General features: G+C 48.1%; 8 protein-coding genes across 9 annotated transcripts; 3 read left to right on the top strand and 5 right to left on the bottom strand.

The window, feature by feature from the left end:
* Window positions 1–10,648: 10,648 nt before the first annotated feature.
* Window positions 10,649–16,712, bottom strand: LOC144943864 (afadin-like). The gene is made up of 3 exons (XM_078871699.1): window positions 16,622–16,712; window positions 14,016–14,199; window positions 10,649–10,692 (listed from the first exon to the last, which is right to left on the bottom strand). Exons 1-3 carry the CDS (start codon window positions 16,709–16,711, stop codon window positions 10,649–10,651), a joined length of 318 nt encoding a protein of 105 aa, XP_078727825.1. The 5' UTR covers window position 16,712.
* Window positions 16,713–18,056: 1,344 nt separating this feature from the next.
* GTF2H5 (general transcription factor IIH subunit 5) lies at window positions 18,057–20,907 on the bottom strand. Its single transcript, XM_078872171.1, has 2 exons — window positions 20,717–20,907; window positions 18,057–19,677 (listed from the first exon to the last, which is right to left on the bottom strand). Exons 1-2 carry the CDS (start codon window positions 20,749–20,751, stop codon window positions 19,497–19,499), a joined length of 216 nt encoding a protein of 71 aa, XP_078728297.1. The 5' UTR covers window positions 20,752–20,907; the 3' UTR covers window positions 18,057–19,496.
* A 4,489-nt stretch (window positions 20,908–25,396) lies between these two features.
* Window positions 25,397–38,687, bottom strand: LOC144944098 (cytochrome P450 2F5-like). Its single transcript, XM_078872170.1, has 9 exons — window positions 38,303–38,687; window positions 34,582–34,747; window positions 33,674–33,823; window positions 32,766–32,926; window positions 30,779–30,952; window positions 29,493–29,634; window positions 27,739–27,926; window positions 26,295–26,436; window positions 25,397–25,965 (listed from the first exon to the last, which is right to left on the bottom strand). Exons 1-9 carry the CDS (start codon window positions 38,534–38,536, stop codon window positions 25,787–25,789), a joined length of 1,536 nt encoding a protein of 511 aa, XP_078728296.1. The 5' UTR covers window positions 38,537–38,687; the 3' UTR covers window positions 25,397–25,786.
* An 86-nt stretch (window positions 38,688–38,773) lies between these two features.
* On the top strand, window positions 38,774–48,771 carry CGRRF1 (cell growth regulator with ring finger domain 1). Of its 2 annotated transcripts, none has more exons than XM_078871731.1 (6): window positions 38,774–38,921; window positions 41,971–42,119; window positions 43,113–43,293; window positions 44,283–44,433; window positions 45,269–45,376; window positions 46,178–48,771. In XM_078871731.1, exons 1-6 carry the CDS (start codon window positions 38,815–38,817, stop codon window positions 46,469–46,471), a joined length of 990 nt encoding a protein of 329 aa, XP_078727857.1. In that variant the 5' UTR covers window positions 38,774–38,814; the 3' UTR covers window positions 46,472–48,771. The 2 variants fall into 2 exon arrangements, with proteins under 2 accessions (XP_078727857.1, XP_078727858.1); XM_078871732.1 differs by lacking the exon at window positions 38,774–38,921 and adding an exon at window positions 40,912–40,997.
* A 1,850-nt stretch (window positions 48,772–50,621) lies between these two features.
* Window positions 50,622–86,847, bottom strand: XDH (xanthine dehydrogenase). Its single transcript, XM_078872169.1, has 36 exons — window positions 86,794–86,847; window positions 80,258–80,315; window positions 78,718–78,814; window positions 78,419–78,527; window positions 78,019–78,145; window positions 75,899–75,960; window positions 74,612–74,680; window positions 73,903–73,992; window positions 72,365–72,506; window positions 71,894–71,986; window positions 70,965–71,116; window positions 69,143–69,236; window positions 67,204–67,313; window positions 66,528–66,715; window positions 66,077–66,239; window positions 65,234–65,323; window positions 64,531–64,700; window positions 63,589–63,712; window positions 62,839–62,961; window positions 62,458–62,554; window positions 61,434–61,558; window positions 60,845–60,978; window positions 59,773–59,860; window positions 59,575–59,661; window positions 58,293–58,484; window positions 57,473–57,618; window positions 56,590–56,671; window positions 56,311–56,406; window positions 55,335–55,463; window positions 54,036–54,110; window positions 53,612–53,664; window positions 53,219–53,333; window positions 52,518–52,583; window positions 52,007–52,195; window positions 51,385–51,552; window positions 50,622–50,672 (listed from the first exon to the last, which is right to left on the bottom strand). Exons 1-36 carry the CDS (start codon window positions 86,845–86,847, stop codon window positions 50,622–50,624), a joined length of 4,008 nt encoding a protein of 1,335 aa, XP_078728295.1.
* A 4,725-nt stretch (window positions 86,848–91,572) lies between these two features.
* On the top strand, window positions 91,573–101,078 carry EPHX1 (epoxide hydrolase 1). Its single transcript, XM_078871730.1, has 9 exons — window positions 91,573–91,644; window positions 92,535–92,744; window positions 93,119–93,299; window positions 95,057–95,278; window positions 98,027–98,156; window positions 98,307–98,518; window positions 99,626–99,734; window positions 99,963–100,088; window positions 100,865–101,078. Exons 2-9 carry the CDS (start codon window positions 92,544–92,546, stop codon window positions 101,076–101,078), a joined length of 1,395 nt encoding a protein of 464 aa, XP_078727856.1. The 5' UTR covers window positions 91,573–91,644; window positions 92,535–92,543.
* On the bottom strand, window positions 100,585–115,635 carry VPS51 (VPS51 subunit of GARP complex). The gene is made up of 12 exons (XM_078871729.1): window positions 114,823–115,635; window positions 111,147–111,276; window positions 110,131–110,277; window positions 109,140–109,359; window positions 108,432–108,888; window positions 107,620–107,760; window positions 106,446–106,643; window positions 105,997–106,221; window positions 105,103–105,321; window positions 104,555–104,688; window positions 104,317–104,404; window positions 100,585–102,908 (listed from the first exon to the last, which is right to left on the bottom strand). The coding sequence occupies exons 1-12, from the start codon at window positions 115,015–115,017 to the stop codon at window positions 102,648–102,650; spliced, it is 2,415 nt and encodes an 804-aa protein (XP_078727855.1). The 5' UTR covers window positions 115,018–115,635; the 3' UTR covers window positions 100,585–102,647.
* Window positions 115,636–116,395: 760 nt separating this feature from the next.
* NVL (nuclear VCP like) lies at window positions 116,396–139,726 on the top strand. The gene is made up of 23 exons (XM_078871728.1): window positions 116,396–116,531; window positions 118,751–118,818; window positions 120,013–120,065; window positions 120,595–120,694; window positions 121,907–121,982; window positions 122,205–122,639; window positions 123,232–123,355; window positions 123,478–123,545; window positions 124,849–124,983; window positions 125,542–125,643; window positions 126,293–126,410; window positions 126,734–126,869; window positions 127,525–127,831; window positions 128,854–129,075; window positions 130,177–130,281; window positions 131,342–131,404; window positions 132,029–132,148; window positions 133,249–133,348; window positions 133,997–134,103; window positions 135,109–135,185; window positions 135,471–135,538; window positions 137,568–137,653; window positions 139,551–139,726. Exons 1-23 carry the CDS (start codon window positions 116,475–116,477, stop codon window positions 139,596–139,598), a joined length of 2,775 nt encoding a protein of 924 aa, XP_078727854.1. The 5' UTR covers window positions 116,396–116,474; the 3' UTR covers window positions 139,599–139,726.
* Window positions 139,727–142,905: the final 3,179 nt, after the last annotated feature.

Raw genomic sequence — 142,905 nt, 5'->3', positions numbered from 1 at the left:
CTCGTCGGGCGCGTACTGGTAGGTCTCCAGCAGGGCCCGCATCTGCAGCGAGTTGAGGCGGTAGCAGGTGACGAGGATCTCGCGCACGTCGCTCACTTCGTACTTGCGCATGGTCAGCAATTCCGTGGCCTGCAGCCGTGCAAGCACTCACTGTTAATGCCTCGATGCCGTCGACAAGCACTGACGTGGTGCCCTCGGTCAAAACGACCACGTACATTTCATTATGCACCGATCATCAATTTTAAATATCTCTCGTGTGAAATCACTCACGATTACATGGGAGATGTCGCTCAAAGATGACCTCTTTAGTGGCTATTGGGAGTTGCTACCGGCCAAGGTGATTTACATCTGCGACGTACAAACAACACGTGCGTGGCACGCTCCACCAGCGCTCACCACTTTGCGTTAAAGGCCATGGATCCGTCGAGGCATTTTTAGGGAAATTGTTGCTGGCAATGTTGCTGCAGCATTTTCGATTGTAACCCCAACCCTCGTGGGCAACTGGGACGGACAGCAACACGTGACTGCCTGCCATTATGCTCTTCATTTTAATGGCCGCTTCATTTTAACTGGGATCTGGATCTAATGGTGTGGTGAGATGATGTGATGGGCTATGATGGGCAACTGAATACCTGAAACATCTGGGAATGTTTCAAGAATATTGGTGCATTTTTTTGGGGAATTCTGAATTTCTCCCACGAGTAAAACTGGCCAAACATCCCAATACAGAATCATCCTGTGAGAGAGCCCTGATGCTTGGTGATTCTTCTCTGTGCTAATAGAGGACATGTTTGTCCATGCAGTGCGTTTGCTGTGACCTGCACGATGTGTGCTAGGTGGCAGGCCGCAGCCCGCTCCAGGCCCTGCCCCTCGGCCCAGCGCGCCAGGGGCAGCAGGCGGCGCTGCAGCGTGGTGGCCCAGTAGCGCGAGCGCAGGCCCAGGTCCACGTCGGAGAGCAGCGAGTTGAAGAGCCAGCCCGTGATGAGCGTGAACACGCGTGCAAATATCTGCACCAGCAGCGCGGGGTTGGTTTTGAACGTCCTCAGCATTGACATCACCTCCGTCAGCAGAGACAGCACTGGACCTGCTCACAAGCACCGCGTGAAGCGGTCAAGCAGAGACGAAAGGAGATGAGAGAAGCAACCCTCTAAGTTTGAAAATCGTGAAACACGTGTTACCACTTTGATAGCATGTGGCATTACCGATTGTCACGGGTGGCATGTCGTCACATCCCTGCCAGTTTAGCGTGAGACCTCACCTATCTGAGGTGCCCCAGCGGTCAGGGTCTGTGGATCCTGCAGGAACACGGGCAGGCGCACACTCAGCTCCGTCTTCAAGCACTCCACCAGGTTGCTGTGGGTCACAGCACACAGTGCACACATGGGTCAAGGCTGGAGGGGGTGGAGCAGTGAAGCAGTGGCTATTGCACTGCACAATGAACTTAGCAAGCCGAGGTTAATTCCTGCCCATGGTTAGCGTCAGTGGTGAGCGATATCCGAACCAGATCTGGGAACCCCTTAACTAACTCGCACCAACCAGCGCGATGAAGTCTACTCAAACAACCACAATGGCAAACACGGCATGGGGTGGCCTTCGTTAAACAATGGATTTACAAAGCTCTGCATGCGTTATATTTGACCAATTTTATAAGACTGAAAGCCCTGATGTGTTTATGTGAGTCACAGATCACATGAGGCACAGGGAAATGCAGCAGGCTAAGATATGGGGCCCTCTGCAAATTTTAAATTTCAATGAACAAAAAGTAAAAATGCATTAAATGAACCAGAATTCAAAGTCACGTGGTCAAAATGCACGGAGGCCAATTGCGGACCTGAATGCTGTGTGGACGGCGGAGGACAGCATCTCCTGTGCTGGGAGCGTGAGAGGGCGGAGGTCACCATCCTGCTCCAAGAAGTGAAGCAACTCTGAGGTGTTGGCCATCCAGAAACCGCTCACCATCATGTCCCGTCCACTGGCCTGAACGTGAACACATGCACACATGCACACACAAAACAGCCAGTGGCAGGCATGCAAGATGCTGCAGCGCCCACTTGTGGATAACGCAGTCAAAATTGCAGCACATTGGCAGAGGAGACATTTGACCGCCAAATAATGAAATTAATCACTCTCAAATGATGACAAACAGGAAAAAGGCAAGGAAGCCAAGCAGCCAACACAGCCGATGCCGCCGACACCACCACTACCTCGTCACCATCACCTCCTTCTGCCAAACCCGACAACAATTCAACCATCTAGCTTCAGGTCTTCATCTTGGTCACAAAAAAAACAAGATCATATAAAAACTAAACCTAGCAGTGGACTGTGATTAGAAAGCAATCTCTCATGCTCCCAATTAATCCAGAACTTCTCCAGTTGAAATCAAGGCCTTAGTGCCCACGGAATGTTCCTGTTTGTGTGATTGTCACATGTTCTTTTTTGTGTGACTGTGGTGCCGTGAAGTGTGCGTGTGAAGCTATGCACAGACACAGCACAGTCGCGTGCCCATGCCCACCTGTACTGTGCCCTCTATGCGTGAGGCCGCTCCCTCTGTGAGATGCGCTATATGCTGGTGCCGCCACCGCTGCTGCTGCTGTGAGGGCAGGGAGCAGCTGCCCTGGCTGGACAGCAGGAAACGGCAGGCAGAGTAGATGGTGTAGGCCGGTCCCAGGCTGAACGTGGGCGGGATGTCCAACGGGGTAGAGGTCACCGCATCCAGGAACTCCTCCTCGGCTGAAAATTCCATTGGCAAAGCACAGAGGTCACAGGCCTCGTGATAGAAGAGCAGGGGGTGGAGGGGGGAAGTGGCAACCTTCACGTGGCGAGTGCTACTGCCATTCAATTACAGACATGTCATCATCCAGGCAACACATTGAAAAGCAACATCGAATGGAACATGACGTCAACATCCCAATGCAATGCGTGGCTATTGACAGGCCCTGGGCACAAGTCAAACAGCCTGCACTCTCTTCTGCAACTTTCCCTGGCATTTGTCATTCTCTTGATGTCACAATTTCTCCCTTTGTTCAAATAATCCAACATCTTCATCTTTCTGCCTTTTGTTATCTACCATTGACCACATACATCGACTGCCTACAGACTATCAATGAGATTATATAAAAGACAAATATATACAGTTTTTTCTGGATTATCAGACACACTTTTTCCCCTGTATTTAAATGCCAACATTGGTGGTGTGTGTTGCAAACCGGCGTGTGAGACCGGATTTTTGCAACTTTATTAACAACAGGTGCAAGTTTGACTTTGGTAAATATAAATTACCAGTGTGCCTTACCTCTGCCAGGAGGAGGTGATCATTGCCGCTGTGTGGAATCCCAATCGAGTAATTTGTGGTGTAATATTAGAATTTGGCAAATTTGAACCATGATGCCGGAACACAATGGCCTCCTAATCATTTCGGGGCGGCCGCCGGGCTCGAACCACGAACCTCTGCAACGAGTGGGTCACATTGTGTGCAGGGCGCCCACTGCCCACTTCCAGGCGGCAGTAATGAGAGCCGGCCAGGAAGGAAGGCGACCAAGGTGCCGGTGAGTGGTGCGAGTCGGCAAGGAGAGGGATGGAGGGAGGGCCGCGAGTGGTCATGGGAGCGCCCCCCCCCCCCACGAAGAGGAAAGCGAAGCAGAGGGAGAGTGAGGAAAGGAGACCGCGATGATGGCCGCGGCTGCAGGAGTCCTCACCGTTGGAGGAGACCTCCACGTAGACGGGGAGGCAAAGCTCGTAGGCGTGGAGTCGCTGCAGCGTCCTGCAGCAGAAACGCCACTATGTTCAGCACTCGGCCTCCATCGCACTCAACAAGCATCGCCATGCCATGGTAGCAAATCACTCAGCGGTGAATAAAGCGGATATAGTCTGGCATCAGACTGAAGACTACAACTCTGGACGTACAGCTCGTATACTCCACTGCAATGCAACCATTATTCAACCCCATGCCTATATGTCTCTTATAAAGAAATGAAATCACTATAAACGATGACCTTCATCACAGTGCAGTAATTTAAATAACTATGAATATGGTGGCTTACCCTTCTGATGTAGATGAGGAAGGCTTCTCTCTGTTTTCCTGCTCACAAAGGACAAACTATAAGTGCACAGCGTCACACGAGCGTACCCCTGTCTCATCAAGCACGCAGGGCCACGTTGAACGAGCACAGTGCCCATGCGTGGTCGTCGTCGGGGCCGGCGCTGTCATTGTGGTGCTGGGGGGAAGCCTGCACTGCCAAATGTCCTCATTGTCACCCCCCCTCCCTCCTCCCAAGGTCACTCTGCTTAGTGGTGAATCACTGCACCGGTGGCCCCCCCACAACAGCTCTGCTGCCCCCCATGCGTGAGCAGCTGGAGCCGGGCCCGGTGGTCGTTAAAAATCCAACCGCGCGTTACCGTGGACCCAATCAGGTGGATGGCCACAGACAATGTCCTGCCCCACGAGTCTAACAACGACAACGACACTGACTCCTGTGTCTGTGTGTGTGACAGAGACGCAGGTGCTACATTAGACAACGTCTAGGGGCCGTACTCACGTGCTGAGGGAACATCTGAAATAAATTGCATTGGCTGAGTGATGCTTTGTCCTTATTGTTGGTAACAGAGACAGCACAGGTCATTGCCAACACGTGCGTGACGAAGTGGTATTTACATTCCAGTGTTTATGGCCGAGTTATATCGATTGATTGATATTTAATCACCATAAACATTTAAGCCATGAATACGTTTATAGATTCTTATTTTTTATGAAAGGCAACAAAAGAAAGGAACCTCTCTGAGACTCAAGGTGATATAAGCACAGGGCCCGAGACGGGAGGAGAGGGTGAATGCCATCAGTTAGAAGGTTGGGGAGCTCTACCTGTTCCACAGACATGGATTCAAATGCAGCTTGTTTCTGATATAACTCCGAAGTCAAGGCATTCCTGAAACAAAAACACCGGGATGCATTTATCGAATGGTACGGGTTTATTTTTTTTACATTCACATTAAGGTATCGGTGTAAGCCAGATAATTTAGAAACTGCATTTTAGCTCCAATGGTGTTGGTTCGAGCGCATTGACTTTGTCGTGCATCTGCGTAATGTCCTTACAAAAACAAAGATATAAAATGTCCGGGTGCATGTTACTTCTCACCTGAGCTGGACTTTGCTGTGCTCTGGTCCTGACAAGGGCTTGCTGAGATGATCCCCCTGTTCCAGGGCTCTGGTCCTGGCTCTGGCTCTCTCTGATCCCCCCAGGCCTTGTTGGTTGAAACCTGGGCCTAGACTGGGCTCCCAGGGACGTGGCTCGGGCTGTGAGACTCCCGAAGCCACCGCGCTCACGGCTGATTCTGAGAAGCAGAATCCAGCGGCAACAGCTCTGGGTGCTGTTTCCACGAATGCCCCCTTCGCTTGTCGCATTTCGCTTTGTTCAATTCCCACAGACCCGTACCGATGCCCTTGCGGCAATGAGGGCTGTGCTTGTGGTCTATGCACATCCACTTTTGCTTCCGTTGAAGGTATCCTCAATCCCAGCTCGTTGTGCTCGAAGCCAGCCACCATAGGCCCTGACGCTGTGAAATCCGTGTTTCCAAAGGCCATCATTTCCTGTTCCAGAATGGAGCCAGGTCCGTACACAAATTGCAGGAGAGTGCCCGACCCTAGGCGCACCGTGTTCCCATTGTGCAGCACCACAGGTTCATGGACTGGCCGCCCATCCACGTAAGTGAGGTTGTTCAGTGGTACGCATGGCACCAGGGTCACCACCCCATCTTGTTTATGGACAAAGCAGTGGCGAGGTCCAATACCAGGCCCATACACCTGCATCTCATAGAGTCATAAAACATACACAGTACAGCAGCACACATTGTTAAAATAATTATAATTTATATTTGTGTCATTCTTACAGCACAAGACTATCATAAAGGAAGGTGCTGTGTTTCACAGACACAGCCTGCAATTGAAATTTATAGAGAAACGATATGCAGTTATTATGCTGTAAAAAAGGGGAACCCATAAAAAACAAGTAGGGATTTAATATTTGTATGAACATCGTGTTTGCATTCATGGTGCAGAATGTCAAATCAATGACATCAAATTTTGAGATGAAGTCTGGACTATTTTTTTTACTGATTGGGAATGCAACCTGAATGTAGTACCCCACCTTGATTCATGCAAATATTTTCGTGAGCATTCGTACTTGTATGTTTGTATGTATGTAGGCGCTCGATGAAACCACTTGCCCCAACAGTCTGGTAAGGCTATCCAGAGGATCTTTGTCTTTGTGTATGTATATATTGGGGTGCGGTAGTGTCATGGTTAATTTACTTTCCCACAAATATGGCGACCCAAGTTCGATTCCCGCTCAGGGCCAACACCAGTGACGATTATCGTAACCAGTCCTAGGCCTACCCTAGGTCGACTCAGCCTTAAAGAAATGAGTAACTGGTGCAGGATAAATGTCACCACTAGGGAGACAAAGGCGGCTGGGCGTGGTGCTAGCCACCCACCCATCGTGTATCGTGCTGGCCTTCATAGGTGCTCGCTAGCAGCACTTGCCTCAACAGGATGTTAGGGCTATACGGGGGATCTTTGTAAGGGCGATACAGCCGGAACGACGCTCACCTGAATGCATCGGTCTTGGTGCTGTTCACAGCCAATGGCCGTCTCCTCACAATGCAGAAAGAAAATGCGTTGAGATCCTCCTAGAGAGACACAGACGTGAGAAAAAAATTGTCATCTGTCTTGCATTGTTAATGAGTTCAAGTTGTTGGTAATTTCTTTGCCAATTTCATCGCTGGAGGGACGAGAGATGGAGAACATCGATTAAAGGCCACTGTCACCAAGGATATGGAAAGATTTTTTTTTATAGAAATCTGCATTAAAATTATTTCACTAATTACATTTTTTCTCCATTTTGCGTTATGCTTCCCTCTTACGAACAACACTAATAATGTCAACTTGTACCACGCCGCCACCGCCACACAGGATTCACTCGCTCTGAAAGAGAGAAACTTTGCGGTGCTCTACATACGACGGTGTTATCGGCCAATTAATTCGTGCTTACTTGTGGGAGGAATCCTGGAGCACCCAGAGAAAACCCACTGATGCAGGGGATAAACACACCATCCCATACAGAAAGAGCAGATGAAGTCCATATTTTTACCGTACCACCATGTCCTGGAAAACCAGAGTATGGAACTTCCGCAACGCACACAAGAAGGGAGTTTCACAACATTTTTGGTGTAATCCATCAACCCGAACTGCCTTCAGTGCTGGATTACAAGGCACGGGCAGCAGAACCACCGGCGTCTATGCCATGGCCGCGCTCACCTGGAGTCACGTCAACGAGGTAGGGCAAGCACTGCTCAGTGCCCTCCACATCTCCGCCTTCGCAGTCCCCCTGCTGCTGCTGTTGCTGCTGTTGCTGCTGCTGTTGCTGCTGTTGCTGCTGCTGTTGTTGCTGCTGTTGTTGCTGTTGCTGCTGCGTGCTCGTCGGCCCATACGAGCTCTGTCGCGTGACGGGGGGCGTCACCTTCTCTCCCCAAGACCTTCGCCTCTCCCTCTGGCTGCCCCCCGAGAGGCTCCTCCTCAGCTGCAGAATGGCCTTGCCTGCACTCGGTCGGTCGCGAGGTCACCCGCGCCATCGTCAGGTTAATAATTTACGACGGCGTTTATCATAATTGTTATGAATACTGTACGCACCGCAAAGCCACACGGAGAGTGAGCATATTTGTGAACCCTTGAGAAACAGAGTTAGCGGTTGTTAGAGATTACTTTGTTGTGTTTGATGGCCAATTGTGCTAACTGCTGGACCAAGCTCAAGGTGGCCTGGTTGGGGTAAAAGGAAGGAATGCACATGGATGGGCAGCTCCACGATGTCGTGCATGCATTTCAGAGAGTTTAAATATGGGGTAATAATTAGTATAACCTGGAAGTGGATTTTCACTTGGGCATCGTGTGTCATCCCATTAGGGTAAGAATGCAGGTAAAAATAATAATTTGTGCAGGCTTCTTGACAAGGTGAAAACACTTGTGAAATGTCGTGGTATCGGACATACTCAGAGTCACTTATTCAGCCACGCTGGGATGGTGATGGTGCATTCAGCTTTGTGCCATATCAAACCATTGGTATATGTCATGCCACACTCTCCAAAACTATCACTACAACTACCATCAAAATGACCCCCCATTAAAGTATTATTCGGATGATTTGGAAATTTTGATTGAGGCCACCTAATTTGCGGAACTAACCAAATGCACCCAGATGGTGACCACACCGGGCCACATGGATGCGTCCATATCCACTAGGTAGCACCCGCAGTGTGACGTCTACATATCCACTAGGAAGCACCCGCAGTGTGACGTCTACATATCCACTAGGAAGCACCCGCAGTGTGACGTCTACATATCCACTAGGAAGCACCCGCAGTGTGACGTCTACATATCCACTAGGAACCACCCGCAGTGTGACGTCTACATATCCACTAGGAAGCACCCGCAGTGTGACGTCTCCATATCCACTAGGAAGCACCCGCAGTGTGACGTCTCCATATCCACTAGGAAGCACCCGCAGTGTGACGTCTACATATCCACTAGGAAGCACCCGCAGTGTGACGTCTACATATCCACTAGGAAGCACCCGCAGTGTGACGTCTACATATCCACTAGGAAGCACCCGCAGTGTGACGTCTACATATCCACTAGGACGCACCCGCAGTGTGACGTCTACAGTGAGTGTGACCTCTCACCTGGGGTGACCTGTAGAAGCTGTCGCGGCAAAACTGTGAGATACAGAGTGGGGTTGGAGCTCATTGGGTTGGAGGGTGATGAGTGAGACCCAGAGAGTCGCTCAATGGGCTGAACACAGCCGTGAAGGCAACTTGAAGGCCAGTTTAAACTCAGAGCAGAGATACAGGAAGGAGACAGGAGATCAGCCACTAGATAAATTAAAGGGGCTAGCTATACTTTGGGAGTGAGTTAAATAGAGTGATGAAAACCTATTTATCGCTTTTTGAGGCAGTCGCTGAGGACTTTTGCCACGAATGCATAACATCAGGACGCTTGTAGGAATAGAATATCACGTAGATAGAAAAGCAGGTCATCAGCAACAATTGGACCCAGGGGTAGCATACCTTCCGCGTGTTGCAGAGGTTTGTGGTTCAAATCCGACAGACAACCCTGGTTAATACGTTTCTATCACTATATAAACCCTGCTATGACTAACCACGCTACCTCTCTGGTCTCTCTACGTGCTGTTAAGAAGGATCATTGCTATATACTTTATCTTGTTAAGGCAGTGGTATTTACGATTGTGTTGAGTTGTGTTTTTTTTGTTATTTGTGCACCACTGCCAATGCAGCAGCATCACCAAATATTTAGTTGTGACTATACCACTGTGTAATGTACGCTACCTCCACATGGCATAGTAATCAAATGTAATAACAGTGCAATTACTCCATTAAATAAATGAAAACCGATAAATCCAAACGTGTCCTTACTGGTTTCTCCACACACAGCGCCTACAATTTGCAGCAAGGGAACTAAGGCTTCGTAATTGATGACTTACACCCAGAGATCAAGACTTTATATTTATCAGAAAATTAATTCATCCTAATTAACTGGCTTCAAATGTTTAACTCTAATAAACCTATTTCAGCCATGAACGGTACTTTAAATGTGTAAACATTGAATGTAGGTGCCTACACCGGAGATGTCAAATTTATTATTACGTAGATATGGCGGCATTTGTGAATTATAATTCCTGGCAGTAGCTGCAACCATTGTCAACCTGTTTCAACTTGAACCAAATAAAATCTTTGGCAGCTGCAGCAGCAGCTCCAGGCAAACCCAGAAGCCAGTTCATCAAAGCGCCACATTGAGTGACGGTGGGAGGGAGGGTGGGGGGGGGGGAGCTGGTCGTCAGCCCTGGTGTATGTGGGTAGCGAGGGTGGTGGACCCACTCCATGGTCACCAGGCTCAGCTGCTGCTCTCAGAGTTCACAGAGCGATTGCTGCTGAGCTTCACCATGGCCATGCAGCGTGGTGTGTACACGTGCGGTGAGTACACGTGCGGTGTGTACACGTGCGGTGTGTACACGTGCGGTGTGTACACGTGCGGTATGTGCCACTCTGCGTGAGTGTTTAATGTGCAAGGAGCGAGGGTGAACTGTGTGCACAGAGAGTGTGCGGTTGTACCGGAGGAATTCTTGAGGCTCTGCAAGGAATCCTGGTCATTGTCTCTGACCTGGTCACTCGGGCTTTCACAACCGTCCACCTGGCAGAATAGATATTTTCTCTTTGAGTGAATACAACCATCAACTACAACAACATTGAACAACTTTTTGCATTAAACGACACAGCTAAAGACATACCTTCTGCACAAGAGCAGGCAAGACAATTTAAACTTGACAAGCCAGATAATGTGTGTGCTTACTACAGCTGCTGCATTATTTTTCACAATATGGCCATTATCGTGACATCAGTTTCCCAGGCCTTGGTTACCAAATCACGTTTGCAACAAATAAAGAAGCAGATTCTAGAGACTCGCTTTGAGAAGCATACACAAGCACACACTTACACACGCACTTACGTGCACCTCCACAGACACCTGCGTACCCACACACAGCACGTCTCCCTCACACACACACAGCACGTCTCCCCTCTCGTCGTGTCACTGTTTCGGCTGCCATGGGCAGTGCTCATGGAGGACTGCGTCTGGAGGGTCACACGAGGGTCACACGAGGGTCACGCACGGCGCCGTGGCCGGTGCTGACGCCTCTCACCAGCTGCTCACCTGGGCCGGCTATGCTGAGAGACGTTCACATAACAATCGGCCATAGTGCGCTCACCATTACCATATCACTCCCCCTATACACCTCGACATTCACTCACACACCCATGCATGCACAAAAGACAAAGATCCCCTGTTCAGCTTTCACAGTCTGTTAGGTCAAGTGCTGTGAGGTGCACACCTATGAGGGCTGGCACAGCACAAGAGGTGGCCAGCACCACGCCCAACCGCCTTTGTCTCCCGAGTGTCAATGTTTTACACTGCACACCAGGTACCACCTTGTAAAGGCCGAGTTGACCTACGGGAGGCTCGGGACCAATTCAGAAAATAGCCACTCAGAAATACAAAGATCCCCCTAATAGCTTCACTAGACGGTGAGGACAAGTGCGCCACTCACACAGTCTCACATACACTCACATACTTGCACTCCCACACACTAATTCACGTCACACATACCCTGCGGCATTCCACTTGCGCACATCGAGAAATCTGTTGTGCTGCTACTAAAGACTCTAGGAAGTCAACAATGACGAGGAAAGTTAACAACAAAACCTACATTCAACTGGGGGGTAAATGATTTAGATGCATCAGTACTAAATGAACATGATCTTGAAATGAATTGACATCATTCAAGGTAGCACGCAGGTGATGGGTTGATAAAAACATTGGCTGCAAGTGTTTCCAGAACTCGTCGGGCCGGTATGGCGTGTGCTGTGAGCTCAGGGGAGGGTGGTTTCTGCTGCTGCTGCACCCCCTGTGTGTCCCTGTGTTTCAGAGGTAATCTCAAGGCCATTCTCATCACAAGTGTTTAAATGGGCACAGAGTTGTTTACCCTGCCAACGTAAAACATCAGTCGAGGCTGCATCACAACAGCACACCGATGTCAATTCCATCAGGAGGAAATTAGTCAGCAAAGTCTCATGGGACATTTAAGACATATCCATATTACACTGTTGAGCAACTTGACTTGGCAGATCGCTCAGACTGTTGGCAAGGCACTGAGGACTTCACAAGGGACCGACAAAAAAACGTCGCATCACTGGAGCCGCTTTTAACTCTTTTGGCGACACTTCCCGTGACGCAATGGGCATTGCCCGATCTGTGCAATCAAAACCGAGCCAATGAGAAACCTCCACCCGCTCCCTCACTCCCCGTCTCGACAATCAAAATCAGAATATCATGAGAATTAGAATATGTATTCATACTGGAGGAATCCGATGAGCTATAAAGCTCTTTGTCAAAGATGTCCAGACAAACACTGTCACAGCCAGCCTCCTCACAACCCTCCTCCCTCACACATTCACCACTTTCACATATCACCCGATGTAAATTAAAAACGTAACAACAATTATCGTAACTTAAAAACTACCCAAAGTAAAATGTATAATAGAGTTCAGTATTACACATATATATTATGTCCATAGCTTGGCATTCATAGCACAAACTCAGATTCCCCTACGTAGATTCCACTGTTTAGCTTCGTTTAAACCGTTTCTTAGGTTACTTTTCGCTCCACATTCAATTTGCTTAGCTTTGCAAATTACTTTCCCTCTCCTGACTCCAGTTTCTCAATGAGCTTGCTCAGTCGTGCGGTTTATATCCGATAAAAAAAAACCTGGTTAAACCACCTAAACACGAATTCTTATTTTGCCTGCTTCTGTATATCGCTCATCCCTTGCCTTGGCTCTGCCAACTCAGCCTGCTTCCTCTGCTGCTGTTCCTTGTGGCCATCCCCAGTAGCGAACGTTAATGTCAAGACCTTATCTACTGCTCCTACAGCTTAAACAGTGCCCCATTTCGTCTTCTATTTTCACTTTTAACATATCAGATTTTTTCTGTCCCAACCACTGTCATTTTGAATCCTTCTCAGAGTGTGGCAATTCACTGAGTATTCGGTACAACTCCTTCTTGTAGAGTGGGTGGCAATGATTCATGACTCGGGTGCCTTTCTGTGTGGAGTTTCTATTTCCTCCCCCTGTTCTGCATGGGTTTCATCTGGGTTCTCCGGCTTCCTGCCATAACTAAAACACCACACAGTGTAACTGGTATTGGCCAAAACATCCAAATGCTGAACAATCACCTCTGCAAATTACTCAATTGGGATTACACATCATAGCAACATCATCCCCTACTGTGCATACTTGACAGGGCCCTCCTGAAAAATAATCGTGAGAATCAATCAGGCTTTCCTCACTGAATAAGAATTAAAGTACCTTGGCAGGTAACGAGGAAGTTGGTTTGAGAATGAAGCTCCCATGGTGACCTTTGGGGTTCCAGGCCAGCTGTAACAAAAGTGGTCTCTCAGCAAGTCCCAAGCGCCGCTCACCTGCGGTGCACAAGCGCGCGAGTTCCATTAACCTGCCGTCACTGCGCTGCTTTCCCCTAACACGAGGCATCGTCACGTCAACCTGCAGCTTCCATCGCACAAGAACTAAACACTCGCAATCATCACAATAAAACATAGTTTAAATATTTTAAAATTGTATATGGCTAAAATCTGTGGATTAAAGCCTTATGGAATAATCGTGTTATGACTAAGAGCTAAAGTGCATTCTTATTTAGAAAATAATCCACAAAATTGGCCAGAGATGGAAATGTTTGCTTCTGCAATCCCTGAGGTTCCGGTCTCTACAACAGCCATGCAAGAACAGCAAGGCACGAGAAGCAGTGTCCGTGCCACACACTGCGTAGACACACCCATCAGGCACACTTACACTATCTGACACCATTCAAAGGCTAATTAACGCCGTTCTGCCAAATCTGTGTGTAAGGCAGCCGCCACGTGACCGGTAATCCTGGTGAGGCTGCCGTGTAGTCATGCTACTTGCCCGGCAGCTAAACTGGGCCGACTCGCTTTTAGCTGCTCCGAGCAACGCGGCGAAATGAATTCCACTCGCCCTGCCAGAGGTGCTGCATGCTGTCAGGAGCTGCATTGCGCAAGTTTGCACTGTACTGATGAAACGTGAACGTGGAATATGAAGTTGAAGACAAAATATGTGTAGCGAAATAATCTGCTAACGAAAAGTGAGTATCTGTATGAGAACGTTAGTAATCTGCACATTTTCAGGTTTTATATAAAATCAACGTAATCAAACTGCAATTCACCACATTTGAAACATTTCTGTAATATCAAACGTGTGCAGTTGTAAGAATGTGTTGTATACTTTTTAAATCTTAATTATAAATGTTAAAACATAACTTAGCAACACTAATTTGCAGCTCGTCTCTGAAGCGGGAATTTGCCCACCTTTGCCAGGGAGCAATTCAAAAATGCCGTAGGAGTCGAGAGGAGTCTGCAGCTTCTCTTCCAGGGCACGCAGGACATCGACGGCGCTGCTGGAGCTCGTGACGCGCACGCACGTGCTGTGCACCCTGCCCACGGCCCCCTCGGCCTGCACTTGAAACCGCACCACCGCATGGAACTCCAGAGCCTGCACACACACGGGGCACATTTGGCGGTGTCAATTGAGGAGGTGTGCACTGTCAATATGCGCAGCTTCGCCGGGCAGCAAACATGGGCTGTGCAACCAGACCTTTCTTCACACGGTGTGAAGGTGAAGTTTCTCCAGCGGTGACATTTTTCGTGGTGAGATGCAGAGCAACTCCATCGTGGACAGCCCCAATGATTGTCTCGGCAACGATTGACTCTTGAAGACAATAGACCTCTTCTTTTCTTGGACATAAATACTTTTTTATCTCCATTTTAATTCATAAAGAATGTACACCATGATGAACCTTAAAGTTTCAATACCCAATCTCTATATGTATCTCATGCCTACATAGTCTCTTCGAGCCAGAATATCACTCTGCATGATAATAAACATTGACATTTAGATGAGTGGCTCGGTGGGAACGCGTGAGCCTCGTAGCAATTAGCGAGGATGGGGCCGTCCATAAATGACGTCACGCACCTGGGGGGGGGGGTCAGACATTTCTGACGATGTGTGACGAGGGGGGGGGGGGGTTTGAGAAATGTGACGTCACATCAAAATGCGCAACTTTATATAAATATAGAATTGTTATAACAACACTCCTACAACATCAGAGTGCAGCGCCACATTAAATACACACTACAATGACAATAGTTTAAAGCGATTTGAAGCATGTTTTATTTTCAAAATGGAAATATGGTTTTGGGGGGGGGCAGAGCTTTGTGACGTCATATTTGAGGGGGGGTCTGACTTTTTGTGACGCCGTGTGACGAGGGTGGGGAGGTCAAAAATCGTCCAAAATCGCGTGACGTCATTTATGGACGGCCCCGATGTTAGATTCCGGACTCGCGTGACATCTTTCTGCGTGGAGTCTGTAATTTCTCCCCCCGTCCTGCACGAGTTTCCTCTGGGTACTCCCGTTCCATCTTAGCGCTATAAAAAAGCATAGAATTGGAATTGGCCAACACCCCCAATGCTGAAATTGTTACCTGCAAATTAGTCAATGGTGCTTACACATAGCAACATCGCCCCTCCTGACAAGACGTGGCAGGCCCCTCTTGGAAAAGAGTTGAGATTCCGTAAGGCTTTCTTGGATAAAAAACATAATACAGTACTAACAATCATGACTCATGCTGGTTTAATTGAACTATGTTATTGTGTACGGCAATATGATCCTTATGGCGGTACCCCGGGGTACAAAATAATACAAACTGGCCAAGGCAATAAAATATTTTATTTCTGGGACACTATTTTTTCCCAGGGGTGTAACTTAACTCCGCGACTGGGGTACCAATCAATCCGAAATCGGTGCCACTCCGCGATGCTGAAACGCAGCGAGGACGATTGCGCTGAAACCCTGAACGCTCGTACGGTCGTACGCACCGTGGTGGTGCATCATCGTGAGTACAGCTCGTCGAGACGAGTCGATTGCCCCATCGCCGACCATCAACAGACTAAAAATGACTGCATCGCGGACATCGTGCGAGAGCCGGGGTACTATGGTTCATGTGTTCAGGAGCTAAATGGCAACGTCAGTCTGCTAGCCACGACGAGGGCGCATCAGGAGAGAGAGAGTTGGTGTCGTCTTGACGTCTCTCCGCCGTTGCAGGAGCGCAGACTGCAGTGGTTTACTGTGGAGGAGTCCATCGTTTGGGTCGCATGGCCACGATCGCACGACTGTGGCTTACGCGTCGGCTTGTTGATGTTCTGAAGCGGTCGATGGTTACGCCATTGGCTTTGATGAAGAAGGTTAAAGCCAGGAGGCGCGATGCTGTTTGTGTGGCTTACACCGTCACGAGGGCGGCCACTGCCCTGGGTGACGGTGGCAGCTCTCGCGTGAGATGACGGCGACCCTGGACGTGGCCGCGAGCCCGGGGCGCGCCCTCCCCGCTCCCTGCCCGCCAGAGGCATTTAAACTCACACGGGGGAGGCTCTCGCCGTCGTTTAAAACCCTTTTCTAGGCTTTACAACCCGTGTGTATTCCAGGACAGATCTATGATGAGAGCCACACAGTACTGTACATACAGAGGCTCAACAAAACACGTGAACATACAATTGTAGTATTGCTCACTGACAGCACTTTGTGGTTCAGGCGCGAGGTGCCTGTCTGCTCGCCACGACGAGGGAGCTTCACGAGTTTGTGTAGTTTCCTCAGTTACATACAATGTAGCTGATATTGGCCAGATATCCTATTACAAGTTACATCTTATGGTTGGATGTGAGTGGAAATCTGACAACCTCGAGAAACCCCACGCAGAACGAGAGCAGAACAAACAAACTCCACACAGAAGGCGCCGGTCAGTAATGAACCCCAGGTGCCACCACCACCACCACCGCCTCCGCCTCCTCCTCCTCGTCGTTACAATTCGTGCGATTCTGTTTGTCGAGACCGCGGGGAGCCCGTGCCACGGAGCGGTCTCACCTCATCGGGGCCGCTCATCCCAAAGAGGTCGAGGCAAGACTCGTTCCATCGCTGGATCCTGGCCGCCAGGCGCGCCCGCTCGGCCTCCATCGCCACGGTGACTCAGTCGAGCTGACGGGGCCCGGATTCACGACGGGGCCCGGATTCACGACGGGGCCCGGATTCACGACGGGGCCCGGATTCACGACGGGGCCCGGATTCACGACGGGGCCCGGATTCACGACGGGGCCAGCGGCGAGGGCAGTGCGGCGAGGCGCGCATGGCCCCACTGCTCCCAAACGCGCGCTCTGCCCACCTGCCTCCCTCACGCTTCACCTGGTCCCACCCCTCTCTTCACCTGCCTCCCACCCTCTCTTCAGCTGCCACACCCTCACGCCACTGTCCCTACCTTCCCCACTCGACTCATCTTCCCCACCCTCCCTCGCCATTCCACCAACCCCACTCTGCCTCGCCTGTCCCACCCATGTATCCTGCCCGCGGCACCCACAGCGTCGCAGCTTGCTCGTGCATGTGCACGTGTGGGGTCATCACAAGATTGCGGATCACTGTGTGGGGGTCATCACTAAGAGTGGGGGTCATCACCAAGTGGGGGTCTCTGTGTGAGGCTCATTGCGAGTGAGGTTCATTACGCGTGAGGACCCTCGTGTGTAAGGTTCATCACGAGAATAGGGGGAGCCCCCGTGAGGCCCACAGGGCCCCCCACTCGCCCCGAATTCCTTCTCTTCTCAGGCCCCCCAGGCGGCAGCGCGGCGTGACCCACTCATCATCACATCGACACATTCCGCGTCATGCGCACATCGGACCATCTCTGGCAACCTGCAGGCTGCCTATACTCACTTCAGTCACTTGAAGGTGCAGATAAAATACGCTTTTTGCGGTAAATAATACTGCCGATAGGTAGTGAATATACATTATTCACAACGGAGACGGGGAAGAACAATCCATGAGAATGGATGTGCAGAATCGAGTCTCTGTGGAGATTATGGCTGAAAGCTACTGAACACATGTATGAAATGTGGCAAAACACTTTGAACAGTTATGTAGCCAAATAAAATCGAATCTGGTTCAATATCATCCATTGGCAGACTTTACTGTCAACACATCCATTTGCAGACTCCCATATATAGCATGGTTATTTTTCCAGTAATTTCACGAATTTGTTGCATGTTGCAAAGCATGCCTAGCCAGCAAAACGATGGACTTTCTTTACAACCGATGCTACAGTGTAGATCAAAAGAAATTAATATTACTTCAAATTTATTTACACACCTTCATGGACAGTTCATTGAAAGCGCTTATATGCAATCACACACACATCAAAACCTTCCGAATTGCATAACATGAGTCAAATTTTCACGTGGCAATTCTGCATAGAGCTGAACACGACTCTGTCGCTAAAAAAACGCACAAAACAAGCAACTCAAAACATGTAATTTATTATTCAAATTACCATTACGACGGTGATCATCCGTTTACAGCACGTCTCTCGTGATACCAATTTTATCAACCCGAGGCGGAATCAACCCCAAACCGAGATTAAACCTCGCAACCTTACGGATGAGAGCCAATCGCTCCACGACTAGCAACTTACACTAACCAGAACACTAAACAGACATTAAAATGAATCCCTCACTGGAATAATGTATACTGCTGTTGTTGATGTAACTCAATGACTGTGGTTAGGTGTTCCCAACGTTATTAACACATTGGTTAAGTTGTTATTTGTTTTCTGTCGTTGGAAAGATTGTCCAGATCCAAAATATTCCAAAAATAAATGACAGGCAGAAACACTAAACACCTGGGAAACTGTGTAATGCTGTGAAGTGAAAATTTGCAATACTGTTTCATCAAAACACTCCGCATTAAGGAACATTAACTTTTACAATCCCCGCTGAAGCATTCAACACTTTGTAAAAGAATGACGTATAAACTGTACAGCAGTGGTTCATGTTTCTCCCTCTCTCCCGTGTGATTGTACAAAGCAGTTCAAATGCAACGGTTTTGCTACATTTTGCCCAAATGGCATAAACAAAATTTCCAAGCAAAAATCAAGAGTGCCCAAGTGTGGTAAAACAGACTGAAATAGTAGTCACTTCAGCATTAAGTTAGGTTAGCCATTGTACTAGAATTCTTACGTTTCTTCATGGTACAGTAGTGGGTTATATTCATCAATTTGAGAATACACATGCAAGGATAAAATCGTGCGAAATGCAGGCTTCCACACGATGGTATTTTCAATACCTACACAAGTTGTCAATTACAACCATGATGAACATTGGCAGCACCATTCAGTTGTATACTTTATTACTTGTTTATTGCAGCATTATTGGTTTGTGATGTATATTTCTGCCATATGCAGCAGTGCCAAACTCATGACAGCACAACACTCAACTGATATAAACGTGCAGTTCAACCTATAAAAAAGCAAAATGCTCAAACGTATTGTATCCTCCATCAAGTCTTATGTAAATGTTTCAGTTGACGTTTCAGATATTTTACACCCAACTTTACATTTTGTAGCAGAGAAGTTACCTTCACATTTAGCCAAAAAGCTGTAATTTAAAATGAGCCACAATCCATGGTTTCAGCGCCACGCGTTTCCTGGTGACTGTATTAACGTGAGGCAACACATCACCTGGGCATATTTAACACGTTTACAAATCGCTGCACGGGTCAAAGCACTCAATATGATCGGTCAATGAAGACATCATTTCAAAAGCTTTTTATTCCGCTGCCAAAACACTCCACATGCCGAGCCAAATGTTTTTATTTTACACTAGCCAGTCAAATGCTTGGATTTGAAAACGCACAAATAATCTTCAGGAGACATCTTCCTCGGTTGGCCTTCCCCGCGTGTGGAGGAGGAGCGCACACTTTATTTCTGGGTGATGGGGAACGAGTTCTGGTCCATGAGCTCGCCCACTCGCTCCTGCAGAATGGGCACCACCTCAGACGCGATGAACAGATGCGTTTCGTCCAGATCGTGGATCACAAACTTCTTCCCCAGAGCATTGGTTTCATCCAGAAAGAGCAGGAACTGCTTCATGGGAGGATCACTGAAAAACACAAAACGCATGTGAATCTACTGCAGCGCAGAGTGCCAAAGGAACCTAATCTACACCGTAGTTACGGCAGAATGTCATTGACCCAAAACACAAATGAGCATTTGGCGGTGCTCATATCTCCATTGGTAGAAATTCCACGTTGCTCTGGATGTCCCCCGATAAAATAGCCCAAACATTATGGACCCTCGATACACTAAACTATTTAAACTATATATACAATTGAATACACGCGACTACGGGGAGAACATGCGAACTCCAAATATACAACAGGCGTCCGTACCCACGACCTCCTGCACACCGGGCGATGTCGCTAACATCTCGCCCACGTGGCGAGTTCGCGTAAACTGGTGGAGACTTCTCACCGCGGGAGGATTCAGGCAACACACAGCAGCAGTGGCAGACACCCAAGTAGGATGATGCAGTGGCATTGTTACCCCGTGAGGTTACCCCGTGAGGTTACTCAGTGAGATTACCCAGTGTGATTACCCAGTGTGATTACCCAGTGGGATTACCCCGTGAGGATACCCCGTGAGGTTACTCAGTGAGATTACCCCGTGGGATTACCCCATGAGGTTACTGAGTGAGATTACCCCGTGAGGTTACTCAGTGATATTACCCCGTGAGGTTACTCAGATTACATCGTGAGGTTACCCCGTGAGATTACCCCGTGAGGTTACCCCGTGAGGTTACTCCGTGAGATTACCCCGTGAGATTACCCAGTGGGATTACCCGTGAGATTACATCGTGAGGTTACCCCGTGAGGTTACTCCGTGAGATTACCCCGTGAGATTACCCAGTGGGATTACCCCGTGAGGTTACCCCGTGACGTTACTCAGTGAGATTACCCCGTGGTTTTACCCCGTGAGGTTACTGAGTGAGATTACCCCGTGAGGTTACCCCGTGAGGCTACTCAGTGAGGTTACCCCGTGAGGTTACTCGGGCTCCAGGCCCCGCCGCTCGACTCGCGATGGAGGCCGCGGGGCGATGCGCCCCTGACGCCACCCCACCCCCTGCCCAGTGCCTCTCTCACCACGCCACGATCACGCCCTTCAGCACGTTCACCATCGCGGCTCAACGGGCAGCTCCGGCTGCTGCTGCGGGCAGAAGCAGAAGGGAGGCGAGAGACGAGAGACGACGCTCGGCGCAACCCGGCAGGCGAAGGGCGGAGCTCGGCGGCGGACATCTTAGGGCGGGACACGGCCCCGCGCGCGTGGCGTCATCCCCCACGCGACACCGCCATGATGGGTGGGGGCGCGCGCCAGCGGCGATTCCTCACGCAACATGGCGGCTGTGAGTGACGTCACTGCGCGTCACAACGACGGCCGCACTCTCGCGACGGTCCGCAGGGAGCCACGAGGGGCTCGGCGGCTCCGCTGCTCCCCTCTGACTCTCCAACCATCGTCCGTGCCGGTCGTTGTGGGATGGATGGTGTGGGATGGTGATGTGGGATGAATGGGGTGGGATGGATGGAGTGGGATGATGATGTGGGATGATGTGGGATGAATGATGTGGGATGGTGTGGGATGAATGATGTGGGATGATGGTGTGGGATGATGGTGTGGGATGATGGTGTGGGATGAATGGTGTGGGATGATGGTGTGGGATGAATGGTGTGGGATGAATGGTGTGGGATGAATGGTGTGGGATGAATGGTGTGGGATGAATGGTGTGGGATGATGATGTGGGATGATGGTGTGGGATGATGGTGTGGGATGAATGGTGTGGGATGATGGTGTGGGATGAATGGTGTGGGATGATGATGTGGGATGATGGTGTGGGATGAATGGTGTGGGATGAATGGTGTGGGATGAATGGTGTGGGATGGTGTGGGATGAATGATGTGGGATGATGGTGTGGGATGATGGTGTGGGATGAATGGTGTGGGATGATGGTGTGGGATGAATGGGGTGGGATGATGATGTGGGATGAATGGTGTGGGATGAATGGTGTGGGATGATGATGTGGGATGATGATGTGGGATGAATGGTGTGGGATGAATGGTGTGAGATGATGATGTGGGATGAATGGTGTGGGATGATGATGTGAGATGATGGTGTGGGATGATGATGTGGGATGATGATGTGGGATGATGGTGTGGGATGAATGGTGTGGGATGATGATGTGGGATGAATGGTGTGGGATGAATGGTGTGGGATGATGATGTGGGATGAATGGTGTGGGATGATGATGTGGGATGATGATGTGGGATGGTGATGTGGGATGAATGGTGTGGGATGGATGGAGTGGGATGATGATGTGGGATGAATGATGTGGGATGAATGGTGTGGGATGAATGGTGTGAGATGATGATGTGGGATGAATGGTGTGGGATGATGATGTGGGATGAATGGTGTGGGATGGTGATGTGGGATGAATGGTGTGGGATGGATGGAGTGGGATGATGATGTGGGATGATGTGGGATGAATGGTGTGGGATGATGATGTGGGATGATGGTGTGGGATGATGGTGTGGGATGAATGGTGTGGGATGATGGTGTGGGATGAATGATGTGGGATGATGGTGTGGGATGATGATGTGGGATGAATGGTGTGGGATGATGGTGTGGGGTGAATGGTGTGGGATGATGGTGTGGGATGAATGGTGTGGGATGATGGTGTGGGATGATGGTGTGGGATGAATGGTGTGGGATGATGATGTGGGATGAATGGTGTGGGATGGTGTGGGATGAATGGTGTGGGATGATGATGTGGGATGAATGGTGTGGGATGAATGGTGTGGGATGATGATGTGGGATGAATGGTGTGGGATGATGGTGTGGGGTGAATGGTGTGGGATGAATGGTGTGGGATGATGGTGTGGGATGAATGGTGTGGGATGATGGTGTGGGATGAATGGTGTGGGATGAATGGTGTGGGATGAATGGTGTGGGATGATGGTGTGGGGTGAATGGTGTGGGATGAATGGTGTGGGATGATGGTGTGGGATGAATGGTGTGGGATGATGGTGTGGGATGATGGTGTGGGATGAATGGGGTGGGATGATGATATGGGATGAATGGTGTGGGATGAATGGTGTGGGATGATGATGTGGGATGAATGGTGTGGGATGATGATGTGGGATGATGATGTGGGATGAATGGTGTGGGATGAATGGTGTGGGATGATGATGTGGGATGAATGGTGTGGGATGATGATGTGGGATGATGTGGGATGAATGGTGTGGGATGAATGGTGTGGGATGATGATGTGGGATGAATGGTGTGGGATGATGGTGTGGGATGAATGGTGTGGGATGATGATGTGGGATGAATGGTGTGGGATGATGATGTGGGATGATGTGGGATGAATGGTGTGGGATGAATGGTGTGGGATGATGATGTGGGATGAATGGTGTGGGATGATGATGTGGGATGATGGTGTGGGATGATGATGTGGGATGATGATGTGGGATGATGATGTGGGATGAATGGTGTGGGATGAATGGTGTGGGATGAATGGTGTGGGATGAATGGTGTGGGATGGTGATGTGGGATGGTGATGTGGGATGAATGGTGTGGGATGAATGGTGTCGGATGATGGTGTGGGATGATGATGTGGGATGAATTGTGTGGGATGAATGGTGTGGGATGAATGGTGTGGGATGAATGGTGTGGGATGAATGGTGTGGGATGGTGATGTGGGATGAATGGTGTGGGATGATGGGTGGGATGAATGGTGGGACGGGAGTGGGACCCCGCTCTGGAGCACGAGGAGCTGTTTAGTCAAACTCATTACACCCGCCTTGCACTTCACGCTTTACTAATTTCAGTTTTAAAAAGAACACAAATGTTTGAGAATTTAAAAATCAGATGCGTCATCATAGCATTTCATTTTATTTCAAGAAGTAGATGTCAAGGCGAAAATCCGGACAGGTTTTGCTAATTTGTGACCTACTAAATGATTATACAGGATTGATTACACGTTCATCCAAAATCATTTCTAACAGCTTCATATAATCAGATGAAAGTCGTGCACGGTTAACTCTGGATTGTCTGTATTGCGATTAACCGCGTGCCAAATTCGTAGCACAGTGTACGAGCCGCGAGACACGTGGCAAATAACAAGAAACATTTAAAACAATCGACTCATGAACTGACTCACGACACCAATCACGGAATTCTTTAACTCTCTTCAAGTGACTCTAATCAAATCTTGACTTAAAGCTTTCGTGACTGCAGGAATTCATATTATTTGGGTCTTTCGGTAAAGTCACGTAGATAGGTTCTAATAAAATAACAAAAAACGACTTTTTCCTGATGACGGTCGCTTGTGTTGCGATCGAAACGTCGTAGTTTTTTTGTTATTTTCTTTGAACCTTTCTATGCGACTTTACCGAAAGACCCAAAGAAGATGACTCTAAACTCTTTGGTTCTTTCAATAAAGTCACGTAGGTATAAAATAAAATAAATCACGACGTTTCGATCGCAACACAAGCAATCATCATCAGGTGGGAAACCACATCAAGAAACATGTTTTTGTTGTTGTTGCTGAAGTGGGAGAGAGATGCCGTGGTAAGAGGTTATACAGGTGTGGTAAGAGGTTATATCGGTGTGGTAAGAGGTTATATCGGTGAGGAAGGGGGGAGGGGCAAAAAAAAACAATTTTATTGCTGTGGGTTCCCACATGATGACGATTGCTTGTGTTGCGATCGAAACGTCGTGATTTATTTTATTTTCTACCCACGTGACTTTACCGAAAGAACCAAATAGTTTGGATTCCTGCAGTCACGAAAGCCCCAAAGAGTAAGATGACTCTGAGATGTTTTCTTGTTCATGTTTTTGTTTGTTGCAGTTGCACCCGATTCAAGAGCCGAATGGCTCACAGGGCTACACCTAATACTTGAACTTGAACTAATCACCCTCAAGCACACGCCTCAAGGGGGCGCTGACGAACCGGGATCAGCGCCTGGCTCGTCCCGTCAGCTGCCCCCCTCGTCCCATAAGCTGCCCCCCTCGTCCCGTCAGCTGCCCCCCTCGTCCCGTCAGCTGCCCCCCAAGTCCCGTCAACAATGTTGCCATCCCACCGCGTCTCGCGAGCTTCTGAAAGCCACTCCGTTCCCCTCCACTTCTGTAATTTCCATTCCAACCTGTTGCTGTATTTTAAAGCGTTCATTACAATGTGTGCAGGTTTCCGGTGGGGATCCTGTCATTATGTATGTTGAACTTCTTTCGCACCATACGTTGCCAACCGTGCGAATCGAATGTGCTGTCAGAGGCAGTGAGCATTATATAAAAAAATCGCAGAAAGCGTTATGTATATGTTCTTAGGTTTTTTCATGTATATTTTCTTAGGTTTTTTCATGTATATGTTCTTAGGTTTTTTCATGTATATGTTCTTAGGTTTTTTCATGCATATGTTCTTAGGTTTTTTTCATGTATATGTTCTTAGGTTTTTTCATGTATATGTTCTTAGGTTTTTTCATGTATATGTTCTTAGGTTTTTTCATGTATATGTTCTTAGGTTTTTTCATGTATATGTTCTTAGGTTTTTTCATGTATATGTTCTTAGGTTTTTTCATGTATATGTTCTTGGGTTTTTTCATGTATATGTTCTTAGGTTTTTTCATGTATATGTTCTTAGGTTTTTTCATGTATATGTTCTTAGGTTTTTTCATGTATATGTTCTTAGGTTTTTTCATGTATATGTTCTTAGGTTTTTTCATGTATATGTTCTTAGGTTTTTTCATGTATATGTTCTTAGGTTTTTTCATGTATATACTTTCTACGTTTTCCTGAATTTATTTTATTCCATTTCCTAGAAGAATATTAGATCATATTTTCATTGGTATTCTTGGTTCTTTCGGTAAAGTCACGTATATAGAAAATACCGCCGATACTTATATAACCTCGTGTCACGGCAGCTCTCTCGCCTACTTCAGCAGTTTTCTTGCTGTAGTTGTCTCACCTGATGACGATTGCTTGCATTTCGATCGAAACGTCGTGATCTATTATTATTTCTACCCACGTGACTTTACCGACAGAACCAAAGAGTATGGATTGCTGCAGTCACGAAAGCTTCAAATCAAGTTAGATTCGTTCATTGTCAGTGATTCTTGACTCGAACTTTGAGTGACCTGCAAGCTCTATTATCTGGAATGCTATCACCGCTTTATGGCACAAACCTCGTAGCGATGGGGATTCCAAACTATGCCTGACTTTGGGGTAAGGTCAGGCATGGGGTGTCCTGACTGTCCCTGAAATGAGAAACGTTGTAGCAGAGCTGTGAGGAAGAGGAAGACCTCCATCCTGGCCAGGTTCTTCCCGAGACAAAGTCGGGGCCCTAGTGACATAAACACACAAACACGCGGTATTATTTGTAAGAGGTCATTGTGTCAAAACCTGAATTGTACTTATTTTCACATGTCTCATTTTCAAATTATATATAACTGCGCTTTTATTTGGGTACATTGATGACAAGACCTTGAATTTATTTTAAAATGAGTATTTTCATGTTTTGGAAGCTGTAGATTTTATTGCGATTGTTTTATTTTACAATTTGACCAATGGTGTATCAACCTCACTGTGTGAACTTCAAATATCTATCATCATCCTACTGTGACTGATGAAAGCCGTATCCAGACAGGTTGATTAATTAAATAAAAACATTACCTGCAGAGAACGCCATAAAATCATTTCGGTTATAGAAGTTTCCATCGATGTCCAGGAAATGGCCTGGGTTGAACTGCTCGGGGGTTTCCCACAGCGACTTTTCTCTGAGCGCCGAGTGGATGAGAGCAACCACTTGTGTGCCCTGCAAGTCACAGATTGTATCGAGATAATTTAGATTACGGCACACTTTGCACATATGTATATATGGAGGGGACTTGCAAGATTTGATTATGGGGGAAAAAAACAGAGACGCTAACTCTGGTGAATACACAAACTCCACCGTCGAACGAGAAAGAGTAAACCAGGCTGTCGGCTGGGAACATCACGTGTGCGAGGTCAGATAATGGTTGAGATCGGAATTTCTGCTCGGAACAGGGTTGAGTTGTTTCAAGGTGATGATGAATGAATGTGGTATTACTGGTAACACCCTGGATGTTGCAGAAAATAATATTTAAAAATGTATGATGATTGGAAGTGGAAGTCTTCATGTGTGCGGCAGTAGAGCAATTAACATTATTTTTCAACACAGAATCAGACGAGAAGGAAAGATAATTGAAGGACATTTCACCCCAATTAACTATTATAGTAGAACCAGTACACCTACAGGCAATGGCCACTCTTCTGGCCTCACCAATACCCCCAGATGTCATCGACTTGAGTTCCCTCTGGTCACCAAACGCATAATAGATTACCCATGTTTACCCATTGACCTTGCTTAGTAGTGTGCTACATAACTGCACTGTTGTAACCTGACTGTGCCATTTTTGCATTGGATTAATTGACTAAATGCTTGCATTTTTACTTTCTTCAAAATTTGCTGTTTCCGAACTTTTGGGGTCCAACTTTGCGGCTCTACCGGCAGGTCAATGACACTTAAAAACAATTTGCTGATTCTGTATCAGTCACGTGTAGTATATGGCCTCAGAACGTTTATCTCATGCAGATCAGAACAACTCTCTTTTTCAAACTCTGTACCATTGTTGTTGAATGGGCAACTGGGTTAAAAGTACATGAATGATGTTTTTCCACTTTTCAGTTTACTCGTGCATCTGCAATACCGTACTCTGAACCTTCTGATAATGCGTTCGGCCAGGTGGATCAGTGGTATAGCCAGTGGCTCGCACTGGGGCCAGTTCAAATCCTGTTTGAGGGTTGACTCATCCCATAACGGTTGGCTACGTACGGTGTGAAAGAAGTTCAACATAATACAAAATTATCCTGGGTTCAATGAAACAAGTACCATTTTGTGGGGAAGTCAGCGGTGACTTTCTTACCAACTAACCCCTGCCATATGAATGTGGAATTTATACCACTGGTTCAGGATTGTAAACAGATTTGCACCACCTCATTGTTCACTTGAGCAGGAAATCACTCCGATGTTTGTTTATATATAGAATGTGTTAGCCAATCATCGTTTGTGATGGTTCACGTTACGTGGACACACCTTGGGCAAGAAATAACCGCGCAGTTTTGTGTCGGAGGTGGTAGCGTGTGGAAATGCCATCGGCAGGATGTTGGCGTAGCGCTGAATCTCATGAACTGTGGCGTTGGTGTAGGGCATGGATGCTCGATCGGCACAAGCCGGCCGGCGATTGGACCCAACGACGCGATCTATTTCTTCCTGAACTTGTTCTGTAGGTACAGAAAAGGGAAACATTGCCAGCGAATACCGCGTGTACACATACTAATACAAACTAAACGATGGTTGTTACATAAACTCGTGCTACGTGAATGGAGATAAGGGTCATGAAATATGACTGCTGCACTTTATAAAACATGTCTCTGCTACAAAGAATTCATCCTCGAACATGAATCAATCGAGCCGGTAGTTTCATCAGCCAGATTGCATGCAGCGTCATTTTTCTTAACTGATTTTGGAGCAGTTTTGAATGCATTAAAGGGACAGCACGAATACCGTCTCAAGTGAAGTTTTGTAACTGGGAGATCCTTCTGCTGGGGGAAGCATGTTCCACATATTGCTGCTCAACTCTGACACGGAACGGCAATGGGCTCCAGGAAACGTGTTAGAGGATTCCTCCACTGGCAGTGCACACGCACACCTTGTTGCTACATGTGGCGCACTGCGGCATCTTTGACTCTGTTGTCATGTAGATTGACAGGTCAGAACATTGCCATACACTGCAGCTGCTTTGCATTGAGTGAAGGTTTCTATAGTGATATGAACATTCTCTACACTCTACAGCCACTACTGGACCACCATCAATGACAGTTCAGTCAGGATGACGTGCACACAGTACAGTAAATCCTCGCTATGCATTAGCTCTGAATTCGCGAGTTTCGCATATTCGGGAGTTACTCAACTCTCGCAGTAATCTTGCTCTGAACTCGCTATTGTACATTTTTACATTATACGTATTTACAGTCAACTCGTTTATATATTTAGGTATACACCAAGCGACTGTGAGGTCCATTCAAAATCACGTGACTGCAATCAGGGGAAGCGAGTTCCTCACCACCACCTCCGATCATCATCATCAAAGGTAAAACAATGCATTGTTCTTTATGATTCATTATTTATTTGTTGTAATAATTAAATATTATTTTACCATTTCCCCCCTATGTTAACTTGTACCAGAAACGTAACCCCATTTTTCTTTCGAACAAGTTTACTGCATTCGCAAATTCTGCATTTGTGAGCCTTTTCAAGAACGTAACCCTTGCGGATAGAGAGGGTTTACTGTATACGATTCATAACTGTTTTTTGGGTTAAGTGACTTACTGACCTGGCTAATTCCTATCATAAGGTTCCTCTACCATCTGACACATCCAAACAAATTGAACCGTCACATGTACAAGCATTTAACATGCCAACTGTTACTGTTTCAGCTCACTCACCGGTAGATTGAAGAATGCTTACAACCAAATTAGCAACGAGATACGATGTTACAACAAGCATGTTCAGGACGGAACCCAATCTTGGTTGTGAGGATTGTTGTTCAAATTACCGGTGATCTAAATGAATGGCGTGCTAAACACCTGTAAACGTGACAATTGTGTATGGCTGTCGGGTGGTGGATGGTCTTTAATTTAACGAGATCATTAAGTGGCCGAACAAAACACTCATGAACAATATTGGGTGCGAAAACCTACCGTGTAAAGCATACAGTAATTAACTGCAATTAACTGTATGCTTGACACGATTTAATGTACTCATGTACTCATGTGACATGTACTCACCTTGTACTTTGGGATGTGTCAGCATGAGCAGGATACCCCATTTAAGTGTGGCGGAGGTGGTCTCAGACCCAGCCACAAACAGGTTCGCCATCGTGTTAATGAGGGCGATGTCAGAGAAGGCTGTGTCTGGATTCAGTGAATCCTACAAGAGCAATGGAAGAGAGTTATTAAACAAATCAAACACCTTGACAAGAGGAATATGCATACGTTGTCTGTGTTTCGGGATTTAATCCTGTAAGGTTTGGTTATTGCTATATTTCCATTCAAAATTGTGAGAAGAGGTGATCTTTGACACAAGATCGAGGAAACACCCAAATGTAAAATAAAATGTAATGAGGCTAAAACCATACAAACAGATGGTGCAAGATTCCAATGTGTGATATTCTACTGGATCTTTAATGGTCACCTAAAACATATTTGACGTCAACATTTTATTAGATATGAGTTATGATGTATACATCTTTCACAACTATTCAAGACTGGTTTTAAACTGACATTAAGGAAATAATCCTACTGAAAATCAGACTATAAATGTGGAATGTTTGATCAAAATCCAGAAAAGGTTATCAAGAAACGCCAATTATTTTTCCTCGGCTCTGCTCAGCTGCACACAACTCCTTGAGCGATGTCGTACAGTCTGTGTTTTTCAGACAGCCACTACCAGTTTACCGTTACATTTTACACCAGCAATGCAATCAATGAGATCATAATCTCATCCCATGCGCATGCTGCTAAAAGACAGTTTTAAAGTGTCTAGTAAAGCATCAGCAAGTCCTCTATTTACGTTCCTCCTATTTACGTTTCACGATAACGTCGCCAACAAATTAATAGTATGTGAAAAGCGGTGATTCGCTACCTTGTTTCTAATTTAAAAAACGCAGTAGTTTGGGCAGCGTGCGTGATGACACACAACGACGCCACCGTGTCCACCAGGGGGCTCCCAAGCCTCAGTGTTTACAACATCGCCATACTGGACTCGGTACCACCCTCTCGTGAGGTACACAAAGTCCGTTCACTTGTATTATTTATCTAAACTTGTTATATATTTTTTTGAGTATCTTACGTTAACCTTTTTAGTACTTACTTTACATTTTTTCAGCAAAATTTTACCGAAGAATTACTGCCAGGAATGTAACCTAAATGTATAGCATTACATCAATGGTAAAACTATGTTTCGACTTAAGTGATTTTGTCGAAAGTTGCATTTTGCAGGGAGCAATGCCCAACGTAGATAATTTTTAGTGCTGCATGTTTGATATGGATTGTTTCAATATATCGAAAAAAACCTCAATCCTCTTGTCAATGAAGGCGTCCAAATAATCGCGGGGGTCTCCTTGAATGCGTGCCCCGTCATGTTCTTCAATCCTGGCCTGAATAAACGCATTCAAGACAACTTTATTCTCGTTTATTCGTTGGTGGGGTCCTGGGAAATACTTCAGCAGAGGAAACGAATTGAAAATCTGTGGAAAGAACATAAAACGCAGAGAATAATTATTAAAAACGAATATTAAGATCTGTAACATCGCCATTTAAACCTCAATAAAATTGACTCATCGTCCCACCAACACTGCTAAAATGAGCACCCACTTGGTGTGAGGTAGTAATCATATTTACTCAGGAAGGTGGAATGCCCACCACTGACTCAGGGCCACAGAAAATGCGTACTGCACAAATGAGATTGAAGTTTTGGAGTAATTCATTTTTAGACTTAAAACTTTCGTGACTGCGGGAATTCATATTCTTGATTCTTTCGGTAAAATCACTGCAAATACATAAATACACATTTTCCACTTTTCGTGTTAAACAAACTTATTTTAAACTTCCCACCATCAAGTTTTCTCCATTTTCATGCAGAACATGCAGGTTATATGGCATCACTTCTTAATCTGTTTAACTGTTCTTGTCAAGGCGTGTAACATGGAATAGAAATTCTGTATAATGTCCATGTTGCCATCACACGACTTCAAATACAAATAGCTGTGGAAATGAGACTGAGGTGTGTAGATACCTCCACTGTGGCAGACAGAACAATGATCCATGCCATACCCACTGCAGCCTTGCCGATATAGCCAAGACGAGCAAAATAAAACATATCATTGGCAGTGTGGTTGAGTTTATATTTTTTATTTGGTAGCCTTAGTTATTACTGTAAATTCCCTGAGAGCATCCGAGAGTGTGATTAGGAATAAAAGGTTGCAAGAATTCTCACACAATGGTCTTTAATTTATCAACCTCAGAAAATGAGGGACTGAGTCATCCCCAGACCCGGAATGAAGCCCTCAAACTTGCGACTGCTCGCCACTCAAGCAGATCGCTACATCCATGCACACATAATCGTGCCATGTCTCCGGATACTGCAGCGACATTGGCTGTTTCGCTCAAAGTTCTCGTGACATCACTTAAACTAACTTTGAGTCGCAAAGTGGCCTGAGGCCCTGTCTCCTGGTCTCCAGAATTTGATGTCACTGGTCCAGAAATGTAGCTTTGTTGCCATAGTTGAAGAGTGTCAGAGGAAAAGCTCCACCCTCTCATTTCCGGATGTCACTCCTCAAAACTAATTGAAATCAAAAGACCGAGTTCAAATTGCACACACTTGACGGTCTCCTATCACGATGAAGCGCTTCTGTATTTAGTGCTGTGGTGGTAAAAACAGTCCTGAGAAAAACTTCCAGGATCCAGTCATAACCCCCATCTTGTTTACAAACCAAATAATAGGGCAATGCATATACTACCAGAGCATATTTTTGTTTGCATGTTCACCACAAATATATGTGATTAATGCAGACATGATTCCTTGCAAGAGGTTTCAGTTTGGTGTTTTAACATCTCAACACCTATATTCTTGGTTCTTTCGGTAAAGTCACGTAGAAGGGAAATAATAAAATAATAAAAATAAAACATAATAAGATGTAATCCTCACGACGTTTCGGCCACAACACAAGCAGCCGTCCTCAAGTGAAGAACAGGGCGGTCGGAAAGACAGCGTCCTAGTTTATTAGGACGCTGTCGTTGTGGCCGAAACGTCGTGAGAATTGCATCTTATTATGTTTTATCTTTATTATTTTATTATTTCCCTTCTACGTGACTTTACCGAAAGAACCAAGAATATGAATCCATGCAGTCCACGAAAGCTTTACATCGAAATCTCAACACCTGTTTTATTGCCAGAAAGGGTAAAACCTATTCTTATAAAGAGCATATTTGTCCACACAGAAACATATATAGATGCAAGGATTTTAAACATGGATTCGTGATTGCAATAACACCACTCACCTGGGACCAATCATTACCAGACAGTTCTACATTCTCATTGATAATGTTCATGAGCTTCACAAATGTTTTATTATTCCAGTCGTAGCGGTCTCCAAATATGATGGAGCAGATTACATTTGCCGCTGAGTTGGTGATTTCGGAATGTGCATCAAAAGGTTTTTCTAGTGCATGGGAAGAAGTTGGGAGAAGTAGTACAGTCAAAATAATATATAGACATCATTACCATAATAAACATCTTCTCAACTACTAGATGAATGCTTTTCCATGCAAACACCACAACACCACATTCTCCCAACGTTGATGAGGCTAGAGGACTTTGTGTAGTGATGCAGTGAGGTCCACAATGCAGGGTGCTGTGAGGAGGCCAAGAGGTACATTTCTTTAGCAAGCAGGCGTTTGATAGGCTAAGGAAACCACCACGTCAGAGAAGAGAGATGAGTCCGAGTGTGGTAATGGAGGCACGGGTACTCTATCCGTGTCACTGTGGGGATCAGAGAGGAGCAGGACGCTCGGCGGCTCAAAAATAAGTTGTCGGCGTTCGAGCGCCGGAGTCCGACACGGACGCTGGAAATTCCGTGACGGTGCAGGAGAAGCGACGCAGAGTCCCGAGGAGAAGAGGGCAGGCGACGGCTGTGGACGTGATTCGGCGTCGACTGTTGCGCTGGGTGGGACGCGTGCAGGGTGGGGGGGACAATTGCCGAGATGGGCAACACGTGGCGAACGCGCGCTACGGCTGGACCACGTCACCACCTCTAATTTACGAACACGCACCTCACTCAGCACGATTAGAATGCTGTCAGAAACAAATGCAACGACCACTGAAATACACTCGATATTAATGCTGACATTCGCCCATGAAGGTTTTGCACAGGTACAACATTCCTTTATTGCGGTCGTGCATTGGATACCTTCTTTGTTTTCTAGAGCTCGCACTAGAAACTCGGCCTCCTCAGCGATCTTCTCCTCAATGCTCTTTGTGCCCATCCCAAGGTTCCTCAGCATCATGTGGGTGAAGCGCCTCCTCGCTCTCCACTGCCACCCATGACTCAGCAGCAGGCCTGCCGCCGGTGAGCGGAGCGTGTTGAGAGAATCACGATCGCGTTATAACAACCCTTAGCCTTGGTATTCGTATGATCATTGTATATGCAGAGCCCATCCTATGAGTTTTTCAGATTATCGTCGTCTTCCTATGATGTGTGATTGACATGAATCTTAGTTACGACAATTACACAAGATAATCATGTATGATGAAGATGTATTTAGCAGACAATGCACTATCTGAAATCAACCTATAAATGTTCTCTTATCCATGTTTCTGTCTTTCAATATAAATCTAGGCATGCACCTTTGCACACTTTGTCAGTTTTTGTTGCATGTTGTTTGTTAATGGCCACGTTGCTGACCCGTGCGTGCGTCACAGGGTGGCCGTGTGCGCGTCACAGGGTGGCCGTGCGTGCGTCACGTGCGTGCGTCACGTGTGTGCGTCACAGGGTGGCCGTGCGTGAGTCACAGGGTGGCCGTGCGTGCGTCACAGGGTGGCCGTGTGTGCGTCACAGGGTGGCCGTGCGTGCGTCACGTGTGTGCGTCACGTGTGTGCGTCACATGGTGGCCGTGTGTGCGTCACAGGGTGGCCGTGTGCGTGTCAAAGGGTGGCCCGTGCCCTTTGCGTATCCTTCCTCAGGCCGTGATCTTCATCCAGGTCACGTGTCTGGTGTAAGGGGCGGTCCCAAACGTAGTGCCCATTTGCCCTGAGCCAATCGCAACCAAGCACTCTACGCGCTACGAATTTAATGAGGTACAAAGAATGCCTTCTTACCTTCGTAATTTCCCAAAGACTTTTTGAAGATGGGTATTTCAGGGCGGTCAATAAACATCTCAGCTTGGGTAACGAGAGCTTCCTTGATGATGTCATTGCCGGCTAAAATCACAACTTGCGTCTGTCCTAAAGATACACTGAAAATTGGACCATGAGTCTCTGAGAGCTGAGAGCCAATGGGAGGGACGGCACAATGAGACCAAAGGAAGCATTAGACTTGTTTTTGTCAGAAAACGATTATTGAACATAAAATAATAAACATCAGAAGTTTAAACATCGCGATTTCCAGATGGTACGTGAACTGGTATGTGGACATACCTCATTGATTAGCACCTCCGATTAGCACGATTGGCTAGATACGGTGCGAAAATTTAAACATACATTCATTTATAACAACTCAGCTAGGCTGGTGACTAAGTGATGGGAGTTGTAAAAAAAATTGGCAAAATTAGAAAAACGAAATTGGAAATATTATTTAAATTGGTGAGGTAGGTGGGTCATGGGGTTTACAAATGTACAGCAGTTTTGCTTTCCAGGCCATGAAATTACATATTTTAAGTATGGAGCTTCATTGCCCTTTACGCTCCTGGCTTTCGGGCCAAGGAGATCGGTTTATGCAGTGGGGTCGACTGAGTGAAATGCAGCCTCGATAACGATAACCTAAGCTACCCACAGTGAACCCCTCGTCTTATTTGAATAATAGCAAATGTACAGACCATATCTGATGTTTGTGTGCAAGTATTTGTGATGAGAGCGAAGCTATCAACGAACTGCACTTGAGAACCCGGGTGAAGCGTGGGGGTCGTTGGCCTGATTTGATCCCAGAATCGCAGCAGTGCGAGCCCAGCACTTTGACTGCTGGGCCGCCAAGCCACTCGAGATACACATTTTTTCTCAACCGACGCCTACAAAAGTTTGTATCGGGAGCATTCGAAGGTTGCTCATTGAAATATGACAAATATTTTCAAGTCGGAAAACTATATTTTACTTTGTCCCTCCACAAATTAGGGCTCCCAAAATGCATGAACCAGAAAGCTAAAATGTTAACATTTGTAACTGTTATGCCGAAAAACATCCTGAAACGACGTTTTTGGAAGCGTTCCAAGAATTGTCGAAGGTTAAAAACATTTTAAACGAAGCCGGAGAGAGCATCTGAAGACAAAAAAATAACAAAATTTAATAAAGTCGATGCAACATTTGGAGGGGTTTGAATGATGATAAATACGTATTTGACCTCAAACAAGCTTAAATACGCTGTACAGGAGACCCTGGAATATTGCGGAGAGTTACATTCGTGGAAAGTGCCGCGAAAGCTAAAGCGCAATATTCAATACTGAAGCCGTACCTCAATCATGGGATTAGGAACACGGCAACCAAAACAGACACTTCACAATTGAAATAAGTATTGTATTGTATGCCAAATAAACAAAGATAATTGGAATAAAGTAAAAGCCCTTAACAAAAACATTACTAGACAATAAATAGCAGTATACATACTGAATAAATGTTGCATTTAATGATGACGATCCAAAGCGGGTGTTTGTCCGCGAGTGGGGAGCGGCTGGGCTACGGGGATCGCGAGATGCTTGTGAGGCGCCACTGACTGCCTCGCATCCCTCGCCATCCCTCGCACCCCTCGCCATCCCTCGCACCCCTCGCCATCCCCTCGCACCCCTCGCCATCCCCTCGCACCCCTCGCCATCCCCTCGCACCCCTCGCCATCCCCTCGCACCCCTCGCCATCCCCTCGCACCCCTCGCCATCCCTCGCCATCCCCTCGCCATCCCCTCGCACCCCTCGCCATCCCTCGCACCCCTCGCCATCCCTCGCACCCCTCGCCATCCCTCGCCATCCCCTCGCCATCCCCTCGCCATCCCTCGCACCCCTCGCCATCCCCCGCACCCCTCGCCATCCCTCGCCATCCCTCGCCATCCCCTCGCCATCCCTCGCCATCCCTCGCACCCCTCGCCATCCCCCGCACCCCTCGCCATCCCTCGCACCCCTCGCCATCCCTCGCCATCCCCTCGCCATCCCTCGCCATCCCTCGCACCCCTCGCCACCCCCCGCACCCCTCGCCATCCCTCGCACCCCTCGCCATCCCTCGCCATCCCCTCGCCATCCCTCGCCATCCCCTCGCCATCCCCTCGCCATCCCTCGCCATCCCTCGCACCCCTCGCCATCCCCCGCACCCCTCGCCATCCCTCGCACCCCTCGCCATCCCCCCGCACCCCTCGCCATCCCCCGCATCCCTCGCACCCCTCGCCATCCCCCGCATCCCTCGCACCCCTCGCCATCCCTCGCACCCCTCGCCATCCCTCGCACCCCTCGCCATCCCTCGCCATCCCCTCGCCATCCCCTCGCACCCCTCGCCATCCCTCGCACCCCTCGCCATCCCCTCGCACCCCTCGCCATCCCCTCGCACCCCTCGCCATCCCCTCGCACCCCTCGCCATCCCCTCGCACCCCTCGCCATCCCTCGCCATCCCCTCGCCATCCCCTCGCACCCCTCGCCATCCCTCGCACCCCTCGCCATCCCTCGCACCCCTCGCCATCCCTCGCCATCCCCTCGCCATCCCCTCGCCATCCCTCGCACCCCTCGCCATCCCCCGCACCCCTCGCCATCCCTCGCACCCCTCGCCATCCCTCGCCATCCCCTCGCCATCCCTCGCACCCCTCGCCATCCCCCGCACCCCTCGCCATCCCTCGCCATCCCCTCGCCATCCCTCGCCATCCCTCGCACCCCTCGCCATCCCCCGCACCCCTCGCCATCCCTCGCACCCCTCGCCATCCCTCGCCATCCCCTCGCCATCCCTCGCCATCCCCTCGCCATCCCTCGCACCCCTCGCCATCCCCCGCACCCCTCGCCATCCCTCGCACCCCTCGCCATCCCCCCGCACCCCTCGCCATCCCCCGCACCCCTCGCCATCCCTCGCACCCCTCGCCATCCCTCGCCATCCCCTCGCCATCCCTCGCACCCCTCGCCATCCCCCGCACCCCTCGCCATCCCTCGCACCCCTCGCCATCCCTCGCCATCCCCTCGCCATCCCTCGCCATCCCCTCGCCATCCCTCGCCATCCCTCGCACCCCTCGCCATCCCCCGCACCCCTCGCCATCCCTCGCACCCCTCGCCATCCCCCCGCACCCCTCGCCATCCCCCGCATCCCTCGCACCCCTCGCCATCCCCCGCATCCCTCGCACCCCTCGCCATCCCTCGCACCCCTCGCCATCCCCTCGCACCACGGCATCCGCAGCCACTGACACCGCACTTGCGGGGACAATGTCCCCCCGCGAAAGGCCAAACCGAACCCCCGCGATAGCTAAACTGGTACAAAGAGGTTGTCCTCTTTAGGTCGAAACCGCGAACGATAAACCTGCGATATTCCAGGGTCTTTATTTAAGGTGAAATTTTTATTACTAAGGAACGGAAATCAGAAATGTGCAACGTAGATGAATTTCTCTCAAACATTTACACTCTCATATGTGCCCGATAATGACAAATTGAACGAGATGGAATGGATACAAATACACATTTAAATTTGTAGGGAAAAATGTGTTTTTATACCATTAAGTTACCAAAGTTTGTCAAGAGACATGGAACGTGAATCCACTCGCAGTGCTGATCTAGGCGAGTGCCGGGGAGCTCAATGTGTGTATGTAGTTTTGACCTTTTTCGCACCGTACGTAGCCAACCGTGCGAGGAAGGACAAAAAAATGAACACGCACCTTGGCTAAGGACGCGGGCATGGCTTTGAGGTCCAACTGTAAGAGGTTTCCCACCAGCGGCAGCCCTCTGGGACCAGGCGGGAAGCCGCGTTGCCCCCTCCGAAGGCACCAGAAGCCCAGCCACAGAGCCAGCGCGGCCACCACGCGCAGCACCCAGCGGGGGGGCGGCATCGCGCTCGTCGACAGCTGAGAGCCAAGAGCCAGGACATCGATCCACTCCCACGACTGCTGCATTGCTGCCAGCCTATGGGACTCGATATTAATACAACTACAGCGGCGCTGTGCAATTACCGTGCTGCGGTCCTCTTTCACAACTGAGCTCAGATCTGCGTAACTTGTTGCCCTCGGGCAAATATGCAGTGTTTCGATTCAACAGGGGACAATCATTCCCAGTGCCCGCTGCGAGTGACGTCACAAGGGCAGCCCCCTCTCGCTGTAACGCGCGCGTGCGTGACGTCATTTAGCGTGTTTGGTAGATGACGTCACGGGCATGAGGCGGCTGCGCGGTCGCCATGGAGGGCGAGGAGGGCGAGGAGGAGGCGGCTCCGCTGTGGCTTCCCGTGGGCGCCGCGCTGCTCGTGGTCGCCCTTGCGGCTCTGGCTGCCAGGGCGATGGCGCGGTGAGGGCAGGCCCCGACCTCTGTGCGTGTGCAACGCGCGTGCCGGCGATGCCGGGCGCCGCGTGTGTGTTGAGTGTCCGCGGTGGGGTGGTGCGTGTGCCAGTCATCTCGGGCGGTCAACCCCTGGGACCGGAGTCTGACGTGTCGGCGGCGATCCTCCCACGCTTCACCTCGCGTCCAAGTGCACCTAGCCAGGCACAGGCGCCGTGGTGACATTGCCGCCACTTAGTTTGGGAGCGGCGTGTGTGTTTGCGATTGATGGGGCAGTTGTGTGGGGAGTGGAGGATGATGATTAGTTCCGGGTTGGCAGCAGTGGTCTCCGAATCAGTGGAGCGGCGTTATGTTTGCATCGGCTGCCTCACGTTACGTGGAAGCTGCCTGGCCTGTCGCTCCAATCAACGCAGTTATGCCCTCCCTTCTCTATGCTTGCGAAACGTGAACCCCTCTGAAGGAACATTGGCACCGGTTTGCAACATTCAGGCAGGCCTGCCTACGATCCATCCTGGGTTTAACCGGACTTGATTGTGTGAGCTCACAGATCCTTAAAGGGTCTGATCAGTCCCATCATTGAGCTCCTCCAGCAGGCGAGGCTTCGTTGGCTGGGTCACGTAGCCCGCATGCCCAGCCACCGCATGCCCAAGGAGCGGCTGGTTGGCCGGATAGAGGGGACTAAATGGTGCGGCACGGGCTAGAGAAGAGATGGACTGATCTGGTACAGAAGATGTGGAGCTGAGTGGACTTTACGATTGTACCAGCGGTGTCGAGATCTGCATCTAAGGAGGAGGCTGGTGACGGACGCTACTTGGGCAGTTGGAGGCGGTCGCCCTCCAACAACAACGGAGGGCAGTGGAGCGACGCTCACAACAACGAGCGGAGCGCCGGGCGGATAAAATTCAGAAAGTTGGCACAGTAAGGAGCACAGGTGGTGCATTTTGCCAGGCACTCAGACAGTCAACCTATAACACCTGGGTCTGCCCCGTGACCTGTCAGCAAATCTTCGGCACTTCATGTGGCTCCAAAGTTCACCTAGCCCAGGGGTCGGCAACCTGCGGCTCCGGAGCCGCATGCGGCTCTTTTGAACCTTGACCGCGGCTCCGGGGCGGATGCTAGCGAGGGGAGGAGGCGCACTGTGACACCTGCTCTGGCGTTGCCGCTGCTGACAGGTCGCCGCTCAGCTCCACAGGCAATAACGTTGCCGTTGCTTTGTCACATGTTTGGAAGAAGTAAAAACCTTCCTGGGCAGCAAAGAGCTCACCTTTGCTGAGCTGGAACAGCCAGAGTGGCTGGAAAAATTACATTTTATGGTAGACATGACAGCACATCTAAACACGCTAAATACAACCCTTCAGGGGAAAGGAGGCACAGCCCTGCACATGCTGGAGGAGGTTTTGGCATTCGAGCGCAAGTTGACAGTGTTTGTCAAAGATTTACAGAGAGGTACACTGTCTCACTTTCCCTCTTTGAGAGAGTTCAAACAAAGTCATGATACGATAAATTTGGAATATTTCAAGTCTGCAATCACCACAATGCAAAGTTCGTTTGGGAAACGATTCTGTGAGTTCAGAATGGAAAAAACGACATTATCCTTCCCTGTCACTCCCCTGGCGATCGATCCATCCCTATTGAATATGACTGCATTTGCAGGTGTAAGTCAACCTGATCTTGAGATGGAACTGGCCGATATAGCCGACAAAGATATATGGGTGTCCAAGTTCAAATGCTTGACCGCTACTCTTGAGGATGTTGCCCGTCAGAAGGCCATTCTGGCTCAGAATCATAAATGGAGTGATATTGAAAACCTTCCCAAACAGGACAAACTTGTATTCGAAACATGGAATGCCATCCCCAACACTTATATAAACATGAAAAAGTATGCATTTGGAGTCCTGTCGATCTTCGGCTCCACATATGTATGTGAGCAGGTCTTCTCCAACATGAACTATATTAAAAACAAACATCGATCACGCCTCACAGATGACAGCTTGCAAGCCTGTGTGAAAATGAAGGTGACGTCTTACAGCCCTGATGTGCAGACACTGTGCACTGAGGTTCAGGAGCAAAAATCCCATTAACCAGGTAATTTAGCTATTAATTTGCAAAAATATATTTTACATTGTTAAGTGAAAAAGTCCTTTTTTTATTCAGATTGACAGCTGACTGCACGATCCTATATATATAGCAATAAGGTAAGAAACAATATATTCAGTGTTATATTTGTTTTAAATGTTGCAATGGTTTTGCGGCTCCCAGTTTATTTTTTCCTTCGGAAACGGGTCCAAGTGGCTCTTTATGTCTTAAAGGTTGCAGACCCCTGACCTAGCCTGACACAAGGACTTGTGCCAGTGGTGACGCTGCTTCGTGCCAAATGGCAGCTGTTGTTGGTGTGTGTAATAGTATTTGAATGCCATCGCATCCCAAAGTGCCTTGCAACACAATATATAAACAAATTTGGTGCTTTGTTCCTGTGTGCCTGTAGGAAGCTATATCTTGTATCATGAAAGTGTGTGTGTATGCACGTGTGTTTGTAGGCTGTGTGGGATAGTCCCACCATAGGCAGGATAGTCCCACCAGTGATGGCATCCTCTTAATGTGGCAGCCCATTTTTCAGGAGGGGGTGGCAGTAGACGCCGTTTTGTATCAATTCCCTTCACGTTGCGGTGGGATGGACACTGGAATGCCTCCAATAGCACCACATGCGCCGCCAGAGCTACTTCAGAGTAGCCTGGCATATTATCTTCGCTGTGGCCTTGCCCCACCCACTTTGCACCAATTTGCAAAGTGAGATGCAGTAGAATGCAGTCCGCTAGTTGTGGACATTGCCCTGTATGAATTCCAGGGCCAACCTGGTGCAAAGTCAACCAGCATAAGCTGAAGTAGAGGCTGATGATGGCAGAAACCCTTTATTATTAATAATATCCCAATTTAAACGTAAACATTTAAAAGTTGACTTGCGCCCATCTCTAAGATGCCCTGGGTTCTTCACGTTTAGAGCTCCAAGATATTGAAGGATGAGTGGAGCACTCTAACGTGCCGCGTATGTACCCGTCAGGCTGGGGTGGCACTGGGGTCTGCCTGTCATTCTCGACCATCATTCCGGAGATCTTGGCGCCTGGCCCATTGTACCCGAGACCAGCATGCAGCGGGTCTCCAGCGTGTTTGCCCTGGACATAGCGGATTCAAATACAGCCTCCCTCGCCGGTGAGTTCCAACGTGCTTGCATCCTCGAGGACAATGTATACATGTTTTGCTAAAGCATATATGCACAATATTTTACAATACATCTCAAATTTTGTGAGTTTTTATAAACTTCTATCTGCTCAAACATTGTGGCATGAATGGCGCGTCAGTCATGGGTCAATGAATAGTAACACGCCACTTCTGTCGCACAATAGATCTCCGTGCTGTGTTGCTGCTACTCTCGCGTCACACATCTCCACTGCTGTCTCCACCTCTCCCGGCTCTGCACACATCTCCGATCTGTATCCATCTTCTGCCTCCTTCCACGTAGGGTGATGGTTGCTAACGCTGCATCGTGGCTTCTCTGTGCTGTGCTTCTCTCGATCGGTGCCTCTCCCACGCTGTGCTGTCTCCGCCTCCCACCGCAGACTTACGTGGTCACTGTGACATGTCTTGTACCATGCCATGTAGAGAACCAGTGTAGACAAGTGCAGTCTGGGAATGTGTCAAGTGAGCAGTATAAAATGCATACATTGTCAAGCATGAAGGTGATGCATAGAGAAAGGGAGGCAGAGATGGCCAGAGCAAGAGATGTGTGGATTGGACGAAGCAAAGACATGGCATAGAGAGAAGTGGAAATGGGTTCCGCATGCATATATGTGGAGCTGACATGGCACAAGGGATATTTGGAGTGAGAGAAGCAGATTGCATGGGAGGTGCATGAGTACAGCAAGCGGAGAGGCACGGCATGGAGTGATTTGTTGGGAGAGAACGCAGTTGCATTGATTGGGCAGCCACTGGGCTGGCTACTGTCAGTGGTCAAATGGGTCTGCGTGAAGGGCACAGCGTAGGTTGCGCTGTTATGCCCCACAACATCAATCATGTCCTATGTCATCTCTTGTTGTTTACCTGATCTGTTGTGTTTCCCATGTCCTCGTAAGTCACGTTGATAGTCTGTGGCACGTAAGAGATGAATGGACACAACAACCCCCAATCGTGTTTGGCTTGGTGCAGGTGGCGTGACGCTGGCCGTGCACTGCCTGGAGCCGTGCGTCCTCACCTGCTACTGGGGCTGCGCGCTGGGCGCCGTGCACGCCGTGCTGCAGGGCCACGCGCGCCGCCTCCCAACGCTCCGCTCCCCGCAGCAGATGGAGACGGCGCTGGGAGGTGATTACCTCCACAGGGAGCAATTTGCGTATCCTTCAGCGAGATTCAGTCTCACCTGGTCACGTTGCTCATTTCACAGTTCCTCCTGCTGTTATATAGAATGTTGTTTGTACATTGATTTTTGATTTTTACAGCTTGATCTTTCCTACACGTCACAAAATGTCTTGGGTTTTTACACAACAAATACATGTATCCTGTGTTGATGGCCAATCTGATGCGTATTGCTACAAAATGCCATGAGTTGCTTGCTGATGACTCATTTCACATGATTTACATATGGTATATATATAAAAGGCAAATTTGTGAATATATGTGTCTGTTCAAAATGTTTAGCGTACTTCCCGACATGCAACAAACTGGAAATTTGCCATGTGGGTACTTTCCAGACTGTACACCTTGCAAAAATTATAAAAATACACTTTTTGGGGGGGGGGGGGGGTGGAGCTCAATAATGCATATATTTTTTGCACGGCAAGTGAGCTGTGACGTCAAATCTGTCATGTGACCCGAGCATGTGGAAGCGTAACGCATTGTAATGTAGTGGTTAGCGCGCTGCGCTACGAACCCGGCGACCCGAGTTCGATTCCTGCTCACGGCCACCACCGGTGACGATTATTTGAACCGGTCCTGGGCCTCCCCTAAGTCGACTCAGCCTCAAACGAGTAACTGCTGTGGTGTGTGAACATCGCCACTGGGGAGACAAAGGCGGCCGGGCGTGGTGGATCCAAGTCCCGGGCGAAGCCGGGTAGTAAAGCTAGTATGGTAGGTTATTTTTAATAATGCAGATCTTTGGCATATACCAGTTACAATCTATGTTTTTTTTTGTGACGGGAGGAACGCATGGAGGATACCAATGCAGAACAGGGGGAGAACATACAACTCCACAAAGGCAGCCAAGTTGGGCCCTTGTTGTTGTTGTGAGGCACAAGTATTACCAGAGATTGAATTAATAGGCGTGTTTTAACTGATAAAGACAAATAACAGTGTTTTGCAAGTCTCCTTAATGCCTTTTGTCAGAATATCAAAAGATGAGAAGGTGCTGCAGAGAGTGGAGCTGCCTGACGCTCTGCGGGGGGGAGACCTGGGCGGCGTGCCCAGACTCCGCTACCCGCTCGTCGTGCTGCTCACCCACGCCGAGCACCGGCCACAACCGCGGGCTCCGGACATGGTAATGGAGATGGCAAATTCCAGACACCTCGCACACAGCGTACTTGCAGTCATTTGCCTGGAGTCAGTTAATTTGAATCTGTAAATGACGACAATATCCATCACAATAGAGACAAATGCAGATGGCTGTGCTGGATTTTCTCGTCATTTACAGATTGTAATTATTATTTCTGTAGCAAGTGCTAATAGGGGTTCCCATAATGTAAAAGTACAAGTCCTCTCTATATATGGGGCTCCAAGAGGCATTTTTCAGCAGTGAACAATGATGACTGTGCTGATGAATCCTAATCAGGACAAAACCGGTCTACATTTGTCTTCACTACTACTTGTTGGGATGACCATATTTTCTCAGCTCTTTGAGTTGGTAGTTAAAATGAGAACAAGGTCACACATTCAGTTCTTTTGAGCTGGTGGTCTGGATAATTGTACATACAGTTCTGTACACCTCTGTGTTGTTGAATCTGTTTGAGTAACTTGCAGGTGAAATGCATTATTATGCAAAGGCGAATTCCAAACCACATAAGCAAAGTTGCATATTTCTCTTGTGGATGAATCAGAACCAGGGAGTATGGTATCCCACTGTCGCATGTATGAAAACAGACTTAGAGAATGAAAGACAACACATTAATAAATCAAGTCTACCGCTAGATCGAGGCCGGCAACCTGAACCAGGTCCGAACACAGCACAGAGCCTCTTCGCAATACCGAGAGCGTAAGGCGGTGGTCCTCGGGCAGTGTTGTAAGACACCGATGTGACGGGTGTGCACAGTGTGAGGAAGCTGTGCATAGACATTCGGTGTCCTTTGCGTGGCTTTAACGGTGCCACTGCGTTACAGGTGGCCTTGCTGACGTGCGTGCACCTGCCAGACCCTGTACATAGCGTGTCCTGCCGGGTGCTGCACCAGCTGTTGCTCACACACTCTGGGCTCTCGTATGATCTGAAAGTAAGTAGTAAAATAGATGAGCAGCAGATCATGTATCCTGCATATATCCATCTTCACATAAAAAGGAAAGTATTTCTTCCACGACCCATCAGATTCATGGGCTTCTTAATGAATTCAGCAAAAGCATACTCTGGACCAGTCAGGCTTGCAATAATCAATGCTTTTGAACTACCAGATGTTACAGCAAGAACCCTCTTTAAGAAATGTTTACAAGTTCAATACAAAATCATATACATAATACAAAATAATGATGTGGAGACATATGAAGGATAAATTGTCTGGTTATCCATATTGCTACTTTTTTGTTCTTTCGGTAAAGTCACGTAGTTAGAAATAAAATAAAACAAATCAAATAACACAAATCACGACGTTCCATTTTTTTTTTCTACGTAAAGCCATGTCTATTCAATGTTGCCACCGTGTCGAATTTCCTCCAAGGTATTGCTGAGGTATATTCATGTATCTGCTGTAGAGTCTCTGTATACAATCTCTCTGCAAGTTTCGTTACAATTCTGTCGCAAACAGGCTTCATGGTTCTAACTTTCCCCTCCAAAGCTATTATTTGTCATTTACTAAGATAACCTAATGAACTACTGCCATGCACCTATATTGTGACCTCTTAATCAATCTTTTGTGTGTTCCCTGATGGGTGTTCTCATTGTTTCGTGATTTATTTTACAAAGGTCTGTTTTATTTTGAATTGTTTGAGTTTTCATCCCTTTTTCATTTTCCTCATTTTCATTATCGTGATTTTATATTCTAAAATGTCAAGACGTAACCTTTTTGTTATTCCGTTTACAGAGGCTGTACATGTCAACAGATGCGCCCGAGGATTCGCAAAGCGATGAGGACGTGACCTCACAGGTGTTGCCCGAGGTCAGGGCGGAGGGGCAAGTCGCTGCCCAGGAGGAGGAGGACAGTGATGGACGGGGCGGCGCATGTCGAGACTGCGTGGTTTGCCAGAATGCCAAAGTGAACCGGGTGCTCCTGCCTTGTCGGCACACGTGCTTGTGCAATCACTGTGTGCAATATTTCAGGCAGTGCCCAATGTGTAGACAATTCATACAGTTTTCCTTCCCTTTAAACCCTGATTAATAACAAGAGATGTTCTGCTTAATGGACCGGCATTGAACACGTGAAACAAAGCGGTGGATGAGAGCAGGTACTTTTGGGAAGATGAACGATTTTAATGAGTGCGTGCTGCCTGCGGTGACGTACGGATCAGAAACACATTAATGACAAAATTTAACGAAAACTGAAAAGTCCCCCAATAGGCCAGGAGAGATGCAAGGTGACAATTACATTGAGGGACAAAGGTGGAACGCGTGGATTGGAGAACACAGGTTAATGACATCGGTTAGCACGATTGGCTACTAACAGTGCAAAAGAAGTTCAACATACATTGACACCGTAAATAAAAGTGAGTGGAGGTGGGTTTGGCCAGAACACTCTGCGAGAACGGATGATGGCTCATGGTCAAGAATAACAATGGGGTTGCAACCAATGAAATGTGTCTAAGAGCATGTCCATCGAGGAGATGGGAGTAAAGAGTTTGTGCAGGTGGTATGCTGATTCTTACATTGCAGGATCGTGAGAGGTGGTGGCGACTTGGGGAGTCCTTCATCCAGCAGCCATGGCTGGCGATCATAATAGATTCTACGACTAATGAACGCACAGGATTTGTTTCTCATTCAACCGACTTGCCCTCGATTATCTTATCCCATAGAAACTGGCATGCCTTCTGGTTTTAGTATATTAATGTTTTGACGAGGTGAGAACTCAAGGGGCAATGAAAGTCTCATTTGCAAGAGTGATTTCGTCTTACCTGGATACACAGGATCTTCAAAGGTTTGTACACGAAGCCATACAAATATACAAACACAGACATAATTTCAACCGTGATGATGGGTACAAACTTAGTAATCATTGGAAAGATGTTATCAACCACGCAAAAAAGACTTAATTACAAATTTTTTGGACCATCTTATCTGACAGGCACTATTTTACTTTACTTTACCGAGTGTTAATATCCCCAGTTATTTTTTATTTTTTAACAGTACTCTCTTCATTGTTCAGCCAGCATTGGTTAAACATGGGCATCTTCGTTCTATCATGTATATCAGACCTCCCCTCCCCCTCTCTGTCCATTGTGTTGGCGTGTGCTGTAGTTGGCCGCTTGCGCACAATCGCTCCATTGTGTTGACGTGTGCAGTAATTGGCAGTAATTGGCCGCTTGCGCACAATCGCTTCCACGCCGTCGCTCACCCCCCCTCCCTCCCGATACGTTCCATTCATTGGCTACCATAGTCTGATGAGCTCCCCCTCCCTCTCCTCCCCCCTCAACTCCCTCTACGGGGAGGAATTATCAGACCTCCCCTCCCCCTCTCTGTCCATTGTGTTGGCGTGTGCTGTAGTAGGCCGCTTGCGCACAACCGCTCCATTGTGCAGTAATTGGCCGCTTGCGCACAATCGCTTCCACGCCGTCGCTCACCCCCCCTCCCTCCCGATACGTTCCATTCATTGGCTACCATAGTCTGATGAGCTCCCCCCTCCCTCTCCTCCCCCCCTCAACTCGCTTTTAAGGGATTACATCTTGAATCATTGCCTCACTTGATGCAGCTAATCTGGCTGTGACGGTCCCACCTGATGACGGAGACTTGTGTTGCCTCCGAAACGTCGTGATTTTTGTTTTTTATTTTATTTTCATTAATTTTGACCTACGTGACTTTACCGAAAAAACCTAAGAAGAGGATCTTGAAATTGAACTTACAACCGAGTTGATGCCAAGTAAGATTTTTCTCAGGAACGTTGCCGTATTTCAGGGTGTTGTCGTGTTTTTTGTGACATCTAAACGAGCAATTTTGCACAGACGCATCAGCCACCGCTCCTTGCAGCTGAAACATCAGCCACGAAGCGACTCCGGTCGCCATCTACATCCCCCCCCCCCCCCCCCACTTGGTGTTGAAGGTTTTAGAGTCCATTGGTTTGTTTACTTCTTTATGCCATCTATCGCGACTCATTTCCCCCCGGCACGTATCTACCATTGTTAGATCATTCATTACATTAGGGGCCGTCCATAAATGACGTCACGGGATTTTGGACGATTTTTCACCCCCCCCGCCTCGTCACACGGCGTCACAAAAAGTCAGACCCCCCTCAAATATGACGTCACAATGCTCTGCCCCCCCCCAAACCATATTTCCATTTTGAAAATAAAACATGCTTAAAATCGCTTTAAACTATTGTCATTGTAGTGCGTATTTAATGTGGCGCTGCACTGTGATGTTGTAGGAGAAAACATAAAAAAGTCTATTTAATTAAGTAGAACGTGTTGTCTATATTTATTTAAAGTCGCGCATTTTGATGTGACGTCACATTTCTCAAACCCCCCCCCCCGTCACATGTCTGACCCCCTCCCCCCCCAGTTGCGTGACGTCATTTATGGACGGCCCCTTAAGAACATTGCATTGATGTTGTTTAGACATGTAAACCATCACCCAGTAACACGTGTTGCTTGTGATGCTTTATTAAATCAAAGAAGATTAGCACATGCTTAGCAATGTTTTAATTTAAAATCTTAAAGTTAAAATGTAAAGCACAGGTATTCCGAAGCAGACTTCCATGGAGTGGAGTTAAAAATTGAAAGGAATATGCGAAACCAAACTCTTCTGCGTGTCCCATCCTCTTAGAACGTAGGAGAGTTGGCCTGCTTTGAAAGGGGAAGAACTGTAATGGTTGGCAGAATCATTGAGAGCTACGGGGAAGCAGTGAAAGTGTGAGAGAGAGACGTAATCCCAGCATGCACTTAGTGTGGCGCAGGACAGAGTTCGCTGGTGATGCTCGTGGAGGCTGATTCACCCTGGCCAGGTGAGATTGTGAAAAAGCTGAGCGGATATGCTGGAGGAATAAAAACAAAAATGAAGTTTCAGGTAATAAGGAAGAGTTTCCACAGAACTATTGAAAGATGTGTTGTGAATTGTATTATAAGTCATGTTGTAGAACATTTAATTTGTCTTGTAATCATTTTATATTAAAGCTGAATTTTAAAATAATTAGAAAAATGCATTCCAGTTTAAGACACCATGACAAACAAATGTGAATCGTCGTATGGCAACACCTACAATTACATGCAACCTACAGCCCAAAAATGACAGTATTTTACATCTTTATTTTCTTCCTCTTTAGTGATACATTTTAAAGAGAATTGTAGAATGTTTCAGGCCTGGACCACACGGTCACCTTGTTTTTTGTTATCAATACGTTTGAGGTAGTGATACTTTATTACTGGTAAATACTTATCGTATTTCACTCGACACAAGTTCTTTCCTACTGATGGATTTTGTCATGTGAATGTGTTGCACTTATTAAGTATTTCAGCAGACAAAATGTTATAAATAAACATTCACTGACAAGCAACAGTCTGTAATTGTACACAGTTTGTAATTGTACATTTTTCTAGAATTCAGATTTTGGCACGTAATTAAAATGGTTGTTGGCTGAAATGGTTTTAGGAATGGTTTTTTACACTTTAAAAGAGTGATCACATCATTGAAACAATCCAATACTTGTCAACATTTCCAAACACGGCTATCAGACCAGCTGCATGCATATCAATACATCGACAATGTCTGGAAGATGTTGCCAAACAATGTTACTACACTTCCATAATATGAGGTAAAACAAAAATTACGGTAAATCATTTTCAGAATTTTCCAAATATTTAAAAACCCACATTTGAATTTTTGTCTATTGCAAAAACACAAAAATCCATACGCAGGGCACTTTGAAAAATTAAAACCTATGGTGGTAATTGTTATTATGCGTATTTACCCAGAAAAGCCTCACTTAGTCTCACGACTTTCAGGTTTTGTAGTAGGGGGCGATATTGCTCTGTGTAATCCCAATTGGATGTTTGGTCAACAATAATTACGCTATGGATTTTTCGCGATGGAAGGAAACCGGAAACCCATGCAGGACATGAAGAGAACGTACAAACTCCACACAGAAAGGTGCCCGAATAAGGAATTGAACCCAGGCTCTTCTTGCTGCGAATCATGAGCATTACCACTACATCACCCTGCCGTGAAAATGGCTTTTGATAGTGTTAAAGTTACGAAATTATCCTGCACACCAAAGAACAGCTGCGGATTGGAAAGCGTGTTGGTATCGACGTCGCTGTTCTAAACACAAGCCGGCATTGCCGCCCGTGCTTCCCCAAGCTGCCGAGCAAGGGTGCCGCCGCTTGTCAGGCTCGCACGGCCCAGGGCACAGCGCCAGCTTCTTCCTCCTGAGGAACCTGCAAAATAAAGACGTTCAACAGAGGGCATTGAATACTAAACTACGGTGGCATCACCACGGTGCGCGTGCCAACTAGCTGCACCTTGAGGTCACGTGATAAGCCTCTCCCCTAAATTATGACTGGCTATCTGATTTGGTGCAGATGGTGTCACACTCTACTTCAGGACAAAATCGAAGACAAATTGCTAAATGGCTTTTGAGTATGAAAATATACGTAGTTTTCGCATTTGAAGTTAAATCTGGCAGTGAACAGGATAATTTACCCAAAAAGCCACACCGTGTTCAAACCCTAATTATCAGCAGAGTTCTATGTGTGGAGATGTTTGGTTAACACAAACTACATTGCTTCATAACGGTTCTTTTGGGTTCGACCACGGAGTGACCTGGCCAGATTTTCATCACGAAACTCTCCACCACCTGAAACAAGCAAACAAATTAAATTGTCCCGTGCATTGTTTAATAAGTTATTTATTGTTTGAAATATGCTTGACGTAGTTTGAAGTGAGATATCGTATCTAATTGCGAAATTTGGCTGTGAGAATTGTTCTCCAACTCACCAGTGAGTGAGCTGACAACAGCAATTGGAGCATTAAATTATCGTACGCATGACAATTTATCTCCGTGGGGCGGAGGGTCTTGACAAAATATGTCGAGATCGCTTAATGGCATGACCCAAAATCCATACTGAACCAATGTGTGTGTGAAAGCACCATTTTGGTGAAGCGGTCGGGGCAGGCCATCCGAACACGCTCGGGGCTGGCCGGGCTGTCCAGGCAGAAGGGCCCCGCCAGGCCTGCGTCAGCTCGGGCCGCGCGGACCGCGTCCTTGATGGCGTAGAACACGGAGGCGGCGAGGAACAGGGGCGGCTCGCCCACGGCCTGCGTGCCGCACACGGGACACGGCACGTCCGCCAACGCGCTCGTGGAATGGGCACGGAATGAGCCTTCTTGCTATGAAATGCATCAATGCCCAGGCAGGGCAACTACTCGCGGATATGCCAGATTGGCATTTGCTGCGTAATGTATGTATGTAAGGTTGCATGCACGGTGGAAGAGCTCTCTATGTCTTGTGTTGTGTACTATGTCGCGTGTAGTGTGTGCTCTACGTATGACGTGTCGTATGGGAATATCACGCATCTCTCGGGAAGTGTTTCATGGGACGTCTGTCGTGCTGAAGTGACAGGGTTCCGTCAGAGTACAACTCTTAGAATTCTGGACCCTATCTTGTTTATCTCGCCCACGTGAAGTGGCTCTTAACGTGTTGACACACTGCACACAGCTCCTCTCGTGTTTAGTGCAGGCAGCGCGTGCGGGCCGTGCATCTCCGCCGTACCTTGGACGAGTACACGGCGCGTTTGTTGGGCGCGCTCCGCAGGAGCGACACGTGCAGGTGCTCGGGGGCGTCCCCGAAGGCAGGGATCTTGTAGGAGCCGGGCCCCCGTGTGAGCAGCGACCCCTCTGGAGAGTAGCGCAGCTCCTCCAGCACAAAGAGGCCCAGGCCCTGCATGAAGCCGCCCTCGATCTGCATCCACGCGCATGCATAGGGAACTGGCTCTCACGCGGTAGGGAATGTCCAAGAAGCGTTTCATCAAAACTACTCCATGCTATGTTGCCCTTTGCTCCCCCCAGAAGCAACTTCTGAGCAATTCAGGAGGTGCTCCGGTAATGAAGAAGTTATGCATGAGATTCCGGCGCCGTGCGTGCAGTGCCGGTGCAGAATGCTGATTTGTGTCCTGCGAGCGATGCGACCGGGATTGTACAATGTCGTATGCATCAGTAGATCAGACTGCGCGTAGTGCTCTGATGAAATATAAAATCAGAACTGATGCAGGATGGACGCAAACCTGGCCGACATCGATGGCTGGATTCAAGCTGTTGCCAACATCCATGACGATGTCGGTGCGGAGAGTCTGCAGAGAGAGAGACACGAGCGTGAGTGTGACTGCAGCACACAGAGTACAATGCTACACAGTGACCTCACACATTGAAGCAGGCACGGGGCAGCGCCGTTGTGTCCTTGTGATAGCAGCCTGTACTTTGCTTCTTCCTCACGGAGAAGACGAGGTGCCCATGGGCATTGAACTATATTGCCGTGCGTCTGGTCCCATGGTGAGTCCACAAAACCTGAAAGTGCTCACACCCTGGACTCGGCTTGTTTGGGCTTGTTACACGATAACCGGTAAACCTCAGAACTGATTACTAGAAGTCGTTCTGTGATCAAATCTTGACTTAAAGCTTTCGTGACTGCAGGAATTCATACTCTTTTGGTCTTTCGGTAAAGTCACGGAGATAGAAAAATAATAAAGAAAATAATAAAAAATCACGACGTTTTGATTGCAACACAAGCAATCGTCTTCAGGTGAAAAATACAGCAGGCGAACTGCTGAGGCAGAATAAATATTTCTCCTGCTGTTCTCTAACAGGAAGGGTTGCTGGTGCTTTGGGAGATTCTTAAAAAATATTTGCCTAATGATCCCGATAGCATGATCAGGGCACAGTTGGAGAAAGAGACAAAACTGTTTCAAACTGTGTTCTCGAACCTCACCTGGGAGGCTCCGGTGAGGCAGTCCACTTCCACCTCCGAGCAGGCCACGCCGATTGTGAAGTAGTTGAATGGCTTGCCTTCGTTCTTCTCCCAGTCATAATAAATGTCTGGAGTCCTGTGAATGCAACGCACGCAGTGCACATTGTCATCAGCCTCGTTCTCTCCACGTCTGGATGAGAGTTGGCATCCCACGTGGTCCGACGCCATCTGTCGTGCTCCTGCAACATAGGCCGATCTTACCACTCAATCTCCACGGTGGACATTCTCTCTTGTGTGAATACACTTTGTGCGCGACTGCAATGTTTTTCTTTCAAACAGAACTCCCATTGTAACAATATCAGGAAGTAACGCAGTAACTTAAGGTATCTGACTTGAGGATGCAAGACTTCATACCTGTAGAAACCAGTTGTGGACAGGCTTATGCGGTTCATGTAGGCCTTATTCACCTGTGAGCACAAGCCAACCACATTTAATAATTCAATAGAATGCCAATTGGGGTACAGTATGACTTATAAGGTACACAAATAATAATTCACAGTCAACATTTTGATTACAATAATCACTTAAAACCGACCACATCATGGTCAAAGATGAATACTAACAGCCAGGGGTTTGTGTGGCAGTTTGTTAAAAGACGCATGCTCCACGTTAGGTTTTTTTGTTAAATATTTCACGTAAATTACATTACTTTAATGATGTGTCGATAAATGGTTTTGTGATCAACATTGGTGTTGCACAGCACTGTTACTGACAAATAGTTGACTATCAGTGGATTGAGCAACTCGATTGTGGCAGTGTTAGGGGAAGGAACTCAGACCCAGTCGCGCCAGGAGCCTGAAGGGTTCTCTTCTTTGAATACGGCCAAGCGCTCGAGCAGGGTTGAGCAGGCAATCTGCACAGGAGACAGAGCCACTCAGATTCTACAGCAGCTGCACACAGTTACCGGGCATGGGCAACAACGTCCAGAGTTGCAGTTTGCTGCGTCTTAATTCTTGATATTTCACTTGTCAACAGAGAGGACAAGTTGGTTGTACAACCAAAAAAGAAATAGGCATTACGAGACCTGGATTAAGCACAACATTTTTTTATTTTACTGAGCAGTTGTCCAAGCAGTAGAAAGAGCAAGCCGTGCTGTAGAACACCCTTTGCAGTAAATCATCACTGGGCGCCACGACTCCACGGCCACTGCCCACCGAGCCGGCCGCGCTCACGGACCGAGCAAGTGGCTCGGTCTGTATTCCCACTCCAGTCTCACCACCGGGGCCGAATGTGTGGCCACCTGGACGGAGGGAGCTGCACAGTGACCTGCTGCTTAGGCCGATTCCAGGGCCACGTTTTTGAAAAAACTAAAATAACCTGATAAAGAGTTTTATCTTCGGGGAGCCTAAATATACATTTTTATTATTTTCGAAATAAGGTTCAAAACCTGCAGTCAAGATTTAAGGTTCAAAACATTAACCTTATTAAGCCTGCCCATCTGTTTGTCTAGAAATATTATGTTTGTCTAAAATATTCCTTGCAGTCACGAAAGCCTCAAATCTAGAATGAGGGGAGTACATAACTCAATGAAGAAAACTTGAGTTTTAAGTTGTGTTGCTATGAGGGACTTTCCCTAGAGACAATAGCCACTTTGATGATCAAAGGATCGCCCAAGGCCTGGACACAAAAAGCAGCGCTAGAAGCATTTGCCTCAGTGTTGGCTCTATAATGGCTGCGGCGTTCAGAGCTCCCCTCCATCTTCCCTCTCCTCCTAGTGACATCACTACATTATCTCGCACCGTCACGCTTCATGAGCTCCGTGACATCGTCTCGTTATGTGGCTTTAAACGTAAAATACATACTTCCGAGGACAAATGAAGGATGTAAAGCGTGACAGAAGCCATGCCTTAAACGTGATTTTCTTCCTTTACAATCTTCCCTCTGGCCATGAAGAGGTCCGGGAGGCTCCAATGCCACAGGGCAGTCTGGCTCTTGAAGCGTTGGTTTTAGCGATAAGCCGTGTTGCTGGGCTATTCTCACAACACCCCACTGTGACTTGGGTCTACTTAATGACCACTAGTTTGCATGCATTCAAAGCTACAACAGCCATACAATCGTGGATTATTACGTGCCATACCTTCACAGCCATCCCATTGAGATCCGAGCTGACAGAGGCTGCCGTAGGGGATGTGTTGGGAACGGTGTTTGTGCTCGTCTCGCTGATATGAATATCAGAAATCGGGATACCCAGGCAGCGGCTGGCTACCTGTGATACATGTACACACACGCACGCATAGATGCTACATGTACACACACGCACGCATAGATGCACGCAACAATGATACAGGTAGCTTTACAGTGCGATCGCAACTACATTGCGATCGCAGCTATCAGCATAGCAATGTATTGCAACAAAGTGGAATAGTCTTAATTTTAGAACTTTCGTGACTGCAGGAATTATTATTTGTTTCTTTCGGTTAAGTCACGTCTAAAGATAAAATAATAAATTAAATTAAATAATAGAATACGACGTTTCGATTGCAACACAAGCAATCATCATCAGGTATAGTTTTCTGGTTATATTTTATGTCGCTATTTCATTATACCTGATGATGATTGCTTGTGTTGCAATCGAAACGTCGTATTCTATTATTTAATTTAATTTATTATTTTATCTTTAGACGTGACTTAACCGAAAGAAACAAATAATAAAAGTGGAATAGGTAAATTATGAACAGAGACAGCCCTCTTGTTATTTTGCTCCTTGCAAATTTCTGCGTCATTTCCACCGACAGTGGCAGCCATGCTGGCGCTATGCTGGGTGGTGCCGTTCCCACGGCAGACTGATCCTCGCTGGGTCTCCACGCTGCCCTTGGCTACTTTTACGAGTGACAACGACTGCGGACCAGTCGTGATGACGCAAGGGTCAAACCAGAAGTGAGGCGCAAGTCTCACCGCGTTGCCACGTCATTTGGCTCAACATCTCATCTGTGAGAGCGTCATAGTTCCCGGGCGAACGATTGTACAGACAATAACCCCTCCACACTCAACCGTCGCTCCCCTTGGTCGAACGTACAGCCCCTGCCAAGGAGGAGCAGTGGTAGGCCACACACCTGAATCATCTTGGTGTGCAGGCCCTGGCCCATCTCTGTGCCTCCGTGCGCCACCAACACCGTTCCGTCTTTGTACACGTGGACCAGCGCGCCGGCCTGCACGGAGCACACACAGGCACTGTGAGAGGACAGCAGTGCACCGTTGTGACAGAGTCGAGCACTGTGACGGGGCCACCTTATCGTGTGTGCTATACATACATGGTGCTTCGTGTGCACGTTCAACCACGACCCTTTACCACGCGCTCGCCATGAATGCTGCCAGTGCCACGTGATACACACCTGGTTCAAGAACTTGGCGGTGAAACTGATGCCGAACTTGGTCGGTATGACTGCGATGCCACGCTTCCTCCACCGATTCTGCCTGCCAAACACGAAGTCTGTCATCATTACAGGAATGATTGCACTCTATTACAACATTCACGAAATACTCTCAAGATGCAATTATGTTTTCAAGCTTCATTCCATTGTTACTTTCTAACCAAGTATGTGCTGCCTGAGATGCATGATCTCTTCAGCAAGGCAGACAGGGACAAAAGAAATGGAGTCGGGATCATTGTTAATATTTTTCTTGTTCACCCGGGAGTCTTGGAGGGTCCTGCCAGGTTTGGCAGGCAGGGGGAACGTTGCCGTGTGTAATCCAATTGCAGTGAATTCCAGCATTGGGATGTTTGGGCAATACCGGAAGAAACGGAAGAACCCAGAGGAAGCCCATGCAGAAGAGAAAATAAATAAAAAACTCCACACACCGAGGTGCCCGAGTCAGGTATCGAACCCAGGCACATTTCCCCACTGCGCTATCCTGCCACCCCATGGTGACCTCGTGACACCAACAAACGCACTGCTGTGCTTTGCTCATCAGTGGCGTTGCTGCTGCTGATGATGAAGCTGCGTGGCAGCCTGCCGTGCTATGCCTACCACACAGCAGCAACGTCAAACACTCTCATATTCGCCATTTCTAAATTTTGTTTGGATTGAAAAGTCATCCTTGCTGCTTAAAAAAATGGTCATGAATAAATCAGACAAATGCTCAATGTTAAAATGGCGTGGCCATCTGTAATAGCTGGTATTAATTTGGGATCGCGGGTTTCTTGGCGTGTATGTGGTGCGCCATGCATCACGAGAGTAACACGTGGCTGTGGCTTGAGCGTCAGACGGGGGGTACCTGTTAAAGTCTTCTACGTCCACACAGCGCTGCGTGTAGTTCGCTTGCTGCAGGCACTCATCCCAGCAGCGGTCCAACGTGAAGTCCGTCAAGGGCTGATTAAAGTGCGTCAAGTCCCCATCTGTGTACATGTTCACTTGCCGCACCTAGAGGCCAATTGCCAGGATGTTTTGATGGGATCAAGGGTGATCACGAGCCAACATTCGTATTCATGACTTGACACTCGAACCAGGCCCGGGCCCAGCTTGTATCGGACGGGGGGCTACTAGAGCCGTTGTGTGGAGGACCACCACAGCAGCGATTCACGGCTATGGAAGGGAGAGATCTTGGGTCGTGCCAAGAGACATTTGGTGATGCAGGGCCCACCCCAGTACCTCCTAGCGCCGGCCCTAAGTGTAAATCCTCGTATTAGTTGCCCCTTATCCTTTTGCCCGGGCCAGTACACGAGTCCTCTAACGATCTGCAGGATATCTATTCCAATTACCTGTGTGTTGTTAACACCTCCCATCTAGGGTTGAATTCAATAACACATCAACTTTGTTTATCTGTGACTGTAGTGGATACTCAATAACTCCCTTAAAGATGCTCAAATGGCAAATAAATGCCTTGTTAAGTTGTTTTGCTACTAGGGGCTTAGCATTGGGTGGGACTCTCCTTTAAGTAGCGTAAAAAAGACAGCCATTTCTGATGGCATTGCGGGATTCCACGCGCCAGTTTCCCTATGAGTACGAGTATAGGGGCACCAAACGTGCTCAATCGTAAAGTCATGTTGAAGCTTTACACAATGATTAAAATCCAGAATTTCAGCTTCTCCACTGACCTCATGGGGTGGCAGATTGAGGGTCATGGCCACGTCCGTGATCCAGTTCTCCGCGATCAACATTCCCTGCGGGGCCCCGAAGCCACGGAAGGCCGTGTTGGACGGGAGGTTCGTACGACAAACGATGCCTCTGCCACGGATGTTTGGGATGCGGTAAACGTTGTCCATTTGAAACAGAGCGCGTTCCATCACCTGCCACGCAGAGCACTCGCACCGCTCAGCCGAGCCAGGACACAGCTTGCATTGTGGGCATATTGTCTCGTCTGAATTGGTGCAGCAACTCTGACACTTTTATAATATATGAATGAGGAGAGTGGCAAGGGGAGAGTGATAAGCAGCAGTGTCAGTGGTGCATTGACCATCGTGTAGCCAAGTCGCAGCAATATACAGCAGTAGACATGACGCACAATAATAAATAATTCCGGGAGGGGAAGGACCCAATGTGATGTTTTGAAAAATATTCCGCTTGCATACCCAGGAAAACCTCACTGAGTGTCAAGACTCTTTTTCATGAGGGTCCTGCCAAGTTTTCATAGCAGCAGGTGATGTCGCTGCTGTGTGTAATCCCAATTTGCAGATATTTATTTGACATTGGGGTATTTGGCCAATACCAATGACATTGTATGTATGCAAGCCCTTTTTGCATTGATCCACAAGGGTTACCAATATCCCACACCCTGGTGGCCAATTTTCCAAGGAAATATTATTTTTAGAAGCCACTAAACTCCACATACACACACTAACACTCTCACCCACACACTCTGCAGAACAGAAGGAGAAGAAACGCCACAGGAAGGTGAATGCATTGCCACGAGGAAAAAGTGTTACCACGATGCCACCCTGCCGCCCAGGATGACTGGGGATGTTGATATGCTACCTTGATTTCTGGAAAGGTGCGCAGAGGGACCGGGCAGGGACCGGTTAAGACTCAAGCCGTCTAAACTGTCATCTACTGTTAGATTTAGAGCCAGTGAAAATATTCAAGATAAAAAAAAAATTCCGTTGCATTTATGGATGGTCTCTCAATTCTATGTTGGATTATTTCGATTTTTTTAGTGCGAGGTTTGAGAAAACCATATATGTACACTATATATTGAACTTCTTTCGCACTGTACATAGCCAACCATGTTAATCGGAGCAGTGGGAGTTACATTTGGCAGCACTAGAGGTGATGGAATAATTCCCAGCCGTGAAAAGGGCAGGAACTCGAGAATGCAGTTCCTTGCTTTATATAATCCAAAGGTGGTGTGAAGATGGCACCATGTAGAGTTGGGATACGTACAGAAGCTGACAGATCCAGGCTGTTGCCGCCATTGCTGTACATAACCACATCCAGTGCGATCACTCGACCATCGTTCATGAACCCCACCTGCAACACAGCCATGACAAATATACTCTGTCCTTTTTCCACTTTGGATCTGTGCAGTAACCATCCTGAGATACAATGTAGCAAAGCAGTGGAGGATCTGCACGACGGTACCTTATACTTGCCCAGGAATGGGTGCCGGCCCCCGGTGATGAGCATGTCCTCGTCGCGGTCCAGCATGCAGCGCACGGGCCGGCCCAGCCTGCGCCACGCACAGCAGCACAAAGCACCGTGGGCTCGCGGCTTGTGCTCGCTCGTGTCTCACCGTGGGCGTCGTGGTGCCGGGGAGAGTTTGAGCGTTCCCCGTGGAGACGCAACGTCACGTGGGCGCGCCAAATCCCAGCTTTTAAAAAGACCGCCGCTGAAGAGCTGAGAGATTTAAATCCGCATGTGACGAGGAAACCTTTCCCAATGGAAAAATGAATGCGGGCTCCACAACTTTGCGTGTCGTAAACTCTAATCGCAAAAGCCGAGTGTTCAGTCAAACACGCAGAACAAGCAAAAGCGAAGGCATGACACAAGAGATGTGTGGCGACGTTGCTGATACCCACTATCTGGAGGAGTCCCCATGCGGCCTGGATGTGAGATCGCGAGCTTGAGCTGCCGTATCTTGGCGTCAGTGTCTCACGTGACGCTGGGAGGAACTATAATCTCCATTTCCACCACATATGATGAACCACAGCTGTTGCATGCGAGAGATAACCCTTGTGCTCAAGTGGATTTCCTCGTGTGTGCCGGGTGTAATTCTAAATGTAATACTTTGTGCACATGCCTGTTATCCAGCACTGTGGAGGAAGTGAGGATTGGTGAATCATTGACATTTTGTCAAACTTCCTTCCCCTGGGCTTTGAGGAGGAGCCATACCTTAGCTCGCCAGGAGAAGGCGGGAGAGGAGAAATGTGGACTCCACCTGTTCTGTCTGTATGGGAGAGAGCGTCGCCCCCTCTGGGTACTCTGGGTTGTGCCATATAGTTTCATATAGAGGCCCGCAGAGCTTTGGCAATACTTGCCACCGGCTCCTCATCGCCCGGCTGCTGCTGCCTTCCTGCTTGTCTGTGGATCCTCCTCCTCGCGCCTCTGAGCTGTCCTCTCTCTCTCTTCGAGAGCGAGCGGATGCCGTGCAGCGGCGAGTTACAAGTTGACGTTAAGACGTTAGATACGACGCTGCGTGTGCGGCACCACTCACCGCACCGCTGCCACCGCCACGGCGTTGGAGAGCATGCAGGCGCGGCTCTCCTTGCCGCCGAAGCCACCGCCCATGCGGCGCACGCGGCACAAGACGCGGTTCGCCGGCACGCCCAGCACCTCCGCCGCCTCCAGCTGCACCCCCCCAGCCAGCACGATTGTTTAATATCACGGTTGTTGTTGTTGTTGTTATTGTTGTGAGTCCGCTTGTTTACCCAGGGAAGCCAGGCTTTCGCAGTAGCATGTCACGGTATGATATGTCAACTGAATAGTCTGCAAGTAATTTGTTAGCTCTAGATTTGAAGCTTTCGTGACTGCAAGGATTCATATTCTTAGGTTTACCGAAAAAACCTAAGAATAATTTGTTAGCATTGGGATGTTTGGCCAACGCGAGTTGGGAATCAAATCGAGGCGCAGTGGTAACACTCGTGCCTCGTTGCAAGTAAATTACACGTAGAAACATCGACCCGTACTGTGAACATGTGGCGGGACCCTCCTGAAAATGAGTCTTGAAACTCGGTGGGGCTGTGCAGGCAATCTCTCCTGTGTGAATGTGTAAATGTGTACGTGCACACGCGGGCAGGACACACCTGTGTGTTGGTGGGCGATTGAGAAGAAGAGAAGATCTCGATCTCCCCATTCTCGCCCTTGGGAATGACGAGCGAGCACTGCGTTTCCAGGTAGAAATGCTCCTGCCCCCCGATGTGTATCTCTCCTGCGAGGGGAAGCCAGCACGTCAGACCAACCATGTCCACAGCTCGGCTCCTCGGGGCAGATACTTGCACGGATGTGGATACATTGCAAAACCTCCACATTGTTTAGAATGTCATGCAATACACTCAATTATATTAAAAGTATTACAGTGAGCTTTATTACTCCAGAATTAAATACGATACTCGTTCCGATCCACAGGCCACACGAGAACACTGTCCATCGGTATTCACCACAGCACCAACACCGCACGTCAGTATTCACCACAGCACCAACACCGCACGTCAGTATTCACCACAGCACCAACACCGCACGTCAGTATTCACCACAGCACCAACACCGCACGTCAACATTCACCACGGCACCAACACCGCACGTCAACATTCACCATGGCACCAACACTGCACGTCAATATTCACCACAGCACCAACATCGCACGTCAATATTCACCACAGCACCAACACCGCACGTCAACATTCACCACGGCACCAACACCGCACGTCAGTATTCACCACAGCACCAACACCGCACGTCAACATTCACCACGGCACCAACACCGCACGTCAATATTCACCACAGCACAAACACTGCACGTCAACATTCACCACAGCACCAACACTGCACGTCAGTATTCACCACGGCACCAACACCGCACGTCAGTATTCACCACAGCACCAACACCGCACGTCAACATTCACCACGGCACCAACACCGCACGTCAGTATTCACCACAGCACAAACACTGCACGTCAACATTCACCACAGCACCAACACCGCACGTCAAACTCCACACAGAAAGCCACCTGAGGTGGGGATCAAACCTCGGGCTTTTTGCTGTCAGGCACATGTGTTATCGCGGCGCCATGCAGAGTCTCCACAAAGCGTGTCTGGTGAGGGACCAACCTTCCACAATGTGGTCTGCCTCAGCAAAGCCGGACTCCAAGTTACCCTTCAAGATCTGTCTCTGCTGCTCATAGAACGAATCCTGGGCAATGGCGTCCTGCAAGGAGAGCAACCGTTACAATTCGCTCGCGAGCGCGGTAGCGTGTGTCGCCACTGTGAGGAGATCTAAACACAGTGACTAACGACACACGCCTGTACCATCTCAGTTTAACCGCCTCCAACATACGCAGAGTAGCAAAACGTCGTCCCACTCTGACAGCTGGACAGTGGCCGAGCGCCATAACAGAAGAGAGACAAGAGGTGTGACCCTCCACTTGTGGGGCTCACAATAGCCTGCTCCACAGTGTGCACTGTCACCAGCACGCCCAGCGAGTGTCTCACCTGCATGGTGATTATGACGGGCTGCAGGTCTTCGTAAGTGACCTTCACGGCTTTAGCAGCACGCTGGGCGTGCATCTGTGTATCGGCCACCACAGCCCCGATCACATGACCTATGCACGTGACCTGATGCACAGCACCCGCAACACCAAGTCAATATTGATGCGACATGTCACAATGTCTTCGCTTCGTACTACAGACTGGAAAGTGAAGCATATTCCACGCGCAAACAGGTTTGTATTGTCAAGAACCCTCCACCGCCCCCCCCCCCGATCCAGCCAAACAAGTTAACTGTCCACTTGTAGGAGCGTTTACTGCGCCACTTGTCACTGTTTCATCTCACAGAAGGGAGTCGCCTATGATTGCTATATCTTATCCAAATCGAGAAATTCGATTTAGTGGTATAATCTTAGAATTTGTAAAATGTGGACCCTGACGCCTGCACAGTGGCCTCCTCGGTTTCAAGGTCGTTGCGGGATCTTTAACATCTGCTGTGAAGCAGACGTCGCGTATTTTGATGGTAAATAAAATTACAGTTTAACAAAAAGCCCACGTTAATGCTGAACACAAGGCTATCCAACGCAATTCAACATGATGTCACTTGCCAGTTGAAGATATAGGACAAGGATGGCAGCTTATTTTCATTAAGCAAGAATTCTAGATTTGCCCTGTGGATTATTTCCCTCTCTGTTCGGGGAGGAGATGCATGGACGGGCCAATGAGGAGACATGCGCCGTGCAGCTGCAAACTCACCTTGCCGTCTGCGAAGACCGTCTCGTCGTGGAAGATGCCACTGTGGTTCATCCCAGGCACGTCGCGAGCGCCGATAAACGCCTCGACCCCTGGGAGGCCGAGCGCCTCCTTCGCGTCGATCGCCCTGCACGCAAGGGGCCATCGGCAGCAAATGGAGGTGGACACGGAGCGTGGAGCTCGCCGCTCGTGAAGCGACAGAAAGTGTGCAGCGAACCCGCGCCGGGCAGACAGCGAGGGTTGGTGAATTGTCCGCTTTCATCAAACTCCCAAACCTGCCGGGCTGCAAGGTCGTCATCTTATGGCTCGCCAGGGTATGATGGCAGTACAGCAAGTGGGTACGTTTCAATCCATATTCTATCGGTACGGGGAACGAGTGTTAGCCCCTGAAACGTGTAGGTTTCCTCCCAAATGTATAAACACTTATTCGTGGAGTTGGCCAAACATCCTAATATAGGGCCACAGGGCTTGGGCACCTCTTAATGTAATTAAACTTTGCAGTGCGTGACAAAAACACATCGCCCAATCATGCAAAACTATTGGAAATTATGTCTGTAAAACAAAGCGTCTTCCTTCCTGATAACATTGCACTATAAGAATGGTGCAAATACTAAATGTGCTAATTCTTTTATTTATTTACTATTACTACACGTAACATATTTAACAAAGAAAGTCTCACTGAGTCTCAAACTCTTTTTTAGGAGGATCCTGCAAAGGGAAATGTCGTTCCCGTAATCCAAATTGAGTAATTTGCAGGTGATTGTTCAGCAATTACATAGCATGATTTTAGCTTTGGAAGGAAACCGGAGAACCTGAGGAAACCCATCCAGAACAGGCCGCCTGAGTTGGGAATCGAGCCCAGGGCCTTCTTACTGCGAGCACAAGCGTCACTGAACGTCACAACTGCGCCACTCTAATAAGCCGGCGCTCGCTGAGAGGGCCTACGTGATGGCGGCGTGCGGCCGGGAGCTGGTGACTAGGGCCATGTAGAGCTCGTTCTCCAGGCGCGGCAAGTCATCGCAGTACCCTGCCTCCCCGCTCGTGTGCAACGCCGCGGCCACGTGCGGCACCGGGCGGCCCACGGCGTCCTCCGTTCGCTGGCCGAGCGGCACCTCCTGCGGAGAAAACAAACTTCGCGTCAGCCGACGCTGTGGCACCGTTACAGGCCGCAGGGGAAAGCACCGTTAGCAACAAGGCTGGCACGACGCACGGGGCGTGGGTGGTCAGCCGCCCTTGTCTACCTGGTGGTGATGTTTGCGCCGCGCTCGGTACTAATTGTTATTGCTGCGCTCGTTTACCCAGGAAAGTCTCAGTGAGTCTCAATACTTTTTCAGGAAGGTCCTGCCACGTTTTAACAGTAGGGTGTGATGCTGCTATGCATAATCCCAATTGAGCAATTTGCAGATACGTATCTGCATTGGGATGTTTGGCCATAATCAGTTACATTGTGTATTATTCTAGCTATGGGTGAAAACCGGGAACTCGAAGGGATGTGGGGGGGGGAGAACACAAACTCCACGCAGAAAGGCGCCCGACTCAGGAATCAAACCCAGGAACTTCTTGGTGTGAAGAACGAGTGTTACCACTGTGCCACGTTGTCGCTTAATATATGACACGCGTGTTCTTGTAAGTAGGAGTGTACACATACCTGGTAGAGTTGCATGCTCTGTATCAGCTTCTGCTGGTAGGGCTGAGTGGCACTTATGTGCTCTGGTGGAATCTGTGAGATGTCCTCATCCTACAAGTATCAGGAAACATACACACTATTAGGCACATGCCACTGAATTGATTCATTGATTAAAATAAATTCATAAGCTCACAATACACGTATTTTTATATTGTGCCTGAAAACTGATTATTTGCTATGTATGCAATTTATATGCCAATGTTGCATTTGAACTCATGGTACACAACCGTACGAAAAAAGTGACGGTTAAAACAAGTTACAAAATAATCTATTCTTCAACTAAATTGTTTCCCTAAGCCATTGCAATTCACAAACTTGCGGGGATGAATCACACAAACTCACATTCTCTGTTGTGTTTTGGAGCTCTCACCATGCAGATTTGTACTTCTTCTCAAGAGCGTTGATTACTACGAGTTTCATTCGTGCCCCTACGAGCCGGTGCAGGGCAGAACGAGCACGAAAAGACCAAGGGGGAGATGGCAGGATGAATTGGTAGAGTGAGATGTGAGGGCGGTGGATTAGACTGGAGAGAAATTGAAGTTCATGGAGAGAGAAAATCTGAGCAACTGCCCCACGCAGTGGGGGCTTTGTCTTGCCATGGGCGAAAACTGGTGAACCCGGAGCAATCCCATACAAAACAAAGGGGAAAACATAAAAACTCCACACAGATAGGCCTCCGAGTCGGGAATCAAACCAAGGCCCTTCTTGCCATGAGGCACAGGGTTACCAATACGCCACCACCTTGATGCCCAATTTTCCAAGAAATAAAAACATCTTTAGAAGTCACTCCATTTATCTACGCACCTGTTCATGCAGCTTTCTTAGCACGGTCCAGTAAAACTTGAAGAAGAAGCTGGGAACAAGAGTTTGTCGAAAAGCCACCATGCCTCCTGGAGCTGTAGCAGAGAGCGGCAGTTCCTTCACCAGCACGGCACAAACGTCAGTGAGCAGAGACTCGTCCCACAGCCTGCAGCCGACAGCACACATCATACACACATAACGTCAAGCTGACAGTAGGGTGCGTGGTGCTAACACTGGTACCTCACAGCAAGAAGAGTCTGGCTTCGATTCCCAACTTGGGCGCCTAATTGCGTGTAGTTTGTATGTTCTCCCCTGTTTTGGGTTCTCCGGTTTCTTCCCATAGATAAAGAAAAATATAATGTAACTGGTATGCTGCAAATTAACCTGCAAATTACTCCATTGGAATTGCGCGTATCAGCATTTCCCCCAAGTCAGGACTACCGACGCGGCTTGCCTATCGATGAAGGTATTGGTGGCCGCCTGTGAAATGGCCCTCGTGGTGGGTGCCATGCCCCCGTAGGCCAGGCTGAGCTCGGCGACGCGCAGTGAGGCGGTGTGCAGGCGCACACGCATGCCGGCGTTCACGATGGCGATGTCGTCCTCGTGTCGCTGCGCCTGCTTGAAGGCCATCACATATTCTCTCTGGAATGTCACGAACGTAAATGAGCAAAGTAAAGCTCTGAATGTGGAACATGCGGAGTGTAAAATCGGAAGTGAAAAAATTACTTCAAATTTCAGATTAAACATCAAACACATGGACATTTTCAATTACGATTGTCACCTCTTTATCTTCGCACTTTCATAAGACGTGAAAATTTCAGTGACTCGTCACAAAGACAGATACATTTAAATCTCAACATTATTAAAATCTCTCATCAAGTCCTGGCAACCACGCACGTGGCTTGTGGCATCAGCACGAAGCCAAGCCAATGGCCAAATACAACACGCAGAAATCCCAGAAATTCCCAAAGAGACAAGATGAAGAGCCAAACAGATCCCCCCGAGAAGGATCAGTGCAGAGAGAATGCCGCACAGAAATAAAACGCAGAATTGCACAGACAGACAGCGACACTGGCGAGAGAAGCCGGGCACCGGTGGATAACGCATGGCGCGGAGCGAGCGTCACGCACCGGGCGGGAGTAAGGCACGAACACAGCCAGCAGCAGCTCGTCACTGCGCAGCAGCGTCTGCCTGTATCCCGTAAAGAAGGAGCCGTCCATCGGGACGACCCGTGTTCCGGCTGGGGAAGGGGGGGGGAGTCAGGGGGGGAGGTGGGCGATAATGCAGAGCCAACATCAGTGACGGATGTCTGAAGCAATTCTCGGCCTCCCTTAGGTCAACTTAGTCTTAAATGAGTACCTGGAGTCGTGAGTAAAAATTGCCACCGGTGAGACAAAGGTGGCCAGGCATGGTGCTGGCCACATCACCCCATCGTGTGCCTTGCCAGCCTTGATAGGTGCTCACTAACAGCACTTTTCCCAACAGTCTGTTAAAGCCACATAGGGAGTCTTTGTCTTTGGTGGGCAACACGGACGGCAGGCGTCGCAGGGGGTGTGAGGAGATGCGTGGGGTGGAGGCGCAGGCGAGGATGGACGAGACGGTGGGCCACGCAGCACGCGGGTAACACGATGCTGCACAGGAGCTTCGTTGTCTCGCCTCCTGGTACCTTCTGTACGACCTAAACACAGCAATGTTTCTATCCTCCAAACAACGTGGACAACATGGGATGGATGCAGCAGATGGGAAGCTGATAGGAAAAGTGACTACTTACAGAAACTTTGTGTAGCAAAAAAAATACAAGGCTCTCCTATACTTCATTGGAATTGCAGATGCTGTAGTTAGGGTACAAATGTATGAAAGCATACTTAGGGCCTTCACTGCTCGTTCAAAAGGTTCATGGCTTGCATCCAGCGTCAGCTCTGATTGAATACTGCAGGTGGCGTGTTAACCATAAACAATTCTACGCAACGTCTGCTTCCCAGTGGACTTTCAAGATCCTGTGATGTATTTCGCAAGATTAGGCCATAGTGTGCCAGCATCATGGTCCAAATTTCCCAAATTCTTGGTTTTTTCGGTAAAGTCACGTAGAAGGGAAATAATAAAATAATAAAAACAAAACAATCAAATTCTCACGACGTTTCGATTGCAACACAAGCAATCATCATCAGGTGTGAAAAACACAGCAAGAACATTTTGAAAAAAGTGGCGTTTCGTTCATGAGGCTATCCACATTTACAAACACAGAGGCAATTTCAACCGAGAAGATGGATTCTGGCTTAGCAATCATTGGAAGGATGTGATAAACCATTTCGGGTCTTTATTGATTGTGTTCACGCTTACGGTGACTTTCAGACCGCATTCCATTCTCCTTTTCTCCCCCCTCCTCCGTTCCGAGCATAGATGAACTCGTCCGTCTCAACAACCGCTGGTCGCTGTCCGTGGTGCTGACGTTAAGAAAAAACCGCCACTTTTTTCAAAATTTTCTTGCTGTGGTTTTCACACCTGATGATGATTGCTTGTGTTGCAATCGAAACGTCATGATAATTGAACTGGTTTATTTTTATTATTTTATTATTTCCCTTCTACGTGACTTTACCGAAAGAACCGAGAATATGAATCCCTGCAGTCACGAAAGCTTTAACTAAAAAAATCTAATTTCCAAAGTTAATAAAATTACAAACATATTACTCCATTGGACTATACATAGCAATCATCGCTCCCTATTGTGAACTCTTGACAGAACCCTCCTGAAAATGAGTTATGGGACTTAGTGAGGCTTTCCTGGGTAAGCAAGCAGAATAATAAAAAATAATGCAGAAACATTTTGTTGAAGTAAACCACATGAACCAGCGTCGTGCAGCACCGGACATCACGGCGGATAGGTTTCCTGACTCTTAAATAAGACAGCGGAGATCATCCTCATGTGCGGGTAATGCTCCCGTCATCTCGAATAATTTGCTGCTGGAGAGTGGGCACGGGAACGGACACTTCACCAATTTGTATAATCTTCTGGTTCGTGCTGCGCGATGGATAGGGTGGATCTCTCACGACGGGCACAGCGACACTCACCGGGCGAGACGAGGGACAGCTGTGCACCAGCAGCCATGAGCACAGGATTCAGGTCAGATATGGGGCTTGCTGTGATGATGTTACCTCCGATTGCCTGCAGGGGGTGAGTGGGAGGAGGTTTGTCACAACTGCTCGTAACCCAGCACGAGGTATTGAGAACTGCAGGTGCGTGAAACCATGAGTTATGACACCGTGCAGCCTGGATATTTAACATAGCATTCGGTGGCGCCATGGAGGATCATAAGAATTTGTGAAACTCCCACAACCAGCTGGGCTGTGACGTCGCCATCTCTTGGCTTGCCAGGGTGTAATGGCAGTACAGCAAGTGGGTTAATTCCCATCTGTACGTGTGGGTTTTCTCTGGTTTCTCTCACATGTATAAAAATGTATCCTTGGCGTTGGCCAAGTATCCCAATCAAGGACCCCAGAGCTTGGGCAATTATTGGCACCGGTCCGGGCTGCCTTCCCACTTGTCTGTGGTTTCTTGTGCCTCTGACTTTAAATACAACTGTGAGCGGCATTCCAAATAATGTTGTTATTTAATTCACAAAATACTAATCATTGGGAGTTCGGCGTGGAGTTACGCCCTCAACAAAGTTATTCCGTGAAGAACATATTTCTGAACATTTAATTGAAGGAATGAAGGCATGAGCATTCATGTTGTCATCTCAGATTTGCGGAGGACTTTGGTCATTATGGAAATTCAGGGGAATGAACGGCAGGACATGAAAGGGTGTAGTAAAGAAGGCTACAAAATTGGGCTCCAGATAAATGTGAGTACAAGATTCAAGCAAAATAAGTCTTTCCTTTCGGTTGCCATTCTGGGTGACCCCAATCTCGGCTTGCCCGTGTCCAGCCTCGAGAAGCGACTGTGTACGGTGATGCAAAGAGTGCGTATTCCTAGGATTCAGTGAAAGTGTCTCAGAGTCAATTAAGGTCACATTGACAACAGCCAGAGTAGCAGATGAACGATAGTTTTCGCTCATCTAATCTGCCATCAGCCACAACATGAATGCTTCCGGCACAATCGCGACAAAAGTGCCCAACACCACACCGCCATAGCATTTATGGGCAATGCACTTTGCAATGTGGACCATGACCCTAATGAAACAGTGTAACAAACAGATTGTGCAGAACAACGTGTACGCACCCCGTGTGTGCGCGTCTCTGGCAGTCGGTGAAATCATGAACTCTTTGTTTAACCTCCCATCTATGGGAATTGCATAACAGCAACAACAACAGTGATAACAGGATCATGTCTCCTTACCCAGTCATCCACAGCCAGGAGAGTCTCAATACCCATTGTCAGGATGATCCTGCCAAGTTTTCAAGTCGAGGACAATATTGCCGTATGTCGTCCCAATGGAGTGATTTGACAATGTAAGAAAACAGGAGAACCTCGAGAACCCGGAGGTCTGGACCAGGCTGAGATTGGCTACACATGCAAGGCACACCTTTGTGAGTCATTAATTATATTTGGTGTTTTTGGGTTGTCCCACCAACGGGCTGCCTCGTCACGGACTCCTGGCGGGGCGCGCGGTGACAGCGGCAAGGAGCCCTGGGAGGCGACTCACCGCCACGTTGCGGATCTGGGAGGCGACTCACCGCCACGTTGCGGATCTGGGAGGCGACTCACCGCCACGTTGCGGATCTGGGAGGCGACTCACCGCCACGTTGCGGATCTGGGAGGCGACTCACCGCCACGTTGCGGATCTGGGAGGCGACTCACCGCCACGTTGTGGATCTGGGAGGCGACTCACCGCCACGTTGCGGATCTGGGAGGCGACTCACCGCCACGTTGCGGATCTGGGAGGCGACTCACCGCCACGTTGCGGATCTGGGTGCCCGCGAAGGAGTGCAGCACGTCGAGCAGCGCGCGGAACGTCTCGCCGCTGGCCGCGGGCCCCTTGGCAAGCACGGCGCCCAGCGCGGCCTCCACCCGGCTCAGCGTGCACGCGGCGCCCAGCCAGAGCCCTGCTCACAGACCCATCCACAGTCACGGCCAGACACCTCCTCGCTTTTTATACTCGCGCTTTAAAATATTGCCACTGTAGTTTTGGACGAATATATTGACTTTTCAGTGTATTCATCATTTCATTATTTGTATTATTACTACGCTTGTTCACCGAGGAAAGCTTCGATGAGTCGCAAAGACTCTTTTAGGAGGGTCTTGCCAGCTTTTCGCAATAATTTGCAGCTATAATATTTGTTCAGCATTGGGAAATTTTTGCCAATATCAATCATGTTGTTTGCACTTCAACTCAAGGAGGAAACTGTAGAACCCGGAGAAAACCCATATTGAGCAAGGGGAGAACATACAAACTCCATGTAGAAAGCCGCCCACCCAACACACGAATCGAACCCAGGTGCTTTTAGCTTTGAGGCACAAGTATTTTCACGGCGCCACCCTAGCACCACCCAGATCTATATTTTAAAATAGATTTGTTTGGCATTTTGTGGAGTAGGGTTGTGCAGTGATATTATCACAGCAGTCATACAAATTCAGATCTTTCATATCAAACAAGAGAAATCATGCATATGCATGGCATTGCAAATGCTTTCCAATGTGCGTTTACTCCAGAAGTATTTATTTATGGACGAGATGCGGTCATCTCTCGATGCGTGACGTCGCAAGACAGCGTCACGCATAATGATGTCATCGCCTTGGCTAGCGAGGCTACGCCTTTAGCACTGTTTTTATGCCATTCGAATGCAATCAGCAATACACAGAGAATGTGATGTAGGACGAACCAGTGTCAGAGAAGAGAACTTGGTTGAGTTCAGCTACACGAGCAGGAGCCAGCAGGCAGGGATAGTGCTTGTTCTTGAACTTCACTTCCACACCTGCAAGCACAGCACTCATTACCTCCCCATTGTCATTGTAGGAGACGTCCATGCAGTAACACCTGTCATACATCTCATGGGGGAAATGTGACCACTGTTGTCATACCTGCAGAACGTGTGGTTTATTTAAAGGTTTTATTGTATGAGGCTTGTTTTGTATTCGTATTGTTCCGCTTTTTTACCCAGGAAAGCTTCACTGAGTCTTAAGAATTCCTTTCAGGAGGGTCCTGCCAGGTTTCCGTTAAAGAGATCTTGAATATCCGCTGTAATTAGATGGCGCGAAGCATCTTTACAGTTCCTACACCCGCACTAATAACCGGGGTGGTCTACCGGATTTGAAAGGTGAACCTCTGCCTAGAGCGGTGAACGTGCGCGTACCGACTTCTGTGTTCCCCACGACGATGCGCGCGTCCTGGAATCGCGAGCGCAGCTCCAGCAGCTCGTGGAGGTTGCTCGGCTCGTGCCACGCGACGCGCTCCCCCCGGAAGACTCGCATCCCCTGCTCGAGGTCCGTGCTCAGCTGCGGGCAGAGGAACCACAGGAGCACACGAAGCGGCACCAGCTCTGCTCGTTTAACAGTGCGGGAACTCGGGTTGTCATCTCCACTCCCAAGTCCCGTCGGGGTTGTACGCATCCTGCGCACCGACGTGGGAGTCTCAGTGATGAGTCTCTGACGTATGCCTGAGCCCAGACATGCCCCCCAGTATGCCCCGCGATGGCGCCACGCGTTCGCCGCTCGTTGCAGAGGCTTGCGGTTCGAGCCCAACAGGCTGCCCTGGTTAATTACTACATTTGCAACAACTGGGAAAAACGCTACGCGCCATCCACTTCACAGTGGACGTTAAAGATCTCGTGACATTATTTGAAACGAGTAGGTCATTGTGTTCCGGTGTCAGGGTCCAAATTTTACAGTTTGTAAATTACCCGAAATTAATAAATATGGATTACATATAGCAATCAACACCTCGTGATGGACAAACTTAAACTCATTTTCAGGCCAGGTGCTGAGTCATAGGAACAGCCTTTGAGGTTCTCTTTGAAATGCATCAGATGCGATGTAAAGCAGTGTGAGACGCCCCAATGTATAGCGTGTTCTGTAAAAAACAAATCGTGACCACATTCTCCTTACCAAACTCGTACAACTCGAAGGCAAAAACCAAAAGGACAATCAGACCCACCGCAAGAGAACTGGCCTAGACAGACACTCGATGGGTAAATTTCGCTGGAAGTGGAGGCGCTGAGGACATGGAGGCAAATGCGAGGAGGCAACCGAGAGACGTTTGAGCCGACGACTGCCAGGGCTGCCTCCACAAGCGGTGTGACCGCTGGCAGCGCTGAGGCTGCTCTGTAGGGGATCCACAACCCCACACTCATGGCTGAGTTCACGTTGCTATTTATTGGTCGCTGAGGAACCACAGACAATCTGTCTGTAGCACGGGAACTTACATGTATCTTCAGGAGTGGGAAGCTGCTGCGTGATAACATTGCCTCATAACAGATTATGTTCATTGTTATTTAAATGGTATGCGTATTTGAACAGGAAAGCCTCACTGTGTCTCAAGACTATTTCAGGAGGATCCTGCCAAGTTTGCAGGTAGTTCTTCAGCAATTGTGATGTTTGGCCAATACCGGTTGCATCGTGTCTTTTTTAGGTATGGGAGGAAACAGAAATCAGAGAAAATCCAAGCAGAACAGGGGGAGAACATACAAACTCCACAAAGCAAGGAGCCCAATACTGGAATCGAACCCAGAGGCTCTTTGCTGTGAGGCACAAGTATTACCACACTGCCACCAAACTGATGAAACCAAGACATACATTGAATGGAAAAGTGAGTAAGGATCTCAAGAGTTGCTGACGACATCATGCGTCTCGTCGTCTTGACGCATCCCGTTCGCTGCTGTGACAAGGGACTCACCTGCAACTCTGCAGGGAAGATGAGCTCCTGCGTGGGGTCCAGAGGCAGGGCCCCGGGAGACTCAGCTTGGGGCGGCTCCTCGTTCGAGCCCTGCGGCACATTCGGCAGAGCCCAGTGTGAATACCATACGCACGACACCAGGGGCCTCGAAGGCAGCATGGCAGCTCATCAAACAGCTCGTCTAGATCACCAGCCATGATCAATCCACTGCTGGTCGAAGGCCTCCCAGGCTGTGGCCACCTCTCACTATCCTGTGCTGTAATAATCCACGTAGCACCTATACACGTAGCACCTATACTCGGTGAACGTACACTTGGGCACGTTCCGTTCCACGGCTGCCACTCGGTCACTCTCCCTGACGATCGTTCCACTCCATCGGCTCCTTCTTGAGACGTGTCCTACCCAAGCCCGTTTGCTTAACTGGGGGGCTTCAAATTCGGGTTCAGGATAAATATGATAAAAGCAAAAGGAATTAAGGGAAGGGGTTATAATGGATGGCAGATTTACAATCGGGTACAACCGTGATAGGCGGGACAAACGTGATCATTCCCAGCAAGCCGAGTGGATGACGTCGGCATCCCAGTGTGGAGTACGACCCAGCGATGGCGTGCTAAGGGCGACGAGCACTGCGCTCCTGCCGTTCTGCCTCTGGGGGGAGGGGGTGTGACGGGGGGGGGGCTCTCGGCAGCGCTGCCAAGCGGGGCCTCACCACGGCCGCGTTTTGTTCTTCCTTGCAGCAGCCTCCAACTCGAGATGCATTTCCACAGCAACCTGAGGCCTGCGTTCGGCAGCAGAGGCGTCTCTCCGTGAGGCTCACGGATTGTGCGACAAACTGTGCACAGATCTCCGAGCAAAGAAGCAAGTTGGGTTTTAGGTGCTTTATGAATCGTCGTGAATCAGCGTCACAATTTGATTCGTCAGTTAAATACTTCTTGCCACTGTGATAACTATAAGGCATCGAGTGGCTGTAGGGGGTCAACGAAAGCCATTACATACAGCATATACGAATACATTATCATCGACTTTCACACGTGGTTAAATGCGAATATCAAGCGCGAGGAGGGATGTGAACCTACGCGAGTGTCTGAAAGCATCAACTCCAGTCTCCCTCTTAACCATGACTGGATGAATTTAGTGGCTGCCATGATTTCTGGGTGACCCCTCATGGATAATAGGAAAAATCCACCCGCAGATAACAGGAGTTTCCATGGATCAATTCAGGGTCAAGGATATTGGAGGAGAGGTGAAAAACAGCGTTGTGGACTAGAGGCGTTTCACTGGGCACAGTGAGCCAACAACGAACTCCCCTGAGCAGGGATAGGGACCTCAGGGCCCCTGCACCGTCCCCTGTGCAATGCGTCCTGTCATGGACGTTGGGGAAGTCTGCAAACAATCGTGGAAGTCGCTTGACAGCTGTGGGAAATGATCGATAGTTCAAGTTTATAGCAGACGTATGACAGTCGTGTCAGCCATGGGCAGTGAGAAGAATGCAAACCCTTTCCTGCTTGGTAACCCCAGCTAATGGGAAATGCACCCTTATACGCGATTACGGTACTCATTATATGGCCTGAAAGTCTACAAAATTAAGAGTGACCTTACAAGACCTCTTGCTGATGCTGCAATTGGATGTGCACTCTCATTTTGTTTCGCTAATGCCTTCTCAATACGAAAGATTTGAAAATATACAGAGGTGTGCAGCACTGTCTGTACAGGTCGCAGCCTTATCAAGACCACCAACTCAAAATAACGTAATGTGTGAGAAACTGTAGCCACCCAGAGTTCAATATGATGTAGAAACCTGAGCTGGTTGTGGGACACGCGTGCATCATCTCTACGACCTGTAAACATAAGGGAACGAGCCAGACAGGGGTGCCGAGTGCTGCAGCAGCAACAACAGCAGGCAGCTACACCGCTGCAGGTGTCGGGATTTCTTCCCAAGTTTCACCACGATGGATAATCCAGATAACACAGTGACCAACTGATATGCATCCTGTACCTTAATGAATGGCTTGTATCCCTCAATAATAGCACGGTATCCTGTGCATCTGCAGAGATTCCCTGAAAGGAATGTGCATGTGAAATGATTAGGTGGTACAACATAATTTTACTTTACTTATTTACCCAGGAACGCCACACTGCATGTTTGGCCAACACTAATTGTTCTGCCTCGCGGCAGATATGGGGGTGTGCGTACACAGGAATTTCCCGATATGGTGTTGAGTTTGGTCACGTGACCAGGAAGTGACAATTTAAGATTCTCTAAGCCATGAGTCAGGGTGTCAGCCATTACACAGAGTACACAATGGAGGCACAAATAGCGTCTCAGTGAAGACAGGTGCATCTGTTCGTTGTGGGGCTTTAAGAAGCATTGTCTGTAAGTTCGTCTATGTTCTTATAATACTGGAAATGCTGTTATAATGTTAGGATTTGCCGTTATAATGCTGTAAAAGCCTTTATAATGCTGTTAAATTGTTATGATAAATATGAGGCCTAGTTAACAACGAAGCCTGCCACTTGCATTATTGTAAATGTTACTTGTAATTGAATAAATCGAGTCAGATTTGTACCCATGTAACTTTAATGCGATCTTGAGAGCAAGGATGAAGAAGTATCTCATCCACAGTTCAGTGTTATGTGCAGCGCTGTACATTTAGGCTGCAGTATATAGTGATTACACGAAGTGACCTTATTTAACACAGTAGCTTATTCTCTTGTATAGCTATTCAGTGCTAATGTAGGTGCCTGGTCCATCCAGGACCTATTGTTGAGTTGCATGTTATCTAAAACAATGTTATGATGATGGAGTGTTCATTCATTGTGTAGTGGGTAAGCAGGGAGAGCAAGACTTGCTGGAGGCAACACGTTTATTATAACTAAGGGTACATACCACAAAGGGGTAACGCCCCTTACACCCGATACCCGAAAGAGGTAGCCCCTCCAGACTAATGTGCCCTCACTGGTTATCACTCTACCCTAGACTGGTGAGCTCTGAACCCGACCCTAGCCAGGGGTTCGGGTTCTGCCCTTTGGGCTCTTCGCTTCAGGTCTTCAGGTGGACGATGACTGCCGGACCTATTCAAAGGTCCGGCTTTTATACCCCTTCCAGAGTCTCTCCGCTCCTAGCCACATCTTCCTTCTCGAACTCTCTAGGGGGCCCTGGAATGTAACGGCATCCCCCCCAGCCCCCCCTCTTGGGGTCCCTGGTGGCCCAACGGGCCGACTCATCCCACCTATCCTGTTATACCACCCTCTGTTGGCACATGTCCACTACTGCAGGTAAGAATCAATGGTGATAATCATACCGCCGAACAATGGCACTACAATTGTATTGATATTCTAAGTATTAACAGATGCTGTATTTTGTGCTGTGTTTTTCCATCAGTTTTACCTCGTTCAATGCATTAAATACGTTTGGAGTCGGATGTTCACCCTGGTTCTGAAGGTTTATTGAATGCGAGGTTAACTACTCGGATAGTGGTGCAACGCAGCACACAGCGAGGCCGAGACACTAATCACTCTATGGAGGAAACCCATATAGAACTGGGGGAAACATGAACACTCCATATAAAAAGGTACCCGGGTCGGAAATCGAACCCAAATGCTTAATTTCATTACCTCACCACCAAAATAATGACCAGTTATAATGCCTTCTGCGTCAAGGAGCCCGTTTGATGTTAGACAGACCGTTGTTAGACAGGTTAGCAAACACAGGTACACAGTGTGTGCACATACGTGTAGACGTGTGTCAGGTGAATCAGGGCCAGACTGGGCATATCTCCGTTACTGAGCACCGCGACTTTACGGAGCCCGTCGCCCTTCCCATCACTGGGGAATTGTCGGCGCTGGAGCAGTGAAACCGAGTGCCCCATTTACTCCAGAGGGCAAACGTGATGGGAGAACACGCGTTGCGTTTACAAAACGCCAAAACATTCATAAATTACTTTACTCGAGACACAAAGTATGACCAACTGCAAGAAATTGCATGTTTGTGATGAAGGTCAGTTGCTGTATGTAACTGGTTTTGTAGAGCAAATGTCGCTGGACTGCACACATTCCTTACACGTTCGGCTTTTACTGAATCAGGGCTCTGTGCGTGTGTGTGCGCTCTCAGCCTACCTTGGAAGGTGTCCTGCAGCTGCTTGGCGTTGGGCTGGGGATGGGTACGCAGCAACGCGTACATGCTCATCACCATCCCAGGTGTGCAAAATCCACATTGTGAGCCATGGGCATTGGCCAGCCGCTCCTGCCGTGTGCACATTCATCCACAGAGATCCACATTGAAGAATCGCTGTGCCGCATCACGGCACTGCAGCACGCTGCCACGTGGGCAACGGCACGCTGGGCCTCGTCGCGCGGGTTCTCGATGGCACGCGGTCGGTGCTGGCGTGGACAGTAAGAGCACGGCGCACGCACTGCTCGGACCAGACCCAACATTGGCACTCGCCAGGGCCCCTGCCCCTCCTAGGGGTGGAATTGAGAGAAGTGGTCGCGGTGGACTATCGGGTGCCGTCAATACCTGCACTTGGTGCAGCTTGGTGCGGCTGCTGCCGATGCCCTCGACGGTGGTGACGGCGCAGCCGTACACGGAGCACACGGGGGTCAGACACGCGTTCACAGCAAGGTGGCTGCATTGTCCGTCAAGGTCAAGTTGCCTCGTTTGTGTTGAGATTTGATCTCACTTATTAAAATAAACGTCACCTTTTGACTCGTTACAGTTTTAACCTTAATGCTATCATCATACAATTGTCAAAGTATGTTTGTGGCATGTTATGTTGTGCTTGTGTGTATGAGCAAATGCCACGTAAATAAGGATACGAAATTTCACGAGTGTCATGGTCATATCGTGAGACCATAACTGTGCAGGCGCCACAGCCTCCCTCCGCACAGCCCAGCTTGGTCCCCTTGAGCATCACTGGTTCGCTGTGTTAAGGAACACGTGGTGACTAAACCTGACATCTGGACCAAGCGATTAAACACAAGACTCATTACTATAATATTGTTATGTCTATCTTAAATTACCGGTCGGAAACAAAATATCAGAGATCATTTCTAGATTTGAAGCTTTCGTGACTGCAAGGAATCATATTCTTAGGTTTTTTCGGTAAAGTCACGTAGGTAAAACATCAAAATTAATGAAAATAAAATAAAAACAAAAATCACGACGTTTCGGAGGCAACACAAGTCTCCGTCATCAGGTGGGACCGTCACAGCCGAATTAGCTGCATCAAGTGAGGCCTCACTTGATGCAGCTAATTCGGCTGTGAGGCCTCACTTGATGCAGCTAATTCGGCTGTGACGGTCCCACCTGATGACGGAGACTTGTGTTGCCTCCGAAACGTCGTGATTTTTGTTTTTATTTTATTTTCATTAATTTTGATGTTTTACCTACGTGACTTTACCGAAAAAACCTAAGAATATCAGAGATCATCTTGGCAGGAGAGAGTGGTTACTGACAATCAGAAAAAAACAATGCACAACATCAGCGCACTTGTGGAAAGCTCTATCATCGATGCCCAAGTGGAAGGGATGATTGACCCGTTCAGATGGGCTGACTTAATGTGAACTGCAGATAACATAAGTTTTTTTTATTTACATTTGCATTATATGGAAACATCACCATGGCCTTTCAGCGCTCTGCATGCAATCCACGCCACCAGTGACTGATGCCATTGGGCACCAATGCTGTCAGTTTAAACCATCCTGCTGGCATTGAATCAGAAGCATTGGTACACGGACACATTTTTCAGGAAAAAAAATGCACAAAAACTCGATCACATCCCGGGCCAACAGAATCGCTATTGCCCCCCCCTTCCCTGTGCTCAGTCACGTGTCCACTCCGTTTCCCTCCGGATTCCCCTTCATTAGAATAAACTCCCACTTCACATCAAACAGGAAACTTCACTCGCCACTTTTTCTTCCTCCCTTAACACTCATCTTCTTTCAATAGCGTATCCCTCTACTGCTTCCTGTCCGCATCCTACAAACCTTAACCCTCCTCCCCCTTCCTCACCTCGCCAGCCCTCCCTTTCCCTCTCACCGCCCTCCCCAACACTCTAACTCCATTCCTTTTCCACATCAGCCAATATTAATGTACAATTTCTAATCCTTGTAAAGCGCGTTGACTAAAGCGCTATATAACATCCTAGATAAGATAATATATGTTCTGCTTGTATTACTATATATCTATCATACTTAACAATATCCACATAGGTGTAAAACTCTGTTATCAGCCGCTCGCACATGCGATTTGAGCATCACAACTCAATGGAGGGCGTAGATCCCTGTTCCTCTCATATTGAAGCAATTGACTAAAATCCCAAAGAATAAACACATTCCCGTTCAGCAACAAGGATACACTTGTTCCTGATGTAGGTGAGCAGAGTTATCTCAGGATCCACATGGTCGTCCACCACCTGTCACGAGGGGGCATCAGACATTATTCGTGTCAACGCAAGTCAGTGACACGGCAATAACAAACCTTGCATCGAGTGAACACAGTACTGTTTCGAGAGAGTATAGAATAATTTAACATTTAGCGTTGTGGTCAACACAATCATCTACAAATAATAAATTATTCTTGCTGTGAACTCTACAAATAAAGCTAAAGGCGCATGTGAACAGCTTCACTGCTGTCGACTTCTCAGGGGAACCACCTGAGAGGTAAATCATCATGGGAACGGTTCTCAAAGTTTGAGCATGGCGCCTCCACCCACACGGTCTATTTGCTCTCTCCTGTTAATAATTGTAAACCTTTGTCACACAGTACGCTCAGACTGTGAAGACACGTGCACGAAGCGTCATCGCGTGAACTGCTATGAAGCGTTAGACAGCACGTGGCATTGTTGTTATGAGGATGGTGGTATGCAGCAGTCGTAGTTCGGCAACGGCGTGGAAATGTCTCCACTGTATTGCGCGCGAAGCAGGCATTGCGAGGGCACCGTGGTCCGCTGAGAAATAAAGTTCATGTTTGTTTATTTTGTTTAACCGAGTGATGACTCAGGGGACCCGGATGAGTTATTAGCAAGTGTGACCTGGGGCATTAGTCTGCCAGTAGAAGTAATTTGCGAATGGCTTGACGGGATCTTTAACGTGATCTGTGCAGCATCATTGCCGTCATTACAGCCGCAGTGACAATGGGGGCGGGCGGCAGCTGAATAGGAATCTTGCACCTCTGCAACAAAGAGCGAGCGCCGGCCACGTCACCACCCCAGAGCGCGGGTCTGCGTGGGCTTCGCGCAAGGTCACGGACAGGGCATCGACCAACAAGTCAATAGCCGTGATGTTGTGATTGTTGTACTTTGAGCATGAACTGATTAATTTCGTTGGCAATATATATGTAAAGTTACAGGTTATAACTGAGGATCCTTAATGATAATAACCCAAGGCTTCAAAACACACACAAACATCGGCATACACATTGTGATAGAATTAAAATTACACCACCTGCTAGCCAATGATGAACACAATGAACACATCTAATGCCACAATTTTGCAAATTTTGTAGATTAACTTGTCAATATTGTTCAGTTTTTCTCCGAGTGGTTCGTTTATTGATGTGTTATGGCATCAGCTGATTCATTTGGATGCGGTCATAGTGCCCCGGATTTTAGAACAGAAGGTAAAGTGAAGTGAGAGCCAATGGAATGGGCAAACAGGTGGGAGGTGTTGCCACGTTTTCTTCACAATTCTGGGTTCGCATGTAGAAACAACGGTGTGTTGACTCTGCATCCGTAGCAGAGCTCCAAAGCAATACGAGAGTTGCTTAACTGCAGATAATCCCCACAGTCACCAGAGTTGTTGTAGACAAAATTACCCAGCTGGATGTACAAGTGTTTAGCACAAGACAAAGTTCAAAGTTCTAGAGCCCATGACGGTCTTTATGGACATACTATTCACATAGCTCCAGCACTATTTTACACGGCGTGCACTTGTGTACAACCTCTTCACAAGAACCTCGTGAAAATACTTTACAGCAGGCAAGACCTTTGATCGTGTTTATAAATGTGTAGTGACTGACTCGGAGACAATAAGAGCAGGAGGCACTCTGTTTATTAACAGCCTTAACAGTTCACACTTAGTAACTACAGCACCCAGTCAGGACAGCTAGCAGACTGCCTGACTGACGACGCCGAGATGGTGAAAACGAAGACAGCGACGAAGACTCCAGTAGCACGACGGGATTTCACTCCAAACGACAGCCCCGAGCTCCTGCTCGGGGCCCCCTTTTATCTTCCCAGCGTGGCCTCGCTCTGCCCCGACCACGCCCCCTTTCTCGAACCTACTAGCGGGTTCCCGGGCTTCCCTCACGTGCCCCTTCTGGAACCTTTTCCCTACATCCCTCTCTCTGGTCTATCACGTGACCTGCTGTCAGTCAGGGCTGCTGTAACTGCAGATCCCCTGCCCTGCCAGAAACAAGCGCTATGCTGATAAGTGACCGATCCTATGTCACTACAAATGTATGTGCATTGAAATGTAGGAGCAATTCCTGCCAGTCAGTACATATCTCTGAAGCAACTTGTGAAATACATATTGTTCCCATCTCTTCTAAAACATATCTCACTTGTATTAAATGTATGTAGCCAACGGGTCTGAGCATTGTAATTAAACTGGCTGTTGATACAAAAGGCTTGGACGCCACTGCAATCGCAAGACATATAGACTATCTTTAATCGTGATTCGAAATATATAGTTTGTTATCCCGGGGAGGTTCGTACAAAACAGGACAAGAATAGGTTACCTAAAGGCAAAAGTTGGTCTAAATTGATGATGCCATGAAATGATAGAGTGCAATACAAGATAGATCATAAATCATTTATCTGGCTTAATGATAGCCACGTGTTCATTCACTCTCGAAACCTCTGGGTTCGACCCTGTGGAACGCTGCCTGATAGAATGGAGGTGAATGAGTACCTACAGCAGACATCGTCTCCAACCCCACAGCGGAACCCTCTGGCTTCGATCTGACAAAAAAAACCCACCGAATGTGACCGTGGCTCGACGCCACAAACTTTGGACCGCGTCCTCAACCGCCCCACAAGGTCGCTCCACAGTGGTGCGCAGTAACTATGCACGGCCTCCATAAATCGCAGCCATCGGCTCAATAATCTGCACCTAAATGACTGCTTCTTGACTTTTACATTTGGCCGTACGCGGGGAGAATAACGGTAAAGCCAACCACTCACAAGGTGTCAACCCGCGTCTCCGCTAACTCCAATTACTAACCCATCTACGAACACAATCGTGTTCACTTGGGATATGTGCCGGTTTTCCGGAGCGAGTTTGGCTGAATATGCAAATGTTCACTCTTTTATCCGAAAAAAGGTGCTAATTAAAAACTACTCCCATGTCAAATCTAAATTATTTACACGTTGATTCAAAACATTGACGTGGCAATTCATAACTATTCATGTATCAATTCCGAACTGTCACGATAATGAACAACTCAAGCTAATTTTTGACTATGTCCCCTTTGTTCGTTAAAGAATTACAGTCTAAAATGTGATCTCCACCTGCTTTCCGTCATTCTCTCATGCCCAAAAGGCATAGCTTATGCCTGTCGCATATGCCCTCTTATCATACAGTGTTGGTATCTGGCTTATGAGACTGTGGTTCTTTTTAATCTTACTGGCCTCTCTTTTCAGTGACTCAAATGGTGAAGAGGAGGCTTGTGGCCCGTGATGAAAAGTAACAGCAATTGTTGTGTACCATAGCTGCTTAACGTAGACAGTGAAGCCACGCAATACATAACTGCTCGATATTTCCAATTTTTTACCCGACAGTTTTCAGTCGCCACCGTGGTAGAAGTTTCAGTTCGCGTGACCTGTGGCGACGCGAAGGTCGGCAGGCGTCAGCTGTGTGGTATATAGTGTGGTATATTGTGTGGTATATAGTGTGGTATATAGTGCGGTATATAGTGTGGTATATTGTGGGGTATATTGTGTGCTATATTGTGTGCTATATTGTGTGGCTTTCGCTGAGGTTGGAAGTAACCACACCTCCGTGGCTGAACGAATCAAGAACAAGAACGACTGCATCTGCACCATTAATCACTTTAAACCGATAACATGTCTATATAAATAAAGACCTTAATCTTACTATGTCTCTAGCGTACTTCCCGACAAGGTAGAAAGCTGACATTTGGGACGTGGGTAGCTTTTAGGATACAAACAACAGGGGCAATCGGAGCATTCGAGATTTTTCGTTTTAAGGCCTCCAAATCTCGATTTTAAGTGCCCCATAAACATGTTTGTTTCTGGTGTCATTCAGAAACCGTTCAAAGTATAATATTGCGGTTGTTTTCGTTTGATGGAGTATCAAACAGCAAATAAAGTTAAAGCGAGAACCATTCTATCTTTTTGAGATATTTCGGATTCAAGCGGGTTTGAACGAAAAAATACGCATTTTATGACGTTCAAAACTGAATAATTCGAAAACGGTAAAAGATAGGAGCTTCCCTCATAGAGTATCATGTTCATAATTCTTTTTTTCTAATTAAAAACAGAACGGAATCTTTAGAATTGAGCGATTTCCGATAGGTACATCTTTAAGTATAAGAAGTTGAATCAAATTTCGGTTTAAAGCTTCATCATCAGGTGATGATGATGATTGCTTGTGTTGCAATCGAAACGTCGTGAGAATGTAATTGTTTTAATGTAATTATTTTATTATTTCCCTTCTACGTGACTTTACCGAAAGAACCAAGAAGTTGAATCAAGTCAACAAATTTTCTTTTGCGGAAGAATATGATTTTTTGGAGTAGTTAGTTTCTGATGGTCGACAAAAAATGTAAAAATCATATCAGGTTAATTATTATATTTATTGAAAACTTTTTCCCGGCGAAGACAGGCTTTATGAACTAGTAACAAATAAAGTTAAACTACAGTATTTATTCAATCTTGATTTGAAGCTTTCGTGACTCCAGGAATCCATAATCTTTGGTTCTTTCAGTAAAGTCACGTAGGTAGAAAATAAAATAAATCACGACGTTTCGGGCGCAACACAAGCGTCCGTCATCAGGTGGGAAAGCATGGTCTGCCCGAAACGTCGTGATTTATTTTATTTTATACCTACGTGGTACACTTGTACAAATAACAAAAAAACCCAGGCATTCAGCAGTAACACTGCCTTCAAAGGTCTATTGTATGTTTCCTTTTAAGACAGTGTTATTGACCAATACATCTGATAAGCTTGGCAAGCAAAGCATTCCCCCAATACATTAAGGAATAGGGAACTGAGTCAGGGTCAATTTAGCGGTCAACCAACCACGAATGCACACTCGTTTTAGAAAGTGATTTCTGGCGTTCGTCACAAATGCTGGACGATCGAGCATATTTCAGAAAAGACAAACGGACATGAAACATGATCAAGCCTTTCATTTGTAAAATATAAAAATAATGCAAAATCATTGATTCAGTGAAGGCTGATGCCATAATTTAAACTCTCACAAGCCAAGGCCTTCATAGAGATGTATAGAAATTACCAACACCCTGCATACCATGGGAGAGCTACCCTGAGATTGCGCACTTAAATAAAATACATTAAGAAGAGTTAAACAATGACATAGGCTCTCACCAGTAGCATACAATGCAGGGGTTATTTTGCTAAATTTGTGTTGGAGAAATAAAGGCACGAAGGTAAATGAAGAGATGACAATTTCAGATGCACTGATGACAAAGTCACTATCACAATGAATCACACTGAGCTCCGGGAAATTATTGAAGAACTTGACGATGAACGTTGCAAAGTAGGAATAAGATTCAGCATGGCTGAATTTAGAAAACGCAAAGTTTGCTGAATAAAAGTAAATAATTGTTGGAGGGACACAAATAAAAACCGCAGCAGAATTTGTATACCAAGGTCAATGTTTGACAGCAGCCCGGGATCACAAATATTAATTAGAGGGGGGTGACAACAGCGTGCAGTGCTTTGGGAAAATAAAATGTGATCATAAAAATTAGCATGGCCATGCGTTTAGATGAACATTTTTACCTGCCACGGCATGTGGATTAGAAACACAGAACATGGAACAAGAACTGAAGAGAGAGAGAGAGAGAGAATAGAGAGACAAGTATGCAGAGCTGCACGCTTAGAATTACACGTAATCTTGCATATTAAGAAAAGTGGGTTTTGGTAAGACACGTCTCCAAAAGAGATGTTGGCTGATGGAGGAGACTGGTAACGGAAAATCAGCCAAAGGAGGAAACGTGACCATAAAAATCATCCACCGCAGAGATGGAGCGATGAAATGAGCTTATTTGCGCGAGATGGATTGTCGCCTTGCGGGGCCGTCAGGAATCGCGACAATGTGAAGCAGCCATCATCCAGCAGTGGATAGATCATGGCTTATGTATTCAATGCTTTGAAATTAAGTTAGGTAAATCTATCCAAGATATTTGTTTCTTAGTGTTTACAATAAATATGATCATGCTCAAAGTTCTCGAGATAAAAAGGCATAAAAACTACAACAACACGTCATGAAAATGTTATCTCATATTCAAATGCATAATTACACTAAACTTTAGTAGGTGGCAGGTGAGTTTTGTGTGAAAGCATGTCTTACTAATGCTGCTAACATTGCTTAGGACTCTAATCCCAGAGCCATTTTTACTTTGAGCAGAGTAATGCGAATAAAATACTCAGTTAATTTACAGAAGCTCTTCACCTCCCCTCGCATAGCCCTGACGAAGCCGGTAGGAACGATCTCCTTCAAAAGACGATTAGCACCTTCCCTAGACGCACCATTCCTCAAACGGAGCCAGTCTTCCAATCTCATCTGTGCGATATTTAGATCCTTGCTGCGTCTATCACTCTGCACCTGCGCCCGTGACCAGAGCCACAATCGGCTGTAGCCACGACCCAGCGCTCAGCCTGGACACGTGAAACAGCCTCTACCTTTTTGCCGTTGATGAAAACCACAAAGGTCGTGGAGGAGACACTCTCGGCCATTGCTCCGGATAAGATTTCTCCAGGGTTCTTGCGCGTGGAGCGGCTTGAGGGGATGCGGGTGAGTTCAGGGATACAAGCGGTAGGAGGTATGGGGGCCACAAGAGGCGGTGAGGGAGGGGATGGGGGTGTCCGGGCAGGGGGTGGTGCCCTGTCGCATGGGACTCTGGCCCATAAAATGTTTACAGACCTTTGACCGTGAGGAGCAATTACATTAAATGTGGTCGAGAACTCCACGCACGCCAAATTAATGAATGCAAGTTGTTCATGAGCTTCATGTAAACAACACCTTTTCGGTACTCGGTGTGTTCCAACGGATACCCCAGCAGTAGGGGCACTTAACTCTTGATTAGTTGATCGTCATTACCTGCTCGAAGAGGCTCCTTGCCTCCCTGTTGACTGCCCATGTACACATACACATTTAAACTTCATCTTAAAATTCACAAACCTGTTTGTGTGAATGTTCCTGCTCTACAGCTCACATTTCAGTCCTCGCTCGGTCATGCAGCTATCGTGAGGCACTGTTTACATTTGTGAATACGCCAATAGTGCCTTTTAAAGAACCGCAATACACTATCACGTGGGCATTAATGGGCATCATTCTGCATTTTTTAATAAACCATTATCATGGTGGAATGACTTGCAATTTCTGCAGCCCTTTGCTGCTCCCTGGTAGCAATGTAATCAGTGTCAATCTTTACCATCGGGCGATTTCTATGTCAGCTTGCACGACTACTTCTGTTCAAACGGTGCTACAAATATTGAATATATTGTTACTTTCAGGTTTTGTGGCCGGGCAGGCCTCCACATTTCTTAATCATCAACCTATCCTTGGGTGGCCCTGAGATAACAAGGAGACATGCCTCAAAATCTCCCAAGCCCTGATGCAGTCTCCACCGTGTCATCCGTGCTACAGCTATTCACATTTTTTGGTTCCCATACACGATATGTTTTGTTTGATGCAAGTACAACACAACTACCATTGTGAAGATTTCATCATACTCTTCGTTTGTTTCGGTAAAGTCACGTAGGTAAAAAAGAGAAAATAAATTAAATCACGACGTTTCGGAAGCAACACAAGCAAACGGTTGCTTGCTCATGATGACGGAAGCTTGTGTTGCTTCCGAAACGTCGTGATTTAATTTATTTTCTCTGTTTTACCTACGTGACTTTACCGAATAAACCAAAGAGTATGGACCCTTGCAGTCACGAAAACTTCAAATCTAGAAGATTTCATCATTTAGAGAATTCATTACTCAGTTTTATATTTTATTTATAGGTTTAAATAGCGCCCCTGTACTTGACTGACGTGACCGAGAGCCATGTCATCACCCCTACCTGTTTCCATGGATTACTCAGTTGACCCACGCCTTATCTACATGGCATACATCGTGATTTGAAATAGATTTTGCATTTCCAATCGTTTTGCATTTCCACTCACATTGTCAGGACCGGCTTCTGAGGAAGAAGCTGCTGGCCAGAAATTCCAAGAGGCCAAGGTGCCTTGCATTAATAAGTGCAAAACGAGTGGCTCGGATGCAGCATACGGGTTTAGAGGGGATCTATAGTCATCAAGGTTATCTCGGCCACCGTTTTATCCTTTCAAGAGCATGATAGGTGCTTGCAAGAAACACCATTCTCCACGGCAGAATGTCTTACAAGAGAAGATTATTTTTTTTGCATGCATACCCAGGGAGTCCCTGAGAGTACAAAACCCAAAGTGCTCCTCATGGCACATGGCTGGCCCGGCTCCTTCTATGAATCCTACAAGGTCCTGCCACTGCTGGTGGAACCGCAGGGCCCAGTGCCACCGAGGCATTTGAGGTCATCTGCCCTTCCATCCCTGGCTACAGCTTCTCAGAGGCCCCTCATAAACAAGGTAACTTGTGTTTTATATTGCTGTTCAAATTAAATGTGTAATAGTATTCCCCGGCTGCTAACACTACCTGTTGCTTTTAATGTATGTTTAGAACCCATACCTCAACTCTAACTGACCATTATTACATTATCTGTCTTAAATGTCCCAAGGCACTTGAGTGTGTTTTTCTGTTTCAGCTATCTGCATTGAACTTTGCATTGTAAACACTCTCCCCCGTGTTAATGGTACTTTGTTGCTCCTGGTTCTGTTCTACATCAAAATTGTTTAATAGAGCTTACAATGCATGAATAATGATTACTTGTGATAACCTAGGTTATAAGAGTTGTGTGTTTATAAATGTACTTACATCAGTGCTGCCTGTGACACTTGATTCTGTTGTTGATTTCACCGTCATTCGCTCTGTTGGTGTCCACGTCGCCCGTGCGGCCGTTCCCACCTTTCATTCTGTATTTGTATAATACTCTCGTGTCCCACTATGCCGTGTGCTTGGCCAACCCATTCCCTTCATGAACAATTCACAACTGTTAGAATGTAAAAAATAAATATGAGCAAAACACAACAGGTTCGTTAAACAATTGGAGATGTTTGCCGGGACTCAAAGAGATGTGGACGCGAGCAGATTGGACTGCTTTTGAAAGCTGAACTTGGACGTGAAACGTCACATAGCAATGTGTTTGAAGAACACAGGTTTTTTTTTATCAATGCGTACTGCTTGCTATGACATGGTTCAGAAACACCATCATTTAAGAAAAATATTGACAAAAACGAAAAAGTACGCAAAGAAACATGGAATTGCATTAAAAGAAAGGAAGAGGGACATGTAGACTAGAGAACACAGAGGATAATGACATTCAAACTCTTAAAAACATAAGTGGGCTTGGGTAGAACTATTACTAAGACGGGCGTCAAGGTGAAGAATACAGCGTGCCCGCTATCCAACACGAGCGGCAGTCTCGGGGCTCTGCTGCCGTCTGCAAATGGAGACGATGTTGCCTGGCTCGGCACAACCACTGCATTCAAACTTAGTTAAGTGCAAAGAAACTAAATTTAAAGTTCAGTAAAAATCTTTGTGCAGCAAGTTAAAATGTACACTTTAAAAGGGTACACAATTAATATGTTAATAAATGTTTTACATTTGTATTGAAAATGCTATTATGATTATAAAATAATGTTTATAGCAAAGGAGATGCATCGAGAGTGCTTTGGTAATGAATATGAGGTGATTATGCTGCACTCTGCTATCCTGTAATTTCTAGGATTGAGACTGTTGCTGCATCTTTTGATTGTGTGAAGTATTTGTGTTTTTGTGTGGCCTGGATGTGCAGGCTTTGACTCGCTGCGTGCAGCACTGTTGTTCTGCAAGCTGATGGAGAGATTGGGACACAGGGTGGAGACTGTGGTTCTCGCATAGGCACCAACATGGAAATCTTGCGACCTCGGTCAGCATTCACTTTTTGTACATTACGGTTCCATATCACTCCTTTCACATAAACTCATCTGAGAGCTGGGTCAATCTGAGAATTACTGATTTCATGAATTGTATCTTCACAAACATTTTGGGTACTCGGTCCCCTGGTCTCAATGAGCCCTTACCCAGTCTTAAATAAAGGAAAGAATGAGCGAGTGTGCTGCCGGCGTGTTTTTGCGGTGTGTACGGGTAGAGGTGCGTGAAAGGTCTCCACCTAAACTTCTTGGCAGTCACAGGAAGTCACTTGATACAGCTGTCGTGCTGTGACGGTTCCACCTGATGACGGAAGCTTGTGTTGCCTCCGAAACGTCGTGATTTTTATTTTATTTTTTATTAATTTTAATTTGTTACCTACGTGACTTTACCGAAAAAACCTAAGAATATGAATCCTTGCAGTCACGAAAGCTTCAAATCAAGAGTCACAGGAAGCTTGGTACGCTTGGTGCCATCGATCGTGCCGGGGCCTTGGATGCCTGGGCTTTTTGGCCTCACCCCTACTGACATCAAGAGTGGTTGCCGACCCCTGGGGCTCACATCAGAGTCACAGTCAGTGACGCCGGGAGGCGAACCCGACTAAATAAATGATAAACATGTCACCTAGCGAGCAACACCTTGCGGGTTAAATAAAGGTCCTCGCTGACCATTGAGCTGTCGCTTGGGGCGCTCACCTATTGGCTCATTTGCCTCAATTCAAGTGCGTTTGCCTTAAACACATTCTTGTGGAGGGAGCTGGTAGGAACGTTGGGTTGCTCGGTCAATGGCAAGGGTCAACGGCGGCGTGGTGTATTCCGCAAATATGCCCGACTGTAAGGGCGGGCACAAGCCGGCGTGAGTAGGTTAAACGTTGAGTTTTATAAGGGCACCACAGGGTGACCAGCCCCTCCCCACCCCTCCCACCCTCCCCTCTTCACCCAGCCCACCCCTCCCTTTTTTGGATTCACGACGGACGGACACAATAATCCCCTGTGGGCTGGTGTAACCAGGAGGTTCCTACCAGTATATTATATATTTATGTTAAAAGGGAAAGGTGGAATTCCTCCTCCAGTCGCTCGCTCACGCCTCTGCCACAGCCTCCACGAGAGAGCGCTCTGGGGATATTTGGTCGACTTGCACACTGAACAGACGTCTTGGAAGCGGGCCCGGCCACACTTTACCCCTCCCGGTGCGCCCATTGACAGTGCTGGGCGGATAGAGGCACGAAAACTTCAAATCTAGAAAGAGGCAGGGAGGGTTCTTGGTGCGAGGAAGATCCGCGTGGGCGCTCTCCCCACCTAAGATGGCGTCACTCGGCACACGCCTATCACGTGGGCCGGCTTCTCGTCACGTGGGCTGCCTGCTCGTCACGTGGGCTGGCTGCTCGTCACGTGGGCTGACTGCTGCTCATCACGTGGGCGCGGATCGGTTGGTCACGTGGGGCTGAGAGCTGCAGACGGCGCTCGACTCGCGCTGCAAGGTAATCATGGCGCGCACCACCACCAACAACAACAACAACAACCATTAAACAACAACTACACATTACACACCAACAACTAGAACTACACAACAACAAGCATGAAACAACAACTACACAACAACAACCATAAAACATTTCGATTTAAAGCTTTCGTGACTGCAGGGATTCATCTTCTTGGTTCTTTCGGTAAAGTCACGTAGAATTGTTTTATTATGTTTTATTTTTATTATTTTATTACTTCCCTTCTACGTGACTTTACCGAAATAACCAAGAAGATGAACCATAAAACAACAACTACACAACAACAACTTCACATTACACACCAACTACTAGGACATGTGAAGGAATGACACAAATGCACACCGCGTATTCTCATTGAAAATAGGTCAATTTCAAAATATCACTGTCCTGGTCACAAAGCAAAGTTTGTGGGGAATAATATAAATTTTCTGTACTTTTGAGGCAAAAGCAATTAGGAAATAACACTACCCAGGAACAAAAAAATAACACATTTGTTACGCAGTGTAATTAATGGAGTGGATTATTAACGTTACTTTTGTGACCTGTAGGTATCCGGGCGCAGTGGTACGGGTACCCGGAGATGAGCTCACGGAGCACCACAATCCGTGCATTGACGGGAGTTGAACTATGACCCCCACTTATCGCACTGTTCTGAGGCAAAGTTCAAGGGAAAGTTTAACTTGCGAAATGTAATTACAACAGGGTCGCTGGCAGTATATATATATTTAATCAGCACTGTACCATAGACGCGGCGATCTAAGTTCTATCCCTGGCCACGGCTAAGATAAGTGGCAAGTTAATTTCCTGAACCGGCTCTGGGTTCCACCCACGATGTATTGAGCAGCTGCATTGCACATTGCGGTGTGCAGGTGAAAGACATGGCGGCTGGCGTTGTGGTGGCGGTCGTGCTGGTTGCACTGGTGTTCATTGGGTTGTGGAAGTTGCTGGGAGATGCTAAGGGAGACAAAGACTTCCTCCCAGAGGGAGATGGATGGTGGGGTAAAGGCGAGCCATCTCAGACTCCTGCTGACGAGACAATCAGGCCCTTCAAGGTCCCATACTCACCTGAGACCATGCAGGTAATGCATTCGTGGTATATTTTGCTGATTCGGGTTGTTGATTAGTTCTGGTTTGGTAAGACACTTTGTACAATACTTTATTAAACTGGATTTAGCAGTTATGATTTTAAATGTTTTTTTATTACAAAATAAGTTATCCGCAGAGGTGTTGGTGAATCATAATGTGATGGTGAGATTGTTTAAAATCAGGAATTTTCTAAATAATGCAAAATCAACAATTTGCAAAGGGAGTATACACTGCCCTTGCCAACACCATGGCAGTGGGGAATGTAAATGTGAACACTTGAATGACAGGTATTCAGTGATTATCGGTTATGCTAGTTTGCCCAACAGCTTGTGTTTAGGTGAATGTGTGAGCTCTGAGTAACCTGCAGGATGTTCGTCGTCGCCTGGCATCGGTCCGTCTGGCTGAGCCTCTGGAGGGGAGTCGCTTCCACTATGGCTTTAACTCCACGTACCTGCAGCGAGTGCTTAAGTACTGGGCTGAAGAGTTTGACTGGGAGCGCACGGTAGCAGTGCTGAACAAGTACCCCCAGTATATCACCAATATTGAAGGTACAGTGTGATTGTGGTAATACTGGCCTTGGAGGCACTGAATTGTGAGGGGTGATTATTGTGAGTGCTTGCCATTTATTTTAGTCTTGCGAATCGAGGAAAACCGTCGCCTTCCTATTCATCAGGACCTCAATGGTGTCCCTCGCCATCACTTGAAGTCACGCAAGCACATTTGCACCCGTGTGCTTAAACAATGAGAGTTCAACCCCGATGAAGCTTGGAGAGCTGATTGGAGTTAAAAATAACTCGTGGACAAACACCTTATTGTGCAAGATCTCCGGTTTTGATCTTCCACAAATATGGTTCACTCTAAACCGCATTTGCACAAACTATGGCAGATACCTGATGCACAAATGGAAAATTAAAAACTCTAACATGCAACTGTGGTCACCCAGAACAGACCATACAAAAAAACGACGCAATGCCCGATCCACAAATACGTAGGAGACATCACAGCGATACACTCCACTGCTCCTGCCACGGTTATCTGGCTTGACCACCCGAATGTGAAATTGTAGTTGTTGCTATGCACTTACATCAGCTGCACGAAAGAAAAAGTAGATGTATGTTATTAAAGCTTTCAAGCACTTGTATATGTTTACAATCAAAAGTAAAAGTGCCTCCATGCTTTAATGGTTGTTGGACATTGGTCATCTCCTCTGGTGACATCTAATTGTGAAAATCGTACATTCTTTTAGTGGAGGCCAGTGTTTCCAAAGGACCACTCGCTATTGGTAGAGGGTCGGTTTGGTTATTACCAAAAGGAATATTTTTTGGTTCACAGGAGCATGCCTTGTCGATGCAAATTTTTATTGAGAATGAAGTTGCTTTCAGGTTTTGTGGCCAGGAAAGCCTCCACAGTATGAATCAACTTATCCTTGGGTGGCCCTGAAATAACAGAGACATGCCCCACAATCTCCCAAGCCCCTATGCAGTCTCCAGTAGTTGTATTGTCCGTGCTACAGGTTTGCAACATGAGTCACATTGGTAAATGCAAATACAGCATAATTACAATTGCGAAGAGATGTGGATAATTCAGCGCTCAGTGCTATATTTTAGTGATACATTTAATTAGCACCCTCTACTTGACTGGGATCACCCAAGCCCATGTAGTCAATTCTGCCTATTTCAACGTTTAACTGTGATGACCCATGACTCGTCTGTGTGGTGCACATGGTCAAATGCACGGAGCTTCGAGACATATCAGATGTGTTATCATGGTTGTAATTAGGTTTGGCATTTCCAACCGTCTGTAGAATTGCCAGTGCTCTTAAAATAAGAGTGACATTCTTCTGGCTTGGCTCTTAATACAATCATATACAGCATACAAGAAGACATTGTTGGCCTTCATTATGATGCTTCATTTCATTTGTATGAATGCTTCATTGTGACAGTGTTTCATGCGAATGTTAGGTTGAAGAATTTATCATTTTTTTGTTTAACTGAGCATTTTATTTGAAAGGAGCCTCACAAATAGGTATTGATTGCACAAAAAACAAGCATTGCTGGCAGTGTCAGGACTTGGCTTCTGAGGAAGAGGCTGCTTGACAAATTCTGAGAGGCCAAGGTGCCTTGCATTATTTAATGCATAACGAGTGGCTCAGATGCAGCAGATGGGTTTAGAGGGGATCTATAGTCGTCAAGGTTAACTCAGCCACCGTTTTATCTTGTTAAGATAATGATTGCTTGCATGAAACACTATTCTCCATGGCAGAATGTCTTAACAAGAGATGTGGTTTTTTTGCATGCATACCCAGGGATTGACGTGCATTTTGTACACATACGTCCTTTGGGAGTCCCTGAAAGTACAAAACCCAAAGTGCTCCTCATGGCACATGGCTGGCCCGGCTCCTTCTATGAATTCTACAAGATCATGCCACTGCTGGTTGAGCCGCAGGGCCCCGGTGCCACCGAGGCATTTGAGGTCATCTGCCCTTCCATCCCTGGCTACAGCTTCTCAGAGGCCCCTCATAAACAAGGTAACTTGTGTTTTTTATATTGCTGTTCAAATTAAATATGTAATAGTATTCCTCGGCTGTTAACACTACCAGTTGCTTTTAAGTTATGTTTAAAACTCCTATAACTCAACTCTCCCTGACCATCTTCTTGGTTCTTTCGGTAAAGTCACGTAGAAGGGAAGTAATAAAATAATAAAAATAAAACATAATAAAATAAAATAATTCTCACGACGTTTCGGCTACAACGCAAGCAGCCGTCTTCAGGTGAAGAATGAGACACTACCAAGCTAGGAGCTTATATATAAGCTGGGTTGGAGGTGGAAGAGCGCCTTAACAAAAAGAATGTGCATATGAAGAGGAATTTAGCATATTCATGGGAAATGCGTAGGAGGTGGGCGGGGGGGTTTAAAAGTCATTATGCCCATGCATTATGCAGGATCAACAGCACCAAGGGGGGGTGCAGGGAGTAGCATTAACAAAGGAAAGGAATGTTAATGATATGTAGCTGCAGTTACTAAACAACCACGTAGAAAACTAAAGTATAAACTACATAAAAAACTAAAGTATAAACTGCATAGCACTATCAGTATACTTACTATACTCTACAATAAGCTGAGTTACTAACAGCAAGTAATACATTACAATTCTACGTCGTAAAAATTATATAATATGCTTCCATCTAAACTTTATTCTCTTACATCACACGAGCATATACCGTACTATATACTGCCATAGATAAACCCAACATTAAATTATATACTGTATTGCTATAAACCACCCTATACCTTATACATTTTAATATAACACTATATATTATTCTACTCACCCTAATGTGTATCACACTGCTATATGTTTACTATACAATTACGATACTATATATTACTTTGTACATTGTATTAAGCATATAAATGTTATACTATTTGTTATTATACGTTCTACCATTGACCGTCGTGTCAATGGGTGAGTCGTGGTGGTTTATAGCAATACAGTATATAATTTAATGTTGGGTTTATCTATGGCAGTATATAGTACGGTGTATGCTCGTGTGATGTAAGAGAATAAAGTTTAGATGGAAGCATATTATATAATTTTTACGACGTAGAATTGTAATGTATTACTTGCTGTTAGTAACTCAGCTTATTGTAGAGTATAGTAAGTATACTGATGGTGCTATGCAGTTTATACTTTAGTTTTTTATGTAGTTTATACTTTAGTTTTCTACGTGGTTGTTTAGTAACTGCAGCTACATACTATTAACATTCCTTTCCTTTGTTAATGCTACTCCCTGCACCCCCCTTGGTGCTGTTGATCCTGCATAATGCATGGGCATAATGACTATGAAACCCCCCCACCCACCTCCTACGCATTTGCCATGAATATGCTAAATTCCTCTTCATATGCACATTCTTTTTGTTAAGGCGCTCTTCCACCTCCAACCCAGCTTATATATAAGCTCCTAGCTTGGTAGTGTCTCATTCTTCACCTGAAGACGGCTGCTTGCGTTGTAGCCGAAACGTCGTGAGAATTATTTTATTTTATTATGTTTTATTTTTATTATTTTATTACTTCCCTTCTACGTGACTTTACCGAAAGAACCAAGAAGATGAATCCCTGCAGTCACGAAAGCTTTAAATAAAAATCTCACTGACCATTGTTACATTATCTGTGTTAAATGTTATAAGGCACTTGAGTGTTTTTCTGTTTCAGCTATCTGCATTGAACTTTGCATTGTAAACACTCTCCCCTGTGTGCATGGAACTTTGTTGCTCCTGGTTCTGTTCTACATCAAAATTGTTTAATAGAGCTTACAATGCATGAATAATGCTTACTTGTGATAACCTAGGTTATAAGAGTTGTGTTTTTATAAACGTACTTACATCAGTGCTGCATGTGACACTTGATTCTGTTGTTTATTTCACCGTCATTCACTCTGTTGGTGTCAGTGTCACTCGTGGGGCCGTTCCCACCTTTCATCCTGCATTTTTACAATTCTCTCGTGTCCCATTATGCCGTTTGCTTGGCCAACCCATTCCATGTATGAACAATTTACAACTGGTAGATTGTAAAATAAATTAGCAAAACACAACGGGTTCGTTAAAACAATTGGAGATATTTCAGAGGGATGCAACTGCAAAATACTGCAGTGCATGTGTAGTGTCAGCGGAGCGGGAGACGAGATTTTTCAGGAGCACCTTATTTATCAACACCTTCAGATTCACAGGTCCACCCTCGCGCTCTCCTTAGTCCTCTAGCCTAGCCTTAACATAACCCTGACCGTGTAACACCGACGGCGCCGACCGAGACAGCCAACAACTATTTAGCGAAGACGGCAGCCACGAGCTCCCGCTCAGCTACCCGGCGCGGCCTGGCTCCGCCCTGGCCGTGCCTCCCTTGTCGAACCCACTCGCAGGTTCCAGGGGCTTCCAGATGGTCTCCCATGACCCTTGCCCCAGTTCCTTCGCCCTGCCGCCACACCCGCGTATATGTCCACCGCAGTTGTCGTTGCTGGAGAACAGACAGTGCTATCACACTACAAATGTATCTGAGACCGCTACTGAAGGCAGCTGGGCATCAAATGGATAGAGGTGGACAAGAGCATATTGGACTGCTTTTGAAAGTAAAGGGGGGGGGGGGGGATGTACGAGCCTGCTTTGGATATTAATGTGGTGGTGGTGGTGATGTGCAATGCTATCCCATATTGCCAGGATGGAAACTGTCGCTGTATCTTGTGATTGTGAACTATTTGTGTCGTTTGGTGTGGATGTGCAGGGTTTAACGCGTTGTGTGCAGCACGGTTGTTCTGTAAGCTGATGGAGAGATTGGGACATGACAAGTACTATGTGCAGGGTGGAGATTGGGGCTCCTTAATTGGCACCAACATGGCAATCATGCGACCTTGGTGAGCATCCAACATTTTATGATCATTTTGTGTACTCGGGCCCCCTCGTCTCAATAAGATTTTACCTGGTCTTAAATCGTGGAATGAGCGAGCGTGCTTGTGGCATGTATTAGTGCCGTTCCTTCATTCTTGTGGGGTGTACGGATACAGGTGCGTGAAAGGTCTCCACCTGAACTTCGTGACAGTCACAGGAGGCTTGGGACGTTTGCTGCCATCTGCTGTGCTGGGGCCTTGGATGCCTGGGCTTTTTGGCCTCACCCCTACTGACATCAAGAGAGTGTTTCCTTGCACGCAGTTGTTGAAAAACGTCCTCCTTGAAAGCGGATACATGCACATCCAGGGCACTAAACCGGACACTGTTGGTGGGTTGCCCCTTGTTTTTACTTTCATAGTTTCTGTAATTGTGCACGTTAATTTGTTGAATGGCATCCCAGTTTCTATTAAAACATTTGTATTACTTTGCAGAGTCCAATTCTTATGTTGCTTAATCGGTGATTGCAAGACAAACACCATTAGCCATGCACTTGTTGATTAATTAAACATCCAACTACCAGATTTGAAGTTTTCGTGACTGCAAGGATTCACTCAGTTTTTTTCGGTAAAGTCACGTAGGTAGAAAAATTAAAATAAATGAAAACTAAATTAAATCACGTTTCGGGCGCAAGAACTCTTGTGTTGCGCCCGAAACGTCGTGATTTAGTTTAGTTTTCATTTATTTTTTTAACTACGTGACTTTACCGAAAAAAACAAAGAATATGAATCAACTACCACTTTGGCAGTCGTGTTGAATGGTTTTGGAAGAGGTTTGCGATCAATATTTGGTTGTTAGAGGGAGGCCTTATCAAGCCCTGAATACAATAGTGCAACATGCCTTAGGCTGTATGGCATGGAGATACAGGATGGCTAATCACTATAACATGTCAAACCCAAAGGATTCAAATCGGTGAGATTCATAATGGAAGGCTTGGGAAAAAACCCAAGAAAATCAAGAAACGTAATATTGTGCATCAGCAATAGTTGTCACCACAATGTCGCAACTTAATAAACACCCCCATAGTAAATAAAAGAATAACTGTGGATAGTTGAGTTTTCTACTTGTTTCGCATAGGATTTAAAGTACGTAACCTTTGGAGCTGATGCTTACATGAGACCTGAACCAGGTGTAGAAGCTGCTGGTGAGACTGCAGTAAAGAGTGCCGAGTGTATTTTTTTCAGGTAAACAATAACTTGAGAATGCATTGCAGGACCATGAGACACTCAACATTGTGAAAAACTGTATCAAGGTTATCCTTAAGACTTGAAATGTGTGCTATAAGCAATGCTTGGCAGTTTGATGTAAACTAACATGGTTGTGCTGTCGTGAATTTTCATGTCCAAGTGTCTAACCAAATGTCATGGGTATTGTTACCATATAATTGTCATTCGTTTTCTGTGCCATTTCTATTTATCGTCTCGGTGTTTGATTTGAGGGGTTGCGCTCAGCGATTCCCCTGCTGGTCTGGCTGCTTATATGCTGGAGAAGTTCAGCACCTGGACCAAAAGAGAAAACATGGATCAGGAGGACGGGGGCCTTGAAACGTACGTGCAGACACAGGATGCGAGACCATTCACCATGTTCGGCATTGTTCTTGGAATCTGACTACAGATGTTATCATTTGAGGGCAGAATCAAATCCCGAACAGCTGCTATGGATCGAATTAAATTATTTAACATTTATGCTTCATATGGATTGAAATTCAGAAGCCACTGTCCATGTGGGCGTTGATGGGGTGTGGGCGTTGATGGGGTACGTCTGTTGTGGCACAGTTTGTTTGAGCTGGATGAGCTCCTGTGCATGGTGATGATCTACTGGGCGAGTGGCTGCATCACATCGTCCATGCGCTTCTACAAGGAGAACTTTAGCCGCAACATGTTCAAAAGTAAAGGCACACAGTAAGTCAACGCGTAGGTTTTCGCAACTAGTATTGATTCACAATTGCTTTTGTATTAGGCCACTAAATGATCTAATCAAATGTGTGCCATAACAATTCTCGTCTAATTACATTTGGTGGTAAGGGTTCTTCTTAAGCTTACTGGTGAGTGTAATTGGCATAACGCTGGTACACAATTTGGTCAGCTGTCAGGTGAAGGGTTCCTAATGGCACAGGTTTTTGTGGTGTTCAAGTGTGAAGTTTTTTCTCTTACTCCACATGGGCTTCCTCTTGGTTCTTCGGGTTTCTGTCTTTACTAAAAAAAACACACAATCTAGCTGGGATTGACCAAACATCATAAAGCGGGAAAATTACCTGCAAATTATACTCACTTGGGATTACACATAGCAGCATCACCATCTACTGCAGACATTTTTTTGCAGGACCCTCCTGAAAAGAGTTGACTCATTGAGGTTTTCCTGTAGAAATAAATGGTTTTGGACACATTTAATGCTTAATAACGTTTCTCAATTGCATACGTGCTTTATTATACAGAGCTATGTTCTTTCGCAATATACGTAGCCATCCGTGCTAATTAATAAATATTGCTATGGTGTTAACTGCATATTAGATGCTATGGTTTTGGTATAAATACCATGATATTTGATCACATTGGATAACTCCAATGTTGATTGCATTGACAATTGCAGGAGTCACTACGGTCCATATCAATGGCTCGTAGAATTCGAGTTTCGGGGAAGCGCTTTGCGGTGATGACGTGGTTGTTGTGCCCGACAGGATGCCCGTGTGGGTTCCCACGGGGGTGGCCGCCTTCCCCAACGAGCTCTTGCATGCCCCGCGCGCATGGCTGGCCTCCAAGTACCGCAGCATTGTATCCTACGAGTACATGCCGCGCGGCGGCCACTTTGCCGCCTTCGAGCAGCCGCTGCTGCTGGCGGAGGACGTGCGGAGCTTTGTCAAGAAGGTGGAGGAGCTTGCCGTGCCGCTATGAGTGGCATGGGAAGGCAGAGCCGCACGATGGCCCCCACCCTCTGGCAGTGCCACGAGACCCACATAGTGCCTTGGTGGAAATGGTATAATTAAATTGGCTTTCGTCTGCACACACTAATTACTTATGAACGCGGAGTAAGAGTTAAGGCTGCCAATCAAAATAATGTATTTTGTTTAGTATCAATGTTTAACATCTTTGTGAGTGCGCTTTAAAATACAAACGGAAAATGAGAATATTATATCAGAGCACACCTGTTAAATGATACTCTGCGGCAGCAAATATTGAATTTTGAGAAAGCATGTCTGTATTGAAGGTCACCATTGCCTCGCATGAGAGCCACAGGCCAGAAATATTACAATCCATCCTTTAATTATACATAACCTATATTAAGAATCGTATTAACCTATCCTGCATACTCTACACGTTATTTCTATAACATCTATATATTAGTGAAACTTATCAATGGGGATACAGTGTAACTCGATTCAATTCGTGAAAGTAACTCGTGCGCAAGGACACCCACTGATAAACGTGGATTACAGGAGGGCTCAATCGGCAGTTTCTTCCCTTTTATCTGTGCTGTTTTGGTGAGATGATCAGTAGCAGGCAAATGTGTGCCTTGGTCAGAATCGTTCCTCTCCATGGAATATCACCACTGGAAGGTAATGATGCGGTTCTCATCATCCGTGTCTCCAACTATCCCTCGCACGCTGCACTGGTTACCACTGATACATATTGCTTGCACGATTTGACAGCAGAATTTTGCTCGTTAATTGTTGAAACCACACTAACATGCAGGACTTACATGTGGTCTAATGTAACATTATTTTTTGGTGTTGTGCATCCCAGACTGCTCTGGACTTTTGGTTATTTAGCCATGAAGCTTAATTGAATAAAATGGAAAAAGTTACATTGTGGAAGTCATTTTAATTCCAAAGCATTTATATTTTTCAGGTGACAGATTAGTAACTGGTAATCCATGTGGCAGTCCTACAAAGAGATGTAACTACAAAGATGCAGATGGGGGCACTTGTGTAAAGTGGCTCTTACAGTAGACTGAGCAGCCTCTTGTGAACCCACCGAAGCTCAAACCACCAATGATTTTGTACATTTACAGTTGGCTTCTTGGGGACACTCTGCATTGTCCAGCCAAACTTTGATTCTCTAGAAATATTAACGTCATTTGCAGAAGACTGCAAGCAAACCTCAGTGATGCGGTTCATAACCAAACGTGCCAATCACACCTCCGATTAGCACGGTTAGCTATGTACGGTGCGAAAGAAGTTCAACAGTCAATAGAGCAACAGGGTTGTGGCGCAGTGGTAACACTCACACCTCACAGCAAAAAGGGCCTGGGTTCAATTCCCGACTCAGGCACCCTTCTGTGTAGAGTTTGTATGTTCTCCCTTTGGTCTGCATGGGTTTTCTCCCAAATATCTAAAAAGCACACTGTCACTGGAATTTGGTGACAGAGCAATGTTGCTCCCTGCTGCAAAAACTTGACTGGACCCTCCTGAATAGAGTTGGAGACTTTCCTGGATAAAGGAGCTTAATAGTTTTGGCCATGCCTCAGCCCCTTTCACAGATGACTTCGATGACGCTGGTCTCCATGGGGATGGGCTGGATGCAGCGCTGCAGAGTGCTGGCCAGCACCTCGTCGAGAAGGGCATGAACCAGTGCCTCCTCGCTCACGAAGCGCCACAAGTAGAGCTGCAGGTAGTGGCAATCCACCTGGATCTGCTGCAGCCCAAACCGGCCAAACGTGCGCAGACGCACGCATTCCAGAAAGGTCTTCAGGCTGATTTTGATGATGCCTGTCAGCACTGAAACCTAGGTACAGCAGACAAAGTGCCGTTAAACCATGCTTTGTTGAAACACCGTGCGTCCGTATACAGTTTGCAGAATACGATTCTGATTGTCGATATAATTACAACACGAGATTTGTCTCTACACTTATTGAAAAAAGTAATTTTTCACAGGGCACCCGTGAGCATCAACATGATGACTCTCCACTTAGTCACTCGATGAAAACACATCCCATTGCTCTGCGAGCTTCACAAAATAGCAGCAGCACGGACTTGGCTTGGTTGGTCCTTAATCTGTGGCTGCCTCACGGCTATCACAGCCTCGGAACTGGCGAACCACCCTCCCTGTAGAGCAGAGTCTGGGCTAAGCCAGATCTTCCCATCCAGTAGGGCCTGCGCTAGGGACCATTCAAGGTCACTCCTTTGAGGTGCTCCACTGTCATGGTGGCCCACCACCCAACAGCACCACTGCACCACCCACCCCCTTCCGAGAGGAGCTGGAGCCGTGGATGCCCTCTGAGCGTTCCTAACGATCCGATTGTCGCACGTGCAGAGTGTGGCTGACAGCACCACTCCCTCAACAGTTTACAGTTTCCCACGAATTTTAAGACTCAAACAAATCTACCTCGGAGCAACATTGCCAGAAGTTGAACCATCAACTGATCTGCCACTTCATCACAAACACGTTTTATATCCCGATTGTAGCGAGTGCACTAATTTGGAAATTATGACGTGTATTTGATAAGAGTGCAATTTATGCCGAGGCATCTCAAGAGGACTTTACATGTGATCAGAGATTAACAAACGTTTCTAAGGCACCCCCAATGGCAGCTGCCCCTGTGGTTAAAAGGGGACTAGGCACCTGGCCTGCAAGTGTGCATTAGTCTGCTCGTTAGGAGTAATGATTGCTGTGTAATGCCGTTTGAGTAATCAAGGCAAATTAGACCCCGATGCCAGCACACACTGGGCTGTTTCAAAGATATCAAGGGATCTTTAACGTCCACTCTGACGCAGACAGCATGTATTATTATTAATTGGTTATGACCAATAAATATTAACCAGCGCAGCCGCTGGACATGAACTGCGACCCTTTGCAACAAATGGCGAATGTGCTACCACTCGGCTGTTGCTGTCGTTCAGAGCTGTTGCCATATCCGATCCTTGTTCAATACATCTCAATCATCTTTCCACCCTCAGGACAGATGTGTGCGGGTGCCACCATTTACAGAGAAATATCTGCCATCTTGCAGTAAAATCTTTAAAATAAGATTGCACATGAGTGCCTAGGTCGTGCCCCCATTAACTAGGCTAATGCTCACATTTATGTTGCAGGCTACGGAAACCCTCTTTAAACCCCCTTGTATTTCGCTTGGACACGTGTCTCTCATGCCGTAGAAATTTCAGAGAAATAAGTACAATGCTGCAAATCTCACCTTTGAGAACTCTACGGGACTGAAGATGTCCACACGTTCGGAAAACAACTTCTGAATGTTGCTTAGGAGGCTTGTGTCCATGGGTGCACTGAGACAGACAGGGAGGCACAGACAGGGAGACAGATAGGGCAGAGAGACAAGCAGGTACACCTTTATCTCTCCATGTAATCAAAATACAGTAGGCAAAGATCCAAACCGAGATCGTAGTGTGTGGGTATCGGGGAGTGTGTGTGCATACCTTGGTGTATAGCTGGGCGCGTAGCGAGGGGGTGGTTGCTGTAGTTGCCGGGAGCTGCTGTGAGCGGAGAATGCGCGCTTGCTGGAGTCGCTGCTGTGAGCCTTGCGCACGCCCTCTTCAAACAGCAACCCGACCTAGACCCATGGCACGGCTCCCTTCAACTTCAACGCTAATGACATTAATCCTATGGGTCTCTCAATGGACCCTCTGACGTTAGTTCTCTATTATTCAGCGTGTTTACCCAGCAAAGTCTCAAAAACACTTTTTTAGGAGGATCCTGCCAAATTTTTAGCAGTAGGGGGTTGCTGACGTAATCCCAATTGAGTGATTTGCAGGTAATTTGTTAGCAGTGGGATATTTGGCCAACACCAGTTTCATAATATGATTTTAGCTTTGGGAAGAATTTTGAGAACCCAGAGAAAACCAATGCAGAACAGGGGAAGAACATATAAACTCTTCACAGACAGGCACCCGAGTCAGGAATTGAACCCAGGCCTCCTTTCTGCGAGGCACAAATGTCACCACTGCACCATCATCCTGACTCCGACCTGCACATCGATGGCCGTGATGTCCTCAACCACGCGCTTCATGACGGCACGCACGTTCCGCGGCTCGATGGAGTGGACCCAGTCGCGTGTCTCCACGCTCTTGCGCAGCATCTGGGACAGCGTGAGGCCTTGCACGCGCACGTAGTGCGTGAGCAGCCGCGTGGCCGCTTCGCGCGCCCGCACGCACAGCGCCGACACCGACGTCATCGGGGACTCGTCCTGCGCCACCACAACCATAACACCGTGGACGGCCGCATTCAAAATCACTTGAGCTTGGCGGCACTCTGCACACAGTGCTGCCGGGGTCCTGGGCGCCCCGACTGGAACAGCTATGGCACAGCTGTTAGCAGCAGTGGAGACGTTTCCTCTTTACGCTTATTCCATGTTACAACACAAGAGGGTGTGCAGCATTGCGCATACAAAAGCTCTTGGCCTTATCCAGACCACCAGCTCAAAATAAATTGGCCACGTTCCGTTCTTTGCATTGGTGATCGGGATAAGGGCGAAAGCTTTGATACATGCTGCAAACCCTGTTTAATCTATTTGTTTCTGTCCATTAACTTTTGTGTTGTGATGGGTTCTCTAGTCAATTATAGATTTGAATTACATCTATTAGCAGATTACAGCAACGAGTTGCGTCCGTGACTAAAGAAGCCATGGCGTGTTGACTCCGTCGCACCTCCCCTTGCAGAGGGTCGAGCGGGCAGTGCCCCCACTCCCGCGCCGCACTACGGACAGCCCGACGCAAGTCCCTGTTTATCACACGGCAGCAAGGTCTCCGACGTCTCATCGCGGATTTCAGGCAAACGACACCGAAGGACCGAGCAAATGATGCAGGTCGGGCACAGCATGCGAGTCGGCGCTTCGGCTACGCGAGAGAAGCCCGGGTGGTACCTGCACGAGGAACTGCTCGTCCGTCAGCGTGAGGATGTAACTGATGGTGGACGTCTCGTAGTCAAGGCAGAGGCGCGACAGCAGCAACAGGAGAGCTGGAGGGGTGGCCCCACGCTCCCCGGGGCCCCCAGGGCTCCCCTCGCTGTAGTGCTTCCCCAGGGCACAGACGTGCTGTATGAAGCCCACGACCAACCCCTCCCGCACTCCCTGGCTGCAGAACTCGCCCTAGCACAGCACACAGCGGAGTCATCAGATGATCAAATAATCAGGATAACAGGGAAAAAACTAAAATCGAATTTTGCCTGACGATGGTCTTTTTGTGCTCGTTACACAATGTCGACATATAACAAATAATCTTCAAATCACATCAAGACTGAGCGAGCGGTATTCTCATTCGGTTCAGGAGATGAACAAAGAGCGTCTCTGCAACGCGGTTCACGTGAGCTCACCTTGAAGTACGGTTTGACCGAGAACGTGATGTCCTTGGCACAGAACAGCTGCACCTCAGCCAGCACGGCCTTAATCTTGTTGAGAGTGGCACAGGAGAGCTGGGCCAGCAGCTCGGGCAGGCTGGGGCTGTCCTTTCCCACGAGGCGTGGGGCAGCCAGCGCCTGCCGTGCATCCGTCAAACAGTCCGCCAGGAACTCCTGCTCGTCGGTGCCACAGGGTCACAGCAGTGTCACAGCAGCGCTCCCACCGCTCCCCTTCTGGCAATGCGTGCCCAGTGCGGTTGTGTTGTGGGAGACGACAACTCCTAAAACTAGAATGTGCCACAAAATATTAACAAACCGTGAAGATGTTAACCTCAACTGCAAGTTGATGGGATAGCACAAGGCTTGACATCTCCTTTCATCACATTACATTTTTTCAGCTCAGTTGCTGAACACCAGGCCAATAGCCAACATTTTCAAGCAGCCAGCAACACATCGTACTATTACAGTTGTAATAGACGAAAAACATGCAAAACTTTCTTGAAGTGAGCTGAGTTTTAAGAGCTTTGAGAAAAGAGATGAGGGGGAATTTCAGTCAAGCAGCCTGGGAGAAAAACCAGAAAGAGAAGTGTGACTTGCAGTGTGGTGTGACTTGTGGTTGAACAGTAATGAGATGAAACGGTGTCAGGTAGAGCATCCTCAACATGGGTGGACGAATCAATGAGTGGGAAGAGTAAGGATGGTAACTGACTATGGGTGAACGAGTGACTGGAGTGAATTGGTGAGCGCCGAATCGTCAATCACCGACTGCTTTACATTGTTTCTATCAGATGAAGTGAGGTAGGAACTGGGTACTCAACCCAGATGTGACAGCAGGATTCCAACTTGAGTCAAGTTGTGCTTTGTATAACAGCAGCAATAATTGCTCAGAATTAGAGGCTTTGGCTCGGAGAATAAAATCAGGATTCTTCGATGCCTCCTTAGCCAGAATGGTAACAGTTCTTCTATGAGAGCTCAGATGAGACTGTTGTGCCAAGCAGAGAAATTGTGTTACAATGAATAGGACAAGTATTGCTCTAACGGGAGAGTTAGACGGTGATGCGGGCACCCCGCTGTTCCTGCGGTTGTACGTGTGAAATGCGATCTATGTGCAAGCGGCCGCGTGCAACGTGATGCGGCCGGCGCACGCTACCTCCAGAGCGCGGGCATACTGCTGCAGGCGCGCGCGGGCAGACCGCTCCACGATGCCCATCCCCACGGCCACAACGCCCAGCCCCGGGAGCAACCGCGACAGCGCCTGCAGGCGGCGATGGAATCGGTCCAACGCCCGCACCTGCAACACGGCGTCGACGGTCAGCAGTTTTACGTGGCAGGCAGGGGTGGCTATGGTGCGGACATCATGGCCACCACTCTCCGAGAACCGCAGTGCTCCTTACACATGCAGGGGAACACAAGTCAAGGAAGCGGTACGCTTTTAATTTTGGAGCTTTCGTGACTGCAGGAATTATTCTTTGGTTCTTTCGGTTAAGTCACGTCTAAAGATAAAATAATAAATTAAATAATAGCATATTACGACGTTTCGATTGCAACACAAGCAATCATCATCAGGCATAAAAGAAATAGCAACAAAAATCTAACTAGAAAACTATAGACAGACATACAAGCAGACAGACATCACAAGGACACACAGAAAGAGGACACATATCGGCACAAAGAGAGGTCGTTTCTGTGACGGTGCCTTAAATATAGAGAGGGGGGCGGGGGCGGAGAGAGGGAGGGGGCAGAGAAAAAATTAGCATATCAATGAGTGGACGGCAACGTGATGCTGCTGCAAGTAAGATGACGACGCGGCACGGCACGCAAGCTTGAAAATCAGGAGAAAGACACACTAAAATTAAATAACCTAGTAAAATATCGAAATGTAATGTAATGCAACACAGAGAGTCGGTCAACACACAATTAACGCATAGCCCGGTTGATTACGTATTTCAAAGCGGTACGCACCAGCAGTGAATTGTCTCCCAGGCTCTTTTCCTCCTTGATGCGTGCCTCCACCAGCTCAAAGTATCGCTCCATAAGCTCGTTCACAAACGCTTGCAACTTTTCAAGGGCTTGTGCCGAGTCCCCGTCGCTACACTGGCTGATGAACAGTTGCTGGAAGGAGGCGATTGACAGGCACATGTTGCTGATGAAGCCATTGCAGCCCCGGTCAATAAACTCCAGGATGTCGGTGGGTGGAGATTGGACATTGCCACTTTCCTCAAGGCTGCCCCCAAAGTTTCCCGCGTCGAGCTGCATCCTCCCTGCGTCTCCGGGCACGGACTGCAATGTCTCCAGGTCGCAGCAGAGCCGCGCACGAGCATGGGACAGGAACTCATCCCACAGGTGCGCTGGCGGCTCCCCGAGCTGCAGCAGCAGGTCCACACACTCCGCCAGCTCCTTGGCGCTCGCCTCCCTGTCCCTGCAACCCACGTGAGGTATCCACAGAGACCGGGTTGCGTGGCGGCCGCATTAAAAGCAAATATCACCGCAGTAATAACCATGCAAGGGGCTTTTCCACACACAACATTTTGATCCAAAGGCCCATGGCCCTTTTGATACCTGTGTTCTAAAAGTTGGCATGGGCAATCCCAATTGAGTAATAATTTGAGTGAGTTTCGTGCATCGTCTGTATCGCTAGTAGAGCGGCAGTGCAATATCTGCTGCACGCACCGGAAACGCTCATGCAGAGTATGCGCGAGCGCGGTCATGATGCTGGAGCAGTCGTCTTGGATGCCACGAAAGGAAGGCATGTGCTGGTACTGATGGAGCACCGCCCGCGCTTTGCTGTAGTAGCGTACTGCCTGACCCCACGCCGCCAGCTCGATGCACTTGTGCAGGCGTGCGGGAAGCTCAAACAGGAACTGCAGCTTGCGAAGCAGCACATGCACACCTGCGGGGGGCAGGTTGCAAGTCTATTTTGATGAACCATGTGAGAACTCCAGAGGCCAGGACAGTCTATTTGCAAGAGTGACCCGGGTTACCAATATGACAAAAGCAAAGCAAATAATCATAACAAAACCAAAAACAACTGCATCACATGAAGAACTGAAACTATTGGAAAAGTAATTCCCTGCAGTGCAATTCGGCTCTGAAAAATAACCTGCAGATTTAACACAGCACAAATTACAACACTAAGCTACAGAAACGCTGAAATTTAACAAATGTATGTTGAACTTCTTTCGCACCGTACATTGCCAACTGTGCTAATCAGAGTTGCGGGTGACTAGCGCAAATAGAGAACAACACGAGGCACGTGTTTAGACACCGGCACAGTGGCATGATAAACGTCACGTTCACCCAAATGCATTGTATGTAACGCATCGCCAGCATGCACACAGGAAGGCGAAGGCACGTAAAGCTGCTGCAATGAGGTCGAAGTTCACTTCTTAATCACGGCAATTATCATCGATCTTCCTGGCTGGACCACACAGCTCCCGTAGCTCTCGCACAGTTGCTACCACACAGTGTTGGTTCCAGGGCAGCTCTTGGAGCTGAGCAATTTAACGGCACGTGCGAGGAGCAAAACCCAGGCCCAGCTGGCTGCAGCCTACACCCGATTTGGGACTTGCGAGAACGTCGCATCCTGCGGCTGTGTGAAGACTTGGGGTGACGGAATACACGCAACGCACTGTCTGAAAGCGCTTGTTGGGCGAGCCCGCACCTGACAGCTTGGTGATGTGCTGCCGACGGTCCTGCAGGGTGCCGCTTATTTTACCACTGAACTCCGTGATGGCAGCCATGTTGGAGGTGAGGCACTCCATCTCATCCTCCATCTTCTTAAAATCGTTCTTCATTTTGCGAATTGTGTCTGCAAGGAGATGCGCGCACATTCTTGTTTTCGAAAGCGGAGTTCATCACTACTGGGGGAGCCTTTTCCAAGACTCCCTTGACACAAATCACACATTCTCAATGACATTCGTTTTACATTTTCCATAATAGCGCTTAATGATTGTTTTTTTTTACCTGGAACATGCGTCAGTAAATTCCATAGGAGGGAATCCTGATATAACCACCATGGAGATGAAGCGATGATGAGATTAGATAATTTACATAAGCAATATGGAATCGCAAAGACTGGCGGACGGCAACGACACGAAGACCTTGCTCCAGGAGTGGATTCACCCCATGGCTGCCGATGAAAAACAACCGAGTAACGGTTTTTTTCGTCTGATAGCCACATGTACAGCGTCAAATCATCCGAGTTGTGATACCTGACAGCACTTGTACTGTATATGCACGTTTACTTACACATGCTTGCACTCGTTAATCTCGGAGATAATTACTTTCCACAGATACGATTTATTACATGTGAAATAAATTTTGCTAAAATTTATAATTAAGTGTTCATTCCAAATCCCATGTTAGTAAACGGCCTGTGGAAGGAGAGTTCATAGAACTGCTTTAAAAAAAATGTAAGTGACCCTTGATACGTACACGAGGGGGGCGCTCTGTTCCACACACCGTGCTGCAGACGATGTGGGTTCGTGGTGAACTCGTTACAAGGCAGCTTCACAATCAACTCCTCGCCCCGTGATACGTGTGCATGCAGCACCGTGTTTAAATTGTTTTGAGTTACGAGCTCCAGGAATTGATGGATTGAGGTCAATGCACACTGCAGGGTGATAGCAAGAGCCCTGGTAAATTCTGCCCGCGTCTAACCGGCCGAGTTCGTCGTACCTGTGGCAGAGATGAACTTGTTGTAGTTTTCGTAGACGAGCGTCTGCATGTCGCTGTCCAGGGCTCGGATCTGCCGCACCATGTCGGCCTCCCGGCTCATCAGATCGGGGAGGCTGCAATCTTTCCGCAGCTGCACAGACGCCCTGGTGATTAGGACTGCACGCAGATCCCGACTCCACACCAACATTCAATACAATATCTGGTGATGCCGCGTTTGCAGTGATGCACAAGCACAAAACATATCACGAAACATTCGTTAATAAGACTGCCTTAAAACAATGTATATAATGTGACGTTTCGGGCCATGTTGAACAGAGGCGAGCAGGGTATCTCCTCTGGCCTTGAAAGGTTGCCGATGTTTTGCTTTTCAAGATGAATGCGAGGTTTGTTTGTTCCTCCACAACAAAGAGCTTCAAGACTGTCAATGCGAAACCGTAGGTCTCTCCCTGGGAGTCTCTAATGGTTGTCAAGAGACACTACCCCAGTAACCGCTAGGACCCTGGGTTCCAGTCCGGGGTCTCGAAGACAACTGCCCCCATCGGTTCTCGTCTCCCGTTTATCTGCCCCGTGTGTCTCCCGTCTACCCCATGGCTAGCTATCCCCGTGTGTCTCTCACCTACCCCATGGCTAGCTATCCCCGTGTGTCTCTCACCTCCCCCATGGCTAGCTATCCCCGTGTGTCTCTCACCTCCCCCATGGCTAGCTATCCCCGTGTGTCTCTCACCTACCCCATGGCTAGCTATCCCCGTGTGTCTCTCACCTGCCCCATGGCTAGCTATCCCCGTGTGTCTCCCTCCTGCCCCATGGCTAGCTATCCCCGTGTGTCTCTCACCTCCCCCATGGCTAGCTATCCCCGTGTGTCTCTCACCTACCCCATGGCTAGCTATCCCCGTGTGTCTCTCACCTCCCCCATGGCTAGCTATCCCCGTGTGTCTCTCACCTACCCCATGGCTAGCTATCCCCGTGTGTCTCTCACCTCCCCCATGGCTAGCTATCCCCGTGTGTCTCTCACCTACCCCATGGCTAGCTATCCCCGTGTGTCTCTCACCTACCCCATGGCTAGCTATCCCCGTGTGTCTCTCACCTCCCCCATGGCTAGCTATCCCCGTGTGTCTCTCACCTGCCCCATGGCTAGCTATCCCCGTGTGTCTCTCACCTGCCCCATGGCTAGCTATCCCCGTGTGTCTCTCACCTGCCCCATGGCTAGCTATCCCCGTGTGTCTCCCTCCTGCCCCATGGCTAGCTATCCCCGTGTGTCTCTCACCTACCCCATGGCTAGCTATCCCCGTGTGTCTCCCTCCTACCCCATGGCTAGCTATCCCCGTGTGTCTCTCACCTACCCCATGGCTAGCTATCCCCGTGTGTCTCTCACCTGCCCCATGGCTAGCTATCCCCGTGTGTCTCCCTCCTGCCCCATGGCTAGCTATCCCCGTGTGTCTCTCACCTCCCCCATGGCTAGCTATCCCCGTGTGTCTCCCTCCTACCCCATGGCTAGCTATCCCCGTGTGTCTCTCACCTACCCCATGGCTAGCTATCCCCGTGTGTCTCTCACCTGCCCCATGGCTAGCTATCCCCGTGTGTCTCCCTCCTGCCCCATGGCTAGCTATCCCCGTGTGTCTCTCACCTCCCCCATGGCTAGCTATCCCCGTGTGTCTCCCTCCTGCCCCATGGCTAGCTATCCCCGTGTGTCTCTCACCTACCCCATGGCTAGCTATCCCCGTGTGTCTCCCTCCTACCCCATGGCTAGCTATCCCCGTGTGTCTCTCACCTACCCCATGGCTAGCTATCCCCGTGTGTCTCTCACCTGCCCCATGGCTAGCTATCCCCGTGTGTCTCCCTCCTGCCCCATGGCTAGCTATCCCCGTGTGTCTCTCACCTCCCCCATGGCTAGCTATCCCCGTGTGTCTCTCACCTGCCCCATGGCTAGCTATCCCCGTGTGTCTCTCACCTGCCCCATGGCTAGCTATCCCCGTGTGTCTCTCACCTACCCCATGGCTAGCTATCCCCGTGTGTCTCTCACCTGCCCCATGGCTAGCTATCCCCGTGTGTCTCTCACCTACCCCATGGCTAGCTATCCCCGTGTGTCTCACACCTCCCCCATGGCTAGCTATCCCCGTGTGTCTCACACCTGCCCCATGGCTAGCTATCCCCGTGTGTCTCTCACCTGCCCCATGGCTAGCTATCCCCGTGTGTCTCTCACCTCCCCCATGGCTAGCTATCCCCGTGTGTCTCTCACCTACCCCATGGCTAGCTATCCCCGTGTGTCTCTCACCTACCCCATGGCTAGCTATCCCCGTGTGTCTCTCACCTACCCCATGGCTAGCTATCCCCGTGTGTCTCTCACCTCCCCCATGGCTAGCTATCCCCGTGTGTCTCTCACCTACCCCATGGCTAGCTATCCCCGTGTGTCTCTCACCTGCCCCATGGCTAGCTATCCCCGTGTGTCTCCCTCCTGCCCCATGGCTAGCTATCCCCGTGTGTCTCTCACCTACCCCATGGCTAGCTATCCCCGTGTGTCTCCCTCCTACCCCATGGCTAGCTATCCCCGTGTGTCTCTCACCTACCCCATGGCTAGCTATCCCCGTGTGTCTCTCACCTGCCCCATGGCTAGCTATCCCCGTGTGTCTCCCTCCTGCCCCATGGCTAGCTATCCCCGTGTGTCTCTCACCTCCCCCATGGCTAGCTATCCCCGTGTGTCTCCCTCCTACCCCATGGCTAGCTATCCCCGTGTGTCTCTCACCTACCCCATGGCTAGCTATCCCCGTGTGTCTCTCACCTGCCCCATGGCTAGCTATCCCCGTGTGTCTCCCTCCTGCCCCATGGCTAGCTATCCCCGTGTGTCTCTCACCTCCCCCATGGCTAGCTATCCCCGTGTGTCTCTCACCTGCCCCATGGCTAGCTATCCCCGTGTGTCTCTCACCTGCCCCATGGCTAGCTATCCCCGTGTGTCTCTCACCTGCCCCATGGCTAGCTATCCCCGTGTGTCTCTCACCTACCCCATGGCTAGCTATCCCCGTGTGTCTCTCACCTGCCCCATGGCTAGCTATCCCCGTGTGTCTCTCACCTGCCCCATGGCTAGCTATCCCCGTGTGTCTCTCACCTGCCCCATGGCTAGCTATCCCCGTGTGTCTCTCACCTACCCCATGGCTAGCTATCCCCGTGTGTCTCTCACCTGCCCCATGGCTAGCTATCCCCGTGTGTCTCTCACCTGCCCCATGGCTAGCTATCCCCGTGTGTCTCTCACCTGCCCCATGGCTAGCTATCCCCGTGTGTCTCTCACCTACCCCATGGCTAGCTATCCCCGTGTGTCTCTCACCTGCCCCATGGCTAGCTATCCCCGTGTGTCTCTCACCTGCCCCATGGCTAGCTATCCCCGTGTGTCTCTCACCTGCCCCATGGCTAGCTATCCCCGTGTGTCTCTCACCTACCCCATGGCTAGCTATCCCCGTGTGTCTCTCACCTGCCCCATGGCTAGCTATCCCCGTGTGTCTCTCACCTGCCCCATGGCTAGCTATCCCCGTGTGTCTCTCACCTACCCCATGGCTAGCTATCCCCGTGTGTCTCTCACCTGCCCCATGGCTAGCTATCCCCGTGTGTCTCTCACCTACCCCATGGCTAGCTATCCCCGTGTGTCTCACACCTCCCCCATGGCTAGCTATCCCCGTGTGTCTCACACCTGCCCCAGATAGATCTCGGGGTCGAAGTCAGCGCCGTCGATGTCGCAGGGCCCGCGGCTCTCGGGGGTTTGGGTGCCCGCCACGCCCGGGGCCTCTGGGCCGCCCAGGCCGTAGTAGCGCTGCAGCATCCCGTGGGCGGCGCGCCGCCTCGCCGCGCCCTGCTCGCCCGCGGCGTCGGCAGTTGACGCGGCCATGAGGAGAGAGACGAGGTGGTGGTGGAGGAGGAGGTGGTGGTGGTGGAGGAGGAGGAGGTGGTGGAGGAGGTGGTGGTGGAGGAGGTGGTGGAGGTGATGGAGGAGGAGGTGGTGGAAGTGATGGAGGTGGAAGAGGTGGTGGTGGAGGTGGTGGTGGAGGAGATGGTGGTGGAGGAGGAGGTGGTGGTGGAGGTGATAGAGGAGGTGGTGGTGGAGGTGGTGGAGGTGATGGAGGAGGTGGAAGAGGTGGTGGTGGTGGTGAAGGTGGTTGTGGAGGTGATGGAGGAGGTGGTGGTGGAGGTGATGGAGGAGGTGGAAGAGGTGGTGGTGGTGGTGAAGGTGGTGGTGGAGGTGATGGAAGAGGTGGAAGAGGTGGTGGTGGTGGTGAAGGTGGTTGTGGAGGTGATGGAGGAGGTGGAAGAGGTGGTGGTGGAGGAGGAGGTGGTGGTGGAGGTGATAGAGGAGGTGGTGGTGGAGGAGGTGGAAGAGGTGGAAGAGGTGGTGGAGGTGGCGACGTCTTCCCGGCTCGGGCCCCACCCGGAAGCCGTGGCGAGGACGCAGCGAGACGCCCAATGCGCGGACCAATCAGCGCGGAGACTCCGACTCGCGACCCCTGACCCAAGGTGACGTCAGATCCTCGCCCGTGATTGGTCAACGCGTTTCCATTCGCCTACGCCGATTGGTTGACCTCGTTCACGTGAGCGTAGCGAGGCTCGGGATTGGGTCGCGACTTGGAGCTGTGAGCCGCACGTGGAGCGGAGACGAGGCGTCCAGAAGGAGGCCAGGAGGAGGGAGACGAGGAGGAGGAGGGAGACGAGGAGGAGGAGGAGGGAGACGAGGAGGAGGAGGAGGGAGACGAGGAGGAGGAGGAGGGAGACGAGGAGGAGGAGGAGGGAGACGAGGAGGAGGAGGAGGGAGACGAGGAGGAGGAGGAGGGAGACGAGGAGGAGGAGGAGGGAGACGAGGAGGAGGAGGAGGGAGACGAGGAGGAGGAGGAGGGAGACGAGGAGGAGGAGGAGGGAGACGAGGAGGAGGAGGAGGGAGACGAGGAGGAGGAGGAGGGAGACGAGGAGGAGGAGGAGGGAGACGAGGAGGAGGAGGAGGGAGACGAGGAGGAGGAGGAGGGAGACGAGGAGGAGGAGGAGGGAGACGAGGAGGAGGAGGAGGGAGACGAGGAGGAGGAGGAGGGAGACGAGGAGGAGGAGGAGGGAGACGAGGAGGAGGAGGAGGGAGACGAGGAGGAGGAGGAGGGAGACGAGGAGGAGGAGGAGGGAGACGAGGAGGAGGAGGAGGGAGACGAGGAGGAGGAGGAGGGAGACGAGGAGGAGGAGGAGGGAGACGAGGAGGAGGAGGAGGGAGACGAGGAGGAGGAGGAGGGAGACGAGGAGGAGGAGGAGGGAGACGAGGAGGAGGAGGAGGGAGACGAGGAGGAGGAGGAGGGAGACGAGGAGGAGGAGATGCGCGGGGCACGCGGATCGGGGGTGGAGCGCGGCCTCGCGCACCGCGTACGCGCCGTGAGACTCCCACTGCTCAACAGCACAACACACTTCTGCACGACACAACTACACTAGACAGTACTATACACTGCTACAATGTATTATGCTCACTACTGCACGATGTAGTTTGTTGAACTTCTTTCGCACCGTACGTAGCCAACAGTGCTAAGCGGAGGTGCGGAGGAAGGATAAGCTAAACAAAATCATTTCCAAAGAAATGAGTTATCCACCATTAACTCACCCACCTACAAACTGGCCCGGTTTCTGTCTGAGAGCCTGCTTCCTTTCACGGGCAAGACCACCTCAGCTGCACTGAACTCAGCTCACTTGGTTTCTCTAGGGAGTCTAGGACATCTCACTGTCTCAAGATGATTTACAGTCAGTTTCGATGTAGTCTCCCTGTTCACCTAGGTGTACCTGATACCATTGCAATCATTGAAGACTTGGTCCAACAGGGACTGAATACAGATGTACCAACTTTGGTAAGGCACTGCCTTACCAACACTTCACCTGGAATTGTACATTCTACAAACAAAATGAGGGTACCCCAATAGGTTCTCCCTTAGCGCCAGTGGTAGCAAATGTTTTCGTGGAGAAATTTGAGACGGATGCCATCCAGACATCCACCCTACGTCCTTCATTGTGGAAGAGATACGTAGATGACACGTTCGTCATCTGGCCACATGGCCTGCCAGCACTGAACCAATTTCTCAACCACATCAATTCCATACACCCATCTATCAAATGCACCATGGAAGTGGAAAAGGATGGCAAGCTACCATTCCAGGATGTTTTGACCGAGGAGAGACCTGATGGCTCGTTGGGACACTGTCTATAGAAAAGCCACCCACACGGATGCCTATCTAAAGCCTGACTCCCACCACCATCCAGCCCAGAAGAATTCCCTCATCAAAACACTACACCATAGGGCCCGTTGCATCTCTGACCATCATCACCTAGCCAGTGAGCTGGAGCACGTACACCAAGCCCTCAGGATGAACGGATATTCTGACCGTACAATCCGCAAAGCTGTCTCCCCAGCCACGGGGAGACAACCATCTGAGGCTCCAACCAATACCCTCACTTTGCCATACATAGCAGGGGTTACCAAAAAGATTTCCAAAATCAAAACAAACACAAGATCCAGGTTCATTTCAACACAGTACACAAAATCCGTGATTTAATCCCATATGTAAAGGATGTGATTCCTGATACGCAATACCCGGGTGTCTACAAACTGAGTTGTGGCTGCGGTAGCAGTTACATTGGGGAAACGAAGCGACGTCTCGGACCGCGTTCGTGAACACAGTGCAGATCTGAAACACGGTAGGACCAATACCTCTGTCGTTGCTGATCATTGTGTTAACGCAGTGGGCTCACACGAAGGTACTCTGCAAACCTACCGGCTATTATCAGAGATTTGTTCATGAAGCCATCCAGATATATAAACACAGTCACAACTTCAATCGAGAAGATGGGTACAAACTAAGCAATCATTGGAAGGACGTTATTAACCAGGTAAAATCTTAACTGACTGTTTCCATCTTACCTGCCTATGTCAGCTGTTATTTCCGACTCTGTGTGTCTTTCTCTCTCTCTGTGCATCTTTCTCCGATCTCTACTCCAGTGACCCGGGTGCTGCTGCGGGGTCCACTTTCTGCCCCGCCCCCTCCCCCCTCTTCTCTCTCCCCCCCTACTGCCGAGACCTACTATACACTACACTACACACTACACTACACACTACACTACACACTACACTACACACTACACTACACACTACACTATACACTACACTATACACTACACTATACACTACACTATATAACCTCATGCCACGACAGATCTCTCGCCTACTTCAGCAGTTTTTTTCTTGCTGCGGTTTTCCCACCTGATGACGATTGCTTGTGTTGCGATCGAAACGTTGTGATCTATTATTTTTCTACCTACGTGACTTTACCGAAAGAACCAAAGAGTATGAGTTATACTACTCACTACTATACTATACACTACTACACACGACTCACGATATGCTCCACACTAATACACTATATAGTACTACACACTACTACGCTAACTACTACACACGATTAACAACATAAATACGTCTTAAACCATTTTGGAATATCAAACAAACATCCTTTCGGAAACACATCAAGGTGCACCTAGCCTGGCACAATCACCGTGGTAGCATCACCGCCACCTCGTTGCGAATGGTGGTTGTTGTCGGTCTCCCCCAGTACCTCACTCAGACGAGTCACCACGTGAGCCCGGAGGTGATCGCCACAGATCTGCAGACGCAGTACCGGTGAGTCTCGGTCCCTGTGGTGGCTGTGAGCGTGGTCCCCCCTGTGACGGCCATCCACATTTGATCGCGAGTTTGAGTCACGATTCCTGCCACGGGTACGCTTGTCTTATATAGTAATGTAGAAATTCACCCAATGCAGACGCGATGCCTTGAAAGGGTATCTGTTTTGTGTATGAACATCTTAACAGCTGTTTTATTGCCAGAAAGGGTAAAACCCTTATTTGTCAATTTTGGATATTGGCAAAAAGGTCCCATAGATATGACTGCTCAACCCGAGCTATAAGTGTTCTGATACTTGTGTAGTGAGCGACTTCCGAGACACGTCGAGTAGAAGGCTTCTTATTTAGTAAGAGCACACGGGGCGATACACTTTGTAACGCAGCTACACATGTTGATCCTAACACGCAGCCCATCTCCGTCATACACCACGCTAGCTGTTCGACGAGTGTAGCGGCGGCGACCGAGAATGTCTTGCAGAAGAACAGCCACATGGTCAAAGACAAAGAGATGACGGCGAGCAGCGACGCAGCCAGGACCCGCAGAACAGTCCCGAACCTCTGGCTCGGTCCCCCTTATATCTGCCCGGCGCGGCCAAGCGCCTCCTCTGGCCACGCCCCCTTTCCAGAACTGGTTCCCAGAGCTTCTCGACTGACTCTGCCCTTCACCTTTACCACAGATACGCCCCCCTTATAATAAGGCATTATGTAATGCAGCCATGACCGTAATTACCCCTACATGCCGGCAGGTGTCATCCTGTCATTACACTTGCATTGGCTTTGTACTGTTCCCCTTTGGCGTTCTCTGGTCCTACACTTGTGGTGAGACAAGGCGATAAAGAAGGCTGTCTGGTGTAGGCCAATCAGTTTCAGAGACAATGCGTATTTACTTAATTATCAGAGCGTGTTTGATTGCGTGTTTTTCCACGAGCATGTGTGGTTAATGCAGACTTGATGCTTTCAAAAAGGTATCTATGTATTTGGTGTTTGAACATCTTAACACCTGTTTTATTGCTAGAAAGGTTAAAACCTATTATTTTAAATAATTTCAGTAATCATGTTATAATATAATCAGTTAACTTTACAACTGGATCTGGAATGCAGTGATAGCAAAAGTAGTTTGAGTGTTTTTGTAAAAAGGTGTTTCTTAAGTTGTTAAATCTTACCTTGTGCAAATGATGTAATCTCGATGCTCTAGGAACGACTATGGGAGACGGAAACGGACAGCATTTCGCATACAGGTGGAAAATGGTGGGTGCTGGGATCTTAGTTGCACCTTGGCTCTGACTCAAGTGTCATGCTTCACTTGAGCCAACGCTGAGACTGATTTACTCTCATCAAGGTGGTTGTGAGCCGCTCAACGCCGATGTTATTATCCTGTCCATGATGTCAATAAATCACACACGATGGAGTTCGATCTAATGATGGTGGAATAATATTAATGATGGGAATAATCATGTGGATAGTGTTGATGTGGTTGGTTGTATTTATGTTTGTATAAATGATAATAATGAGGCCACTTAAGATGGTGGCACTTGACTAGATCTACATTATTTGACCCTGGTGTCCATTGAAGAGAGACATTTAGTCTCAATGGGCTGTTAATTGGTTAAATAAAGGTGATTTCTCTGGATCCATAGAGCTAAACTGCACACTCCTGCAATTTTCCTTGGATATTTGTGTGGTAAGTGTGATGAGAGAAGGTGTTGCATCTATTCCACTGTTCCCTGTGAGAGGGTTGTCAATGTAGTATGTGTGCGTGGGTTCTGTGTGGCGCTAGTGTTACGAGCCATCGGCAGGGAGGACAGAGAAGAGGCGGAAGAACTGAGTCAGCTGGAGCAGAGGCACGTGGCGAAGCGGTTCAAGGAGAGTGGTGCGGGGTACGTGCTACTGGGCGAGCGGTTCCCTGGTCCTCCCACACCACCTCGCATGCACCCCCACGACCTCGCATGCACCCCCACGACCTCGCATGCATCCTCACGACCTTGCACGCGTCCCCATGACCTCGCACGTGGCACGCGCCCCAAGTCTCGCTTTCCTCAATGCAGTGCACATGTGCTGCAACTTCGCATTTTAAATGTACATTAAAAATATTTCACCTAGATAATCCCTTGCAATGGAATACTTGTTTGCAATTTTGTCACGTGTAGGGACTGTGATTGTCATTGTGTGGTGCCAGGCTTACGAAGCCACGGCAGATAATGTGTTGGCATTCCGTGTAGCCCGCGTACCGGGCATAGTACCAGCCCTAGCGGGGCTTGGGTGAGCGCTGGTCAGCGCGGAGGCACCGCGTACTGTGTGCGGTTCGGGCTCCGAGTGAGGGAGTGAGAGGGAGTGTCGGCCAGCCAGGGTTACGTTGGGGCATGATACGCCAGTTGACCTGCCAACACGTGACCGGATGATTTTGGAGGGGGGCCACCGGTGGAAGGGGGCCACTGGGCGGTCACGTGGTCTAAAAGAGCTCTCAGGGAGCCTTTGGGAAAGAGCTCGAGAGATCTAGAAGGTAGTCGGGGCGAGAGGCGGAGCCAGCACCAGCCCAGGCTGATATAACGGGGGCCCCGTGAGGGGCTCGGGGTTCTTCGTGTTGCTAGTGAAGAAGATCCACGTCGGGTAAAAGGAGCCTCTAGCCACGGGGTCCGGGACCCAGCTTGTGGTCCGGTCCAGGATAGCGAACCGTGTCTAGTTCTCCCGTAGCGTGGTGAGATGGGCATTCAACACCCAAGTGTAGATTGTGTTATGTTATGTTGATTTATTGAATAAATAGTGTTGATCCCAAGATAACGTCTGCGACTCAGTTGGACTCCCTACACATGCATAAGTGTTGGTCACATCACCACCGGGCTTGTGCCAAGCTATGCGAACCTTGAGGCTTTTACGTGACATGTCGAATGCTCACTGGCAGGTCAGAGGACAAATTCTGGTGTTATGGGTTAACTGAATGAAATGACTGGCAGATGTGCCACCTGTACGCCCCACTTTGCAAACATGCTTTGTTTTAAACACCTGGTGTGCTGCTTGATTTTGTGAGCGTCGCGTATATTTTATTAGAATACCTTCAGTGCATTTATTGTGCTTCCCATGCTTTGTCACAGGTGTGAGTCGAGCAGCAGCAGTAGCAGCAGCAGCAGCTGGGATGGTGCTGACAGCGTACATGAGTTCCCTTACCCGGTACTTGGCATTGCCACACCCTGCACTCACTGTAGTTGTTGGGGCTACAACGACGGGACCAAAAACTGAAACCTGCCAGCAGAATCTTTTAAGCTTCGTGCATTTGTTGTGCCGCATTTTGTGCTAAGTTACGGCGGAGGGATTATATGTTCGGGTGAAATTCTACATAATCACATGAAATAATACTTCTCTTTGTATAATATTGCTTTCTCATGTTTACAGGAGGTGAACTTGATGAATCGATCTCTGATGGATTTGTACAGACAAGGGGGGAGTAGGCCCACAGGCAGCGTGGAGGGGGCAGTGGCTAGGGGAGATGCGATGGCCGTGGAGGGAAGGCCGAGCGCATCGGCGCGGCCCCCACTCATGCAGGCAGCTGATGAGCAGCCTCCTTCGTCGACTGGCTCGGTGGTGGCGCAATGCCAGCAGCCCAAGGCGAGGTTTGTGATCCCGGTGGCTGGAGAGCAAACGGCACCGTCGTCGAGCGAGCACGGCCACCACCGGAAGGATGCGAGGCCTGAAGAAAGGAACACTCGTGCAACAAACAACGAGGGGCCTCTCGCTGCTGTACCTGCTCCCGGCTTGGCCCCGGGCAGCGCGAGCACTCCCAAGCATGACGGCGCCGGGCAGAGGAGCTTGTGGAGGGACCCCGTTCAGGTGCACCGATGCCTTCTCAATCGCACTGCCACGATAATACGTTTCACCCTCGCGTACGTCACATCTGTGAATGGGGAGAGAACCCATTACAAGCAAGCTGGAAACGCATAGATTAAACAACACGCAAAGATGTGCAGCATTGCAAGTTCCAAAGCTCTTGGCCTTATCTAGACCACCAGCTCCAAATGACTGTGTGACCACCAAACTCAAAAGCGTTGAGCAAACATGGCGCATGTGATCCACGCAGCATGGCGTGCACATTGCCTGCAGCATGGCGTGCACATTGCCTGCAGTGTGGCACGCATTGTGCAATTGTGGGCAACCCCTCTGTGGCACCTCTACTTTCCACATTTGCGGTAAAGTTTTCCTATAATTCACATGGTGGACAGGTTGTACAATGTTTGATAATAATTTCAATAAAATGAGTGTCAAATGCGTGTGCATATGCAAAAACGCATGCAGGATAATCTTGCAACAATAATGTGAACCAAAGTTCCTCGTAATGTGAGGATTTAAAATGTAAGTGCTGTGCAAATATGTCACTGCAGTGTTATAATGGCATTAACTATTGAGCAATATTTCTGCTTTACAGGCACAGGCATTGACAAATAATAACAAGAAGTTAAAATCGAATTCAAATAAGAATTTAAAACCTAAATCAACGCAAGATGGAGATGTGGATGAAGAAATCAAGAAAACGTTATTGGCGAAATCGGGTAAAATATAACATCAGCGCTCACTTAGAGCAGACAATTTCATTGTCCATTGCTTGTGATGCATTCTGGGATATTTTGGCCACTTGCGTGGTGTCTTCTAACTGTGCGTTTCTGTGCCCCAGGGTTCGCCAGACTGCAAACCTCGACCTTAAAGTTTGCAGATGTTGGGGGAAATGAGAGCATGCTGCTGGTGAGCATCTGTCTGCGAGGAGATGGTCATTTTACGTTCATTGTGTTTAGAGATGTTCCATAGCCCACGTGTTTGTGTAGCTCTATAGCGGAGTCGCCAACCAAAAACAAGAAGAGCCATATGTTTTATTCGGGAAAAAACTCTATTTCAAGAGCTGCAATGTATGTGAATAATGTCATGAAGCCGTCCCTAAAGAGCCGCGGTTGCTAACTCCTGGTCTATCATTTTGCGTGTCCATGGGGCAGCCAAATTTTGCCCTCAAGGAATTGGCAATGCATTTCAGTGGTGATTATGACTGTGTATTGGACTGAATCACCTTTCTGGCCAGGTGGGATTACCATAATAGAAAATCATTCTATTTCATGCATCTTCAATGGCAGTACAGTAAAACCTTGGATTGCGAGTAACTTGGTCTGCGAGTGTTTTTCAAGACGAGCAATTTTTTAAAATAAATATTAATTTGATAAACGAGCGAGGTCTTGCAATACGAGTACTGTAGTACGTACAGTATACGCTTTGTCTGCCGAGCGTCACGTGATCACAACTGAGCCAACGGTTCTTCTCTCTCGCTGCGGAATTGTGGGTAATTGTCTCCCATGCTCCGTCCTCGTCGGCGTGCCTCACTTGTATAGTCAACATCCGTGCGAGCGTACACTGTTTACTATAGTGTTGTGACCTCGAGCGTGTGCGTAAAGCATTTTTTTTATTTTGTGTCCAGGTGTAGTGACTGTTCTTTAGTAACTGTACTGCAAGTGAAAGTCGTCCTATACAATAACCCTCCTCTCCTCCCTCTCGTCTCCCTCACACCAGCCACAATTAAATTTAATTAATACATTTGATTACTTTATATTACATTTAAATAATAAAAATATAAAAAGGTATTTTGTATTAATCATTTTTTATATGAATACAGTATTTTTGGGTAGTGGAACGAATCATTTGAGTTTCCATTATTTCTTATGGGGAAATTCGCTTTGATATACGAGTGCTTTGGATTACGAACACATTCCGGAATGAATTATGCTCGCAATCAAAGGTTTTACTGTATTTGTTTTTTAATCTCATTCAAATGAATGGGTATTTAACATTGGAATCACCCATAGAAGAAAATCATGATTCCTCCTGAAATGATCCAGGGTAAAATACTAAGCTTGCACGGGCATGTCTGTGCCCATTTGCTGTATTGCCATGGCGTTGCCTTACCGGATGGGAATCTCGCACGCAATGCTATCTGCATGATCCATCGCCGCTCATTGTGATGTGTGTTTAGCATCATGACACACGGCTCTCTGCCTGTTCACAGGAGTTGTGTAAACAGCTGATGCACATGCGGCATGGTGAAGTATGGACGCACCTGGGTGTGAGCCCCCCTCGTGGGATCCTGCTGCATGGCCCCCCAGGCTGTGGGAAGACGCTGCTGGCTCAGGCAATCGCTGGGGTGGGTGTGCACGGTGCATTCACGACGCACTGGGGGAGTGGGTGGTGTATGGGGGTGTGTGTGGTGAATGGAGTTAGGGGGGTGGTGTATGGGGGAGAAATGTGTGTGCGGTGGTGCCTCTATGTATTGTATGTTAAGCTTATTTCGCACCGTATGTAGCCATTTGTGCTAATCGGAGGACTGAAATGATAGCCAATTGTGCTAATCGGAGGACCAGTCATCTCGGTCAACTCATGTCACCTGGGCCTGTCCTGTGACCTCCTGCTCGCAAGCCTTTGACACTTCACATGGCCTCGAAGTGCACCTAGTCTGGCACAATGTGCCGTGGTGACATCACCGCCACTTTGTGGCGAATGGCAGCTGTTGTTGTTGAATTACTTTTTGTGTTTAGTTTGTCCTTGTACGTATGTTGAACTTATTTCACTCCTTCCCCCGCACCTCCGATTAGCACTTGGCTACCTACAGTGTGAAAAAACTTCAACATATATACATGCATATGGGTGTGTCTGGGGCGTGTATGGGTGCATTTAATGTAGTTCTCCTCTTGCCTGTCTGTAGGAGCTGGACGTGCCGCTGATTCAGGTAGCGGGACCTGAGGTTGTGTCAGGAGTCTCGGGAGAGTCGGAGCAAAAACTCAGGGAACTTTTTCAGGTGGCTTCGGTGAGTCGTGAGCGGGGTTTACACTACTGGGGTGAAATGGTCGCAGAATGTAACGGTGGTTACAGGACGGATGTTGCGAGTGTATGGATATAATGTGTCGTAGCCAATACGATAGAATCCATATTTATTTTTGGGTTAAGCGATGAAGTAGCTTTTATATATTTCACCCCTAAATACTCTTCCGGGTGAACTACCTGAAGAAGTTAAAAGCAGTTTGAACGAAACGTTGTCGTACGTTAATGTTGAATTCACTCATGATCGTTCTTTAGCTACCGGTGAACAGGAGCTTTATTTGTCAGAGTTTGATGAATAAATTTGATTGTATAAATCATATCTTTGTAAATGTGACTATCTTGTCGGGTGGTGTAGGGTTGATGACAAGAATGTTGACATTACTACCACGTTGTCTAACCGAAAAACAAACATGGATCAATGAAACTAATTGGCCAAGCACTCCAATGCTGAATATTACCTGCACTTTACTCAACAGGGATTATTCAGGTGGGTCCTGCAATAATTTGGCAGGACTCCCCTAAGAATAATCTTGAGACTCTATTAGGCTTTCCTAGGTGCACAAGCATAAGCATTAAAAACCTACCTCCACACATGTTCTTGTGCTAATTAGCTAATCTCAGTCTTTATGTGATAGGAGAGTGCACCGTGCGTGCTCTTCCTTGACGAGATCGATGCCATCACTCCCAAGAGGGAGATGGCGTCCAAGGACATGGAGCGGCGCCTGGTGGCCCAGCTGCTCACCTGCATGGACGGTGACCCTGGGGGGTGGGGGTGCTGTGGGGAGGGATTATGCTGGCGGTTGCATGGGGTATATGGGACAGGGAATGGTGAAGTCTGTGTATTGAGCGCGAGCTAAAGTGAAGAATAATAATAATTAACGTGCTTTGTTTCCAGGCAATACAACATAACCTTATTAACCTTATTCAATTATTTATTTAACTGGATGTTCCCAGGCTGAGTAATGGAATATTTCTCAGCCAAATAACTCAACGGCATTTTTATGTAAGAAGTTGAAGTTCAATCTATTGTTCGTGGCACGTGACTTTGTGGCGGTGCCGGTGGTTGTGATGCGCAGGGCTGCACGGCGGTGGCGCCGTGCTGTGCATCGGTGCCACTAACCGGCCAGACGCGCTCGACCCTGCGCTGCGCCGCGCCGGCCGCTTTGACCGCGAGATCTGCCTCGGCATCCCCGACGAGAGTGCGCGAGAACGGTAATGAACGGTAATGCGTGTGTGTGTGTGTGTGTTGCACGCGCGGTGCGTGTGTGCGTGTGTGTGTGCGTTGCACGCGCGGTGCGTGTGTGCGTGTGTGTGTGCGTTGCACGCGCGGTGCGTGTGTGCGTGTGTGTGTGCGTTGCACGCGCGGTGCGTGTGTGCGTGTGTGTGTGCGTTGCACGCGCGGTGCGTGTGTGCGTGTGTGTTGCACGCGCGGTGCGTGTGTGCGTTGCACGCGCGGTGCGTGTGTGCGTGTGTGTGTGTTGCACGCGCGGTGCGTGTGTGTGTGCGTTGCACGCGCGGTGCGTGTGTGCGTGTGTGCTTGTGTGTGTGTGTGCGTGCGTGCGTGTGTGTGTGAGTGTTGCACGCGCGGTGCCTGTTGATGTTCTGATCCGGTTGATGGTCACGCGCGTGTCTTTGAGGAATATTAAAGCCAGGAGGTGCAATCATGTTTGGGCATTGATGTGTAGATCCCTAATGCTCTCATTCCACGTGTGTTTGCATTCCACGTGTGCTTGCTCGGTTTGTTGCATTACAGAAGAATGTTTCAATTGTGTGTCGTTCTATTGGTTAGGCTGTAACGTTCCTACCCTTTGCGTTACACCGCGCTGTGTGGAGCATAGGAGCCACCGTGTGCCGTGCTGTCTTGCAGCATCCTGCTCGTGCTGTGCCGGGGCTTGCGGCTCAAAGAGGAGTTCAATTTTAAGCGCCTGGCCCGGCTGACCCCGGGGTATGTAGGCGCCGACCTTATGTCACTGTGCCGCGAGGCCGCCGCTTCTGCGGTCAATCGGGCCTTGCATGCTGTCGACGGTAACTTGGGAGGATCAATAGATAATGGTGGAGAAGACATGGCTCCCACACAAAACCCTGCCGTTGAGCCTGACCCAGCCAAAGCACAAGGCCTGGAAACCTTACGTAACCAGCTGCCCTCCGCGAAGAGAAAGGCAATAAGTGACGAGGTGAGGTGGTTGGTGGTGCACTTTTATCGTCATTATTTAGTACAATAAGATGCGTGACATCATGACCTCACAGGAACAACCTATCAGATTTAAACTATATATTAACTAATGTGAATATATTAATTTATTTTCTCTGAACCAATATTTAATGGTTTATGGATTGTTTATTATAATTTCTCATGAATATTCTAGCCTGTATTATGATAGCGTTCTTGATTTGAAGCTTTCGTGACTACAGGAATCCATACTCTTTGGTTGTTTTGGTAAAGTCACGTAGGTAGAAATAAAATAAAACAAATCACGACGTTTCGATCGCAACACACGCAACCTTCATCAGGTGGAACAACCACAGCAAGAAAATACTGAAGTAGGCGAGAGAGCTGCCGTGGAAAGAGGTTATATAGGTAATGCCTTAACTGGTTGTGGTTGTTTCCATCGTACCTGCCGGTTTCCTTGCACCTTTTTATTCCCCCCCCCCGTGTCCCACACTCAGCTTCCCACTTCTAGCCCCGCCCACTTCCCCCCCAGCCTCACGTCCTCTCTCCCCCTAGCGCTCATGCAGCCCCCTCTTCCCCTACCTCACACCTCCCCCCCCCTCTCTACCTCCTTGCCTCCCACCTTGCCTCCCCCTGTCTTACCTATATAACCTCTTACCACGGCAGCTCTCTCGACTACTTCAGCATTTTCTTGCTGTGGTTGTTCCACCTGATGAAGATTGCTTGTGTTGCGATCAAAACGTCGTGATTTGTTTTATTTTATTTCTACCTACGTGACTTTACCGAAAGAACCAAAGAGTATGATAGCATTATGTTTACTCAAGCTTAAAACGAAGTGTTTGCAATCTTATAAATGTTTATTAATCATGTGTTTTTAGCCGCACTTAATTCATGGCTGTCGGCTCGATCGAAGTACTTTTACTCTGTTATGAATCATGACATTGGCTGTGAAAACCTTGTCTATTATTATTATTGCTGACAGCAGCAGTGCCCTTGTGTTTCTCGCTGCGTGACTTCCACCTGTAGGCGAGCGAGTTGGAGCGCGCCCTGCGCTGGCTGCGCGACCCCAGCCCCTTGCCCCCGGAGGTCCTGCACTGCCTTTTCCTCGAGACGTGCGACTTCGAGGTGGCGCTCTCCTGCGTGCAGCCGTCGGCCAAGCGCGAGGGCTTCGCCACCGTGCCCGACGTGACGTGGGACGACATTGGGGCGCTGGAGGCCATCCGAGAAGAATTAAGCTTGGCCATTCTGGTACTATTACAAGCCCGATATCTCAGACTCGGACTTTATTCAGCCAGTGAGGTCCCATTGAGCTAAGCAGCTTTTTTACAAAGACCGTTGGTAGTGGTGGCAGTCACAGCACATTGCAGGCAGAAAATGTGCAAACTAAGAGAGCAAAAACAAACATTACTTACATTAAACCAATGTCAAAGCTTTCTGCAAACAGGATAAACATATCGTGCTTAAACACAGAAATACCCTGCCACAGACGTATATACAGCCTTAGACATAATGGGGCTCAGCCACAATGGATATCTTACTGTGTACGTCTTCTAAGTAATGTATCAGCATTTGTTTGTTGACCCATGTGTGGGTGCCTATGCGTGTGGCTGAATGGGCTATAATCTATTGCAGAAGTGCTCTTTGATGTTGTTTCCTTTGCATCATCTTCCACCACTGATACGTCACAATGTCTAAACCGTCACTGTCTAAACCGTAGCCCAACTCAAATAATCCGCTGATCCTCTGGCACAAACATGGTCATTCACTTTGCTGTCCTGTGGAGAATGACAATCCCCACTTCTACCTGCTGCTTCCCTTACTCCCATTACACCATAGAGTATAATCCGTGATGCTCCATCGGATTCAATGTCCCTAGTTTCAAACTTTCTCACAGGTTGTGATGTTCTACCATTTCAGCTCACGAGCAAGTTTCTCAGGCTTCCCTGGCTTTCTTGATGAGTGTAATGTGCTGACTTCTTACTGTTGTAGTGTCCTATCCTGCTTCCTATCTTGCTGCTGATCTCGAATCTTCCTCTTCGGTCTACTTCTTTTCTTTTCCATTTCAGTTGATGTAATGCGAACCAACCCTGAGGCCTCAGCTGTCCAGGGAAGGCCTGCTCCCCACTTATGAAAGCCACCACAGTACCGGAGTGGACTGTGCAAATCTTGTTAATTGGGGTGGCATATGAGCCGGGTAGTGGCAAGTGAGGGGAGGTGAATGGGGCATCTCGCCACCAACACGATGTTGCATCTCTGCCTGTGCCAGCCATGTGGCTGTGGTGCACATGTCATGTGTTTCTATGGTCGAGTGGAAGGTAATGTGCAGGGGGTGTTCCTGCACATTTCCAGGCACCAATCAGGCACCCGGAGATGTTCCAAGTACTTGGCTTGACAAGCCCAGCGGGAATCCTACTCGCCGGACCCCCTGGTTGTGGCAAGACGATGCTCGCAAAGGTAACGCCAGATGAAACCAATATTCACAGTCAGGATCAACCAGGGTCTTGGCAGCCTCTCCCAGGGGTCATGGTAAAAAATGTGGGGAACAAGAGAGGTCAACTATCCTTTGGGCCTCACTATCAAGTAAATGATCTCCGTGTCACACACATGTGAGGTTGTGCTTCTCCATCGATGGTTCTGAGCTGGTAGGACGGTCGCTATTGACTTCCCACAGAGCTGCACTCATGGTATCAGCCCTAGAGGGAAATGAGCCGAGTTTCCCTCCAGCCCCGATTCTAACCCAGCCTCAGGAGAGTGAGATGGAGGCTCTCGTTCAGTACAACCAGCTGATCAGTGCATCGAGCACAAGCAGCGCGTGCTGCTCTTGGCACACAGCCTCCGTCACATAAACACTCTGAGCTGAATGTTTATTGGGTTAGGCCACAATTTCTGACCAAATGTGACACATTTTTTGGTGACTGCATTGGTAGTGGTGGTGCACAAGCACAAATAACAAAGAGTCTGCAGATTCATCGATAACACTGTCCTAATAGGAAATATATATAGTAGTCCCTCGGTCAACATTTATAATCCATTACACGAAAACTACTGTTAACGAAAATAACTGTTAATCGAATTCACTTCTAAGTTGAAAAATTTGTAAAAATCACCAAGCCTGCAAGAGAGCTGTTTCCACTGCCAAAACAGAAAACAATGGCATCAAAGCCAATCGAGGTCTAAACGTTCAGAAATGGGCATTGCTGATTGGCTGAGGCATGTTCAGCCCACTTACGAGCGCTCGGATTGGCTGAAATTGGCACCTGCGTGCATAAATTAAACATACTGGTAATCAACATTTTTACGCGAGTCGAAACCATGGAGTCCTATGGGAGGCGACATATCGGCATGAAGGGGCCTTGTCTGAAACGTCAGCTAGTCGATACTTTTCCTTTTATTGTAACACGATTAACAAAAGTAAGATTTTGACCAAATCTGTGTCGTGTGCGGCACCCGACGATCCTCAGGCAGCACCGTACTCACGTTCCTCTGCAATGTGTGTTGTGCGCGTGTGTTTCAGGCCATTGCAAATGAATCGGGGCTCAACTTTATATCCGTTAAAGGTCCAGAGTTGCTCAACATGGTGAGTGAGAAGGGTCCGGTGTGTGTACAATTGCATATGCAAGGACACACTTAGCGACTTGATGCAAACCTACATATTAAGCTGACTTTATACAAGTTTGTCGTCGCTATGGCGAAAGTTTAATGCACGTGTCACAATTATTGAAATTTTCCACAGTTGTGCATTGGTTTTGATGCAGATTCTAAGCTGTGGGCATGCGCATGTCAGCATCTGGGTGTGACTTGTGTGTAGCATCGTGAGGCAAGACGCAGAAAGAGACATGTATTGTCCTCAAGTGTGGTGGTCGGGTGTCTGAGTGGTGAGTGAGTGTTGTTGTGACCCGCAGTGTTGTGGTTAAACATAGTGTAGATGAGACGAAACAATGAATGTCTGGTGGAGGATCCAATGAGTTAAGTGCACGGGAGTAACCATAGTAGTAGTGATAGAAGAGTGATAAGGGGATAATTGACTACGAATGAGCGTGTGAGTATTGAATCGGTGAGTGCTAGATTATCATTCACCCTTACTGTTCTGTTCAATCCTTATGAGCATGTGCTGTAATCACCAAGATTGTTCCTTACAGCACCGGCTTGTGCATTGTGGCTTTGCTAATGAGCGTGTGCTGCGGGTGTTGCATGTGAGCAGTACGTGGGGGAGAGCGAGCGTGCCGTGCGCCAGGTGTTCCAGCGAGCTCGCAACTCTGCTCCGTGTGTCATCTTTTTTGATGAAATCGACGCCATCTGCCCGCGACGCTCCGACCACGAGGTGAGCGCACTCCTGCACCTTGCGCTCACCCGGTTACCAGGGTTTGTCTAATACAGTCGTATTGCGTTTTACGCCCGTTTACGTAACGCGATTTTGGAATAGTGCGTTAGATTAATTTACACTTATTTTTGTCATGCGCATAATGGTATTGAAATAACGTGCTCCAGCTAATCATTAGTCAAGCAGAAAAATGTAGTCGCGATGCCTGAGGTTCAGTATGACAATAACAAGCGTGGGCAGCATCAGCATCTCTTCCCGCCCCATTTTGAAGATCTTGTCCGCGTGAGCTTTGCCTTGTGCACGCATTAGCTTACCAATACATCCGGTAAATGTCCAGCTACATCCAAGGATGCCTCCAAATCTTTTTTGTTTCACTATTTGTTTATACGTGTATGGTAGTATTGTAATATAACATGTACTGTAACCAGTGAAATATGTAGACGTAAGAATGAGGTTCGATAACATGCTCTCCCTAACCCCAAACATTTCCTTTATTTCTTTTGGGAAAGTTACGTTTAATTTACGCGATTTTGAGTTTGCGCCGTTTTTCAAGAACACAACCCCCGCATAAAACGAGAGTTAGCTGTACACCAATTATAATATTCACTCTTGATGGAGCGCCCTTTCTGCTGGGGCATCTCTATGCTTGGCACGCGATAAGGAAACTTACATAAGGTCTCATCGCAAATATTTTAAAGGGCACGCCCATTGGCAGCTGTCCCTGCGTGACACAACGTGACTCGGCATTTGCCCTACAATCGTATCATCACACTTTTGGACGCCCCAGCGTGTCGGTTGGCGCTTTGTCACAAATATATTATGAGAAATTACCCCACCATCTCGAGTTCGAATCCCGTTGACAGCAAATATCAGTGAAATATATCTAAACCAGTCCTGGGTCTCCCCTATGTCGACTTAGCCTCAAATGAGTACCTGGTACAGTGTCTAAACATCAGCATTGGGGAGACAAAGTCGGTCGGGCAGTTGTGGTGCTGGCCACCCACCTCCTGGTGTGCTGTGCTGGCCCCCATAGGCGCTCGCTAACAGCACTTGCCTCTACAGTCTGTTGAAGGCTATATGGGGGATCTTTGTTGTTCTAGTCAGGAGCGAGCGTCCGAGTGGTGAATCAGCTGCTCACAGAAATGGACGGACTTGAGGCTCGTAAACAGGTCTTCATCATGGCTGCCACCAACCGCCCTGGTGAGCGTTCCACTCTAGCACCATCGACTGTAAAAACAAACCATCCACAATTCGGTTATATTATAAAGCATAATCTACTTATCCTGCTGACTTCTTTGGCAGTTTTTGCATGCATTTGTAATAATATTGCATAATCATTAATGAATTTGCAATACTATCACTTGTCTAAACATGTGAATGTAACTGGTATTGGCCAAACATCCAAATGCTGTAACAATCACCTGCAAACTGCAAATTTCTAGATTTGAAGTTTTCGTGACTGCAAGGATTCATACTCTTTGGGTTTTTTTCGGTAAAGTCACGTAGGTAAAACATTTAATTAAATAAATGAAAACAACTAAATAAAATCAATGTGAAATTAAATCAATGTGAATTCATTAAATAAAATATTTTCTTTTTTACCTACGTGACTTTACCTAAAAAAACCCAAAGAGTATGAAACTGCAAATTGCTCAGTTGGGATGACGCGTAGCAGCAACCTTCTTCTCGAGGAAGTCGGTGGCACTAGGAAGCTTCTCCCGCGTGGCATGTGATGACGAATTTGCAGCGTTACCCCGGGTGATCCCAAAATCGGTAACCAGCAGTGGGAGTTGTTCACGTGATGTCATGACATGATTGAGCCGTGTTTGCGTGCGATTTTGTCTGCAGACATTCTGGACCGCGCGGTGCTGCGGCCTGGCCGTCTGGATAAAACCCTGTACGTGGGGCTGCCCATCATGGCCGAGCGTGCCGCCATCCTGCGCACGCTCACACGGGTACCCTGCTCATTCTCGCTCGCACTCACCGCAGCTGTGGTGAGCAGTTCACTATACTTCACCACGCTGATTAGTGCCGGTTGAAGGGAATTCATTGTCTTGCATCTCGTCAGAGTACCCGACGGGTATGGCTGTCTGACCAGTATGGCTGCTCAGGTCTGCATGGCACGAGCATCTTCCCCCATGGCGAGGCGGTGTTCCGGTTAAGAAGGGGAAGACTGATTGATATTGTCCCCCATTAACCCAAGGGAGGTGGACCAATGGTTCATTTTGCAATCCCATCCCAGCCTACACCGTCCCTGGGGTCTGTAATGCGTCATTGCCCCTCTGTGAGGCCGCCCCCACCCACACGCTGTTGTCTGCTAAATGTGTAACTTCATGGCGTCAAGCCTGGTAGACCTTGCACACTGGTGGTAATGTACTACTACCACATGTTTATTTAGCTTTCTTAACGAACATTAAAAAAAATACGATTCATCCATTCGTATTTGTGGGTGGGAGGGTGGTGCAGTGGTAACACTTGTGCCTAAAAGCAAGAAGGGCTTAGGTTTGAGTCCTTACTTGGTCATCTTTCTGAGTGGTGTTTGCATGTTCTCTCCCCTGTTCTGCATGGGTTTCCTCCAGGTTCTCTGATTTCCCCCAATAGCTAAATAAAAATGCAATCTAGTAACTGTATTGACCAAACAGCCCAATGCTGAAAAATGACCTGAAAATTACTCAATTGGGATTACACATAGCAGCAACATCGTCCCCCGAAGGGAGGACCCTCTTAAAAGAGACTTGAAGACTCGGTGAGGTTTTCTAGGTAAACACGCATTAATAATACTAGTTTGTGAACAGTAGGACATTATTGACGTACACATTTCATCCAGATGTCATCCTTCAGGAGACCAAAATATGCAAATAAAAGATAAATAGCTCCTGGGTTAAATACACAGGCTGTGTCGTATGTGTCTGCATTCTCGTGAGTGTTGCTTGTTGGCTGTGCTTTTTCACCACGTGCAGGGTGGGACTAAACCTCCTCTGGAAAAGGATGTGGATCTAAACGTCATCGCTGGAGACAGCCGAAGTGATGGATTCTCGTAAGTGCATCACCCCACTGCCATCGATTATCTTGACCACCAGTAAGCACCTAGCTTGGTTTGTTCATGATTCTCATAGTTACATGAATGCTTCCACATTTGATTACTATTTTTTGCCAAATCAGATGTTGAACAGAATTTGATTGCAAACCTTTACCAGTTTTGTTGTCCGTGTCAGATGTGTTTTTAATATCAATGCAATGTAAAGAATGAAATTTATGTGAAAAAACAAAGATTCATCTATAACGATGTTGAATAACAATCTGGTCCACTCCTTCCACCCAGGGGCGCCGACTTGCAAGCGTTGACCCGCGAGGCGGCCATTGGGGCTCTGCGGCGCCACCTCATGGCTGGTGCGTGAGTGGCTGTGAGATGACCGCTTGGCGGTAGAGCGAAGGGCTCGCGATTGGAAGGTTGCGAGTTAAAATCCTGGTTAGGCGTTGACTCGGTCCATTGTCCCCCCTGGGGTTGATAAAATTAGCACCACTGTTTGGGGACGTTAACAATGGTTGGGGTGTGGATAGACTCGCCCCCACCATAGGGATAAGAAATTTCCACCCTCTGGCTCACGGCTGTATACAGATGAGCACTGGCTCAATACTCATTTGAGGAGGAAATCGCTTTGATCACTTGGAAACATGTCCATTTATAAATGTCCCCCGGTGTTAGATCACTTCGCCCCATATCATTCTTTTAACGATTCACAAATTGTGACGCAGTTTTTTGGTATATTTGGATATGCGGAAAAGCAGACAAGCGAAAAGGCATCCAGAACCGGTGCTAATAAATGTCTGAGCTTTATGGCCTGATATTGGGATATTTGGAAAACTCCATTAAGAAGTGTTTATACATGAGGAAGGAGACAGGAGGACCCGGTGAAAACCCATAGAGATGGAAATGAACCCACTTGCTGCACTGCCATACTCTGGCAAGCCAGGAGATGGCGACCTCGCACCCTGGCGGGTTTAGGAGTTTCACAAATGTGTGTGATCCACCAACCCCCTCGCCTGCCATCACGAGGAATGCAGTGGCCACTCCTGTCCGCTCTACTGCACCTCAACCTGGAATCCTATATTGGTTGCCACACCCATATGCGCCCGATCTTGCCACATCTCCGACCCTCAAAAGGTTTTGAACCTGGATAGCACTTGGATGGGCCTTGCAGAACAGATGCAGAGGGGGCAGGGCAGTGAGATACAGTGTAGCTCTGTGCTTCGATGCCCTTGCGTCTCTGCTCCCTCACCAACCAACAAGGAGCAGCGTGATGAAGTTGTGGTCTCATCACACCCACGACCCGCACCTCGTGAGGAGGCCATCATTCGGCAGTAGAACGACTAAAATGGTTGTGCATGTTCATGGTACCATACAACTCCTGGTGTTACCGATCTGGAGTGTTAGAAAATCCCAAGTTACAGTTAATCGTCTTATCTGGCTTCCAACATTTTCCAACGGTCCTCGGCCGATCCGGAAAAACTTGCAAAACCGCTCCAAAGGCTTTACCAGTCCAGCAATCGGTACCATATGCGTGACATAAAAATGTAGCTATGCTTGATTTGAGTGTCAAATATATACCAGTACATTATACACGACATAAAACAAGTTAATGAAAATACTGCACGCATATACATTTTTCATGACTAATAACTAGTTATACGACCATATAATTTACAGTGTGATCCGGTGAAAAGTGCGTGTAATTTGCGATTGTCATACATATGGAAACAAGAGCGTACATAGATCACCGCGTGTAGATTCTTCGAGATTGCAGTGGTAAGTACGGGACAGCAAATACAGTAACTTTTAAAAGTATATTTATTATTCTTCTTGGTTCTTTCGGTAAAGTCACGTAGAATGGAAATAATAAAATAATACAAATAAAACAATAAAATAATTCTCACGACGTTTCGGCCACAACGCAAGCAGCCGTCCTCTGTCAGAAAGACAGCGTCTGAAGACGCTGTCTTTCTGACAGACCTGTTCTTCATGACTTTACCGAAAGAACCAAGAAGATGAATCCCTGCAGTCACGAAAGCTTTAAATCTAAATATATTTATTATTGTTTATATGTATGTTTATGCCAATTTCAAATCCTAAACAAATTCAAAACTAAAAAAACATTCAGACAACACCTACAAACAATGTTGTTATGCAAGAAGGTGTAAAAAAAAGCCATTTTAAATAATGATGTGATTATCCTCCGTTTTTGACAATGGCTACATGTTCAGTTCTTTTGAACTGGTGGTCTAGATAAGGATTTTTGTACACAATGCTGAACACTGCTGCATGTTGACAAGTGAGAATTGTTGTATACACAGCGCTGAACACCACTGTGTTCACAAGTGCTGCCTGCCTGACGGAACCTGTGCTCCCTTCTTTGTTCAGGGGTGAAGGCAGACACTGAAATCATTGTCAGCAGAAAAGACTTTGACTATGCATTTGAGAAAGTGAAGCCTTCAGTCTCCAAACAGGTAACATCCTTCTCCCTGCACATCCTTGTTTGAATTTTACACCGAGAAAAACAATGTTCAAGAAGTTAGCGCCGCTGTTTGTATCATGGGAATATACAGTTGCTTGATAAGATGGAATAATACTGGTAGGAACGAAGTGGACCAGACCACCGTTCGTCCGTCCGTCCGTCCGTCCGTCCGTCCGTGTATCAACATCGCCCCCTACTGCAAACACTTGGCATGACCCTGTTCGACAAGATGGCCGCCCGCTCCCCCTGCGATGTGTGAATTAAACAAGATGGCCGTCGCTTCCGGCGCATCACGGCAAAACTTTAAACTTCGCTTCAAAATTACTTTACTGAAACGCAGCACGTTTTTAAAAAAAATTACTTTACTGAAACGCAGCACGTTTTTTTTAACACAGAGACAAGAAACATTTATTAACACAGAGACGAGATACATTTAATCGCCTTATTTGTGCACGAAAAGCACGGCGCGAGGCCTAGTGCGGCAGGCTTCGCGAGGCCTAGTGCGGCAGGCTTCGCGAGGCCTAGTGCAGAAGGTGGTGGTGGGGGGTGGTGGTGAGGGCTGGTGGGAGGGGTGGTGTTGAGGGTGGTGTTGGGGGGTCTTTAAATCTCACAGCGTTTCTTGTAAAAACAAACACTTTTAATTAACGTTACACTAGAATACAGTAATTTTTTCTTCAACTCCTCTATACCCGGTCGATATCCCTGTACCGGTACTAAGTATTATTCCTACCAGCCCACCCCGCAGGGTCCTGTTTGGATGTCAACTAAGAAGTTGATTAATTTGACACGTAGGTTTCTGCAGGCAGTGTTACGCTTACTTGGGTTGTGAGGATTGTTTCTTCCATTCACCAGTTAACTGAAAAATAACAAAACTGAATTATGAATCATAGAGTGGAACCAAATGTTGAATGTATTTATGTTGAACTTCTTTTGCACCATACGCAGCCAGCTGTGCTAATTGAAGGTGTGAAACTAATATTCAGCATACACTAATTAAATATCGCAGTCGTGAAATGATACCATATTGAGTTATAGATCCTTTAGCGTCTTCTCAACACTCGTGTATCCTCCACAGCTCTCAGGAAAGCGAACCATGATCATTACCGTACAGCTAACCACGTGCGGCAGTTTGGATGTGAAAAACGTATTTCTACCATTGACCACACAAACTACCTTGCACACAAGTAATTGTGTTTATATGGAGTTACATAAGATTATATTTATCTGATGAAAGTGTCTGGAGTTCTCAACTCACAATTATAATTGTTCATTTTCAAGATAATGGTTGATTCACCATAGTTTCCCTGTGGAATTGATCAAGTGAATATTACTTTGTTGGAAATCAACAGTGATTGTTCTGTGGAGAGACTGACCCTGGTATAGGAATGTGCAATTTCCACCGCTGGCTCAGGAATATCATCAAAGATGAGTTGGAAAACACCTGGTTCTCACCTGGTTGTCGGGAGTAATGGGCGGGACATAACCCAGACAAAACTAAAGCGCAAATGACACAAAACATATTTAATTTTGTCTGTGTGACGCGTGTATCATTTACCCATCTAAAATTAGGGTGAAGACTTGCAATGCGCCCATTTTTGTTGCCGTTTAAAATCATCATTTTACTTGCTGACTTGTGTCCGGTCGCTTGAGAACCGAGTTCATGACCCCCGACGAGTGAGGAGCAGCAACTCACGGTCGAGCCGGTTTGCAGAGAGAGATATCTTATCCAAGCACAGATGTTCCCCCCAAAGATCGAGGGTTCGCTGTGCTTGTGCGCTTTTGCGTTGAACTCGTATTTTAGTTGCATGCACAGCAACATGTGTACCTTCTGTTTACCTGTATATTCTGTGCTGGGTAATAGTTTAATGTCATATACTTTCTGCCCACAGGATAGAGAAGTGTACGAGCAACTGAAGAAATCCCTGGTTAATGTGTAACGTGTGCAATGTTTGAAATACATTTTCATCTTTTACATATGCACAGTCATGTACATATTTTACGTGGGTGAAAACTACTTTCGTAATAAAGCTGCTGTTACACACGCACGGTGCTGTGTCGAGGCTCTTCACGCAGATACAATGGCTCGGAATGCAACGGCACCTCAACCAAAACATTTAATTGCCTTTAAAATCATTCGTATTCCTCTTATGTTATTTTTTAATCTTCTAATACATGTGCTTGTTCTAAATATAGTGTTGTAAGGTCACTTGTGCATGCAGTGCAGTGGTCACATGACATGTACACAAGGCACATGGGCAGCAGCCCTGCCTTCTTACTATTTGTGAGTGGCCCACTGCCGCTTGCCCACGACCTTTGCGTGTTGTTTCACCTGCGCACATTCTGCTGTTGCGGTGGGGTTTCGTCATTTTGCGTTTGAATGATTGTAAGCGTTCCACGTCAAGGTGAAGGGGACGTTGCGCAACGCCCCCTTCTTATTCGCGAGGGACACGTTCCGGAGATCCTCGTGAATATCAAATTTTGCGGATAATGATATTGGTCCGTACAAACATTTTAATTATCTTAAATATATAAATAAGCTATTAAATACATGAACATTACCAAAACACCTTTATCTCATCAATTTATCTCTCGTTCCATTCTCGTCACTTTATTGCATAACATTATCATCACTTTCATTCGATGCCGTTCCAGATGCGACACAGACAGTCAAAATCGTGGATAGCAAGTTCGTGACGAACGAGGGAAGACGACTGCATGACGCGTGTTTACCCAGGAAAGCCTCGCTGAACCTCAACTTAGGGGCCGTCCATAAATGATGTCACGCACCTAGGGGGGGTCAGACATTTGTGACGATGTGTGACGAGGGGGGGGGGTTGAGAAATGTGACGTCACATCAAAATGCGCAACTTTAAATATAGACAACACGTTCTACTTAATAAATATTTTCTCCTACAACATCAGAGTGCAGCGCCACATTAAAATACGCACTACAATGACAATAGTTTAAAGCCATTTGAAGCATGATAAAAAAAATTTGGGGGGGGGAAGAGCTTTGTGACGTCATATTTGAGGGGGGGGGGGGGGTCTGACTTTGTTACGCCGTGTGACGAGGGGGGGAAGGTCAAAAATCGTCCAAAATCGCGTGACGTCATTTATGGACGGCCCCTTACCGGAGGGTCTTGCTGATTTAACGCAATGTTCCGTTTTTTTGTAACAGCGTTCATACAAATTGCGTCTCGCAGTCGCTGGCAACGCAGACGGCTGGAAGGTGGCAAGCCGGAGCTGACAATTTCCCAAGCTTTGCAATCTTCTATGGTTGATGTTTTCGTGTTTGTATTACACGTGGGAGGAAACGGGAGCACCCGGAGAGCACCCACGCGTGCGAGGGGGCAACAGCAATCCACACAAGTGATGTGATATTCTGTTAGTCCGTGCCTTGATGTACCGCCGTCTCGGGATAAGCCAGGGTTAGTGCACCTCGACGCCCACGGGGAGGGAGTTTCGCAGCATTCGAGCGATCGGCCAAACCGCCTCCAATGCAGGTGGCGTGCCTCGTCACCGCCGCCCCACAGGGAGGGGCGATGGTGCTGTGTAAACCCAATTAAGAAGCAGATTATTCTTCAGCCTTGGGATGTTTGGCCAATACCAGGTATCTCCCAAGAACTCGGAGAAAGTACCTCAATAGGCGGAGAATATACAAACTCTAATAAACAGAAAGGCGCCCGAGTACTCAACCAAGCAAAGAGGCGCTTTGCTACGAGGCGCATTGCCACGAGGCATGGGTGTTAGCAGGCTCGTCTCGACGCGCTGCCCGTAGCAGGGATTGGAGTGAGTGCTGTGATCACTGTGCCGGCTGGTCTCTCGTGTGTTTGTAAAAGCCTGCGCCCTGTGTGTGCGCGCGGCTGCCTCGCGTAGACATTGCCATGATCGCTGCTGGGTCCACAGCAGAGTGGATGCACAACACGTGGCTCCTTGTCACTCATCTTCCCATCGCCCCCACCGGCTCTCTTCCACCACCACTTAGCCTCACCCCCTCCTCCACTCACCTCCACCACCATCCACTCCCTCCACCACTCACCTCCACCCACTCCCTCCACCACTCACCTCTACCCACTCCCTCCACCACTCACCTCCACCCAGTCCCTCCACCACTCACCTCCACCCACTCCACCACCACCCACTCCCTCCACCACTCACCACCACCCATTCCCTCCACCACCCACCACCACCACCCACTCCCTCCACCACTCACCACCACCCACTCCCTCCACCACTCACCACTACCCACTCCCTCCACCACTCACCTCCACCCACTCACCACCACCCACTCCCTCCACCACTCACCACCACCCACTCCCTCCACCACTCACCACCACCCACTCCCTCCACCACTCACCACCACCACCCACTCCCTCCACCACTCACCTCCACCACTCACCACCACCACCCACTCCCACCACTCACCTCCACCACCACCCACTCCCTCCACCACTCACCTCCACTCACCACCACCCACTCCCTCCACCACTCACCACCACCCACTCCCTCCACCACTCACCTCCACTCACCACCACCCACTCCCTCCACCACTCACCACCACCCACTCCACCACTCACCACCACCCACTCCCTCCACCACTCACCTCCACCACTCACCACCACCCACTCCCTCCACCACTCACCACCACCACCCACTCCCTCCACCCACTCCCTCCACCACTCACCACCACCACCCACTCCCTCCACCACTCACCACCACCACCCACTCCCTCCACCACTCACCTCCACCACTCACCACCACCACCCACTCCCTCCACCACTCACCTCCACTCACCACCACCCACTCCCTCCACCACTCACCACCACCCACTCCCTCCACCACTCACCACCACCCACTCCCTCCACCACTCACCACCACCACCCACTCCCACCACTCACCTCCACCACTCACCACCACCACCCACTCCCTCCACCACTCACTCCCTCCACCACCCACTCCCTCCACCACTCACCACCACCACCCACTCCCTCCACCACTCACTTCCACCACTCACCACCACCACCCACTCCCTCCAGCACTCACCTCCACTCACCACCACCCACTCCCTCCACCACTCACCACCACCCACTCCCTCCACCACTCACCACCACCCACTCCCTCCACCACTCACCACCACCCACTCCCTCCACCACTCACCACCACCACCCACTCCCTCCACCACTCACCACCACCACCCACTCCCTCCACCACTCACCTCCACTCACCACCACCCACTCCCTCCAC

This window comes from Lampetra fluviatilis, chromosome 33 (assembly GCF_964198595.1).
Source record: "Lampetra fluviatilis chromosome 33, kcLamFluv1.1, whole genome shotgun sequence".
In the NCBI taxonomy this organism is placed as follows: Eukaryota; Metazoa; Chordata; class Hyperoartia; order Petromyzontiformes; family Petromyzontidae; genus Lampetra; species Lampetra fluviatilis.
The sequence above is the reverse complement of the archived record's forward strand: the minus strand, read 5'-3'. Positions and strand labels throughout refer to the sequence as shown.

Coding starts and splice junctions, on each gene's coding strand:
- LOC144944098 (XM_078872170.1), bottom strand. CDS start 38,536: ATGCAGCAGTCGTGGGAGTGGATCGATGTCCTGGCTCTTGGCTCTCAG. Junction 34,748..38,302: donor TGCCCGCGTCCTTAGCCAAG/GTGCGTGTTCAT, acceptor ATTGGCTCTCAG/CTCTCAGAGACTCATGGTCC. Junction 25,966..26,294: donor TTTTATGGCGTTCTCTGCAG/GTAATGTTTTTA, acceptor TTATGTCACTAG/GGCCCCGACTTTGTCTCGGG.
- LOC144943864 (XM_078871699.1), bottom strand. CDS start 16,711: ATGGAGGCCGAGCGGGCGCGCCTGGCGGCCAGGATCCAGCGATGGAAC. Junction 14,200..16,621: donor GGATGAGCGGCCCCGATGAG/GTGAGACCGCTC, acceptor GTGTGTGTGCAG/GCTCTGGAGTTCCATGCGGT. Junction 10,693..14,015: donor TGAATTGCTCCCTGGCAAAG/GTGGGCAAATTC, acceptor GTGACCCTCCAG/ACGCAGTCCTCCATGAGCAC.
- VPS51 (XM_078871729.1), bottom strand. CDS start 115,017: ATGGCCGCGTCAACTGCCGACGCCGCGGGCGAGCAGGGCGCGGCGAGG. Junction 107,761..108,431: donor TGGGAGACAATTCACTGCTG/GTGCGTACCGCT, acceptor GCCGTGTTGCAG/GTGCGGGCGTTGGACCGATT. Junction 102,909..104,316: donor GTCCCGTAGAGTTCTCAAAG/GTGAGATTTGCA, acceptor TGCTGTACCTAG/GTTTCAGTGCTGACAGGCAT.
- XDH (XM_078872169.1), bottom strand. CDS start 86,847: ATGGCCGAGAGTGTCTCCTCCACGACCTTTGTGGTTTTCATCAACGGC. Junction 59,861..60,844: donor GTGGCGGTGGCAGCGGTGCG/GTGAGTGGTGCC, acceptor TGCGTGGCGCAG/GCTGGGCCGGCCCGTGCGCT. Junction 58,485..59,574: donor GCCTGGATCTGTCAGCTTCT/GTACGTATCCCA, acceptor TCTGCGTGGCAG/GTGATGGAACGCGCTCTGTT.
- NVL (XM_078871728.1), top strand. CDS start 116,475: ATGCGCGGGGCACGCGGATCGGGGGTGGAGCGCGGCCTCGCGCACCGC. Junction 126,870..127,524: donor GACGAGAGTGCGCGAGAACG/GTAATGAACGGT, acceptor GCTGTCTTGCAG/CATCCTGCTCGTGCTGTGCC. Junction 130,282..131,341: donor GCAAGACGATGCTCGCAAAG/GTAACGCCAGAT, acceptor CGTGTGTTTCAG/GCCATTGCAAATGAATCGGG.
- CGRRF1 (XM_078871731.1), top strand. CDS start 38,815: ATGGAGGGCGAGGAGGGCGAGGAGGAGGCGGCTCCGCTGTGGCTTCCC. Junction 38,922..41,970: donor GCTGCCAGGGCGATGGCGCG/GTGAGGGCAGGC, acceptor TGTACCCGTCAG/GCTGGGGTGGCACTGGGGTC. Junction 44,434..45,268: donor AACCGCGGGCTCCGGACATG/GTAATGGAGATG, acceptor ACTGCGTTACAG/GTGGCCTTGCTGACGTGCGT.
- EPHX1 (XM_078871730.1), top strand. CDS start 92,544: ATGGCGGCTGGCGTTGTGGTGGCGGTCGTGCTGGTTGCACTGGTGTTC. Junction 93,300..95,056: donor GTATATCACCAATATTGAAG/GTACAGTGTGAT, acceptor ATGCATACCCAG/GGATTGACGTGCATTTTGTA. Junction 99,735..99,962: donor GAGGACGGGGGCCTTGAAAC/GTACGTGCAGAC, acceptor GTTGTGGCACAG/TTTGTTTGAGCTGGATGAGC.
- GTF2H5 (XM_078872171.1), bottom strand. CDS start 20,751: ATGGTGAACGTGCTGAAGGGCGTGATCGTGGCGTG. Junction 19,678..20,716: donor AAGGGCGTGATCGTGGCGTG/GTGAGAGAGGCA, acceptor TGTGTTTTTCAG/TGATCCTCCCATGAAGCAGT.